The sequence below is a fragment of the Pipra filicauda genome, unplaced genomic scaffold, assembly GCF_003945595.2.
Source record: "Pipra filicauda isolate LSUMZ 115617 unplaced genomic scaffold, ASM394559v2 scaffold354_size748207_pilon, whole genome shotgun sequence".
Classification (NCBI taxonomy): Eukaryota; Metazoa; Chordata; class Aves; order Passeriformes; family Pipridae; genus Pipra; species Pipra filicauda.
Window position 1 is genome coordinate 288,898 of NW_024104481.1, and position 144,179 is coordinate 433,076.

Sequence of the window (144,179 nt, forward strand, 5' to 3'; positions counted from 1 at the left end):
AAAAAAAAAATAAATTGCAAGCTCTATCTTTTGGACACAAAAATAGCTGTAATCTTTCTTTAAGTCTTAAGAATATCTGCACTGTAAGAGGTATTTGAAGCCATCTAGTCATTGGCTTAGCTATTCACTAGTTTTTTTTTCTCTTTTTGACTCGGGCCATATGATGCTCTCAGTATTTTTTCTAACTTTTTCTCTGACAGATTCCAAATCTCTTAACACGAAATCACTTCTCTGATCTCTTCTTCTGATTGTTTCTTCTATTTCATGTAGCTGACATTTTTAACCACCATCAGGTTTTGTCTCTGAGAGCAGTGGTTTCTTTCAATTTCATAGATGTGTGCTAGTTTCTGTTGGATAGTTTTGGCTAGAATTTCTGGGGCTTGCTGAATTTTCCCATCAGTTATATTTAGCAAAATACTTATACATCTTCTTATCCTCATTCTCTTTTGCTCTAAGTTTGGCCATAAAATTTCATTTTTCTTCCTTTAGAGCTTTTTCTTTTGATTCCCTAATCCTTTCCTCCATTAACTGATTCAGGATGTCTTGAGATCTTTGAAGATTTTGTTCCACAGCAAGTCTTTTGCTAAAGCTCATTAGCTTTGGCCTGGTGATTAACTCACTTCAGGTGCCTGTGTCTTGTCTTTTTGTGCTGGATCAACTTGTGTCTCTTCTTCTTCCCTTCAGTTTCTTTCAAAGACCTTTTCTCAAAAACCTGTGAAATCTTGAGCAGCTTACGGTTCAAGTTTGTAGTATCCTTCTCCATGATCTGCCTTTCTCAGATGTTTTTCATGAAAACGTTTCCTGTACTCACCTTAGAGCTTTGATCTTTCAAGTTTTACCTTGTGCTTGGTTTCTTTCTCCTGTGCCAGTCTTTGCCAACTCATCTCTCGTAAGGCCATTTCTTTCAGCCTGGCCTACAGAAAGTCACTCCTTGTCCAAACTCCTTGTGCTCTTCCTTTTAGGCTACTAGTCTGGCCTGTCTGCCACCAGCTGCCACCTTTCTTCTCCACTCAGGATCTGAGTTTCTTATCCTGTCTTCTCCCTGTACCCCTAACCCTAGAGGCCTGCAGCTGCACCTGCATGGGAAGGACCACAAGAGCCTCACCCAGAACCAGGGGCATAGTCAGTCAAGTGGGAAGATCCCCATGGCGGAGGAGTGCTGCGGCCCTTGCAGTGATGGGCACAAGGGAACACTCCACTCTGCCCTCTGCCCCATCTTTTGAGGAGGCAGACACTGTCTGAGCTGGCCCCCAGCCCCATGGGATGCACCTCATGGTGGGAGGTGGGATGGCTGGATTGAGTCCCCTGAATGGCTTTTGCCACAGGTTGGCATTTCACTGTTGACATTTCACAGGACCGCTGCTGTAAGATCTACAGTGTTTTACTAGTGCTACAGCCCATCTCCTGCCTTCCGTTTTTAAAAAGGAAAGAGTGGGGTTGAAGAAAATAAGTTATTTAGGGTAGTAAGGGCCATCCTATACTAAGCATAGTTGGGACTAAGGACAACCTTAATACAGCACAAATGTTTCAGAAATGTCAGTTGAGGTGAGTTTTGTTTTACAGCAAACAATCCAAGGAGTCCATCTGTGCAAGTTTCGAGTGTTACATGAGAATGTTCTTTGGGCTTTTGTGGGCTCAGACCCAGTGGTAGCCAGAGCTGTGAATGCAAGTGATGCTTAAGACCAATAACTTAAAGACCTAAAGGGGAATTTCCAATCTGAAATCCCTTGTGAATATAGCCTGTAATTCTGCCAGTGTGGTGAACAATGCTTCCAACAAGGAGCTCTTGGATCATCTGCTAAGAAAGCTCACCACAGAAGGCTAATTGGCTTCTTTGTTTGCTTTGGAGTCATGCTATGGAGCAAAGTGCTAGTGGGTTGTGTTCTTCATGGCTAGTACCATTAAAAGAGATTGCTGGGATTTACATAATCTGAAGCTCTTTTTAATCTCAGCATGTGCATTAGCAGTACAATGAGGACTATTAATCCACCCTGGATATTATGAAGATTGCTGTGACTATGTCTTTAATCAAAAATCGAGAGGTATAGCCTTCTCAGAGACAGTTTTCCCTTAACCCGCCACTGAAATAAGATGTGTTCTTGTTAGTCCCATAGATGACTTTTAACTGATTTTAGCAACAGGAAACACTTTATTTTAAATATTGTTGTCATATAGGAGTTTTAGTCAGTTTTTAGTCCTCTGAAAATCAATGTATTGTATAAATTTTCCTCAATTTATTAACTTTATTTCCTTGCTTTCTCAACATAAGCTTTGTTTGGTGGTTGAGGAGTCTCCGTTGGACATGTTCTTAAACTTGTCTTCAACATTAAATAAATACTGTATACTTTCTTGGAAGCTTTGGTCGGAATTTTCTTAGGTAATACTCCATTCTTTAAAATTTGACTCAGAAATCTTGATTATTTCAGTACACTGATACAGTTCCTTTGCACATGCAGTTTCTTTAAATGTGAAAATAACTCCCTAAAACCATGAGTGAACAATAATGCGAGCTCATCTCCCAGTTTTGTGCATATCTGTCACTCTCCTGGGACAGATAGAATGTTTCATAATAGAAAGAGTTCTTGTCCTCCTTACAAGTAACAGAAATAATTCAGTCTTGGGACTGTAGTATTTAGGCAGCTGCTAAACTTAACCTTAGAACAGAGAGTACACAGAGAATAATGCAAATGAAAGCAGACAGCCTTCTCAAACTATTTATCTCTGAATTCATAAAATTATGTGTCGAAATGCTATGTATGGAGATGAATTACAGAGGGACCAGTTGTGTCTTATGTAAAACTCATGCTGATGGAAACAAGGGCAAGAAAATACAATGTTGCTAATCAAAATGTCAGCATGTTGAAAATCAGGGCATCTTTATCCTGAAACAACAGCATTGCTTGTGGAAAAACAATTTCAATTAAAATACCCCCAAAAATCAATCTATCAGAGATATTAATACCAATGCTATTAATATTGTTTCTAAGGACCTCACACACCTCTGTAATGTGTAAAAAAAATACAGTCAACACAGTTTTAGAGATGAGGAACAGAAGAGGACAAATGAAAACATGGCAAATCTCTGTTGAGCAAACAATTGAAGATGGCTTTTCTGACAGGTTACCACTGATGTGCTCTTCCTCTCTGATACACTGTCTAAATGTGTGTATTTGTAACATATTTTTTACATATATTGACATAACTGCACTTGGAGTTACTTACCATACAAAAGACTATTACATTATCAGTGATGGTGCTTATTCAGAATTCTACTCAGCCTCCGTTTCTTCATGTTGTGAATTGGGCTTAAGGATGACTTAAGATGTACATATTTTCTTTGCACAATATTTTTGTCTGAAATGTTGAAAGAACAGCATTTTGCTGAAGAAATACCTTTAACAAAATGGTGAGCATTAGCCTTTTGGCCCCTCACATCACTTAGAGGACATAGCTTCAGAAGGGACGCTGGACTGACACACAGTGGCTTTTGGCCATTTGTGAGAAAGCACAAAAGCTGCTCTGCCTCTCTTTCTTTAGCCATGACATATGCTTCACTTATGTTGCCAGATATTTTGGCCAGACTTTACGTGCTGTATCGTTTCAGTAAACTACATCTGTTAACTGCAACAGTACATAAAATAGGCATTTTATTTGAAGGTGATATTATTAGTAGGAATAATGGAATTTACATAATAGTAGCACTTATTAAAGTGCCACTGTATTCCCTACTTAGTCTCTTAGACTATAGCAGGGAAGTGGTCTTATGCTAATAATCAAAACGCACCCTTAAAAGTTCATCAAACCACTGTCTTTGTAGTCTTCTTTTCTGTGGGCATGGTGATAGATTTTTGAGATGCAGAATTGGTGTAGTCAGCCATAAAATCAATCTGTAGGTACTTGAATAGCAAAATAACTGTATGGATAAAGTAGCAGTGTATATCAGAGCCAAAGCCAAATATTTTGTGATATTTCATTCCTTGTACCTAGGTTGGCTATGTGACCAGGGAGATCAGGCTTTCTTCTCACCTGCCTGTGAGTTGCAGCCATTTTCAATACATTTATCACTAAACAGCATAATAATAAATATCTATGAGAGCTAAAGAGAAGTGATTTATTGTTTCCCACTGTCGTTGTTTGCTACTTCTGCAGTTTAGCTACAACCTTTGGCTGAAGATATGTTTGTTCTATAGGATCTGAAATAGAGATGTGGGGTTCATCATTTGGGTTAAATTTGGCTGGCTGTAAAGTTTCACTGCAAAACCAGGCCACAGTTAGAATACACTTTTCATGATGCAGTCAGATACAGACAGTGGGGCTAAAGGAGATTAACGAATTAAAGACATTAAAATAATTTTTTTCCTTCTTTTCCTGAGGAAACAATTTAAGTATATGAAACAACGGCTATCTGTTATGAGAAATGCTCGAGATGAAAAGTTTCCCACATTCCGACCCAGACAGAAGTTCAGGGTGGATTGCTTGTGTAACGTGTAGTAAACAGCAGATGGCTGCAAGCATAGCAGAAGAAAACATGTATTTTACAACTTTATATTAAAACTAAATAAACCAGTTCTTCAGCTGGTGTGGAAGGGTGTCTGTTTATTGATTCTGATAGAGATTTACTCTTTTACATGTGGCTTGTCCAGAATATACGTTTCTTTGATTATCACTGAGTGGTAGGAAATTTTACACACAGAGATGGAGCTGATCAATACAATAAATATTTAACCTTTCTCAGAATATTTGCAGCCTGCACATTGGTTCAACTTGTGCCAGAGAAGAAGCTAGCTTTAACATTCAGATCCTAGTGTCTGAGGGGTTTGAATATGCTATTATAAAGGCAGTAACTTGAAAGCTGTCCTATGTCAGCCCATCTGCTGAAAGAGAAGCTGCCTACCAGAGCAAAATGAAACTTTTTGCACCTTGATGGTAAACAGGTATGAACTGTGATAGCAAATGCTCTTATTGATGATGCTTATATTTGTTTTGATTATCTCAACGTTTCAAAAAAAGATCAAAATATTGCAAGACAAAGCTGAAGGGTTTATGGAACAAGAATTCTTGTTTCCTAGCTCAGCCCATGTGGGTTTTGCCACCATATTCACCTTTTTCCCTTAAAGCTGCCCGCGGAAGCAGGACGCATTCTGGAGGGACTCCAGTAGGGAGCACTAGGAGGCTATTGCACGTGCAGCTGCTGGGGAATTGCACTGAGATCAAACAGCCTGAGGATTAATTTGTTTCTGCTGTTTTTCCTTTTAAAGGTGACTATATTAATCTGGAAAACAACAGTACCTTTTATGAATGATCAAAGCTGCCATGTAAGAAATTGCAGGAAACTTAACATATTCAAGTTATCACTGTGCTGGGTCAGACTGCTTTCCTAAAAGAGACACTTTAAATACAATTTCATTTTGAGAGCACCCTACGATTGCAGTAGAATCATTCATAATGTGTTTGAGGTCAGAGATTTTACCTCAAAGTATGTCCCGCTGATGACTGGGTTTCATGTATTATTGGTTGTGAGGAAGACGCTAATTACATTTCTACCCTGTGAAGGGACTGGTTAACACAAAGAAATCTCATCTCCTTTTGTGATATGCTCAGCCCAGCAGTTACTTTTGTTCTAAATTGGGCCTGGCAGCCTCTAGGGTGAATGATTGACATGTCAGTGTGTAACAGAAGCCAGAACCAATTCTATTGTCTGACACCTCCTTTCCTCCTCCGAATATTAATGACGAGTGACCCAGCTGAATGAATGAAAAGTGCACACATCCCTTGTGGCTTTGTGCAGATGCTCAGAGATGACAGCAGGACTTGCCCAGGAGAGGACACAAGCCCGTAAAGCCATCTGGTATTATGCAGTGATCTTAATGTGTTCATCGACTTGACCAAATGTTTGGTAAATCAAAAGTTGACAAGAAAGGATTCATAATATTTATGCTTAAAACATAGTCAAAAAATATCATAGAGAAAAATAGGAATCCTAGATGAATTCCTAGAAAAACATAAAGAAGTACAGCTCAGATTTTGAGCTGGGAAAATGGACAAGAAAAATACAAAAATATTTTAGTTAACTAAGAGTCACAAAGCAGTGATTTGCTATAACAGTACCTTCAATTACCCTGTGATTGATTTCAGATAATACAAGTCTCACCAGGCTTTTATAGTACCTTAGCACAATTTCCAAAAACATCCAAACAAGACAGACTTGGAAGCCATTTTGCACTCATACTATATTTATCAGTTCATAATTCTGATTTATGGTTGAATCAAATATCTACTCTTTCTTAGTCTGGACTATGTAATATTTATTGTTATATTACAGACTGAGAATATTTAATGTATAATCAGACTGCTAAGACTAGGTGATATAATGCATAACCAGAAAGCAGATTTCTTTATTTAATAATGTAGATTTTATTTATTCTTTCAATAAAATAGATTCCCTTTGATAGTATACAAATAAAGATTTCCCATGTAAATGTTACAGTATATCTACTATCTCAATCAGCAATTCTGCCACAATAGGCAAACAGAAAAAAAATCTATACTAACACGCAATAAACTGTTTCTCATTGTGAAGTCTAGATCCGGTTCAAAGAAAAAAAATCTTTTCTCACTACATTTTGTATATCATACCTTTCATCTCCAGTACAGTAAAAATACAACCTGTTTTCACCTTCAATGCCATCCTTATCTTTTGAAGATACTGCAGACAAACTTTTCGCCTAGCCACTTTGTATATTTTCTTCTATACTGTACGACAACCCAGTCAGACTTACCTGGTTGCTGCAAAATCATTTTGTCCTGCTCCTCAAATCCTTTTGTGTGACCCCACTTGATTGCCTAATAATGTTATTTCCCATCTTCCATATTCTTTCCTGTTACCCCAAAAGCCCTTTTCAGTTTACTTTCCTTTTATTCCCCAGCTGTTGATGTTGCTCCAATTTTTACTTTAAAAGCCATACATCTCACCTAACTTTGCTGTCTAAGAGCTCTACATTTAGTTTGAACCAGATGTTTCAGTTACCCTATAGTTAATTGAGATGAATTACCCTCTGGTAATTCTTCCCATACACGGGGATTCTAGACAACCAGTTTGGTTAGTACCTTACAAGTAGGTAAAATGAATCCCACCTTTTATCAGTTTGACCAGAGTTTTCCCAAGTGTCTTATTCCCTTCTGCCTCAGTACCTTCTCCTCCTCCCTAGTATCCTTTGATACCATTTTCTCTACTTAAGTGCTATTAAAATTTAAGTCTTCAAGAAAATATGTAAACTGTTACTGTAAACATCCACTTTAAAATAATTAATTTTATAATAATTTTGCTGTTGACTTCACAATGCTTCATACTCAACTTTTGTTTCTAGGGTATTGGGGTATCGCCGTGTTTCTATGAGAGAGTGCATTTCTGCTCTTTTTATACGTAGGTGCTATTAAGGGAAGGGTGTTCAAGCTTACAAATTAAACCAGCAATTTACAACAGAAAACTGAATAACACCTGTTACAACAGTCCCACAGAGATGAGGTACACCTGATTACCATCTTGACTGATGATTCAGGCCTGAGGTGTCTATATTTAGATGCAGCATGGGAAATACATTTTTTTAATAAGTTATCTGTTTGAAAGAACCCTTTCACTACATTACAGTAGTAAAATCAATAATAAAAAAAACCTGTCTGTAACATTTGGTTTTATATTATTTTAGAAAGAAAAACTCTGACAAAATATTTTAAGTTAAAGAAATAGTAGCTTCTTTCTTTACTCTTCCATCTTAAAAATAGCTAAGTAGTTAATTTCTAAACATTTACAAGGAGAATCACTCTGGGATTAGACCTTTGAATGACAAAATTCAGCTGCAAGAAGTTTTATTACATTTTTTTTTATATGTAAATAAAAAGCTAAATAATAATTGTGCCACACGAAACAGTACGTCCAAGGTTCATAAAGAAAGTAGAGCTGAACTTCACAGATTTATGACAACTCAATAATCAATCTCACTCAAAAGCAAGAAAGAACTTTTCATCTGCTGTTTGCTGTCATATGGATTGTGCCCTTCCCACTTAAGCAAGACAAGATGATGATCTGTTTAAATGACAAAATAATCAATAAATTCTTTTGATCCTATTAGTATAGGATCTTTTACCAGAATTAAAAATATATCATAATTAACTTATTTCAATGGAAAAAGGCATTAACTTGCTTCAGTAAAAATATTTGCTCTCTCTTGTGCAGACCATTTTCAGCTTTGAAACTCACAGAAAAAGCTTAATTTCATAGAATCACAGAATGATTTGGCTTGGAAGGGACTTTAGAGATCATCTGATTCCAACTCCCCTGCCATGGTCAGGGACACCTTGTATTAGACCAGGTTGTTCAAAACCCTATACAACCTGGCCTCGAACACTTCCAGGGATGGGGCACCCACCACTTCTCTGGGCAACCTGTTCCAGTGCCTCACCACCCTCACAGTAAAGAATTTCTTCCTAATATCTAATCTAGACCCACCATCTTTCAAGGCCATTCCCCTTTGTCCTGTCACTACATGCCCTTGTAAAAAGTCTCTCTCCAGCTCTCTTGTAGACCCCTTAGGTACTGAAAGGCTGCACTAAGGTCTCCCTGGACAGTGAGAAAGTTCTCCTGTAGTCTCTTGGCTCAAAGTTCAGCCAAGATGTTGGAAACTGAATAGAGATCACTGAATATTCTCACACTCGTGGACAAATTCTGCCTGTGAAAGAGCAAAGTGGGTGTATGTACATATCAATTCTTCTGGGTAAGCAACTCTCAAAAATGAAATACAAACAAAAAACCTGGCAGGAGAACAAAGTTCAGTCTGGGAAAGCTTTTCTCACAACAGAAAGTCCAGGCCACTCCAACAAAGAGAGCTGGTATCAAATTAGTGCCAAATTACTGAAGACTCAGCAGCATTGTTCCCATATTGAATGCTAAGAGAATTTGTCTTGTTAGGATTAGATTTAGGGAGGTGGGAGCATGGACAGGCTAAGTTTCTGGCTGCCAGGGCCCAAGCAGAGAAACTGTGCAGGTGGGGAAGGTCTCAGCTGAGTGGTAGGGGACATATTGATTTGTGATGGATGCATTTACACCATGGGATGTAGTACACTTAACCTGTATCCCTGTTATGTTTAGGATAAGATGTTAGGTTATTTACTGTCCACTGCCAGGGAATAAAAAATACCTTTTTCAGTAGAGTGAGAGGGATGCCCCCCAGAATGGAATTAACACAGTTTTAAATGGTCTGAACCACCAGAGAATGGTTTCCTCTTCTACTATATGAGATCATAATTTTAACTACTAAGTTTAGTGTACTAAATGTACCCCCTAAGCATAAGACCATGGTATCAGGAGGAGCAGTACAGGGTTGTAGCTTGGGCCATGGCTCTACATGTCTGCTCACAATGAACTTTGAGACCTGTGGGAGGCTTTCCCATGCCACTAGTATACTCACTGCTCTCAGGAGAATGCCTACTCAGTGGCATCTGCAGGGGAATAGGGGTCTGTATGTGCCATGCCTAAAGGAAAGGGAGTTATGACAAATCCATTCAAATATGGGTAAAGGACAGAGAAACTGGAAAGGCAGAATGAACAAGTATAGATTATACAGGCTAGAGAGAAATGCTTCTTTCATACAATTTTCTGCTGCTTAGTAAATATTGCTTAGGTTTTGGTCTTGGGCCCTTTCAGGAGTCAAATGAATATATTAGTTACTGACAGCTATGAACAGACTATTTGGAGTTATAAATGATGAAAATAATTTATTTACTGACATGAGAAAGCCTGGAAACCTTCAATGAAAGACAACAATTAAAGGACACGGTACTAAAACCAGAAGAGGGAAGGAAAGAAGAAATATTAGTGAAAAGAAATGCTTTTTATCCTAGTTTTCCAAAGGAATAAACATGAATGATAAAAAATCCAGCATGGATTTAAGGTTAGGGATTGAAGGGAGATAAGGAGCTTATGCCTGTTGCATTGCACCAACTGGTGCTGCACATACGCTCCTGTGACATCTGATGTAGCTGAGCTTGTGTAACTGCGCAGTAGACACAGGCAATGGACAGGGAAAGGAAAGCAATCACTTTATCAGCTGGGTACACCACGGACTCTGGCTTTCCAGTTTCTCCTACAGGTTAAGCAAAAATAATGAGAGCTTACCAGTGCCTTGATTAGATACAAGGCCAAGCATCCTTTTCCTGGCAAAATTAACCTTTCTACTGAGGAAGTGGTCCTGTCTTAGCTTACCTAAGTGGGTTGCTTTTATTTACAACTAAACTAAAGTCAGTACAAGAACCACTGTGAACATTGTTAGTCAGATGGAAAGCAGATTATTTCAAATATTTAATTTATGTTTATTTCTAATTAAAGAAATCATACTTCAACCAAAAAACCCCTCAACTCCTACATAAGCACTGAACAAAAATTGCTTAAAAAAAGCACTTTTTTTTTTTTTTGTTAAACTGGTGTAATTTTGGGAACAGACAGGGTCTCACTCAAAGCAGCAATGTCTCAGTTTATAGTGTCCTCATGCTACCAAAATTCTTAACAATAAATTCCTCAGAACAGGAGTTCTGCTTGAATAACGTTTATAGGAGCAGGATCTGCATTTCTCTGCTGGCTGTGCTAACAAGAGTGTCAGCTGTGATTTTGCTTCTTGTGATATGGATTAGATCCAAGATGAATTTGACTTTTTTCCAAATCAATTATGAATTATCTGAGAACCAAAGCAGCCAAATGAAATTGCCCTAAACTTGAAAAAGAAATTAAAGTGCCTGTATGCTCAAGAAAGAAGAGAATCTTGCTATTTTTAAGAGGTAGGAAACAAATTTATTTTGTGGCTTGGGTTATTCATAAGAAGATGCTCAGATATCATGTTGAAGAACGGTCAGTTAAATAAAGAGAAATGGAAACAGAGAGGAAGAAAACATTTCAAGCCATGTACTACAAGCATGTTTCTTTATGCAAAAAAACACCCCAACCCAAAACAATGAACCAGCAGCACTCTGAAAATGGTATCTTGGGGCAGTGATGTTTGAAAGAATTGTGAAGTCTGGGTTTACCATAGAGGAGGAAACCAAATCCTGATTCCTTCCCAGCTCTGATTTGCTCTGTGGCACACCACTTTCCTTCCTCAGGTTTTACCCTAAGTACAACTGGAATAAATAAAGTGTAAGGCCTAATGTTAACAGATTTGAAACACATGCTTCTCTGACTAAAATATTTTTAATCTCATATAGCTATGTCAGCAGAATGAGATGAAACAACAGCAGATATGTCATCCTACCCATAGTGCAACTTTCATTGTCTGCAGCTATGCCACTGCAAAACAGGTGAAGTATGATACAGTACTTTCTATTCTGAACGTGGGCTAAATGACTGAAAACTGTTGAGAGATCTGTAGGTAAATTGTATTATGTCAACAATTTTTTTTGCACCCACAAAGATAAAGATCCAATTATAGCAAGAACTATGATGATGATCCATCCCAGCTGAAGGTAGTGATAAAACGTCCTTAGACTTTAGTGGAGTAAAATTTTTACTTTAGAATATTTTTAATTAATTTGGTTTGATTTTGTTCTTTCAATGGAAAAAAAAGTGAGGGAAACAAACAAATTATATTACATCTGCAGTTTCATCTATGAATCCATTGAATCTAGTTTACCATAATTTTATTTCCTTCACGCGATAACTATAAACAGTTTTATTGATCTTGTTTTTATCGTTCTCTCTGTATTTTCCAGGGAATAGATCTGCTTCCAAATCAGGCAGATATTGCAACTGTCATCAAATATTTAATGATTTTTCTAATCCATGTGTCTTGAAATAATTCCGAAAAAAAGATTTATGTCTCCATTAGTACATTATTGTTTGCTCAGTGGCAAATGAAAGTTCAAATAATGCAAGTGAGGTAGAATATTGAGAGATTTTAAAAACTGTAATTTGTCACAATTTGAATTACTAAACTTTTACTTTATAAAGTCATATTTATTAAAATTCCCTCCAACCTCCTGGTGTATCGTTCTATAAAACACATTTTCTCCTCCTTTGTTATGCACAAAATTTCATCAAAGTTTGTTACTATTTAAATTTTGTTTTTATCATCAAGAAATTACTGTTTTCTTTCCTTTCTGGCCTTCATATAATCAACTTTTCTTCTTATCAGACGTAGTCATTAATAATGGGGAAATTTCCTAATATTGAAATAAACAGATTTTCAGCTATTGAGCAGTTTATGTCACATGAAATGACCAGAAAACACATCTCAGGAATGCTGCAATAAACTAAATCACCCCAGTCCACAGTATGGTTCCTACTAATAGATACTAATTTTCAAATTCATTCTGTGCATTAGAGAAGAGCTAATTATGCCAGTAATATCCAGGTAAAATTGCCAAGATTATGGCAGTGATCATGCTGTTAAAAGAGAGGGAGGCAGTACAGACCGGTGGTGTAAGCCGCATTGATTTATGTGCAGATACCAGCTTTCTCTTCAGCACAGCATGTTGTGAAGAAAAGCTAGTTTTCACATCCCCAAACCCAGTCAATTCTATCACTGAAATGCTTTTTATATCTTGGTCATTCAAGACACCCTTTTGATTTCCTTGGAGAATAAAAGATTTAAGAATAAAATTTTCTTTCATTTCAGAATGCTAGAAATTTTGCTTATTCCAAAAGGATAAGAAATCTGTATGAGGTGGGATCAAATCTTATTTCTATTCTGAGGGAGGTGAGAGAGTCCATAATTAAGGATGTATTCCTATTGGGCCAAATTTTTTTATTTCATATATATATATTAAATGTCATCAGTTTCTCAGTGAGGGCATCTGAGAGACAGTAAAACACAGCATGTTTTTTACATTCCTGTTCCATTTGGGGGTAATGAACATAGCTTGATACCTTGTCAGTTGTTCTCTAGAGTCTCACAGTCCTAGTAATGTGATGATCAATTTATAGAAGCTGAGAAGACCCCACTCATAAAGTTTGTGCTCTTTAGTCCTCATTCTGACAAGATGTTTGTGTAACAATTTTCAGCTGAACTTGCTCAGTGAACAAGTTTTACGCTCAGGCTGTAAGTCACATTGCACATGCTTCCCTCTTCCAAACCAAAAGGCAGATGGTAGCCAAAGAGGTCCACAGAAGAAGCAACCAAAGGTAGTGCCTGGCAACCTTGTCTAAGATTTATGGAGAATAAGTAATGTGATGAAAGACCTCACAGGACACTGTGAGGACTCACAGTAGCTCTTGTTTCTTCCTCCCTGGTCTGCACACAAGAAATCCTGAACAGACAGCTTGGATACATGCCTCTTGCTTCTTGTGAGTGTTTCAGCTTGAGAAGATGAGCAAGTGCCATCTGTGACAGACTATCACTTCTCCTTTCATAAGGTCTAACCCTGAGTCTTCTTACATTAACTGTTGAGAGAACTATGAACATAACCTAGGCAAAGAGTCCATGGAAAAGCAAACGTGAGGAAGTCTTGCTTCAAACACAAGGAATTTCTTCTGAGCACTTTTATGCCATTTCCTTAACTCAGTTTGGAACTTAATAGGGTGAGGTTTTTTTGCTTAAGTTTTATAAAAGCAGCCCTCAAGCACAGAATTACTAAGAACAAGAATATTGAAGAGTAAAGCTTGGGAAAGTCAGAACCAACTGAGCTTCATTAATTCTTCAAAAATGACTAGTCACACTACTGGGCAGTGACAGATACTTGCTAGTTCATTTGCATGTCTTTGGCCACTCATTTTTGACAGTATAGTGATAAACAAGAGACTGTACGGGATAACCCTTATGACTGACTAGACTGTACATGTCCACTAAATGAACATTAAACTGAATATCCCAACTATACTTTTGGTTAGATCAAAGTTCAAATCAAAGTTGGTAACAGGATGCTAGGAACCAGAACAGAAAGATGGATGGATGGATAGATGGATGGATACTTTTTCATAGTCCACCATGAAAGAATAAAACGCATCATAATCCTGCCTTTTGCTCTTAGACTTTTCAATGGTCTTTCCTATCCAGTACCCAATTTTTTTTCAAACATGGTCAATCCTTTTTGCTTCATTGTTTCCCCCCGTAAGCATTCAAGTTTATCCAAACAAAAGTAGTACAAGGGATGTAGAGAATTTCTTCATCTCTTGTTGCAGGAGTTGCTGTCTGAAGCCCTATTTCTAAATCCAAGATTTACTTTCATTCTCTGTCAGACAGTGTTGATTACCGAGTTAGAGAAATTGATTCACGAGGAAAGGTTAAGGAGCTAAATACAAATAGCTTGGCTGCACGACGCCTAAGACAGATGGGAACATCATAATAGGCTGAAGAGTACTATTGCACTGAGAAGGAAGGGCCTCTGGGAAAGGCATAAAATATAATCTGGCTCATTTTGAGTCTTCCAATTGTCACCAGAACCATTATGGTGAAAAGGGAAGCAGGTGGCTGCTTTACATACTGTTTTGAATTTAAACAAGTCTCAGCAGAAGCACTTAGTCAGTTATGGGTTTTCACAAGAGTGCAATATTTGCCCTGCTCCTTTACATCAAAGCTCCATTCAGCTGCAAATCCTGCCTCCTGCAATTTCATGAAACAGATGCTCTGGAGCTGAGCAAATGTGCAGTGTTCCTTCCCTTCGTCTTTGCCTGGTTCCCAGCAGTTTGTGGCCTAGGGTTTTCTTGAGGTTTTATTAAGACTGTTACATTTAACAACTACGAGTTAATCCTCCCTCCGTTATTTATCTACTTTTAAGCCCATTATTAATTTTGACATCAGGATTGATTTTCTCAGTTTTGGCTTTATTTCACCTGCCTCTTTTCTAGGCTGTGTGATCATGGTCTATGTGGTCTCTTCTCTTAAATTCTTCCCCTAAATAGCTATTCCACATTTCCCATTACCTTTGCTACCTTTTTTTAGGACACCCCTTTTCAAATCAACTACGTATTTTCATGATATTATATAATAAATCTGGGGTGCACCCAGTACTGAAGATATGAGGCTGTCATAAATTGTGGTCCTTTTGTTTGTCAATTTTTTGACTGCTGCTGAGCAGGGATGACATCCACAGTGCTATACTGTGACCCAGCATCTCTTTCCTACATGGTGGTAATAAATCATATTGTATTTGTGTCAGCATGTTGTTTTGTCCCAGGTGTCTTACTTGGAAGCACTGGATGTTGAAAATGGTTATTTTCTCTCCCAGTCTAATATTTGTAGATGTGCAGCAGGGAGAGATAACTCTTTTACTTCTCTGTCACCAAATACAACAAAAAAGATTTTTTCTTTCCTCCTCCAAAGTTAAGCTTACATGGAGATGGTGGGTTTCAAAAGGGTAATTCTTGCATTGATCCAAGAGCCAGAGCCATGGGATTACTGGACAGGCAAGAATTCTTATTTTCAATGTTCCTTCTCTCAGTGCAACAGCTTGCTGGATTCAGGAGCAGTTGTAATGTGAGAAAGATGAAGAATGGAGGATTTGTATGGGTGGAAAAGAGGTAGAAAAGGAGTAAATTTACACAGAGGAAGATGACAACAGAGAAAAGGCAAGTCAGTTCACTGCAGCAATGCTTTTGGCAAAATACCCATGGGTTATTTTAGACTGTGTAGGATACACAGGGCATTGATAGGGTTAGAAGCTATTCAGCACAGATATAAAAGCAAAGTTCAATTACACCCATGTACAAGTTCCCTGAGTTTGAAAATAGCTTTGTCAATAAGTGCACAAACCTTTATTTTGTAATAAATATAACTTTAACCTAATAAGTATTATATGATTTCTAAAATCTCTCTGATAAAGCCTTTTTGAAGTTGAAAGGACTCCAAGTTCCATTTACATCAGTACCTTCTTAAACAAGTAGAACCTGTAAAAGAACATGTTCTTGCTAAAAATAGTTTCTGTTCAAAGATATTCACAAGATTAGAATACAGGAATCTAAGAAAAAGTGCATTAGTATACATACACAGTTTGTGCTATTCAGTAGCTGTCATACTATATGTAAAAACTGATGTTCAAGCAATTAACATATTAATGCTAACATCTCAAACTATAATTTAACTGAAGCTTGATGGCTGAGACACAATAAAGATAAGAAAATGTCAAGCACTCACTGTCCCTTAGGAAATGCAAAAAGAGAATGCAACTCGAATATGTCACAGTACTCATTTCACTTTATAATCTTCCAGAGGCTTTCCAGAAAAAAACCCCCAAATACCTGTATTTTGATACTTATGTATGTAAAATAATATCTCCCATTGTTATCATTGTGAGCTGAAAAGCCATATCTGGGTGAAAAACATTTCCCTAAGTGAAAACAAAACACTGCCTAGTGTAATAGTATGTAAAATTGTTCATGAAAAGCTCATTTCAAATGAAATCCTAATAATAAATTATGATTTTCAACAAAATCATGATGACTATAAACACTCACACAGTCAAAATAATGCACTTACATCGATAGTACTACGGTGGACATTTCATGTAACATTTTCAAAATGTTACTCCAGGTAATTTTTTGTAAAAATTAATAGAAGTGCACCTTGAAATATGTTATGAATATGGATTTTATTTAAACATTTTTGCATCTATTTTTAATGACACTCCCCCCCAGTGTAAAACAGACATTTATAACCTAAAACAAATCAACCTACCAAATGTTTAATTGCAGTGTATCACTGGCCACTTATAACAAACTGCTTTCTCTAAGTCTCTGTTTTCCTATAATCAAATTACAGATGGAAGCCAATTTTTTTTCATAATATGTCATTGGATTCAGAGAGACCCACTGTAATTTGATATGCTCTCAATTTCTGTGCTTTCTTCCACTAACTAGCCTGGCGAGGAAAAAGGGAAGGGTAACACCATTTCCAAATTTATTCTTTATTTTAGAAGGAAGTTTATCTCTACAGACCTGGATGTCTTTAGTATTATGATTTTGATTTGGAATGATGAATTAAGACACTGATGAACATGTAACCTTGTAACCTTTTTTAGATTAAAGAAAAGATGCATGAGCTATTTTTCTGTTTTGCTCTGTAGGAGCAATTCTGAGCTCTCCTGGTTCATACACAACATTGTGAAAAAAGTTCAAATACTGAATGCAAATGGTTTCCTTTTGCAGTATGTTGTTTGAGGCGTCTCTCATTTTTAGGATTCGTGGACTTCATGACCAAGAAAAAACCCCACCATAAATATTAATTTGTATCTTCTATTTTAAAATCACTTGTACTTGTATACAATGCTTCAGAAGGAAGAATAGTGAAGCTCCCTTCTACTTAACGTTTTTCATGTTACTGAAACTACAAGAAATGTTGAAATACAAGTGATATTGGGATAGATTTGTGTATGCCATATCCAAGAATTGCTTAACTTTTTAACTTTTCTGGGTTTGTTTAGTGTTCTTGCAAATTCTTTTCTGTGTGACAGAATATCAGCCAATAAATGAGGTCAAAGGAATCAATTCTCCACTGTATTATCACAGTATTTTATGTATTTAATTTTTGCTCTAAACAAAATCATGCAAGGTACTACTTTTCTTGTGCATCAACTTTACATTACTCATCTTTATAGCTGCTCATTTAAAAGTGCAACCTATTTGTCATCTCTCATTTGCACCGATCATATAAAAACCTACTTGTGCTAACCCCACAGTTATAGCCTCCATTAACCTGTATTTTAAATTTACTGATAAGTATCTTATGCTGCACTCTTCCTTGGAATAATACAGTTTTGGGGTATTTAAAATATATTAGAATTTTTAAAATTATTTTTTCCAGATCTGTGTGCAAAGCACCTTCATTGTTCTTTTTCAGTCTCTCTCGTCCAAAGCCTACAAAAATATTTAGGCCACTGCCAGTTTGAGGGTCCAGCTTTTTACATTGACCTTTGCATGGAAATGTTGAATACCTCTGTGGAGCTCAAAACCTCAACCTGACTGACGATTGCAAACAAAAATCAGAATCAGAGCAAAGTGACTCTCTTTCTTTATGAATGAAACACAAAATTGCAGTACAAACAAGTGCTGGTGAATGTATTGGATCAGACTGAAAGAGCCCAGGGGTAGCACCTCAGGCCGTTGCTTTTAAGGCCAAGTTGTTGGGTGTGTTAAGTTTTCAGTGAAATCTGGGGAATTCAAAGGAGAACATCCTGCTGGCATACTGACCTGCAGGCTGGCTGAGCCAAAACACCCTCGAGCTCTTAGGGTGTCATTTAATAACTTACAGGACTAACAAGCACTATCTGGGACAAAAAGCACACGTCTCTAATAAAAGGGGTTTGTTCTTTCCAGGACCTTCTTTCTCATGCTTAAAGACAAGCACTTAAAGACTGAGCACTGTTTTCAGTGTCAAGCTTTAGCCCAAGCAAGGTTGGACAGATTCACTTTGGCTCAGAGAACAATAATTAGTTTTTCTGCCATAAAAGCAGCTCATTCAGCTCCCTTTTTCCAAGACACAGAGATGCAGTTTTTCTCAAGTAAAGGGAACTTACTTGTCCATATATAAGTACACAACAATTTTTTATGAAACTTCTTTTCAAAGAAGCACTTGCTACAAACAAAAATCATTAGTGTTCACAATATCTAAAAGAATTAGTAAGGATTTGGATTTTGAATATTTTTGTACGACTGCTGTTGAAAAAGTGTGCAGTGTTCATAACTTGGAGTGAAAAGTTTTGGTAGTCATGGAAGACCAAGGACACAAAGTGAACTGGGATGGATACACAGTGGTGGGGTTCAGAATCTGAGGCTGCTGCTCTTAGGGCATCCGAGTAATGAATAGAACTACAATGAGTGTAGTTTCAGAGTCAGTGGCCTCTTTTCCACTGACTCTGATGGAAATCCCAGTCAATCTCTGGGAGGAATCCCATGTAAAAACCTGTTAACATTTGGCCTTCATATTGTATTTACATGCACAATGACTGTCACATGGAATAATGTGAAAACCCCAGGAAGGATCAGACTTTGTGTAGGAAAGATTAATTTCACCTAATGCTAGCTAATCTAAAAGATCAACATCTCGCCTAAGATCATTGTCTAGTCTCCTTCTTATCAGGAGGAAAGGCAGCGAGAGAGAACGTTCTCCAAATCTATCCTCCACACCTTAGCCACCTGTCTCAGGATGCAGTAGCTAAGTTGGCCGGAGCTGCCTCTCTTTTTTTCCCAGTGATTAGATTGCTATTCTAGCCAAGATGTTTAATTTCTGATTGGCTAAAATTAGGTAAATCAAACCCCATGCTATTCATCTAAACAGCAGTACATATTTTGCTGTTTTCTAGTTATGCATGCATAACAACTTCTTGTACCACGTACATATGCAACTTCTCGTATCATTCACTCTCTACAGCTACCTGAAAGGAGGTTGTAGCAAGGTGAGGGCCAGCCACAGAACTCCAGTAACAAACAATGGGATGAGAGGAAATAGCCTCAAGTTCTGCTAAGGAGGGTTTAGTTGGATATTAGGAAAAATTTCTTCACAGAAGGGGTTGTCAAGCATTGGAACAAGCTACCCAGGGAAGTGGTTGAGTCACCAGCCCTGGAGGTATTTAAAAGTTGCATAGATGTAATGCTTAGGGACATGGTTTAGTCCCTAAAGCCCTTGGCAGGGCTCCATTAATGGTTGGATTTGAATATCTTAGAGGTATTTTCCAACCTAAATGATTCTATGATTTTGGTTCTATTATTGCTTATACAATATTTAAAAACCACTCTTGCACTTTGTTCAATTAAAATGATAGGAAATAAAATAATAATATTGATAGTTAACTTTTTAAAAATCTTCTTAGCTGGATTATGTAGTGTGTTTTCATGCAGATAAAGGCTTAACAGGAAGGAAGAAATATTGTGATGTGTGGAACCAAGCAAATTATACTTGCAGGTGTCAAAAGATACAGAAGATTTATTTATAAAAGTAAAGAAAACATTGCTTTTTCTAAGCAACACATAAATATGTCCTGTCATCTACTCTAATAAGTGCAAGATCTCTGGAAGCCTTCAGGCATTTTGCAAGCAATACAAAGGATACAAAGCATTACAGCAATAGTGTTCCCATTTTTTTTTCCCTCAACAAAGCCCATCTGTTTCTTTTTTAAATAGGTGTGATCCTCCCTTAGGCTGACTGTGTTGTACTCAGAGTGGCTTTTGCCATTAACTACAATAAGACACAGTGTTTTGTTGCAGGCAGCCCAACGTGGGAGGCAACCTTGTGAAATCAAATTTACTTTCCACTCTGATGTGCTGGCAGACACAGTCAGGTAAAGAGGCAAGTGATGCATAGCTGGATTCGGAAGTGGGAGAGAAGAAAGTGTGCTATATAGCTGTTAGATGGATGGGGTCATGGTTGGGAATGATCACCAGCAACTGGTAAGGCAAATTAATAAATAAGCAATAAAAATTTAAGACTGAGGGAGGTTCTGCAAGGCCTGATTAAACTTTTGTGGGTTTTATGCCTTCTAAAGAGTCCAGGTGTAAGCAGGCAGTCTGCCACGGAGTGGATATTTGGGGAGTGAATAAGCTATGGCTGGACTCCAACAAGATGGTACGGGCATTTGACTGGGGTTCCCAGTTCTCAGAGGCCACAGGGGAAGTGTCTGTCCTGAGAGCCCACAGCCAGGCACTATGGTTGATCCACTAAGGAGTGGGGTCCCGGGCCACCTGTGTCTCTGGATGTCTTGACAGCAGTGTGGTAAAGGGTTTAGAGTTAATGCTCAACCCTATCATATCACATCATACAATTGATGAAATATTTTATAGATCCGTAGCTTAATCCAGTGATTGATACTTCCAAGAGCACCTCTGATGACTTCAGTGGTGCCATAGCCATGGTACAGATTTGTAAAGGGAAGTGGTGAGGTAGAAGCTACACCTGAACTGGAAGCATCTATGCTCCATAGAAATCTGTGTCGTCCTGGACTTCTGACAGTCCAGGCTGAGGGCCATAACCACTGCATGCTATTGCTCTCCAGTCTTGTGAGCTCTCTCAGATGTGACTTTTTATAAGCATCCAACTTATCCAAGAATCCATGTTCCACTAACTTTGAAGTGCCTCGAGTACCTGACTGTACCTTTTTCTTAATAGCAGGAAGACTGGGGAGAAAAGGGTCAGCAGCGGTGCTTCTGCAAATATTTTATTTCTCTTTGAAACAGTAGCTATGACTCTCAGAGGGCAAGAGTGATTACATTCTTGGAATATTTAAGTAATAAAAAACCTGTTGTGATCAGTTTAAAAATGTATAAAAACCCCACTTGCCTTCAGGAAAGTAATGTTCAAGTTTCATTTCCTCTAGAGACAAATATCAGTTCAGAGGAGCAGGACAAGATAGAATGGAATGAACTAGGTAACTGTAAGAGCGTGGAGTCATCAACATGTAATTCTAGACATTGTTGCAAAAGTTGGAATATTAAATCTCACTGTGTGGAGAGATGGATGCAGACCAAGGGCAACCTAGAGGGAAATAAGATTGAGTTAATGAAAGTTTGCTCTCTCAGTAGTATGTAAAGAATGTCTCCAATATTGTGCTCACTAAAATAGTGTCTCTGGGCAATGTGAGAATAATCATAGGTAGAAATTACACTTCCCTCCTAGAATCACATGAAGAAGAATAAAAATCGTGTCTGAGAGAACATGACCTGCAGATTTCAGCAAGCTGTGTCACTCTTAATAACATTTGATGATCTTCTGAGATTTCCTAACATAGTGAGATTTTTGACTGGCTTAGAGGATATCTTTATTTCCTTGAATTCTGTGGAACTGCTGATTATTGTTTGATTTTCTTCCCTGTTTATATTTGGTTTTGTGGAGGTTCTGTATTGAAGTTGTTAGGACAACATATTTATTTGACTATATCTCTTTTGACAGAGCTATGACATACACTTTCTTTGAAAAATTTAACTAAAGTTTACTCAGGTAAAATAACCCCTGAGGATTATCTCTTCAATTTTCAAGACAAGACTGGAACAGTAAATGTTATGATTCTCTTTAGGAAGGAGAATTCGTGGGAATTAATATTATCCTAGGGCAAAGATCACAGAATCACCGAATAACTGAGATTGGAAGGGACCTCTGGATATCATCTGCCCTAGCCTCTTGTCTCAGAACAGGGCCAGCCAGACCACATCGTTCAGGGTCCCTTCATAAATACATGCTGACTATGCCCAGTCACCTTCTTGTCCTCAATATACTTAAAAAAGGATTAGTTGCTCCAGCACCTTCCCAGGGGTTGAGGAGATGCTGAAAAGCCTTTAGTTCCCATAATCCTCCTTCTTGCTCTACTTGAAGACAGAAGTGACATTTGCTTTCTTCCAGTTCTCAGGAAGCCTCTCCCAGTTGCTATGAGTTTCAGAGTGGCTTCTTGGTGACAACTGCCAGCTCCCTCAGTGCTCATGGGAGCACCAGTCCCATGGATTTGTGCATGTTCAGTTTGTTTAAATGTTCCCTAACTCAATCCTCTTCCATCAAGTGCAATTCTGCCTTGCTCTAGACTTTCCCACTGCTCTCATGAACCTGGGATCCTGAAGGTCTTCCTTGTAAAGATAAAGGCAAAGAATGTCTTGGGAATCTCCATCTTTTTCATATCCTTTAACACCCTATTTCCTGCATCATTTAACAGTGGGCCCATATTTTCCCTACTCTTACTTTTGCTAATGATATACCTGTAGAAGCCCTTCTTTTTGCCCTTCACATCCTTCTGTTGGCTATACTACTGTACTATGCTGTTGACTGAAAAAACAAACCTCAACCCCTCTTGAAAAAACTTTCAATATTATCTTTGTCAGATATGTTTTATACACTTACTCATTGCACTTTAACTTTCCTGACTCTATTACCATTTATTTCCATAATGCATAGGTGAAATACAGTGCTCCATTTCTTTTTACAGATCATAAGGCACCTTGGTAGCTGCCCTCTTATGTCTGCCAGACCCCTGTTCTGGCAAATACAGTAAAACTCTCCCAAACAGAAGTTCTTGTTTCCTAGAAATGACAAGTGTTTTAATATAAAGTTAGCTGCATAATATGTGTAATCTTGTAATATGATGTAACATTTCCTACCCTTTCTGGAGGAAGAGACAGCTAATGGCCTGTGTACACCTCTTTTCCTACCAAGTCACAGGCATTTGAAATGGGAATGTAGACAGAGACATTGTTTACTAATTCATTTCTAGTAAAATGTCAATATATTTCCTTCTTCTTGCCCTACAGTGGTATTTCAGAGACACCTGTATCCTGATGTTGGCAAACTGACCCATATTGGCAAGAAGTAAGCAAGAGCAGACCTCAAGACTCTGCCACCAGAAGGTTTTGATTCCAGATGAAATGATAATGTGTCCTGATAAAAAACCCCACCTGTATGTCCTTGCATACAAGTTATTTTCTCAATGTTCTTGAACTGCATTGCAGTCTAGTGTGGTATCCTTGAGTCACTTTGAGCATATAAAATGTAAAATATCATGGTACAAACCCTCAGGTATTACAAGCACAAATGGATAAATACGTCCTAGATTGATCAAAATCATAGAATGTGTTCCAAATATAATCTGCAAAAGGTTGAAGTAAACCCAATTTAAAGCTTCATTGACTACTTTGAGGCAAAAACTCTGGAAGAACATGGGGAAGCATTGCTACAGTCACTTCTACACTCTGCATTCATCCTCCTCTGGTTACATGAGAGCTTATTGTCTCCCATTTACCTTAAGTATAGAGTTAAGAATCTTGATTATGGACTGTGTCAGCCCCTGGCCCTTGCAAGAGGTACTAACATAGTGCATGCTGAGAAAATCCCAAGAATCACATCAAATAAAGGATGTAACAGTTGCTTCCTGCCGAATGTTCTGGAGCTTGAGATAACCTACACAGTTTGCCTACTGGGACTTGTAAAGTAATTACCTGTACCAATTCTAAGAGAGAAAGATTTCAAGCATATTATGGAACGTGAGCCAGATAGATAATCTAGAAGTACAGAAGTACTAAACCCCCCCTCCTAACTAGCCTATATCCTTTTGGAGAGGATTTTCCAAGGAAAGTTAATTTTTCTGCACAGAGGAAGAGCTCAGCTCGTCATTGTGCCCACAAATTTCTCCTCCCTCAGTTTTCCATCTACTTCTGTAATCTAGCTGTGCTAAAGGACACCTACAAGAGTCAAGTGTCAGCTTAAGACCAGCTAGCAGAGAAAACATTGAAATGGAAAACTGCAGTTTCACAATTAAACGCAAGTCTCTCTTTTCATGTTGTCTCCTTCATTTCTCTTTCTATAATTCTGCTTGTATTATTCTGACAAGGACTTCTGTAAACTCCCAAGATGCCAACCTGAAGCTGACAAGAATGGTGGCAAAAATACCTAAAGCACAAATTCTTTTGACAGCCTAACAGGAGTCTGTTGTCTGCCGGAATCACCTTTCATTTTCCCTGTGTGCATTTCTTCTGCTTTGCCCTCTGCAGACACCTCAGCGGCAGCCTGAGGGTGTCAGGCATAATTCTGCAAAGACACGGAGAAGGAGAAGAAAGTCCCAAGTGTCAAGTCTATCCCATGACCTCCCACTACTACATAAAAACTGAAAACAGAAATCGCAGGAAAGTGGCCTGTTAGCTCCTTAAGCCTTGATAGGTTTAATTGTTTTCCAAGTGTTTTCATAGCTATGCTGGAGAGATATGTGTGTTTAGGATACAATGCAGTGTCCACTGAAATCAGACTCTTCAGTGGGCTGAAGGTTGACTGGTTTCCATCATGAGAGTTCTGTATAAAACAACCTCTGAGGCGTGTTTTTAAAGGATCGATATAAAAACCCTCATTCCACTAGCACATAAAAACAGAGGCAACAAGGGACATTCTGAAGTTTTGCATTAGAAACACAAGCTCAGTAGAAGAGCTCATATATATGCTCTTACAGAACAATAAAAGAAGCTTTTTTTGTAGTTACTGATGATGTAATTTCTATTGTTACTCATCCAAGGGCTTTATGTTATTCTTCTGAACAAAATGTTCACTATCATCACTAACCCTGATCATTAATTCCAATTAAGTCCAATTGTAATGCTTAAAGGAAATATAAATAAGCACACTGTGAAAAAGGGTAACTATGCAAAGATAAACCACTGTGATAAAACTAAATCAAATCCAGGTATTTAGTTAACATATCCCTTTGAATTTTTGTCATTCTGAATATTTTTTATTTTAAAACAGGAACTGTTCACTTCCGAACAGGAAAGCTGACATTCTGCATTTGTGTCCACTCCCTCTGATGTTCCTATCATGGCTACTTACCTTCACTGCCATTTATCACGAGCGTTGATGTGGATATGTCAGCTGCCTATGCAGATATGTCATAGAGAAAAAAACAACTGAAATAATGGTAGATGTCAATAAAGAAACTACGATGTTTCTGTGAGTGTTGTGTTAAATTAGTTGATGTTATCTCTGCTTACACATCATCAGTAGCTGAAGCTTACATGGCAAGGAGTTGTAGTATGAAGCAAGATGTTCCACAGGTTTGAAAGGTCAAGTTTAACTATCCATGCATCTGGAAATTTATTTTCAACACTTCAATGGCAAATCAAATTCACTTGAACAAACTTGTCATATAAATAACTCACAGTACTGAAGATATAAATTCAGAGTAAAATTGGGGAAATCATAGTCCTTACTGGTTAAAAAAGGCTAACATACCATGGAAGTCAGAAGCAGCTGGCTTGAGTGGCCACAGCATTCTTAAATGGGAGCTTTTCTAAGTACCCAAGAGCAGGCACATTTTTAGTGGGAATAATGCTATTTATTCAGCCTAATGTTATTCAGTAGTTTAATATTTAGTCCCTAATAACATTTGTGCAGGGAACTGCACAAGGGAGGAAAGAGTTCAGGGAATCAGATTCCATGCAAAAATTTTGGTATGGGATCTCACTAAGTAACTGATTATTTTAGAAAGAAGAGGTTTGGAGCACTAGGCTTTTGTGAAGTCTGAATGCAAATGGTGCAAACCACTCAGGATGATGATCAGGAACTCTGGGAGACTTCCTTGCGGCTGCTGATGTCAGTAGAGCCATCACAATCATGACAATTGTCATAAGCTGGCAGTCCTCTTACGTTGTGTAGTGGGTTCAGTGTGGGGTGTGCTGCCAAGAAGGGAATGGGGCCTGTAGCCTAGCCAGCAGCAGTGAATGACAGGTCTGCTCTGTTTTCCTAACTCAGCATTTACTGCCTTTTGGAGTTCACAGTTATGATACTTATTATAGTGATATACAGAGCAAAGAAACTGGAGTTAAGGGACTTTTGAAAATACAGCTGACTAATCTTTCCAGGAGAATAGGCATTCTTTTTAAGATATTTTTTCCCTAGCTTAACTTGCACTATAATATTGACTCATTGCATGCATGCATTATCTTTTGCTTTCTTTTCAATTTTCCTCTTCTCATTCTTTTCATTTTCTTTCACCTTCATTCCTTCTTTTCCAGTGCAAGCCACCAGTCTAAGGGGCACAATAGAAAAGGGATGAATGGGTGAGAGTTAGGGACACAGAAAAGAAAGAAGTATGGGATAAAATGATAGGAAAGAATAAGAGAAAATATGAAACAAGAAGGCAGCACATTTCAAAATCAACACTCTCCAATAAAAGGCACAAGAAAAACTATTACAAATAAATTTAAAATTTGCCTGATTTTAAATCAACAGAATGCAAATTAAAAGAATAAAAAAAAAATTCTTTTTGAAGTTCTTCATCTCCATCATTAGTACAAAGTTATTTGAGAATGCACTCTGCTTTTTATCAAGGGAATTTGCTTCAGTATCCAAATTTTAACAAAAGGATCTGTCTAAGAATGCTAGTGGATAGAACAAGATTTCTTACACTCGTGATTTGTCTCACTAACGAAGGAATAATTTTCAGCACTGTCCACCATTTATAACCTTAGACCTTCAGTTCATGCAGTTCATCTTCCCTTGTGCCAGTTTTCAACAAAAACGGGTGCTTGTTTGTCTTTAATCTGTATTTATATCCAAACAGAACATATCAGGTTTTCTTACATTCAGTTTGAAATAGCGCCATGATAGATGGGACAAATATCTAATTTAAAGAAGAAATCTTTGCCTTGATTCTTATCTCTTGCTACAATAAATCATGGATAATTCCTCTAAGGTTAGTGTTGTTACATGAATGTAAATCCAGATAACAGAAGGAAGTGTTTGCACCCCTTAAGCTTTCTAAGCAAGACTTTGGTACTATAATCAGGAATAGTGATAAATCCTTAACAAATACCTGTTGTTCACAGTCAAATGGCCTTTTAGGTCAGCTGTTGAATTACCATGACTTACTAAGCAGTGGTATCTCTTCCATTCAGTGCCTGATCTTGAGTGGTATGTTCCTGATAAGCAGAAGAAAATCCAATTATCTACTTTTCTTTCTTGCTTCTTCAGGAACTGTTACCATTTTAAAATAATACAGCATGTGGCCATGTAATACAGATGTTGGCAGGGTGCCTTTAAAAGAATTATATTTTTGTAACTCTTTTTCATAACAGTTGTGAAAGACAGAATCAATCCTTCAGCTGTCTGAAGAAAAAAACATTAAATCTGCCTGGACAGACTCTGTGAGATAATGTTGTGAGAAAGTCATAGAAAAGATCTATTGCATTTCTTGTACCAATCCTTTTGGACCAGACAACTCATCTTAGGAGGGTTGTTGTGAATTGATTGACATCAAATGAGAGCTGCCTGTCATAAAATAATTGTTTCTCTGAAGAGGAAACTTACATGCCTTTCACAACTCTTCTAAAGCCAATTGTCAAAAGTCCTTTAGAACCAGGTAGATGGTCATAGAGTTTCAAATTATTGGACACATTCAGCTCCTGAGAGCAGAGAGACTTGTGTGTCGCCCTTTTCTCTACAACAGTCTACCTCGCTGTTTTGGAGGATGAAACAGTCTTTTTCATAAAACTGCATCCAAAAATCTCAAACCCACTTGGTGCCCACATTAGCTTTATTATTTTGCTTATAGGTATGTAACACCATTAGAATGTGCATGAGGTTCTAGACTTTTTTTTGCTGTTTTTGCCATTGCTTCATGGTAGAAACAAACTTGGCAGGTAGAAACTTGTTCAAAACCACATTGAATCAACCAGGTTGGAAAAGACCTCCGAGATCATTAAGTCCAATCCTTGATCCAACACTGCTGTGGTTACTAGACCGTGCCACATCCAGTCTCATCTTAAAAACCTCCAGGGACAGTGAATCCACCACCTCCTTGGGCAGCCCATTCCAATGTCTGATTACTCTCTCCGTAAAAAATTTCTTTCTAATATCCAACCTAAACTTCCCCTGGCACAGTTTAAGACCATGCTCTCTTGTCCTACTGCTGGTTGCCTGGGGGAAGAGACCAATCCCCACCTGGCTACAACCTCCTTTCAGGGAACTGTAGAGAGTGATGAGGTCTCCCCTGAGCCTCCTCTTCTCCAGGCTGAACAACCACAGCTTCCTCAGCTGCTCCTCATAGGACTTGTGCTCGAGTCCCTTCACCAGCCTTGTTGCTCTTCTCTGGACCTGCTCCAGCACCTCCATAACCTTCCTGAACCGAGGGGCCCAGAACTGGACACAGCACTCCAGGTGTGGCCTCACCAGTGCTGAGTACAGGGGAAGAATTACTTCTCTGGTCCTGCTGGCCACACTGTTCCTGATACAGGCCAGGATGCCACTGGCCTTCTTGGCCACCTGGGCACACTGCTGGCTCATGTTCAGCTTCCCTTCAATCCAAATTCCCACATCCCTTTCTGCCTGATTGCTCTCCAGCCACTCTGTGCCCAGCCTGTAGCGCTGCAGGGGGTTGTTGTGGCCAAAGTGCAGGACCCGGAACTTGGCCTTGTTGAACCTCATCCCGTTGGAATCAGCCCAACTCTCCAGTCTGTACAGGTCCCTCTGCAGAGCCCTCCTACCTTCCAGCAGATCAACACTCCTCCCCAACTTGGTGTCATCATACCATTAGCACATTTGCTAATGGTATACTCAATCCCCGTATCTAGATCATCAATAAAGATATTAAACAGAACTGGGCCCAACACTGATCCCTGGGGGACACCACAAGTGACTGGTTGCCAACTGGATGCAGCCCCGTTCACCACCACTCTCTGGGCCCAGCCCTCCAGCCAGCTCCTAACCCAGCACAGAGTGCCCCTGTCCAAGCCGTGGGCTGCCAGCTTTTTCAGGAGTATGCTGTGGGAGACGGTGTCAAAGGTTTTGCTGAAGTCCAGATAGACCACGTCCACATCCTTCTCCTCGTCCACAAGGCGGGTCATCTGATCATAAAAGGAGATCAGGTTGGTCAGACAGGACCTGTCCTTCCTAAACCCGTGCTGACTGGGTCTGATCCCTTGTCCATTCTGTAGGTGCTGAGTGATTGCACTGAGGATGATCTGCTCCATAACCTTGCCAGGCACTGAGGTCAGGCTGATGGGGCTGTAGTTTCCCGGGTCCTCCTTGCAGCCCTTTTTGTGGATCGGTGTGACATTTGCCAACTTCCAATCATCTGGGACCTCCCCAGTGAGCCAGGACTGTTGGTAAATGATAGAGAGTGGCTTGGCGAGCTCTTCCACCAGCTCCCTTATCACCCTAGGATGGATCCCGTCTGGTCCCATAGACTTGTGAGGATCCAAGTGGCTCAGCAGGTCATTAACTGTTTCCTCCCGGATTACAGGGGGGCTATTCAGCTTCCTGTCTCTGTCTGCCAGTTCCAGAAGCCAGTTGCCCTGAGTACAACCTGTCTTACTGTTGAAAACTGAGGCAAAGAAGGTGTTAAATATCAGCCTTTTCCTCGTCTTTGGTGATTATGTTCCCCCCCATGTCCAACAAAGAATGGAGGTTTTCCTTGCCTCTCCTTTTGCTATTGATGTATTTGTAGAAGCACTTCTTGTTATCCCTAACAGAAGTGGCTAGATTGAGTTCAGAGTGTGCCTTTGTCTCTCTAATTTTCTTTCTACATGACATAACTATATTCCTAAACTCTTCATGAGTAGGCAGCTCTTTTTTCCATAGTCGGTAAGCTCTCCTTTTTCCCCTAATTTCCTTTAAAATCTCCCTGTTCAGTCAGGCTGGATGTCTTCCCTGCCAGCTCGCCTTTTGGTACTCTGGGACAGCCTGCTCCTATGCATTCAAGACTTGCTTCTTGAAGCATGTCCATCCACATGTGTACCTCACCCAAACTTGGAAGCTTAGAAATACTTCTGAATCACTCACTTTTTATACAGTGTCAGTTTGCTTTGTGGTTATTTCCAGAGTAGAGTGCAGGAGAATCTGGCTGGATTTTTGCTATTTTAACAGCCAGTGTAGTTTTCTGTTCTTTATAAATCATTATAATTGCAACTGGGAGGCCTTTTGAGTCTCAACAACTTGATTTTCTGTGGTAAAATAAATAGTGCCCTGGGAACAAATTTCATTGTCTTCAAATGCCACGGAAAGCCTCTGACCTTTAAATGTAAACTTTCCAATTTGCGGGAAGAGGTTTAGCCAAAAGATTCTCATTAACATTTGTGGCAGTTAAGAAGCTGATACCTTTTCTGCTAAACTGAAATTTACCTCTATGCCACAGACTATGAAACCGTATGATGGAAGTCAGAGGAGCTGCTAATGCCAAATGTCCTTTCAGAACTCACTTTGGAAAGTTTTTTTACAACAGGCATAGCGATATCCTGGATTTATTACATGTACTCCTGATAGTTTAAAACCTGATGGCATTTTGACTTGATATTTTCAAAGATTTACTTAACACTTCTATGGTGCTGGAATATCAAATGCCTTTTGTCCAATAAATAAAATGCCTTGAAAGGCAAAGAACCTGTGGACATACATACACTGCTTCATCAGTAGCATTTTCTGTTCATTCAGCTGCATTTTTGATAAACTTCTGACAATTTTTTCAGACTTTGGGAACACATTATATAATCTGATGATTCAGGTTCTGCCCTTCTCTGAATTTTACCAATTCCTTGGCAGTAGGTTTCTTAGTCAGCACTGTGGTATGCAATTGATTCTTTTTATTTCACTATTAACAGTAAGGTCATTAACTTTTTCATGAAAATTATGCTTTATCGAACTATATATTTTTAAGATTGGGAGGACTGCTGTGTTAGTCTTAGGTGACTACTTGTGTTGCAAGTATTCCTACACAAGTTTGAGAACTGAATGAATTCCCCAGCTTCTCAAGGGCAGTATGAAAAGTCCCTGTGACTTTGTGGATCAAAACTTCATGTCTGCATGACATTTTCCTTGCACTGATGTGTGAAAACAAGTACATAAATTCCAGGTTTGTTGCTATCACCTCACTAAGATAATTCACTAAAACAAGCTGAGAGCTAAAGGTAAGAAAAGAATTCCTGTGTTTAAAAGAACTTACAGAGGTGGAAAAGGGTTTGAGGTCAGTTTTTGGCTATACAAGAGACTGGTAAAATGCAGATCATATTTTATTTTTATTTACAGGACCTACTGGGTTAGGGTTCAGGTTCTTTCTAGGTTCTTAGGTACACTTGGTGAAAGTGAAAGAGAAGATAGCAAGGTACCTTGCCTCCACTATTGCTAGTGTAAAAAGGCTTGGTGAGAGCAAACTCTGCTGAGCCCTGGCCACAACATGGTGTTACCTTTTGATTCCATTTATCTTCCTACAATTCCAATCTGGTGACAGAGAAATGAGCTCACAATTTCTTCTCTTTAGTCCAGAACATGCTCAGGCCTCTGATAATCTCAGCTGTTTGAAGAACAGCTTTTTGCCCAGTGGGCTCTCAGTCATCAAGAACAACTGTAGAAGATGTTGGGGTTTCTCACTGAGTTGTCTAAGTTCAACAAAAAGGGTTCCCTTTGTTGCTGCACATATGGCTGTGTGCATCGGTGTGTGCCTCAGCTTCTGTCTTCTGTGCAGCTGAAGAGAAAAAAGGTTACCCGTGCAAACTGATTCTTCCATGGTTGTTCAGTCTCTTGTGTGAATCAAACAGTGCCTGGAAAGATCTTAGTAGTTTACGAAAAGTGTTCAACAGCCATCTTATTTTGCACTTTTCCTTCTTTGAGTTTCTCAGTGATAAAGGGACGTAAGACAGGCAAAATGAAAAGTAGTTGCTTGCCTCTCTAGTTAACAGATCAGGTGCAGGTGTCCTTTCCATCTCCCACCATTCCATGGTACCTCCACAAACTAAGAGCCAAAAGATAGCTAAATGTTCAAGCTGAACTGCAAGTAAATATGTCATCCTACACTGTTGTATTTAATAGGACTTTATTTGGTTTTCAAAAGGCAGGTGTCCAGAACCAAGTGAGATTCCCTGAGATACAGGTGATACCTGCATAGGGCTGGCAAGTGGAACATAAGAGCTACAGGTGACCCATGCCTTCCAGAGCAGCAGCTCTGGTGCCATTATGGAAGGCATCTCAAAAGACTTTAAATGCTTGTGGTTTTGCAACTGAATTGAATCCTAAGTGACATTTTTAAAGTACTGAAATCAAATCACCTGCAACAGTGGCAGAATGAACTTCATTTCCAAAACCAAATGTGTCTACATTTGTTAGCATTGAGCTGTTTCCATCACTGTTTTCAAAGAAAACTGAATTTCTGTTGCCTGATACCATTAGTGTCTGTAAAATACCATGACAACAAGCTCTCCATATGTGTAAGTTTAGAAAAATAAGGCCACCTTTCTGCCCATTCCGGTTTAATGACTTTCAATGGCTCCATTTATTTTGAAACAAGTTACAGCATAAGGCAATTTTGCTACTCAATAGCTTTTGGGTGCAATTTGTTTTTGACTTAGTAAATAGATGAAGCTCTCAGACAGCCTGATTTCTTTAACTAAAAAAAAAAAAAAAAAAAAAGGCAGAGACAAATTTAACAGGCAGCAAGCTTCTTCAGGCTTCATATTCTTTTCCAAAAAGAAAATCACAAAGTATATGGATGATGTGCCAAGTTTTCAAAGAAAGGAAAAAACTGAAAAATCCTAATGAAATTATAACACTAAACAGAGCCCATGGTAGTTACATTATCTTGCCACTGAAGTATTTGTGCTGTGATGGAGTGCAAGTACATTTTGCTGAACAAGCTGAAAATGCTGCCACAGGAGAACAGGCTGACTTCAGCTTTATTCAATTGCTTTGCTTTCAAGTGGTTTCTGATATTTCAAAGTAACTGACAGAATCAAGCCAAATTCACAAACTCAGTCATTCAAAAGGGTATAAATTATGACCTTCAAGATCAGAATGGATGTTTCTATCCATATTGTATAGTTATGGCAGATAAAAATGATCAATTTCTACAGAAAGCAGGTGGTTTAAGGCTGCTGTGTGTGAAAGGTGACATGAATGTTCCTAAGAGTTCACCTGCAGGTTGTATCAAGTAATATGATCAGTGGTGGTAACCAAGTCACCAATGACAGATTTGTTATTGCGTCTAGATGTGGGGATCAAACACTTCCAGAAATGGTGAGGTGATACTGTAGGATTAATATCAGACATTGCATCCAACTTGCAATGGGCAGAGTCATATTTATCATTATCATAGTGGGTATGACTTGAATGAAGCTTGCTCAGAGAACACTAAGAATAATACTGTACCAAAAATTACCTATGAAACTGTTTATGAAATCACGTATCATGGGAAAAGTATCCTTCAGGAGATGGTATGTTAAAGAGGAGAAAATTCCAGTACGTCTTATCAAGAAATATGATGTGGTACAAAGCACCACAAAATTGTGTGATGTGTGTGCCAGCAGGTATCCTTGTCACACAGCAAGTAAAACAGACTTCCAGTGAAGAAATATGGAGTTACCTGACCATGTGGACAAAGTATTAAAAAAAAATTACGAAGAAATATCAGGAAATGAGAGCTTGAAGACGGGATATATAGTTCAAAAAGGAAATGCTTACTTGCTTGGTACAAAATGAGCTCTGAACATGACAAATAGTTAGAAAGATACACAGACAAGTTAAGGAGAGTAATAAGTCACTGAAAACTTTTCAAAGGCTGCATTTTCAACAGAAGACTCTTCTTTATGAAAAAAAGCAATACAGTCTTTCCAGTCAGATGAAAGATGCAACTTATTTTTAAAGCAAATCCACCAAGAGACTGGTGATACTGGAAATACTGAGGTTTCCCATAACCACACTTAAAAAGATGAAAACACGTCCCCAGATTTGGTAAAGGAATTTTCTAATACCTTCACAGCACTGAGTCCATCCTACAGTATCTCTTCCATCAGGATCTGAAGGAAATAGCTGATACTAGCTTGGAAGGTACTCAGATTCCTGAGCTGTAAACTAAACAAGGCTTAGGGAAATCACAAGCACCCTTACTTTGTGCAGCCAAACCAAACGTTCCCTGGTTTCCAACGCCATTAAGTTTGCAGTTATTCTGGCATAGGTAATGCCAGTACCATGAAAGAGCTAAGATTTGTCATTCTACATTGCATCCAAATGGGGTTTTCATCCATCTGATGCATGTGCTTGTATGTGTTCAAGGACAAAACTGATCACCCTCTACTTTGGTATGCAAGTCTGGATATTCACTTAAAGGAATCCAAGGCACAGCTCATCACTGAGAGCTTTTCAGACTTATATGTCATTCTCACACCTGCATTAAAAAATGATTTAATGAATAATTTTGTTCCATGACTGCATTCATCCATTTTTAATAAAATGAACATTTAGTCCAAACTTAGTATTCTTCAGCATTCTGTATTAATTATGTACTGAAACTATGGAATGTTTAGTGTCCTAACTCATCATTTGACTAAGCTTACTGAGACTATTGGCTCAGTTATGAATTATCTTTTATTCTCTACATATCTCTGACATGCAAATTTCTATAGCAGTGAAACATCTGACTGCTTTGCTCTCAGTTAATGTTATATTAATATAACAATGAAGTTAATTACATTTCCAGATACCTTTTTTACCACATTAAATTAATGTTTGAACTTGCTTGATACGCAACCTGCAGTTACCGAAGTTTGGGTTTATTTTTTTTTCCAAATTGATACAGGTGTTAAGATATTTGTATTGGCAATAATGCCAGGTGAAACTTCTACTTTTATGTATCATCTGTTTGTGAGATGCTGGATTTTCTAAATCATAGATTAATTATTTCTAATTATAATTTCACCTCTGGAAGACTATCTGCTCCAACAGTAAGAATTGCATGTAAGGACCTCATATAAATAAGCCATCAAAATGCTGTTCCCATGATGTTAATGCTCTGCTGACACCCATCCCTTCACACTGTACATCTGAAGTGTTTTAAATGCCAGAACAGAAGCTGTGCAGCTAAAAAAAGGAGAACGGAGATTTTACCTTAGATTTTATACCATTCTCCAAATAAAGAAATAAATTATTCTGTCAGTCTACAGTAGATAAGATTAAAAAAAAAGGGGCTAAATTGCAGCAAGTGATAGATAGGCCCAACTTTGGGAAAAATGCACTCAATAGATAGTGAAGCTCTGGGACAGACTGTCTAGAGAAGCTGTAGAGTATCTGCTGCTGGAGGTTTTAAATACCATCCGGACAAACATCCATCAGGATGCGGGATAGATAAACTAGGCAATCTCTTAAAATACCTTCCAGTTTTATTTTTTTTTATGATTCTGTGAGTAGGCTTCTCATACTGAAATATTTCTCTGATTAGAGCAATGCTATGCCTTGTCTGCTGTAAAGGTATTTATCCTTATGTTGTTAGAGACCTCTGATGATGAATAAAAGACAGATGCCTGGTTTGCTATCAGACGCTGGTTTTTCAGCTAGTTGGCATCTGAAGTTGCAGACAGATTTCCAGCAGAGCTCAGTTCTAGAAGTTCCTTTGTTTCAGACATAATGGGACTTTCTAGGTCAAGCATCCTGACATTTTCTACAAATATGCTTAGGTAAAGATCCCCATCGTTCTCAGGCATAGGACTGCATTCTTGTAACTCACCTAGTTACAGAATGAGATCTGAGGCTAATCCTCAACCTCATGTGGCTTCCACCGAGATTTAAACCAAGAAGTTTTATTATTCGCCTTCAGTGAGACAAGATCATGCATGAGATCATTAAAGTTCTGCGGAGACCTTATAGCAGCTTTCCAGTACCTAAAGGGGGTCTACAAGAGAGCTGGAGAGGGACTTTATACAAGGATTAAGGATCACTTTTTACAAGTGATTGAACAATGGGTAATGGCTTTACACTGAAAAAGGGTAGGTTTAGATTAGATATTATGAAGAAATTCTCCCTTGTGAGGATGGTGAGACACTGGAACAGATTGACCAGAGAAGTTGTGGATACCCCATCCGTGGAAGTGTTCAAAAGCAATAGTAATGGGGCCCTGACCAACCTAATCTAGTGGGTGGCATTCCTGTCCATGGCAGGGAAGTTGGAACCAGATGATCTTTAAGATCTCTTCTGACTCAAGCCACTCTATGATTCTATGATCAGTTGCTAAGTTTCAATGATCATATGGGAACTTGTTAAGTCATGGCACTGTGGTTAATTAATTATTTGAAAGATTAACTTACATTGAAGAAAATATTTCAGGAGTCAAGGAGCCTAACACTAGCTGATACTGTTCCTTAGGCTTCCACGTTAAGCCACTCTAGAGGCATACTAAGAACCGACAAAGATGCTTGTTCTGACCACCTATAGTTGTGTTTATGCTTTTAAAATGTTTGAATGAAGTTTCTAAATTGATTCTGAAATTGGGACCTAGACTTTAAATTTAGCTGGTTCTGATTTAGTTGTTAAGGTGTTTTTGATGAAGGGGTATTTAGCACTTTTCAAAAGCTTCAAGGACACACTTAGCTATATGTACCAACAAAAACGCTGCTGAAGAGGAAAGGATACATGTTCCTAGTTACATGTACTTTCAAATCTATTTCTCAGCTCTTTAGCTATATCACAGCTACATAAGACAAACTGTCTTGGAAATTTGATCCTCTATGCACAACTGCCCTGAGGGAATAGCCAGAGCAGGATGCTGAGGACAGTGTAACTAAGTCAAAGACAATAGCAAGAGCTGTCTAGAGTCTTAAACCTCTTCAGAGAAAGTGAGGCACCAACACAGTTATTTTCTTATCCACCAACAGTATTTTTTAATTTTATTTTGTATTCTGTATTTCTATTATATTTCTGTATTCTATTTTTATTCCTGAATACACTGGTCTATTGCTGATTATAAACAATTTAATTTTGAATGTGAATTAAGATCTCTGATACCGAACACTTACAGAAACACCTTTGTGCCTTATTTGTGCTTTATTTTTATTTCAAATCAGCTGCCTAATTGTAGTGCTTACAGAATTGTAGGGCACTTGGATTTTAATTGTATCAAGTTCAGGCAAAAATGACTATAAAAGCATCAAAGAAAAATAATAGTTTCTAAGTGCAAGTGAAAAGATGCTGAGATTTACATAATGGATTTAGTCAGACACCCCTACTGTTTTATAGAGGGAAAAGTGCATGTGCACAATAAATAAATTACACTGTGCCATCAGTATGTTGCATCTAACTGCATTAGTGGCTCCATTTTTCCCCTCATGACTTAGGTGGGGTAACATATCGGAAAGCATATATTTCATCATTATACTATTTAAATGGCTTGATAAATCTGCTTATAGATGACAGAAAGAGTTTTTTATTGCTCCTACTAAGTTATTTATATTTAAACCAAATTCTTCATGTGTCTACATGCAAGATATAAAAATATTGAAAGAAATATTATTATTGTCATAATAAGACCTATCTGTGACTCAGGTAGAACAAGACCAATATCTTGTTTTTTCACCTACTCTGCCTTCAGGCTGCCTTGCCATGTGCACTTTTCATAGTGTCCACCTTCTAAATCTACTCAGTTCAGGAAAGAGCTGTGCAAACCATCTCCATCCACCTCCACACTGCCCCCCATGAGGGTGTTTTGATCTATCTTTCAAGAATTCATTGCTGAAATTATTTTCTTTAAATGCTGTTCACATTTGGTGAATCTCATTTTAATGTGTCAAAGTACTGGTCAGAAATAGTTCAATTATTAAATCCATTTTTATGGAGACTGAACCTTGTTTAAAATGGAAGTTTATAGAACTGGAATGTTTTCGATGAAGTTAATTAATATATTTAGCTTCCAGACTTTTTTATCTTCTTCCTTCATACTTTTCCCTGTGTTTTTTCTGTGCTTTTTTTTCATTTGAAAAAGGATAAGAAGAATGGCTTAAATATGGTCAAAAATGGGGAAAGCCAAAAAATGGAACAATAATGAAATTTTTCAGATATCTTCCATGTATTTTCTCAATTTTTTAAATACTAAGAATCTCTAGAAATAGCCTTTTCTGTCAAAATTGTTAATAATTTTTTTTGGCCAGCTTGCTTCTTTTCTCTGTTCAGTGCATCTACGTTGGAACAAATGAGAAAATCTAATATATGTGTTATGTTTCCATTTGCAAAAGAAAAATAAAGCAAATTAAGGCTTTTGTTACTAGAGGTCATAGACAGGATGTATTATGGACTTGATTTTGCAAGACACTGACTGCCTGCGGCTCACTTTGCACCGGGTGAATTTAAGGGAGTTGTCACATGACCTATTCTTTTATTAGCTTAGTTGCAATGGAAAAGGTAGAGCAGTTGCATCAGAAGTGGAAAACGATGGCAGGAAAAGTCTGGCAGTTTGTTCCATAGGGGTGATGGAAACAGCTATTCTCAAAGGATCTCTGCTGAGGAACATAGAAGTAATGTAGAGGAAGATAGTAAGAGCAAAAGAAAATGAAGATTTCAGAATAATAGAAAATAACAATAATAAAGCGCAAACTATTTCTAGAGCAATAACTGCTTAAAAAAAAGGTATCAAGCCAGATGAATCATATCTATATAAGGGCACTAATTTAAAGGCATTTTATCAGACAAAGAGAAATAAGCATTTCTAGAGAATGATTCAGTCTTTAGGTAGACAGCATATCTTTCTCTCTTGAGAGACATCTCAAACCACATTGTGAAATTCAGATGGAATAGAGCTGGGACATGATGACTGGGCACCATTAGACTGGTCTTTCCTACAGTTTCTGCCTTACGCTAGGCCACTGGAAGTCTGCTCCCAGCTCCAGAAGGGCTGGGGTTTCTCTTCGTCATTCCAGCCACCCACACGGCAGACATTTTGAGATCAGGCACCTATGGAGAAATACGTAAAACTTGACCCTTAACTGGCACTAAGACAGGATCCAATGAGGAGCTGCAAAACCCTATAAAACCCAGTAAAACCCCAAAAACTCTCTTTAGCCCTCAGAAAAAGGACGATTTTGCCACCTAAGTACTGCTCACCGCATAGACTTGCGCTCAGAAGTTGCTCATTGCAGAAGGCTGCCTCCTGCTGCCAAGGTCATCTGTTTCCTCTGGTGATGGCCTGCAGAAAATTGAGGGTATGGTTTAATTGTTTCTACAAGTACTGTTATTTGTCTGAGAACCCATACTATACTTCATGCTGGTGTATTCCCCATATATACTCCCTATATGGATCAGTTATCTCAGTGCCCTTTTCAATAATTCAGCCTGTGTGCTCTGGCTATGTCATCTTGGGAAAGGAGCAGTACCAAAGAGCTGTGCTTCTCGTAGGAAGGAGGAGGAGGTACATGTTACAGGCATTCCCATGTTTACCATATCTTTTGTGTAAGCTTGATTTTCACAGGTGTATTTGCATTGGGAAGGTCCAGTTCCACAAAGGTCAAATGCTCTTCAGCGGAAACTTTTCCTGAAAGCAGACTGCAGCATCAAACTTTCCTGCATGAAAAAAAGACATCTTTCCTCACTGGCATATTCAATACACAGAAGCAAAATATTTTTGCCTTTTGCAATATAATGCAACTTAAGACATGCTGCCTCCCACATAAGGCCACAAAAAAGGGCTTCTTTCTTTTATTCCCAGGTTTTTAAGCTCACAACGTTTCATGTTAGGAATTTCAGTCAAAAAAGGGGATTGCTCTGAAAGCCACCGCTTGACGAACACCACCTCGCTACTGTCACGACACCGAGATCTATACGGACGCCTGGTCTGACTCCCACGGGATGCTCTGGGGGGCTCACGCGTGGCCCCACTGACCCCACAGTCTCCCGGCCACCGCCCCGCGCCAGGCATCCACCATCTCCCTCCGCGCACCCTCGGCGCCAGCGGTGCAGGGACCCCTCCTCGGCCGCGGAGCCCCTCCACCCCTGGGGCGCTGCGCTGCGTTGCGCGGGGCCGAGCGAAGCGCAGCCGCCCCCTCCCTCTCCCTTCCCGGCTCCTCTGCGGCGCAGGGCCGGGGCGCGGCCGCGGGGCAGGTGCCCCTGCGCGCCGCGGCGGGTGCGCGCCTGTGCGTGAGCGGGTGCGCGCGCGTGTGTGCGCGCACAAGGCGGGGCCGCGCAGCAGGCAGCCCTGTGCCTGCTGGTGCCGTCTGGGAGCCGGGGCGTGGAGCGGAGGAGGGCGCGGAAGGGAGTGGGGGAGACGAGCATCCTCCAGGCCGAGGCTCTGTTTGTTTCTCCGGGCTCCGCGCCGGCGAGCGGGAGGCGCTTCGGCACCGGTACCGGCGAAGTACCTGCGGATCGGCTTTCCTCCTCCTCGCTGGCTTTTTCCAGTTTTGTGGTGGTGGTAGTTTTTTTTTTTTTTTTTTTTTTTTGTGTGTGTGTGTGTGTGTTTTTTTTTTCTTAGCCCTCCCTCAAATCCAGGGAGACGCTTCTGAAGCGGGGTGAGCGCCGACCTTACGTAAATGGTGCTGCTCCGGGGAGGGCATCCCCCCTGCGAGCCCCGGGCCAGGGGAGCGTCCCCGGGCGCCGCTCGCCCTGCCTAGCTGCCGGGCTCCTCGCCGCCGTCGCCGCAGCCCCGCCTGCGATCCGCACCGGCACCGGCGGGGGCGGGCGGTGAGCAGCAGCCGGCAGCCCGCAGCCCCGTCCTCGGCGGGTTTCGCCGCCTCCGCGGACCGGCTGCGGGGATGATGCGGCGCGTCGGACCCCGCGGCGGGGAGGGCGCTATGTCAGAGAGATAACGCGCCTCCGCCAGCAGCCCGGGGGCAGTGTCGGTGCCAGGTCCCCCCGGGACCCGGCTGCCTGGGAGCCGCTCGCAGCTCAGCGGCCGGACTGGCAGCGGCGGCGGGGCCGGGGAGAGACGGGGCGAGGCCCGGCGGGGCGGGCGAGCGGCGGCCGGCCGTGCCGGGGCACCCCGCCTCCGGGGGGCAAGCGCCCGGGAGGCTGAGGAGCGCAGGCAGCACAGCCAGGGAGGAGGAGGAGGGCAGCGCCATGACTCATTTGCAGGCAGGTCTCTCCCCGGAGACTCTGGAGAAAGCCCGGCTGGAGCTGAACGAGAACCCCGACACCCTGCACCAGGACATCCAGGAGGTGCGGGACATGGTCATCACCCGGCCGGACATCGGCTTTCTGCGCACCGACGATGCCTTCATCCTGCGGTTCCTGCGGGCCAGGAAGTTTCAGCACTTCGAGGCGTTTCGGCTCCTGGCCCAGTACTTTGAATATCGCCAGCAGAACCTGGACATGTTCAAGAGCTTCAAGGCCACAGACCCGGGCATCAAGCAGGCACTGAAGGATGGTTTCCCTGGTGGGCTGGCCAACCTGGACCACTACGGCAGGAAGATCCTCGTCCTTTTTGCAGCCAACTGGGACCAGAGCAGGTAAAAGCAGAACCACCTGCCTGCCTTAACCCCATCTTCCGCCGGGAAATGCATGGGAAAGCCGTGTCAGAGCAGAGGGAGAGAGAGTGGGCAGCAGGGATACACCCGGCGCTGCCCACATTGGGATGGGGAGCAGCCTGGAGGGCAGAGAGAGAGAAGAAAGGAGAAATGTGTTTTGTGGCTTAGGACCTTTTCATCCAGGTCATCCTTTGGGGTGTAAATTTTGGGAGGGAAGTAGAAACTGCTTGGATGCTCTTCTCAGCTGTCTGATAGGAGGTTTACATCCTTCTGCCTCCCCTTAGCTGAAGTGAGCTGGCATGGTAGACGATGTGCTTATCCTCCAGACAAAGGCTAGTTGCACTCTCTGGGTTGGTCTTTCTGTTTCATCACTCACATTGCTCAGGAGCCATAGGAGAAAGTGGGCGATGCTGGCTGTGTGTAAAACAGGAGTATCCATCATGAGCTGAAAAGTTTGCCTGTGCAGGAAGCTGAGGCTCCAAATCCTTACCCTCAGCTAAAGGAAGCTCTTCCTAAGCCTCCTGGAAATGCCAGGATGGAAGTTGCTGTAACTACTTCATTTCCCACTCATGCTGCTCCAAGTGTCAATTCCCTGCATAATAACATCCAAGCCCACAAAGCTTTGGTAGCAAATTCAAAGCGACTAGTGGAGTCCCTAGAACACTTTCTGATCCTTTTTGGGACCACTGTAGCCTGAAGATGACTTAGTAGGCTGACCCAAGAGCTGATTCCCATCAAGGCCCTTTTAAGCTGTCAGCTCGATACTGTGTGACACTATTTGTTTATTCTAAATACCAGTTGGGTATCATGCTCAGTTTCTTCTGCGGTCTAAAATTATATTCACAAAACCTGCTTGATTTTAGTACATGTAAATGAAGGAATCCATTAAGAGTGAGCTCTCTAAAACATGCTCCTATGAGCACTGCATTGTTTCCCTCAGCTCCCAACCGGAGGGCAACTTCAGAATCTGAAATGTTTCTTCATGAAAAAAATTAAAATCTTGCTAGTTACCATCTTTTGTATGGTCAACACAGTGATGGTATCCTAAGCTCAGCTACTTTGAAACGTGGGGAGGACACAAGCAGCTGGAAGAGTGGATAGAAAGAACAAAATTTGGGGGATAGGCATGCCTAAGCTTGCCCTTTAGGTGTTTCTTTAGCTGTCCTCTTGCAGGCTGCGTGGATAGCCATTGCAGGGAGCATTCCCACAGCTCCCTGCGCCAGTTGGTTTTACAGTTAGGGACGGGTCTCTACCCAGAGGGCTGCTGGCTCACCTTGACTTTCCTCCTCTCCAAATGTGGCAGTCACATCCACATTGCATATGGGGGAAGTTTCCTAGCCCTTGCTCATCCATGAATCAAGTCTAGGGACTAGGAGAAAGCTGTTTGGCACAAATCAAAACTACCCATAGCTAGGCTAACAACTAGAAAAGGTGGATGAACATATGCGGAGCTGAGGCCTGCGTTTTTTTTCTGCTTTGGTTTTCTAGCAGATGGAGCAAAAAAGCTGAGTGGTGATGAGGCTAAGGACTTGCTGAGCAGTCTTCGTTTCCCGCATAAGGATCAGGTCAACTCTTAATATTAAAAACAACTCCACAAACTCTTAAAAATCCTTGAAGGAAGAATTAGTAAAGAAACGGATGGTTAGGACTTTTATGAAGTTATATGTCTGTGATGAAGAAGTTCCCTTCTTAAAGGTAGTGTTGTTTCTTGTTAATGAAAAAAAATCCTAAAGCTTTATGTGGCACTTGTCATATCGTCACTTGACTTGATCCTAGTCAAAAGGGCACCAAGAATTCAAGTGCAGAGATTAAGTGGCATTTGAAATAATAATTGTCATTTGAAAAGAATGATGTTGAATGTGCTGATATTTAAGGTACATGAGATCAGCTGACAGAACAATACATTTATTGTGATTTTTTCATGAAGTCTTAGTGGTACAATTAATATTCTTTATGCTATGACACTGAAGTGGCTGGGGCACACCAGAGTATGTAATGGCCATGTTTGCAATTGGGTGCCTATTGCTTTTCAGCACTGCATGCCCATGGCACGCCTCTCCTCCAGAATAAGGGATTTGTTTTCAGATAGACCACTCAGACAAAGCAGGGAGAGCTGAAGGCCAGCTACAGGGAGTGGCTTGCTTCAAGGCACGTGACAAGTCAGTGACACATCTGGGAATGGAGCTAGGTCATTTTCTTTTCTAATTAATTTAGTGTCTTCCATTATGTGATGTTCAGTGGCTGAACTGGGGGAGCACTGTGTATGGAACTTATACTAGGGCTGATATGCAGTATGTCTCATGCTTATGCCTTAACTGACTTGAGATCTTGCAGTACATAACCCAGTGTTCTTCTTACAGGAACAATGGGAGGATTACTTATTGAAACCTGTCTTGTTAGGCCCGCTTTGTATGCTTCATAAACTAAGTTAATAGATCACAGCACATTTATCATGTGTGCAGCTTATTATGGTCAGGATGTGACAATTAGAAATAAAAAGTTCCAATTTGTTATTTAAATGAATAGCAGACGTACGATAGATGATTTATATAGCACCGGCAGCCTATGGTTTATATAGTTCCAATTAGAAAGAAAAGCGTGGGAGGCAAAAAATTCCTGTGGTAAAACAAGCCTGTGTACTAGATGTTAAATCATTAAAATAAAGCAGGGCCTGAAAACTGTACCAGATGTCCTACCATCTGAACAACCAAATCTGACATGTATTTAAAACAAAAAAAAACAAAAAAAGGAAGGTGAAAGATAATGAACTGAGTAGCCCAGCAGCTTTGCAGCAGGACCCAGCCTAACTCTCCACCCTGTCTCTGTACTATGGGGAAAATGAAGATGGGTGGCACTCTGGGAGGGATCAGCTTTCCCTATTAGCTTCCAGGTTGTTCATTCATAACTACATTTGGCTTGTAGGTGTCTACATGCATTTGAAGACTCCCCTTTTCTTAATGCGTCCAGCTGGTGAAGTTTTTTTGAGTTAATGGTTCAATTAACTTCAGCCTTCAGCTACAAGGGATCTGTTGTCATGCATGGTCTTCTGTATGTTTCATGGCACCTGTACACCCATTCCCCAGGAAAAGCAGTCTACTTCGATGCTATGTATTTGTAATCTTTCCGGCATGAATTATCTCAGTATTTTTCCTAGAAACTGCATTAGAAGAGTGCAATGATACATAGTTCCTGACAGTGTCACAGTGACCCAGTCAGCTCACACCATCCTCAGTGAATATGGAAATCCTCTGCACCCATTACCATGGGCTCTGCTCTTGCATCAGATGATTTACAGCAGGGCAAAGACGGAGTCCACTGGTTTGCTTTTAAAACTATGTTTTTATGTGCAGAAGTGCTAGAAACATTTCTTTTTCTCCCGTTAAATGAAAATTTAAGTTCTGTAGCTATTAGAAGGCCAGTCTGCTCCTCAGCTCACAATAAACCGGAGGTGAATTGGCAAGGTATTTTTCAAGCTCTGACAGAGGCAGTGTGACAAATAAATAGCAATGCTAACTATAGTAACATATTAACAGTAACATAATAGCTGTTTACCACAGTCAGTTTTTGTTTGGAACTTATATCTTTAAAATGATAATTACTAACTAGTGCAAGCACTGTCATTTTTTCTACAGTTGCTCCTGCTGACTGATGCTGTCTTATTGTTTCCTAGTTTTCCCTCAGGTATCTGTATCTGCCTATTATCACTTGTATTTAGGCTGTAGGTGTTTTGTCTGGGGATCTTTTTGATCAATGCTAATGTAAAATTTAGATCAGCTGAATCTTCATCTGTGGCTGTGACTCTTAGACACTTGGCTGACATAAGGCATAGTGAATGGTATTAAATCTGAATCTAAAAGCTAATTTAGTAAAATATTTGAAAAAAATTCTATTTCTCTATGCATTTTTGTAACACTGGTGATGCTTTTTGTTTTTAAAATAAGGGCTCCCAGGGCATGCTGCCCCTATTTAAGCAGAATAGCTGTAAGAGAACTTTCAATCCCCCATCTCTTTTCAGCATTCAGTGTGGATCCAGACTGACAAACCCAGGAGATGTGAGGCATCATTTTTAGATACTCCTTTGTGTATTTTGAGGGCTCTTGTTTTGATGAAATGCTAAAAATATTAAGCCAGAGCAGTAGGTTAGAAATGAGATGATGGCTCAGAGACTTGACCAGCTTTCTCTTTTAAATCACAGTGGCACAAGAGCTCATTTGACAGAAATTTCTTTTCCAAATGGTGATGAGCTTAAAATACAGATTGTGTATTCTTTATATGTTTGGGACCTTCAAGAGACACATGACTCAAATTTAACTGAAGAAGACTTACTATCTATCTCTACTAGTTAAGTTCGCATCCTGAGAAGCAGATTCATGTCATTCAGTTTTAATTCCCAAAATAACTTAAAAATTTCTTTCTATCATGGAGAAGATGACAAACAGCAAAAGAGACAGTAGGCATCTCTGCTAAATCAGATTATCTGTTATTCAGTGCAAAAGTGAACTGACTGGAACCAGAATCTGGTTAAACAGATGATATGGTTGATGCCACTCATCATCAAGAATGTAAAGTATTGAAAACAGCTGACACAGCTGAATTTGACATGAGACATCTGTACCCGCATTCTGCCTGTCTCTTCTCTTTATGTTGGCCTGGTGGAGACCACAGTGAATGCATGGAAGAGGATGCATAGATCACATAACTGAAAGGTAAAGGTGAAAGATCATAGTGAAGTACTACCAAGAGTTGATAGCAGCGTCTGCCAGACTGTTTCCCCCAGAAATCCTTGGAAGCACTTTGTTCATGTCCCACAAAAAATTCTCAAATAACTTTTCTTTTCTATAAAGGGTAAATTACCACCACTGGTAAATTATGAGAAAATGGGATGCTCAGTTAATTGTTTGAGCTCTTCTGTTCTTGACAAGTAAAGACCCCAGTGAGGCATTTCCTTAGGAAGCTCTGTCGCTGTTTTGGTAGAAATGGTAGCCATCCCAAAGCATTTGAAAGAATCATTGTCAGTATCGCTATTAACTTGTCAGCCTTCCCAGGTTCCATTGCTTTAAAGTCAACCTGAATGAGAAATTTCAAGTAGTAGCAGACTGTGTCTTGCACACTACTCCCTACTTCACTTGAACTCGAGCTGGGACTCACATAAAAAAGGAACGTTAAGAGTGCATTATATATGTGATAACGTATTTCCAGCATTTTTTATTCACATTAATAACCGGGCTAAAAAATATGTCTAAGTTCCCCATCAAATTAAGCATAGTTTTATAAATAGATGGAATGAAATATATTTAAATTAACTATGAGTTCCTGATTATCCTAGGAATTAGTAATACCTTGCTGACTACAATATGTCCCATAAAAGTCTGTTTAAACAAGTGAATGCAAATAGATTTAGCCATAAATAAATAAGGATTTATTTCTTCACTGTCTAACTTCAGGCTAGTACAGAGCATATACTGCAACCGATCAGGCCCAGCACGCCCTACATACCTGACAGCACTGGAGCAGTGGTTGTAAAACTGAGGCCAGCGTAAAATGAGTGGCTAACTGTTCCCTTGCTGTTATTTAACACGGATTGGTAAGAATAAAACAATACCATATTCCCCTCAGACTGTGCACTATAGTTTCTTCATATTTAAGGCTAATAGGTTGATTTTTTTTTTCTTTTTTTTTCTTCGAAGTAGAAAGGCAGTCAAAGCTGTCTTGGACCAAATTTATTTCACACTCACTAGCTTATCCTGTTTTCCTCACATTTCTATATCTGAAACTAATTTCAGTATGGAATAAAAGTTTCGGCAACACGATCCGAAGTAATTTTTCCCAATATCTCTTTATGTAGGATTTTAATTTCCCAAAAGTCCAGCCAAAGGTGGAGTGTATTTTAAGGCAGAGCCTATGCATTCTAGTGCTGACATGAACAGTAGTAGCAGTGAAGTGAAATGCTGGACGATGTGGGAATGGAGTGGATTAAAATGTGTCTGTATGCAGATAACTCTGTGCTGTGTGAAAGCTTCCATGCAGTTACTTCAATCATGTTTTGTTTGCTTGGGATGTTCAGCTGATATTTTCAATACTCTGCTTGCCATTTGCACCACCTAAGATTTCATCTATCGCACCAGGTTTACATTTCTGGCTTGTCTCAGCATGTGTCCACAGTAAAACCTGCTTTAAATACCCACTAATGGCTTTGTCTGTCTTTCTGGTGTTCTGTACTGTACTTATGTAAGGTATTGAAACCAGTACAAGATATCCATTATAGAATGAAGAATAGCTCCAATCTTCAACTACTTGCCCTGAAGGGTATTTAAGGTGGGAAGCTAGATTGTTAGTGACATGTCCCTGTATACTCCTGATGTGGCTTTTTAGACTTAAAGAGTACTTTAGATACCTCCCTCTGGCAGGAAGCGTTCTTACTTGCTTTTAGCTAGACCTGTTTTCTTCAGAACTAATGTCAGTTTTCAGTGAGTAAACACAAATATTGTTGTCGTTGTGAACTGTATTTTTTGCACTAAGCAAACCTGCAATAGGAGTTACAGTGATGGTGAATATGCCATAGATTTGTGGAGACCCAGCCCTGTGACTGTTATTTACTCTCTGTGGTGGCTGAAATCCTGGTCCCATTGATGCCTGACAGTTTTTCCACTGTCTTGAATTAATTCAAGACATAATTAGGTGTGTTTTGTTTACATGTATACATCTATGTATTTATTTATGTACACATAAGAAAAGCATTTTATGACCAGTCTTAGAGACCTGATTTGTTTCATAAACAAAGAATCATTATGTCTGATGCACCAGATTTCTAGCAGCCTTGTGCCACTAGGAAGCCATTAATCCAAGGTATGTGATGTCTTCTTGAACTCCTTAGGGAAAACATTAGAGACATACATCAGGACCTTGGGACCCTTCTTCCTGGACTGAATGTAGGGCTCTTGTAGCATCCTTCTGCTTTGCAGAGCTCTTCTCCTGGAGAACGAGGTCTTTTGGATGAGGCAACATAAATGTCAAGTAGGGTTGAGGCTAATTTTAGGATTTGAACATTTCTAATGTCTGTTTCTTGTATGAGTTCTCATTGGAGATCTTCCTTGGATTGAGGCATTAGCTGCTCTCTCGGTGTTTCACTCACTGTAATTTCCTTCTCAGTTCAGCATTTCCTCTAGGAAGGCCTCTTACATGATGTAAGTCTTTCTAATTTTGTGAAACATTAAAAAATATATATTTCTGAGACTTACACCACCTCGTGGAAGTAGCCAGGAGTTTAAAGGCAGTTTGCCACACAGAACCCAGCTCCAACCCCAAACATGACTCTGTAAACCTCCTTCCCTCGGGCTGTGTGTTTTAATCCTGATGCTGGCAGTTGTACAAAGTGCATGTCACAGAGGGAATTTTTAGTACCCACGTTGATTAGGTGCCCTCCACTGTCCGTTCACCAGTGTTGTACTGGATAGGTAGACTGGTCTGCAGATGCACTAGGCAAGCTAAGGGCTTTTAGTGCCACTACAACTATCTGTAGTTTTTCATGTTGCCGAACACTCCCTACATGTCCCGTTGTACATGTGCAAACTAGTTTGGGAAAGAGTCCATAAGAATTATTTCAGGTTGCTCTTTGCAGTGTATAACTGGGGGTGTTTGTTGGCTTATTCAGAGGCCTTTGCAGTGATGGTGGCATTTTCCCCAGCAGTTGGGCTTAGGGGGAGCTGCTCTGCCTGGGGAGAAGGGGAGCATCAGCAATGCCATGCCTGAATTGTTGGCCCTCCCACGCCAGCCCCTGTGCCCTCGTGCAGGTTTGCCCAGGGCAGGCAGAGCTCCCTAGGTGTGCGGCACTGTGCCTGCTGCAAAAACTGACCCAGCAGTTCCTTGATGATCAAATTGCACTAACAGTGTTGATTGAAAGATTGAAAGTTTTAAAGATTTCTTTGAAACTGGTTGTAAGGCATGTCCTTTTTTCTCCTTGGATAAAATTTCATTTGCAGAAATGGTCTTTATTTTTTTTCTTTTTTCCTTCTTTTTTTTCCCCCTGCCAAAAGGAAATAGAGAATTTTAACGTTTTGATGATTTCTATAGGGAAATTACAGATAATTTTTTTGTGCTGTTTCTTCTCTTAGTTGAGAAAAATCTGAACAAAAAAGAGGGAGAATACCAAACTTCCTCTAAACCTTAGATCTCAGAAAAGTAAAGCATTAGAAAAAAGTTAAATCTCAGAATTGTGTGAAGGAGAGGAGTGATTATGAAAAATTTTATCCCAGTTAATTAAACCAAATTCAAAACAAAATAAGGGTCTCCAAAATGAAGAGAAGAATTTTTTAAAACAGTGCTACCGCTAATGATTTCTGGGGAAAACACACTTTCTTGTGTTCTGACATTAGGAGAGTCCTTTTTTAGTTCCTTTCCTGTGAATGCATAGTTGGGAAGTTCACTGAGTTTTAGTTGGCTAAAAAAAACAAAGATGGAAAGATGTGAGGAGTCATCTACAACAAATTAATTTCATTTGTATTATTTCCTTTTTGCAGATACTTTCAAAATACAGCTATGCCCACAGCAGAACAGAGTACTAATTGTATTAAAGCAAGCAGAATTCAGTATAATTTAATGTAATTTCTAAGTAGGCACACATGCTCTTTGCTGCATATGCAGTATAATGAAGAATTCTCTGGGGACTCACAATTTTGAAAACTTTGTTTGATGCCATCATGAGAGACATTTAAAGAGCCTTGTTTAAAAATATCTTCACAAATGCTGAAGATTTCACTCTTTTGTTTTGGAATATTTGTTTATCTGATATTTTTCTGGTTTAAATTTCTTATGCCTCATTTCCTACTGTGTTGGGACCGGAAAATTTATGTCTGTTTCAGTAACTATTTATAAAATCTGAGAATTATAGAATGGTTTGGGTTGGAAGGACCTTAAAGATTATCAAGTTCCAGCCCCCATGCAATGGGCAGGGGCACCTTTCACTAGACCAGGTTGCTCAAAGCCCCATCCAACCTGGCCTCGAACACTGCCAGGAGTGGGGCATCCACAGCTTCTCTGGGCAACTGTTCCAGGGTCTCACCACTTTCACAGTAAAGAATTTCTTTCAAATATCTGGTCTAAACATACTTTTTTCCGCTTAAAGCCATTCTCCCTTGTTTTATTACTACATGCCCTTGTAAAAAAATGTTAATTAAAAAAATACTTACGTATAAAACATAGTTAGCCCAGGAAAAAAAATCAAAAGTTAAACTACAACTTTAATATATCTTTAAAAAGCCCAGATAATTCTGTTGTTTCGCCTTATTTTAAAAAAATCCAATAAGCTAAACTACCAGTTGATTAATAACTCTATTATATGGCAGTCAAAAGATGACATTACTTGCATATATTTAAGCTATTCAGCGACTCTGTTAGGTGGCTTAGCTTCCAAAAAGAAAGATTACACTCAGCAGGGCTTAGCAATATATAGTTATATCTTCTATTATAAAGTCATTGATCTAAAAAAAGTTTATGTATGTAGAAGTTTATATATGTAAAACATACTGTAGGGGGCATCTTTTAAACCCAAGTTTAATACAGACAATGCTGGAACTGACGAATACCATGTTCCAAACTTTCTTCTGTAACCACAAAATTTGGGTATACGAAGTACTTAGTACTCTGGAAGCAGTTAAGTGACTCTTAAAAGGTTGCTGTTGCCCTTACCCAGAAAGACCTCAAAGCCCTTCTGCTTTCAAGATCCTTGAAAAATTAGCCTTCTGTAGTTGTGGATTTAAGATAAAACATTACACAGAGAGAGGGATAAGGGGAACATGTGGAAATCCCTTTTTTAGCTGATAATTTTGTAGGAGCTGTTATTCACTTGGAAAAATATAGGAGGAATCTTTGGGTCTAGGCTTCTGGTATTAGAATCAGGTTTTGGTATCATTATGATTTTACAAAAATACAATTTGCATAGAAATGCTTGTACAGGTGTAATAAAATGTAAATATACTAAAGCAGCTTAGGAAACTACAGAAAAGTTCAAATTTGCTTTTGATGTGTTATATTCTTGTAGTTTGTTCTGGCTGGCTGATGGTCTAGATGTACATAATCCTGCTCCAGAAGATGAGCTCAACTAATTAAGCTTTTGAGGCTTTCTGAGCTTTATGTACCAATGACTTCTGAGGATACATTTGCTCTCCTTTGATTTAAACTTTTGACAAGGGGAGAATGCTCAGAACTTCTCCACCTCTGTGGTTGTTGCTCCTTTCCTAACAGAATCTCCCCTTCACATTCTCAGGTACACGCTGGTGGATATTTTGCGCGCCATACTTCTTTCTTTAGAAGCCATGATAGAAGACCCCGAGCTTCAAGTGAATGGATTTGTTTTGATTATAGACTGGAGCAACTTCACCTTCAAGCAGGCCTCCAAACTCACACCAAGCATGCTTAGATTAGCCATAGAGGGCCTTCAGGTAACATTATTCTTTTCTTTTCATAATTGTCCTTCATTTTGCAGTTCATTACAAATCTAGGTGGCTAAAAAACCCAAAAATCCAAGAACTGAATAGCAAGGCTATTAACACCTTAAGGTATGGGTGAACAGGCAAGCTACTGTGGCACAAGGTAAAGAATGAACTCAGTCAGCTAACTGCAGTAACTCCTGATGTGTAGGCTCCCTCTTTCCTATAAATAAGAGGAAACTTTTTGGTCTTTATTCCGAAGTGACTGGCTTCCCATAAATTCAGACAGTACCTTCTGCAGCAGCAAGTTAGAAGTAATCAGTTATTCATTAGCACAGCGCTAATGAAATATGGGTTGCTGCTGCCACGCCAGGTTGTTTTTATTTCATTGATTCCTTTGGAGACAGGTGCTACATAATTTGTCAAGAAAAGTGTGGGGCCCTGTGATCAGACAGTTAGCTGGGGCTATTTATTTACTCAAAGTTCAGCATGTGCTTGACTCTTTTTCTGGGTCAAAATTAATCTGAGAAGCAGCTTCTGGGACTGAGTATACAGTGATTTAAATTTCTTTCAGCTCTTTGCAAATGCACTTTATATAGCGCAGGCACATTGGTGGAAAGGATACTACATAACTCTTGTCTGTCTCCTAAGATATTTTATGCTTATTAAAATGAAAAACTAACATTGTCAAGGTGGTAGTTTTCTGCACAAGCTTGAGTTGCTGTGTTAAAAATACCTGTAATTCACTCCCGTGGCAGTGTGCCTCACTTCTACAAGGACAAATATTCCTTTTCTATGATTTTTCTATCATTTATACATTTTTATTACTCACAAAGCAAAATAACAGCCTTATTTTTGAACTTTTCTTTTTGAAGAAACTTGCATAGCAGTAGTGTGGAGTTTTGATCTAACTGATGAAATGGCTTAACCAGTATTCAGCCTGCTGTTGCACCAGAAGGGTAGTGGCAGTCATGAGACAAAGATGTCAATTTTCATTTTGTTGTGTTTTCTTATGCAAGAGTATGATTCTAATGTCTAACTACATTAGAAGGCAGCAGTGAGATCTGTGTTCTAGTACTGCTGAATTTCCTTTTATTGCTTTCAAAGTTGTTTTCTTTTTTGTGCCTTTTTTTCAAAGTTAGTCATTGTTTTCTGGTTTAGAACATGAATAAATGCTTTAGGAGTCTTTGTTTTCAAATGGTGGTGTTTCTTCTTGGGCATTACTCGGAGATGGTTATTTTGTAGAGAGTTGCAGTGGATAACTGCATGTGAAAATATGACGGATGACCTACCAAACTTCAGGTGGGCTCTGCATTCTCTTACTGTTGATTGGTTCATGACTGAACTGGGGAGGAGTCCATTGGCTTACTCAGTTTACCCATGCCCCCAGCTCTGTATGTTCAAGTATCCCAAGTCTGATGGTGGCCAGCACCCACAGCAACAGTTTGTGCCCACTGTCTTCAGTTCTGTTGACTCCAGAGATGTAAAAGTGGGCATGAAATACTCCAGAAGAGAGAAAGAAAAGGCATTGAAATGGCAAATGAGAATTAAACTGTTCTAATGCTCGAGGAATCTATCCTAATCTATGACAAGTATTGTTACCTGTCATAGATTAGGACACGTACTTTTACAAAGTGAAAGTACTTTTACAGGGCCTTTTGCAACAAGTATTTTGAAGAAATCGATTAGTTGGGCTCTCATAATGCAGTGATCAATTTTCTGAAGAGAACCACTGGAGGAATGAGGGCTACCGTTCTTAGGGTATCAAAATTGATTGACTCTCTAGTGATCCCTTCCCAGTAGTTATACTACTTGAGGAGTTGTTTATATTTAGGTTCCTCTCCTCTCCGATCCTCCCCTTGCCCCTCCCCTTCCCCTTTCTTTCCTTTCCCTTTCCTTTTTCTTTTCTTTTCTCTTACACATTTTTCTGTGTAAAGATATATTAGAATCAATGGGAAAGCCTAAAGACAATTGTACTGAGCATCTTGGAGGGAGAACCACACTTCAAAAAAACCTGCGATCAGGAAGAAATTAAGAGGAAGGCATGGTGGAAAGGTGGTACAGAGAGACCCTGGGCGAGGTATGGGTCTGTTTGCACATTCTTGCAAGTTTCCTTGCCTCAAATGTTATATTCCTTTACCTTCAACAGGGACTGCCTTTTCTTTTATTTTGGAGAAAAATGTGTAGCAGAAAACATCATTCTGAATGATGTCAAAGTAAAAAGTGCTAAATCAGGCAGTATGAAAAAGTATAAGAACAACTCACACACACTATTTATTTATGACCTTCATAAATACTCTCTGTTTAATCAGAGAAATAAAATTTACTTTGGCTTATAAGATTTAACAGGGCTCAAGATGCTGAACTTTACCATTTGGAGAATTTAAATATTTGTGTTGCTTGGGTGAAAAGGGACAGTGAAAGTGGGATTAGTGACGGCTGAATTTGATGTTAATCAAATCCGTTTGCCTCCTGAATGAAATCTACTAAATTTGCATTATATTTGTTTAGCTTCCATGGTGAGGAGAATACTCAATATATTATGTACCAAAGATATTACAAGCTATGGCATTTTTGGGCTTTTCACTACAGCGTATTGTTTAGGAAATTGCTTTTGAAATTAAGATAAGTAAATATATAAAGTTTTCTATTGAAGATGAGTTTTGCTATATGCTTTATCTGCATATGTGTGTTAAATGGGAATATGAGAAGAATCATACCCAAAACTTATTCATAAATTAGAAAAACTCTTCTTACATAGTTGTCTTCAGGAAAAAGAGACGTTTGGCCATGGAATTTTTTATGTTAAGGGACAATGGTTATCTGTAATCTGATGTGAATTTACAGCATATCCATCACAACAGTGTTGTACCAAATAATTGGTTCAGTGTAGGTCAGTGCTGATTTTTAGATGAAATGGTTTTGCTAGCCAAGGAGAAAAAACTTGATGTGGAGGTTGAGGCACTTGGCTGGGACTCTTGATGCTCCAATCCTAGCTCATACACTGGCTGTGTGCTTTGGGAAAAAAAGGAACAATACTCTTCCCTGCAGACGCTTGTGGCTACAGCATTTATGTTGCTTCTCATCAGCGAGAAGGAGGATTTGTACTTAGAGCTCCTACACCTTCCCTAGTGAAGAATAAGAAACAAGTGCAATGTGTAATACTCTCTATATTCTGAGAAGGATCTGTCTACATTAGGTGCCTAGGAGTATCTAATTGCTTAGAGCTGTGAACCCTGAGCAGAAGGAAAAGTTTTTGAAAGCTGAGACTGAAATCCAGGCCTTGACTTTAGCACTTTGTGTTGGCTCTCCCCAGCATGCTCAGTGTGTGGATGTTTGTGAATTCCAGTCTTTAGGTGCCCACTTCTCCCCATTCATTGGTTTCTGTAGCCAAGCGCTAATGTTGGGCTCGTGAAGAAGCTCATGTTGTTCAGTAAATGGGTTCTGAAAGCAGCGACTGTTACAGCACTGTGTGTTTCAATACCCAAGTGCCCTGAATATGTGCCTTTCAAAAACTTAACAAAATTTTGCCTCTTTAACCAGCAAGAGGTTGCAATCTCTGTGCTTCAGCTACATTTCCCACAGAAAGTGAACTCTTGAGAGCTCAGAAGAAAACCAGTCCTAACTTTCCATAGACGGTGATGAACTCTGAGCTCCTACCACACAAAATTGACAACTTGATGTTATGGTCTGATAAATAGCTGTATAAAAATATCATCTCAATACAGGATGTTGTTCAAAAAAGCAGATCAAATGCAAAGAATTGTAAGGAATTGAATAGAGAGCAGGGAACACAGTGAAGTCACTACAAAAATCTGTGCCATCGCTTCCATCTTGAATGTTGGGGTGGCTTCTATTTTTATGTCTCAGAAAGACTATTGTAGAAATGAAGAAGGACAAAAACCCCCCAAAAAGTGTGGGCTGGTTTCTGTATGAGGAACAAATAAGTTGGCTGGGATTCATCTAGGTGGAAGAAGAAAAACTGTAGAGGGAAAGTACAGGAATCTATAAAGCAAACCATAGAGTCACAGGATAATTCGGGTTGGAGAAGACCTCAGGAGATCAGCAAATCCTACTTCCTGCTTAAAGCAGGGTCCCTAATGAGGTGAGATCAGGACACAAACAAGATCATGGGTGGACTGTAGATGTTATTTGTTATCTCCATTTTAAGAAATTGGCATCATCAGGACATACTAGGAAGAGGACTGTCTCTTTCTAAAACATGGTAATTCTTTATACAATATTTGGGTAATTTGTGGTACTCTATGCATTGGGTGCTTAAGGTTTAGTCGTGTTTAGAGAAAAGCTTAAGTTTGTGAAAGAGAAATGAACTGAGGATTACTAAATATGTAAAAACAGCATCAAAGTTCAGAATTCCTTGGGCTGTACATAGCTGGAAATGAGGTGAATGCTGAGTGGAAATAATCACGTATGCTATCCAAGTTGTAGCTACTCTAGGCTCTTATTTTTGGCCTCTGTTAAGGGCTAGGAGGACTTTTAGCGTGACATAATTAAATCAAGAGTATATTTCACCCCTTCTCCCTTTTTAAAACCTTCATTTTACTGCTCCTGGCACTCCCATGGCCCCTTCTGCGAAATCACCAAGCTGAGAACACATGGGCAGAAGGAGGGAGGAGGTTGTGGCTATGATTATTTTCTTTCTGATAATGTTTTTTTTTATATAAGCCTTATCTGGGCTTCTCCCTGCCACCCCCACCCACCCAAGTATCAGGACAAGTGTTGTTTTTGGAAAGCAGGTAAAAACAGTTTCAAAGACAGAAAATTCAATTTGAAATGATATTGAAAGTTGGGGCTATTATTAACTCTGACAGACAGCTTTGGGGTAATTGTAAGTGAGTTTTGCAAAATGGGACATTGTGAGTATTCATGAGGCACTTCAACTGATTCGCTAATATTTAGTATTTTAAAACCTAGACCACTAACTGCTTCTTAAAGACTTGATTTCTATTAGTGCATAATAGTAGTTGCAGGCATGACAGATTTTTTTTTTTTTCAGGTTGTCACTCGGGCAGGCTGTACCTCAAAATGCTTTTCAAAAGTGCGTAGCTGTTGGTAGCTGAATGTGAATGCTTTTCCTCTACTTAAAAAGCTGGTGAAAAAGAGATGATACACATTTAAACTGGCAGCTGAACATATGTGGATAGTCAGCATTGTTGCAGAAGACAGAAGACTTTTTCTTCTGGGGTGAGGGTGTTTACAGGAAGAAACAGCGATAGTATTGTGGGGGACAAGGCAGGTCTTTGACTGTGTCTTTTTGTTTTGTAACAGAGGAAGGCTTCATAGGCTAAAACAAACTCACTACTGCAAACATGAGAGGAAACCAGAAAGTAAACGAAGACAGCATGCTTGCAGCTACTATTACTGTCGAAAACATCTTTTACACAGCTGTTAGTATGAGTATCCCCAACCAGATTTGCTGCAGCAGTGTAAGGTGGAAGTACCAAACACCAGACCATGCGCAGTCTGGTGATGAAAGTGACAGGACGTCCTTCTCCCTTTTTCTCTAAGCATGAACACCATCAGTATCTTACTGGGAATCTTGCCTGAACATCAGGGTTAGTTAAACAAGTTCAGAGAGTGCTTAAATTTCGCCTCTTAGTTCTGGACTACATCTATGCAACCATCAGGTTGCAGTGTCAAGATCCTAAGACAGGAATGTCTAAAACTAAGGATACTTCTGAAAATGGTATTTTGACTTCATATAATTTCATGTTCACATGCTCTGTGCTGTGCATGATTGTTAATAATGAGCTTAAGGAACAGTTAGTACTAGCAATGAGCGTCAGTGAGCAGCAAGTCACAAAATAGAACTTTGGATGTTTTTGCATCCAAACTTTAAACCATAAAGCCCACTCATTCAGAGCTTGAGTTTTCCACCAGTTTTTGAGAACAGAATCCTGACATTTCACACAGTGCTTGGGAGAATATTAAAAAGTAGCAGACTCGAGCCTTTGATGGGAGTATCTTCTGCTTTCAGGAGGTCTAGTAAATCATGTAGCTGCTTTCATTCATTTTTTTTCATTAAAGAATTAAGTTGTTTGTAAATGCTAGAGTCCGCTGAGCCCAGGACCTCCCAGAGAACCGAAGGATGTGTAAACAGCGCAATTTCATACCAATGCAACTCGTGTTCTGTAGCAACAGCAGCAGAATGGGATATTTTTTCCTAGGAAGTTGTTAGTTTGCAAGAGTTTGCTTACATTTGGTCTTCTCTACTTGTAAAATGGCAATCAAAAAGGTTTACCATCAATTTACTGTAGAAACTGGGTGAACTGGAGGTGATATTTCTAACTTCTCACCTGCTGTCTGGATTGGCTTAACCTGCTGGGTAAGAAAGAACTTGATGACCATAGCTCAAATTCAGCTACAAACAGGCATGTTTGTATAGACATAACCATTAGTCACTGTGGTCCCAGCTATTAACCTGTTACCTGAAGACAGAAGAATCAGTTTCCTTGCTAGATTCTTTTATGATGCTCATAAAAAAAAAATGTTGAATGCCTTTGTAATGTTAATATATTTATTCTCACAAACACATTTTTAAGATGAGAGGATATCATCCTTTTTTTTTTTTTCTTTTTTTTTCCCCCTCAGCTGAGAGCTATTCCACTAAAAGATTACTATTAAAAATGTCTTCTAACTTGGGGTGCCCACTGTGACAGGTCATGGTCTGATTTTCAGTCACTTTTTATACATTTAGAGTCCGACTGCCATTAATTTTTGATCAGGAGGATTCAAGACTTTAGAAGTCTTCATCCTGAGCCCCCAAGCCAGGAGTCTGAATTCTAGCATGGCTAAATTAGGAGCTTCTCATTACATGCTCTTTGAATGTAGATAATGCCGTGTAGGCTGCTGCCTCTCAAACAAATGATAAAAAGCAGTAAACCGAACTCTTCTTTTATCCTCAGAAATTCTGCTTAGTGCAAACTGCAAGGAAGCTTAATGGAGTTAAATATCCAGCCTCCGAACACTGCCACTGGAGCTAGCGGAGTATCTGCCTGCAGTAGGTTGTCATCCTCTGTGTGAACCCACACAAGAAAGACAGAGGGCACTTTGCCAGTGTTTTGCAGATATTTGCTGTAAGCAAGGCGTGATTAGTTCTGGGGAGCTTGGCTTTTGATCAGGCACTTTGATCTAACTGGCATAGGCTCTTCTGCTGGTTCCTCCTCCCATTTTTGCTCTGAGCAGCCTTTGCCACTGTCCTACTGCTTCCCCGGTTCCTCATTCCACTCCTACTAACGTTGCCTTACTTTGTACTAGTCTTCACTGATGTGGGTTTTTTTTGTCTCACTGTTCTGATGGCATCCTCCGAAACCTCAATCACCGTAGATGACTGCATGGCATGTTAAGTTCATCTTAGGCTCCTTAGGAGATCTTAGCCGTTTGTGGTCTCACTGGCCAAGTGCTCTCCACATCTGGTGTCTAATCAGCTTCAAATCTCTTTTTAACCAGTGGTCCCATTACTCTTTGTATCATTCAGGAAAGCAGCATTGGAGAGTGCAACCTGATCTATTCACATACTGAGTAAGTCTTATAGCCACGAGACTGTTAAGGAAACTGTCCTTTTAGTTCCTCGGACTGGAGCTGGTCTAGTTGCCATACATAACTCGGTGCTCATGGGGCCAGGTAGGAGAAATTGGGGGCTTCCAAGGATGTAGTGGAATTACATGGCATGATCTGGAAAAATAAGAATTTTTTTTGTATCTGAAGTTTTTCTTCTACTCAACAAAGTAGGCATGCTTAGTGTAGGAAACAATGAAAATGCTCATAGTTGACATTTTCCATCGGTTCTGTCAACAGTAAAAAACATCCAAATGAAATTATTGCATCTTAAGAGAAAGAAGACAGAGAAGATTCTTTTTGTGTGTGCAGACTGCTTCTTTCTTGAGCTTTTACCAAATGCTAACCACTTTTCTGTTTTATTTCTTTATTTCAGGAATAAAAATTTCTTTATTTCAGGAAACTGAATCTGTCTGTATTAAATAAAGATAGTGACTAAATTGCTCTGATTAAGCTGAAGAACTAAAATGATACTAAGGTGGCACCAACATGAGAAAAGACAGACTTGTAGCACAAACTCAATTAACTCACTGTGATTGACTTCCTGTTGTCTCTGGTAGGCCGCAGTTCAACAATTATAAGGTTATGACCATTCCTCAGCTTCAAAATATCTATTTATTTTTGGAAGTGATTTTTCTCAGCCAAGATCTAAATACTCCTTCAGTATTTTAAGGTCGTGAAGGGAATAAATACTAGTCTTCCTTGTAAGGTCACTCAGAAATAAAGCTAATTTGTTGTAAATTGTAATGCTTGAGACAGAAGACATGTTTTAAGATCGTAGTTCACCTTCCTGCTAATGCAAGATTATCCTGTGCATTATATTTACTAGAGCTTCGCACAGTTTAATTTAAAAGCTTGAAAGCAGGCCTGGCACATTTTTTGGAAACCTTTCTACAACTTTTTGCTCTTCAGATTTCTTGACATTAATCCTAATTTTTCTATTTCAAAATGTCAACTCCTATAAAACCGTTTGCTGTTTCACTGTGTGCTGTTGGGTCCAAAGCAGGAATTGGTGTGTGACTCTCAGTAACCCATAGAAAGGAATTGTTTGATGGAGTACTTTCTGCAAAAGCAGTGATTTGGAATCAGGACCTAGAGATGTTGTTCTTCTTGTGTTTGGCACTGGCAATGGTGAGATGTGAAAATCGGTGGGATCCTCTTTATTTGGAGAGCCTAAATTTAGGGTTTTTTAATAGTGTCCAAATTACCTATGTTGTCAATCCATTTTGTATATACATCTTTCAGGTTTCCCTTATAAGGATACGCTGGATCATTTTTCAAATGATTTTCTGAAACCAGTCTAACCTTTGTTTTCCATGATGCTATTAAATCCTCCGTGATCTTATTAGGCTGTGCACAGTTGGCTTTATATTGGTGTCTTCAGCACATACTGCCCATGCACATAGTGCCTGTGATACCAGCTAAGCCTTCTGTGCTCATTTCCCAAAACAATACAGTGTCATCTTTTTTTTTCTTATGTGTTTTAGTAGGCATAACTGTTTAAATAAGTACTGCATGGCTGGTGATTTAAAGTAGTTCAGGAACTGGAAGTTAAGATTTATAACAAATAAAGAAAATTATATTTCTTAAGAAAAAATTAATTATGAACTCTTTCTAAAACATCATAATTCAGTGTGGATAACATTAAAAAAAAACCACAGCACCTCTCAGAAAGCATTTCTGCAGTCATTACCTTCCTATTTTGCAAAGATCAGAATGAGTTCTTAAAAAACATCTCTTTTTATTATGTGGAATATGAAAATAGTGCTTGTAATCTTTTCCAATGTCTTCTGTAATAAAAAGGATTGAGCACTAATGTTTTGTTTACACATAATGAATATCCAAACATGAATATGGACTGAAATCCGAGGTGGCTAAACATATTGTCCTATTTTTGAAAAATTGGGTTTGCATTCAATCAAAAGAAATTAATATCACTCCAGCACCTGACACTGAGTAAGTCTCATGTTAGCATCTCCCCCAGAACAGTTCTGGCTATGCTGAGGTGCTTACTTGTTTTTGTGGGTTACCTTTTATGTTGTCCCTCACAGATTAGGCTTCAGCTATAAAATATGTATTCAGCTCCCTTATTTTATAGGACTAACTCCAATAACACACAGTGCCATTGGAAAATGCAATCCTTAACCAGTGATTAAAGATTGTGTTTTCAAATGTGTTTGTTATTTTCTCGCTCTTTTTAGTTGGTTCTTAACGATCTGGTATAGCTATAAGAATCTTTTGGGGTAGGGCTTTCTTTCTGAGAAGAACTGTTTTTCAACCCTTTGCCACTTCCACTATTGTAAACATTTTCTGGAAGGAGAAAGTGGTTCTGCTGTGATTCAGGAGAGGGCATCCATAAAGATATATTTAAACTGCAGTTTTCATTAATTCTTACCTGATATTGCACTGAACGTACCTTATTACCTGTAAAAGCTTCTGAGTTTGTTGGGACATACCCACATCTCAAGCTAACCCACATCTCAAGCTAATCTATTTGACTGAAAGTATAATTTAGAGCACTGCATCTTCTGGCTGAAAACCACCATACAAAGTAAAGAATACAGGGCAAATCATCAAGTACTGGTAGTCCTCCAGCAGTCTTTTCAGAAGGTCTTTGCAAGGTACAGCCAGTCCTATGAAGTCTGCAATGAATCTTTCAGATCTTCACACAAAACCCACATAGCTTATTCTCCAGACGCCAGTGAGTCCATGTAGTAACACTGGATATGTTCAGTAATTCAAGTGCAGTAGTTATAAACTCAGCTTTTGCAGCAGGGATTTTCAACCTGCAGAAGAACCTATGGTGAAAATGTAGCTTGGGAGGAAGACAGAAAAGATTTTGAAGGATACTGCTTAACAGAGGAGAAAAGAGGACACAAAGCATGTTAAAAGAAGACAACATAGTTATGAAAAGGCAGAAGAAGGACCTAAAAGTTGCCCTTTGCATTAGATTTTGAAACGTTTCAAAGTAGATAATTCCATTTCCTGTTTTATGGCTCTTATCAATGTAATTGAGTAAAATATCATCTCTAAAACAAATTTTTTAAAAGCTATACTGGCATACCATTAGAAAATAAAGATTAACATTTTTAATATCATAGCTGTCACATGTCTGCAATAATTAACCTATATGATAGCACCAGATTTTATCATTACCCTCTAGTTTTAGTCAGTGAGCACACTACCATTACATGGTGTCTTTGACAGGCACCAGGTATGCCTTGGGACTGTGTTCTTGAATCCTTACTTCGCTTTCCAGAAGAACTGTGTGGGTTAGCTGCATACCTCCTGCAACGATTCCTTTTCAGGGGATGCAGTAGAATAGTTATGATTGATGAGGGCTTATGTATTAGTGAGGAGCTGGCTGAACCTCTTAACCACATATTTTCTCACCCTTTCTCTTTTGGGGTTTTAGAGATGCAGAATTGCAAGCAAGGTTTTACATATGTTTTGGGCATTAGTTGAGATCCATTGAGTCATGCTTTTCAAAGCATTTTGTTAGGAATATTGAGCAATTGATTTTCCCTGGAAAACCTGAGGACATCTTCATACTATTTCTATCAGTATGATCCAGTTCTGTTCTCCACAGAAATTCAGCAGGAGTGCAATTTAATGAGACCAGTGAAAGGAATCTGACTGCTCTATTTATAGCACACTAATTGATGAGGGTAGCCACAATAGGAGGAAACCAGAGAAAATCAATGCAGTATCAAATGAAAGAAGCCCATAAGCCTTTAAAGAGAGCTGCATGAAAGCCAGTTACGAATGAAGCCATTTGAAGATCCATGGTTACATCTTGGACCATGTGTGTTTTTACTTTAAGTTGTAGGAATGAAATCAAACTAAGCAGCATTCCAAAATGCAAGGAAAGCCTTACTATATTTTTTCTTCTTCATCCTGTTGTTATTCTGTCCCATTAGATCTTCTTGATGAATTGTTTTCCTTTCATATGGTGACTGTAAACATCTTCTTTTAGGAGCTTCCCTTTGACGACCTTACCCTTTTTCTGTAATGATCTCTGATGCCCCTCCCTGAGGATGGCAGCCACACTCTGTACCAGAACTGCAGAGCCCCTTGGCTGTGTGTCCAGGACTCAGGCACAGTTCCAGGTCTCACGGCTTTCACTTAAATACAGGGAGAAGATGGTCTGTCTACCTCCATTCTCATTCCTGTCATCCAAATACTTCTAATCTTAGTAGGTACATAAAGCATAACTATGCGTACTCATTGCAAGTGTTTCTTAAAGCTGTGTAATGGACCTTTGCTTCTTCCTCTAATTGCATTTTTTCCTCATGAAATCTGCTAAAGTCCTGAACAACCCCCCATTTTCTATCCCTGAGTGTTAAGGTTTTGTGGCAGATATTCTCTTTAATGGAGGTATCTCCGTGCTATGGGTCGACTACCCACCAGTACACTACTTTTGGGTTGCAACAAACTACCATAAAGGCATTTTAGCAGTAATTTGCCTCAGAAAAAGCTGAAAGGAGAACAGACGTACATGAAGTGTACACTTTGGTGATTTTGAATATGCTTTTTGTTCTTGTGTTTGTACATACACAAAAGTTTTACTTACCTCTTCTCAAAAGGATGGCAAACGCCAAGGGTTACAGGCAAAGCTGTCCAAGGTGGAAATGTGTGTGTCCTTTCCTTCAGTGCTTAAATGTGCTTGCAGTTGAATAAAAATCTTGCTTTATTTTACAGCATGTGAAATGCAGCACTTAGGTTCACTTTCTGGGGAAGAATGTATGTACTTTTTTTTCAGTAGGATAATTAAAGGCATGGCATCATGAAGTAGATGCTGCTGAATGGAAAACTGTTAGTTTCTGTGGGCTAAATTTATGTAACACCAATAGCTAAGCATATTAATGGTGCTACATTTTTTGTTCATTCAGTTTTGAGCATATGTAGTGGCATGGAGTTGTGGCTTAATTAGCTAGATGAATAATGTCAGAAATATTGTCAATTATCGATATGGTCTTCATCTTTCTTTAAGCCCCAACTGGGAATCCAGTTCCCAGTGACATCAGCAGTTGCCGTGGTGAACTTTCATAAGCTAGTCTTTAATCTTTCATTAAATCACAGGCTAGGAAAGCAGACATGAGGACTTAGATGGAAAAACGTGCATCTGCCGCACTGATGTCTTCCCTGAAAAATAGAAAAGGCATGCATCTGTGTTTTTGGAAAGAAAAAAAGATAATTTGCTGCATTGGTGAGCACATTCTCAGCGACTTGTATTGTCTAAGCAACACCATGAAAAAAGAATTTGCAGAATGTAAACAGAGATGAGATGTGTAGGGCTTGAGAGCAGCTGAAATCAAATATGACACTAGGGCCTGAATATGATGGATGACTCAGCTCTGTTATCCATGGGGTTTGAGGATGGAGGTAAGGGTAGCAAGTTTAGCATCTCTTCTTCTAGCTACACTGGGCTTTAGCTGGACATTTTTCAGAGCAACAGGCTGCAATTTTAAGTTGTTGTATGGGAGGGCACTGGAGAAAACTCCATGTGAGCTACCAGCACAGAGTTGATGTTTAAACTCACAGTCAGGCTGACACATGGGGACAAAAAGAATGGGACAGAGGGTAGAGTACTTTGGGGCCCATGTGAAGCAGGGTGGGTCTTCTGAGAAACAACTCGGGGTTGGGAGGGCAAATAGAAACTGACTGACAAGCTCCCAAGTGTTTGGTGTACTGAGCTGAGATTGGAGAAGTAGAAGTGTCTGTGTCACTATTAAGGGACATACAGGTAGAATATAAAACTTTCATTGTTGAACAACTCCTCAAAATAGCAGTTTGGGTCAATATGTAACTGTCTCATTCTGTGCTATTTTGTCTAATAAGAGAAAATGCTTCTTCCCCAAGAAGCTTAACGTGCTTACGTCATGACATCACTGTATGTCTAAGAATCATCATAGTAGCTGTTGTTGGCACACACCTTCTCCGCAGTTTGTTTCTGCCCGGGTCTTGGTCTACCAATGCAAAGCTCTTTCCCCTCTTTCTTTGTCCTAAATCAGTCCTGGCTGCTATATGGGGAGCCAGTGCTTCTCTGTGTTTGTTCACTCAATGACTGTTTTGGGGAAAAGAAGTACAATTGCAATTTAATATTTTTTTTCCCTAGAGTAGAAATGGGAAATCAGAATTTTACACTTCGGAAATGGAAAAAAAATTAAACAGGCAGTAGAGAACAGAATTACAACTGCTTTGTTCTGTTTGGCATTAATTGAAAAAACGGAAAAGCAGAATCTGGGGGATCTGATTTGTTGGGGTTTTTTTTACAGATTTTAAGGTTGGGATTGATTTCCTTTAAAGTTATGAAGTCTTGCTCACAAATCTTTTATGCTTTCCCTGAGGCTTTTTATTCCTGGAAAGGTTTTTGACAATTTTAAGTTAGCCAGAAGAAGTACACTAAGCTGTAATTTATGTTGCCAAGCATTATTTCCCAAGGCCCTGCCTTCTCACACAGAGGAGCACACTGGTGAAACTGCAGAATAGAATTATCTTTGCTCAGGTCGCAAAAAGAGAAGGTGTCTGTGAAAGCACCCTGTCATGGTTTCCTACTAGCACCAAGTTCACACTTATGCCCTTGAAAAATACCATTTGTGTGGATGACAGACTGTCACAAGGCTGGGACATAGGTTATTGCTGTGAGATTAAAGCCTTTTGGCGTTCTTCTGAGTCACTGGCACCATCTGTCCCTCTTCCTGAGGTAAGGCCGGATGGAGTGAGTGGAGCCCTGGCATGCTGTTCAGCACTTTTATTTGGCATTCCTGAACTTGCATCAGTCGTGGTCTGATGGGAAGGTTGGTGTAGGATAACTTGTTTTGTTCCATGTTCTGCAGTGAACCCCAGGCATAATCTGCTTTGATTCACATATTGTATTGCAGGAGACACGTTTTGCTGCAAAGCAGATGGTTTCAAAATGAATGGTTTTGCTATTAGTGCACTGTTTTGGGCCAGGTGCTGCTTGCTTCTCACCCCTCCTTGTTCAGAACTTTGATTTTCTTTTCAACACACAATAAAAACTTAGAAGGAATTCAGTCAGGATTCACATAGAGCACAATTCTGGTCACCCAAATAGTATCAGCCTGGTTTCCTTCTCTCTGCTTTTATTTGGTGGACAACATGCTCCTGTCCTTTCTCTCTTGGGTTTCATCCTTTCCATATGGACTGAAATTCACAGCCCTGGGCTCATCAAACCCATATTGATTAAAAAACCCCAAACCCTTAGATAAAATAACTTTTAGGCAACACAAAGCATGGCAGTAGGCTATTAAAAATAAAGGGGTCGGGTTCCCCATAACATTGTATGTGGAAAGACATGGTAAGTGTTGATCTTGCAGTGGAAGCCATGGCGTTAGAGGAGAACAGGACTTTACAGATAAACCCAAGGCTGTGAGTTTATTAGCTGAGTGCTTTGTGAGGATCACTGCAACACTCGAGAAAATAAAAACTGAGTATATTTTTTAGTGCTGTTAGTGAGCTTTCAGACAAGTAGTAATGTCGGATGAAGCTCGGCAGTGGATGACACAAGTTGAAGTTATGTGCATTTCGCCTCAGGAATGACACTGAAATGCACATATGAAAAGGGAATTCTTGAGGGTTGATGTTCAGTGTGAAGTGAGCAAGGAGTAAGAGCTGAAGTCTGTGGGATGGTGAAAGGTGACCCATAGCATTGGAACCTGGAGAGGACAGTTTGCATGGAACAGCGAGACTAGAGAAGGCAGAGAATTAATGCAGCAACTGAGGGCATTCTGTTTCTTCAGTATTAACTGTAAAAGAGAGGTGGGATGAACAGCAAGTTATTTTAGAGTGAAATGTACTGTAATGCATTTATATGCTAAAGAAAAGGAGCAGGAAGGGTGAAAATAGGATCTGTCACTGCAAGAAAATGTCATCAGGAATAGAATTAGAGGAGTTTGTGCTGGAAGTCAAATTTCCATGTTGTTTCCCAGGTAACAAGTGAATGTGTTGATGGTGGGAGAGGTCCAGGCTGTGGAGTTGGACTTGGCAGTAGTGGTTCATGTTTGTGTGTACCATTTGTTTTGCCCTCATTTTCAGAGTCCTAAAATAGATCTAATTTCCCTTAATGTTACATAACAGTGAGTCAAACCCAGCTTTTAAACATCTTTAATTAGGTTTAACAATCAGATTTCTAGTTAAGACATTTAAGGTGATGAACACCGCCCTCTATCCTTGCAGAAAATGTTCAGAGGTTGCCTGCAGTGAGTGTGCAGGTGACTTTCATCAAAACTGATCCAAACCACATTTCCTCTTGAGCTACACAGGGTGCTCCAGTGCAGGAGGTCCAAACTTTCCCATCCATGAGGCTGGTGTCTTTCTGTGTCTTTATATTTTCTCTTCCCTTATGCCCATCTGCAGGCTCTTGCAAGCTCTAGTGCAGCCTCCTGCGCTTCCAGAGCCCTGCAGCTTTGGAGAGCTGGCAGCAGTCGACTGCCCATGGAGATCATCAGAGTTGGTGTCAATTTGATGTGGATTTAAACAAAGCTAGCCTGCCAGGTTGGACAGAGAGTTACTTGCTTGAATTTCAAAATTTTGACTTCTGGTTTGATTCTTGCTTCAGGCATTATTTCAGATCTCTCATTTGAAGAGAAAATATCATCTCTACCTGGCTGGGAGCCATGTCCAGGGCAATGCAGTATAGTCCTCGCTGGGAATACTTTTCATCTGCAGCAGTGGTAGATAATGCACATAGTTGTGCACATGCTCTGATACTAAATAGTATCTGTACTTGTTATTGCTTTGTGCATGTGCTGAAAAACACATGGCAGTAATATGATAGATATGGATCAGGGAAGAACCATGTCTTGTGTGGACTGTATAAAACTATATACAACCTGCTAATCATGTAACAGTGCTTCTATTTTATAAACTTCATGCTCTGATGGAATGCACATTGCAAGGTTTTTGCACTGATACTGGGTTATATTAATCTTTGAACTTGTTTAACAATAGTGTTGTAGAAAAGATAATTTATTTTTGTGTGAACTGATCTACATCTGTATTTACTTTATTGTCAAAAAACCCAACACAATGAGGAAGAGCTTTATTCCAAAGGTATAAAATACTTGCAAATTGATTTTTTTTTCTGTGAAATGCAAAACCATGCAAAGGTCTTGATCACATTATTTATTTACTATGAATTCAGCTTCTCTGTTAGCCTAGCTCCTATTCCCATTGAGGCTGTGCTGTTTACGCTGCTGATGATAGGGAATAAGTTATTTTTATTATATTCTTATGAAGCCTCTTTTACAGAAAAGCATTCAGTAGACAGTAGTAGAGAACTGTTTCCAGACAGGTACATTGTTTGAAAATGGAATATCTCATAGCCCAGATGCGTTACTCTGTAAAACCATCAGAAATAGCTATTATCATCAACATTTACAACCCCGTATGTGGATTATTATTTACTTTGGACTTATTAGTTGTGTACTCAGAGTGGGCTTGATTCTCATCTGATGCAGAGACCAATTCCTCAGAGGCAGTGTGTTAAGTTACTGTAGCTGAGGTTCTCCAAAACCCCTGCTCTCACCCAGTCTGCTGGCCAGTGAGCACTGGTGTCCGTCACTTGTGAGTGATATTCAGATCTGGGCCCTTCTCCCTCACTTTTCCCATGTACCAAGGTTGTTATTGATCCCAGTCTTTTAAGGTTTAAACCCTTGAGTTACCTGCTGAGTAATGGGTATGGGAATATGGCAGAACTTACTCAATTACATAACAGTTACCTTAAAAACAAATGATGGTACATTGCTCAGTGCCATTGAAAAGGAACTGCGATGCTGAAGACCTGATGGCTAAGAAAGTAATAATTACACATATTTTACTTGGAGAATTATTTATATCTTGCAACCATTTCTAGTCACCATTTCAAACTGTACGGAATACGGACAACAGAAGTTTCAACAGATAGGATATGAACAGAAGCATTTGCGTGACACTAATTTTTGTAAAAAAGGCTACTCTGTAGAAGACACTGCAGTGGATGAAAACAGCTCTCAGGACTCCTTAATATGTATTTACGCAACAGACCTCATAGTGCTTGAGTAGCCACTCTGTTTAATTAATGGTATTTAAAAGATTTATTCTGTGTAAAGCCTACCTTTGAAAGTGAATATATTTCTTTTGTATGAGGCATAATAATTTAAAATTACTTCATGTTTTCCTGAGTTTCTTGCTGTTTTATAATGGGAAACTGCCAGTGGAGAACTCTCTAAGAGAGTGTAACTACTTACAAAAAAAATAGACATGCCTAGGGCTGCTCCCTCCTGCTGTAGTGGCTATGTCCTGACTATTAATATTTTTGTTAACCTAAACAGATTGCTACGTCCAAAGAGCATCTTGGAAACAATGCTTGATTTGTGTTTGCCTTCCTAATGGTTTGGGAGAGGGATAGGTGACTATGACTTACTCTGACAGTTTCACGGTATAGATAATTGAGTTTCTCCTCCATAGATGTTTCTGGGTGCTGATTTCTGGGTTTCTAATTGTGCAGTATAGATGCTTCTTGGGATTTTGTAGAATATTATTTTGTGTATCTTGGTGTTTTTAATGGTATGTTTTACTAGGGAAAGGCCTGTCTCTGTAGTCAGAGATGATGGAGTATAACTGATATGATAACGTAGTACAAGTCCACAGTGAGTCCCAATGAGTGAGCTGTATGTGAAGAACATTGCTTTGGAGATCTTTGCACTCACCCTTGCAGGCTGGTGTTGCAGGACTGGAATGTCACGGAGTTAGTTGAGCTCATCAGACCTACTTGCTATTAACTCTTACTTATCTTCTCAGTGTTAAACATTCGTAGTATTGACACAATCACATCTTGCAGCAGATAAGTGGTTGTGTTTTTCAGTTCTTGGTGACGCTTTGAGGCAGTTGAATGCTGCTGTAAAAATGCTTATGTCAGCTGAAAGTATATACAGAATTTAGATAGGCAGAATGAGATTCTTCAAGTTGTTGTTTGACTAAGACATTGAGGTTAATGCATCTACTTCTACAAGGGCACCATGGGACTTTATACAACAGAAGTGGTCAGGACTCTTAGTTGATTTTTTCTGCTGAAAGCTGGCAGCTTCAGTGAGCACACCAACTGTTCAGTTATGCTGGAACTGAGGGGCAGAGTTGAGCCAGAGGAGGGGAACCAGTTACTGAAGTGCCAACAACCACTGGACAGCTCTGTTGTGTCCACCAGAAGGTTAAACCTGCATGGCCTCATTTTGCGGGTGAGGTCTGTCACAGTCACAGGATTGGGCGATGAAGTATGCAGCACTGTGGCAGCTCAAAATAACAAAGCAATCTGTTTGAATGCTGAGGGTGTCTTTGGACACACAAGATAGTGCTTGTCTGATATTTATTTCATTACATAACTCTTCATATCAGATCTGCATGAAATTCAATTTCTGATCCTGGTGTAAGCTTGCATTTTGTGTGATCACAGCAAATAACAGAATGGAATCCGTTAGTATAGGTTCAAGATGCTGCATTCCTATGCGCAAAAACAAGGCCACTGTAGTTGTTTTAAAAATTTAAACAGAAACATTATAACCTTTTGACCCTACAGCCTTTCTAGGAAGAATCACAGATTTTCCATAAAGACTAAATTAAAATATTTATGTAAAATGTCTACTCTTTAGATTTTTTTTTTTATTTCCATAGAAAAGTATCAAATGAGTCAAAACTGAAATGTTTCATTTTGGCAGAGCTGCCAGTATTGAGTGGAGCATTCAGACACTTTACGTCCCCATTTACCTCTAGGCTGTATCTGTTCCTATCTCCAGGAAAGACTAGGGTGCACTGTAGGAAAAAATATTTCAGCCAAATAACATTGTCTTTGTAAGGAAATGAAACCTTAGAGCACTCAAACTACAGCTTCTAGGTCAGCAGCAATAGCTAGCAAGCATTTTGAGATAATTTCCCCCCTCCTCCCCCAGAAGGTAGATACCTTCTTCCCCTCCATCCAGTGAACTTAAATTCTAAGGTGTAGCCTTTGCATTTTGTATACTGGCAGATTTAGCTGTTGCATTCTTGTCACAGAACACTTAAATATTCATGCTGCTTTTAATTTTAGTGCTGAAAGACTGTAGTGGATATGATGATGCAGGAATTTGGGTTCAGAAAATGGAAGACTTTTTAATGTTTCGGCTATGTGTCAAGATTTATCAGCCGGACTCCAAAATGAGCAAAGCTGACTGGAGTACTGCTTTAAATGATTTATTTCAGTAATAATTTATTTCAGCCAGGATCTTTGAATGGCTAAGCATACAGCTGGTTTCTGATATCTAGAATGGGGCTTGAAGTGTTGTTTATTCAGAATGAGAACAGGTATTCTAGATATAGAGTACTGCATTTGACACATATATACACATCAGCAGATTTCTTTGCCTGATTTGCCAAAAATTTGGGTAACAAAGAAACATGTTAAAAATGATATCATGGTTATTCCAGGTGTGATTTATTACATTTAAGGGAATTTAAATGAATTATCTGTGTATTTCTTATTTCTCTGTGTGCTGGCAGTAGGCAGCCCCTCTCTCCATTGCCAGCATCTGACACACTAATTGGTCCCTTGCTTGATCTGTTTTCCTTTTTGTTTATGTATAGCTAATTCTAGTGCTTTCCCTTTTTATTATGGTAATGTCAAATTTGCTCAAGGTCTGTGAACTAATGTGGATTAAAAGTCAAGCAGCAGCAGCTCTAATACATAATTGATCTACCAGTAGGGCACAAAGAACTGATTCTGGTTCCTAGATAGAAAATACCTTCCTTTTTTATTTTTCCTATGCTGATAGTCTGAGCTTTTAAATCTGTTTTAATTTAAAGTAAATAGGCTACTGGAAACTAACAAATTATCCATGTTAATAAATTATTTAAGAGATGAATTTGATGTTAGAGGCATAATGATTTTTAGACACAGACACACATACACTCTATTTGACATATTCCTTTTAGATTTCAATGCAATTCTGTTCGTGGGCAATTGAAAATATCCTATGTCTAGCAAATGTATATTTTGGGTCTGTATTTGTCTCTTTCTGTGACCCAGCATCTGTTAGTACTTAACAGAAGATTTTGGTTGCTTAAACTATTTCTACAGGTGCAAGAGCTTTGAGACATTGCCTCCAGATACCCTCAACAACAGCATCCCTTTGTGAATGGACAGGCTGTAAAAAGCCATGTCTGCTTACATTAACATTGGCACTGATTTTGCTTCAGCTTGTCATATGTCGCTTTTCTTAGTTACTGAGGAATGACTCTTGACTGTTCAGTTAAGCAGAAGTAGAAGGGTTTAAGGTTTAATGTTAATGTTTAATGTTAATAATGTGTAATATTCTCATTGAAGTGAGGAGTTTCGTATTTTCAGGCTCCTTTTGAGGTACACATGGTGGTCAGAGCAGAGGTGTTTACAGCTGTAGCATGAATGACAGGTGGATGATGGTTTCACAGTTGTGAGACTAATAGCATGTATGTGCCGGACGGCATGGCACAATGCATTGTATGGTGCTAATGGATGGGAAGTAAGAGGCTGCCAACAGGGTGTCTCTGCCTTCCATTAAGTCCATTCACGCATACCATATGTCATCATTCCTCCACTGGAGATTTGATTCTCTGGTTAGTGCCAACTACTAGCACTGCAGTGACAATAATATAGGAAAGCAGAAAATTTAACCCATGCTGTAGAAGAGGGCTGCAAATCAGAATGTGGCCAAATCAGCAAAGTAGAATGGAAGGAGAGGGAAGAAGGATCTTTTTGAGCACATACTTATGCTGTCTGTAAAAAGCAGGTTACATTGTTTCAGTATATTGCATTGGACTTAAGATGCTACAATTTGAATAATGTTTTAAGAGTAGAGCAATAAACATTTTACAAACTCTAGTTACAAACATCTGAAGATGGTACATATGCAAAAGCAGTATCTTTTGTTAATAATATTCTATTTGGAAAAAGACGTACTTTCAGATGCAACTGCCCTTTATAAGATTGGTAGGGATAAGAGCATAGCAGTAAATTGTCAGTTTGAAAATGGAAATTGAACTTCGTTCTTCTTTCCTAGAGGTTTCGTTAATGAGTGAAGTTAATATGAGTGTTGCTGAGTTTTCCTGATCTGTGAGATGCCTGTATTGTCCTCTGATATCACTGGAAATCTGGGCTCACGGGTGTGTGTTGAGCCAGAAATGGGGGAGCAGCTCATTCTCAGCCTTTGTAAACTGGGCCTGTTCATTGCTGTGCAGACAACTTGGCAATGGCTAAGTTTTGTAAATCTTGGTTCAGAGAGTGTGATGCATGAAGTGTCAGGGTTTTCAGGAAAGGCAAACCTTTGTTTAGGTGGAGTAAGCCATGCACATTTTTGTAAGCCACTTGTGATGAGAAGATGAGTGACCTCAGGCAAGCCAAGAAGCTTGAGTACATTACATAGGGTAAATATTAACATCTGTCTCTAAATCAGTTTTTTATTTACCTAGAGAAGTCTGTCATCACCCTGGTTACTTTGGCTGGTGATAAGCTTCAAAAATAGCACAACTTTGGGAAGTGATTTGGAAAATACCAGCTAAAAAGACCCCATTTAACCTCAGTGATTTTATATTTTTCATCGGTGTCTGACTTTTTCAGAACTATGTGGCCTTACGTGGTTTCCTTATGTCGAGAAGGACCTTCTGTGTTTGAGTTTGTTCCCCTGGCCTTTGGTCCTATCACTGAGCACCACTGAAAAGAGCCTGGCTCCGGCTTCTTACACCTGCCCTTCAGGTGTTTATATACATTGCTGAGATTCCCCTGAGTTTTCTCTCCTCCATGCTGGACATTCCCAGCTCTCAGTCTCTGCCCATATGAGAGATGCTCCAGTTCCTTAGTCATCTTTGTGGCCTTTTGCTGGACTCTCTCCAGTATGTTGCTGTCTGTTTTGTCCTGGGGAGCCCAGTACTGGACACAGCATTCTGGACAGTTTCAGAGTTCAGTTTTTTCCTCTGTGGGTATGCATGTAATGTGAACTGAGGCTACTATTAATTTGTCTTACTGAGAAGAGATTCACTTGGGTTTTCCACTTTTATCTTAGCAAGAAGAGATCTGCATTTCTGATTTTGAGCTTCCAACTCCTTGGATATGAATTTTCAGGAGTTTCAAAAGTGTGATTTTAGGAGAGAGCCTGCCATCACATTTCTTTGTTACTGGCGTATCCTGATAGCACAGTAATCATATTAGCCTTGTCCTAGATATTCATGATAAACCATGTAACTATTTATTTGTCCAGTTGTTATGAATGTCTGCTTTTACTAACAGAATTTCCTCCATAGCAGCTAACACAGAGACAGCCATGTTTGTATGGCTTTACAAAGACAAGGGGTTGATGTCTGAAGTTAGACTTGAACAACAGTGATTTATGGTCCTCTAGAGTACTAACTTGAATGACAGTTCTCCCTCAAATGATATTGAAATTCCCCAGACTCCCAGGTGCATTTTACGTCTGTGTACCACTAACAGTGGTTCAGGAGTGCAGAAGAGGGAAGCTGAAGTGGAGTTAGCATGTAGGAAACCATATCTTTTCAAGCACCTTTGTAAAGATAAAGTGTAGCTGAGCAGTTCAGACTGAGGCTTTCTTGAAGCTGAAAGGCTGAAATAAATCTTCATTCTGTACTATGATAAAGACGTTTGAACACTTTTTGGAACTGGAAATAGTTTTGTACTGTGGGGAACTGACCTCTTGAAACTATGTATGCTGCATAGTTCATGATACCTCTGCTTTTAATAAAATATAATACTTATTAATGGATCTCAAGTCAGTTATTCAATTTTCCCAGTAATTTAAAGCTTAATTATGCTGCATTCTGGATCTCAGTGGCTATCCTCAGCTGATTTTTCTTAAATCACTATCCTCCAATTTTACGGTTCAGTTCAATTCTCAGGACTCTCATTTGCATGGAGTGACAGATTAAAATTGGATGGCTAAAATGATTACTGCTCTTAGTGCCTACTGCAGTGATGGAGATTGATTCCTCCTAGAATGAGGAAACATATGGCTCATGAAATAACTCTTGAAACACTAGTTTTCAGTTTATTGTGTTATTGTAAATTGAAATTTATAAAAGGGTAGTCCAATTTTGATGCATCCTGTCTGCATTTTTGGAGGAGCCTTTTCTTCCTTCTGCTATGGAGAAAAATGTGAGGTAACACAAGAGATCACATTTAGGTTGAATAAAACAGAACAAATAACTGTAGCTCCCCTAAGGCAATTCTAGATAAGATGCTGTTTAGCCTACTCACATTTGCAAGTGGTCAGGCACAAGGAGGAGGGGTGGTATCTGATAACTACTGATGTTCCTCTTTGAAACGACCTCAGGCCCATGGGGGGCTTTCTGTGTGATGAAAAGCATTATGACAGTAATCCTGTGGTCAGCAGTTGCGACTGAGACCAAGGGCTGTTTGGGCATCAGGACAGTCTCACTGACTAAAAGACGGTGATTTCAGGATGAGGGTGGTATAAGCTGAGATGCTAGTGTGGCATTTCAGCTCCTGCTATACAGTCCCTGGCCAAAGACTTCTGCCTTGAGGAATTTGAGTATGTAATCCTTTATGAACAGTATTTTTCCACATTATTTTTATCCCACCAGTTTATGAAAGCATTTATGCACAGCAGTTAGCAGTATGGTGTTTTTTTCAATTTGTCTGTAATCTTAATCTAATAAAACATTCACAAACTGCCTGGAAAACAGGCTCCTTTTTTTTTTTTTCCCTATGGGCATTTCTGTAGAAGAAATCACCTTCTGATAATTGCCTATTGTAAAGAATGATTTTCATCACAGGATAGAAAACAGTATAGACAATCTACTTCTGCCATCTTTCTTACTGTTTTTATGGCTTTGCTGATTTGGAAAATAGCATCAAGCTGTGCAAAGTTTTGGGGGTTTTCCCCTTTTTTAATACTTCACATTCCAAGTGAAGTGTTACTTAGAATTAGAAAGAGACAGTGTTGATAGTTGAAAACAGAATTGTCCTTGGAAAACAGCATTTTTCGTTTCCTCTTCAAAATTAAAGCCTTCATTTTTCAATGTTCAGACTAAACAAATGAACCAAGGACCAATGCCCAAAACTCCAAGTCCCTTTCAAAATGAGCAAAAATTGCTAAAATAATTTCACAATTTCTGATTAAACCTTTAAAAAAAATCAGATCAAAACCTATTGAAGTTAATTTGCAAAGTGATAAAATAATTTCAAATTAAAATGAGAGGTTTTATGCAAAATATTTTCTTTATCAAGCCCATCTAATTAAAAAATTGAGAGAGATATCAGCCCTTTAATCAAATAGTGGAAGCACAAAATCTCCATAGATTTTAAATTTTATTATATTTATATATAAATATGCAGACACATACGGTCAGATGGCTTTTAAATCCCACCTAATTAATTTAAACAATATATGATTTTTATGGGTAGTGTATTGAAATGAAAGATGGAAGATTGTTTGAAATTAAAACAGATACTTTAGTAAAAAGAGCAATATCATCACTGGATGGATATCATCCTTCTTCTCATCCCATTTAATTTAACATTTCTATATGAGCTGTAAGAGAAAATGACTAACAGAAATGAAGAGGACTGCCAAAAGTCAAATTGCTTCACTGAAAGCTTCTTAGTAAAATGACAACATCCAGTTCTAGATAATTACATCTTATTTTGTAGGAATGTCAGTGAATGATGTTAATTTGCCTTTAGGTAGTGCACTTTTGGTTGAACACAGTAACAAAAATTTACTTGGGCACTTTTTGTTTGTCTTAGAAATGGTTCAACATTGTCTAATAAAAATGAAAAGCTCAGACTAGGAGAGAACAACATCATAGTCTTATAGATGGAAATCACTAGTGCAGCTGTTCCAGGGATCAAGCAGATTTTCACCACCATCGAAACCTTAGATTTCTCTTTGGATCTGAACCTTAAAGAGCCTTAGCAGAGACGGACAGAGGAAAAGTTTTCTGTTGTTAGACAACCTGAAGCTTCGATACCTCATAATTTACTAATTGGCTCAAAATGAGTTAAGGTTACTTATTGATCCCCAGCCAGGCTTGTTGAATGTTTGATGATTCAAAGCTGTCTACCACTTTCCAGTCTAGCTGTGTTCATGGTGAGCTTTCTGTCAGTTGTGTGGGTGTCAACATTGTCCTTTATTGTGAAAGGGTCTTTCCTCACCTGTTGTTTATTCTCCCTAGTGTGTTTATAGATAGCATCTGTCTTCCAGAGTTTGTTTTCATAAACAAAACAATCCAAATTCTTTTAAACTCCACAGATTCACTTTCCAGTCTCTTAATAATCTTATCCTCACCACTGGATAGGGTCCCAGTGATGTCTTGGGCACAGGTGATCAGTCTTGACACACAAGTTATTTTGTTTTAAGACATTGCAATTACCCATGTCGTGGACGGATGCTGACAGGAAGTTTAGTATTAGGAATGACTTGTTCTTTCATATGGTCAGTGAAAGTTACAGCTTGGGAGCAAGACAGGTGTCCTTTCCTGATGTGGACAGCAGTGACTCTTGATTCCTCTTAGTACTCTTGGAATACTAAGGAAGTGAAATACTCCTTCTAATCAGTGCCTTTTCTTTCCGTGCTTTTCCGTGTTAACGTGCTAAAAACTAAGTTTAGTCATGCTACATTTTGCAGCAGACATAATGCTTCTTTCTAATGGATCTTTCTATTATAAAGATACTATTTTATTTCATCATAATGACTTTTTTTCTCCATGAAGTGCTTGACTTTTTGGAATAGATGAAGGAGAAGTAATGTAGTATCTTAAGGAATAATTCTTAAGTCACATTTAAGATATTTGTACTTGTATTTTTTGTTACGAGGATACAGTTTCTGCAGTTTTGACTTTGTAACCCCTTCTCATCTACAGGTGCTGGGGCCTGAATTTGTCACAGCACTCAAGTGTAGCCTTAAGTAAAGCGTGTGTGTTCATTATATTTGTTTAGACTGTCCTTTGAAAGATGTCTCTAGGCTGTCAACCAACCTCAAAAATAACCCCAGAGCATATATGCCCAGGCACTCTTGTGGTGTTAGTAAGTGGCAAGGTTGTTCCAGATGGTCTGTTTGGAGGAGATATGCAGCATTCTTTTAAGGCTCTGATGTGGATGGGCTCCCTGGGCACCTTTGAGCACACAGTGGTCCCAGCAGTTTCTGAGACTACACTTCTAAGAGCTGTGCAAACAAATTTGACTACAATACTGACTTCAGCTAGGAGGGCTACTTCATTAAAAGTAGACTTCAGAAATTTAAATGTAGACATGATACCCAAGGAGTAGAGAATGCTGTGGGCTTTAAGAAGTAATTTAAATTTTTTGTGATACCCCTTTGTTTTTACCTGCATGTATACATACAGAAATTCCTACCTGCTGTTGGTGTAGGATGGCCATCTGTCTGGCAAATCCCCATGTGGAAGTCAGATGCATCTGAGAAGGAACAGAAAACCTGCTGACACCTGTTTCTCCAGCAGATGTAGTTGCCTACTCTGCTTTTTTATTTTCTCACCAGGTGCTTTTGAGATTGACCTTTAGATCTACTTTCAGCAGCTTTTGCATTCTAGTCCCGGCACAGTGTACAATGGAGGATCATTCTGACGAAATCACCCTTTCTTTTTTTTTGGCACAAATTTTGGGGGTTCCTAATTACACCTTAGGAAGTACTCCTGAATCTGGGCACCTCAGTTCAGTCACGGGAGCTGATAAATACCCAACTTCTTTAGTTCCAGAAAATGCCTTAAGAATTTCTGAAAAACACTCAAACTGGCTTTTAAAATCAAGTGACATCTTCTATTTGAGAATCATTCCACATATATTCATGATCCCCCATGTAAATGGTTTCCAAGATGCAGGAAAAAAAAAGTAGAAGTGTCTAAGTGGTCCTTTCTAAAGATAGTCCTTTTGTCTGCTGGAAATTTTATTTCTTTATAAAGATGCAGAGCATTCTGAGCCCACATTACAATACAAATACCTTTGGCATTCTGCTCTGAATCTGTGTATGTACATGTCTGCCTACTGAGATCTTCTTATTCACAAATTATCCTCAGTTTCTTTGTGACTCTCAGCTCTGCTGAGACTTTTGTACCTCTAGTATGTGCTCTTTTGTGCATGGTACACAGCACGGAGCAACAGACTTCCTTGCTGGAGCAGCAGCCATGATAATCCAAATAAACACAACCTTCTGTAGGTGAATTGTATCTCCTGTAACTAAAGGTTAAGGTGTCATCTAGTGATTTATCCTTCTTAATGGATTTGTTGGATCACTGTGATAGGGACATAATTTACTACCTTTTGTACATCATAGGTTGTGTTCTCAAAATGGTATTTGGGGATTTACAATACTGAACAGGATGAATTACGTGTCCAATTATCAACCATCCTGTTTGACATTTAGTCAGTGCTGACAGGAATTGGGCATTTAGCAAAATGAGGCTTCTACAGCAGTCTTTCAATAAGATTGTTTTATTTCAAGGCTGTTGTTAATCAAACATTTCTGGAGAAAAACCACAACATAGACTGTTGATTGCATTGACTGTTGTGCTATGGCCAGCCAGATGTGAGTGGTGTGTGTTATAGTTGTTATCCTCCCTGTAAATTATTGTCAAGACATTACCTCCTTGATGGAAAATCCAGCAAGTTATTGCAATTTGAAGGCAAGTGGCATCCTGATGTAAAGAGCCTCTGGGTTAGGTGTCCCTGACAGTATGTGAAAGGAACCTTTGAGAGCAGTAAGTGACCTCTTCAGACTTCATTATTACCTCAGGTCTGAACACATTCGCAGAACTAAACAGGTTCTGCAAGTGTGCAGACATGTGTACTTTTTCAAAGTATATTCATGAAAGATTTCCTGTTGGAATCTGAAACTCGGATATCTGCAGAAAATGATTATGTAGCAGGCTGTGGACAGCAGGAGCTGGGAGAAACTCCTTACTCTGAGGAGCCTCATTACAAGACTCATTAATATTTAGCTATGTTTGATTGTCCTGTCTCTTCAGCAAGATATGGAAAGACTTTGGGATGGTGTTGTCAGACCATGTAGAAACCCCTTTGTTCTCTTCCCCCCATGTGGTCCTAGCTAAGGGAAAATGTTAACCACTTGTGTAACTGTAGCAGAAAATTGTGTAATCCTCTTGTCAGCATAATCCATCCCCTAGTAAGCATAACCCATCCTCCTCATTAACATGTCCTGCCCCCAAGACCCTTAAATTGTGAGACGCATGTTCAATAAATATTCCAGTTTCTACCTCTAAATTGGGATCGATTAGTTATTGACCCCTACGATTTCCTTTCTGCAGGTTCTGCCTTCTTTATCTGACAGTTCTTGATTGGCTCTTTAGCCGGTAATATTTTTCTTGGCCATATTGTTGGTGTGTACTGTTATGATCCTAAAACGGTATGCTTCAAATGGTGTTTTGTGGTTTGTATCTTGGCTGCTGGAGGCTTCTGTATGGCCTACTGTCTTGTCTCCAGAGAAGGCAAAATAGGTCTATTGGCACAAAGGGCCTTGTCTGACCATTTGATTGCCTCCTTTTGAGCCTCTGATCCCACTGACCTGAAGCTGCCCTTACTGCATCCACACAAGAGGAGGAGCAGGAAGAGGTGTGGCTGGGAAGCATGTCCTTTTTTTGTACCTGTATTGTCAAATGGGAGTTGCTGCTGCTGTGAGGAACCTGTTTTTGATCTAAGTGACTACCATGGCTGCCTATAGTGGGCCACCTGTTGAATTTGGGTTCAAATGAAAGCCATTAATTTAGTAAGTCAGTATACCTAAGAGAAGGTTCCTCACTGAGAAGGTTCTGACATAGCCCATGAAAAGGAGACATGCATCAGCTTCTCCTGTTTACACTTCTTTTCTCCTTCTTCAGTGGTGTAGCTCCAGGCAACATAGGAGACGGCAGCAGTTTAATGCATTGTTTGTGCATATGATCAAGCAGGCAAAGACAAAATGAGGACACGCGATGAATTTGGCAATAGTATTCCAGGACAGAGTGGCTGCCCTCCTTAAACTGCCTAACCTTCTCTGGCATATTCTCTTGACTTAGAAATTGAAAATGCATATCAGGGAGTTATCTGCTACTTGTGATTTTCTGCAAGAAAAAAGAAAAATCATTGCTTCAATACAGATATGCTATCCTTACATTTAAGTTCCCAGAAGGCCCCTGACTATGTGACAAGAATTACTGTCATGGATATTGCATAACGGTTTATTCATAATGTTTAATGCAGTCTCAGTTTTATGAAATATGGATAATATTGGAGACATTTTGGACAGTAGCTTAGATTTACACTTTCTTTTAAGGTGGAAACAAGGGACATTTTTAGTGCTTTTCAATGACATAGAAGAGTTGAGATTGTTACTATTAAAAATGAATAAAACCCATAGAAGTGAAAAAGAGAAAAATATATTGCATAGATGGATTTTGGGCAAATCATAAATGTTTAAAGCATTTCTGGAGGTTAGAAATGCTATGCCTTTATTTGAATACCATAACTACCTCAGCACACTTCCTCACTACTCTGTCCAGGGTGTTTTGCTTCTTGGCTGGAAGGCTGGAGCTCAGTTTAGAGGATACAATTTTGAATAATCCTTCTTCTTGTTAAAGTTTTATTATTAAAATGAAAGCATTTGGAAAAAACCAAAAATATACTTGACATCGATGCATGTGCAACATATGTTAAGAGTCAGCTGACTTGTATGTATTTGTTTTGTGATTTACAGGACAGCTTTCCAGCTCGATTTGGAGGAATACATTTCGTCAATCAGCCGTGGTATATCCATGCCCTCTACACAGTTATACGACCTTTTCTAAAGGAGAAGACACGAAAAAGGGTATTTCTCTGTTTAATTGTCCATTTCCTGGCAGTTGTCATCAGCAGACACATCATACTCTAACAATGTAGATATACAGGAGATATCAGCTTGCTGTTCTGTGTTGTAAAGAGTACCTTCAGCTGTTTTAGAAACTTATACAGCATTATCCTTTAAGGACACAGTCACACAGTGCACTTAAACGCATTTTAAAATGCAAGCACATGCTTTCTCCTGGGTGTTATATAAAATTATTGCCAACATTAGAGATTCTATTAAGATTGTATTCAATTCCATTATATTTAATTTCTGTTAAAATTATTTGTGTCTTTCTTTTAAAAACAGAGATAGTGGCTAGAGAATCCTTTCCTTGTGTGATTTCCTTGACATTCGCATGAGCTAAAATACCCAGCTGGTATATAGTAGCTTGCAAATACTAATTTGGATGAAAGCAATAAAAGGAAATTTGTGTGCATGCGTCTGTGCATAAGCATGAGCAGTCTCTGAGACGTTGCTGAATTTGCAGCATTTGCATCAGTGCAATTAAATTAGAGTTGGTGGTGATAGCATATGATATTATTTCTGTAACAGGAAATTTGTCATTCAGAAAAACACAATCAACATCATGTACAAAGCCACTACAAAGAATATGATGGTTTTGGTTTTTTTTTATGTAATCAGCTCTCTAAGCAGCTCTGTATTTTCTGTCCTCAAACACAATCTACAAGGCCACAATCATCCTTAGTGTTTAGCTGTTTCTTGTTAACAGATTATGCTTGAGAGGCCTCTGGTATTCACAGGTTTTGAACTATAGATCACAAAGCCTTTTATGTAATATCTGTTATAAATATGCAAATGAAACCCCATTTTGAAGGATTCAGTTGCACTCTGTTGACTACAGCTTCAGCAAAGAACATTGTAGTGCCAGATATGTTTGAGGCCTTTTTAACTCAAGTGCTATGTATGCATAACTAGGGAGTAAAGTGCAGCTTTTTGGGTGTGTTACAACATTAATATTAAGTGACAAGGCAGTTGCACATGGGTGTTTATCAGTTAGCATCTATATTTTTATTTAGACACCTGAATCAATGGCATATATTTTCGGAAACACTGATTTTTTACAACTGTTTTTTGTCAATACTGAATGCCTATAAAAAGTAGTCAGATGATTAGATATTGATTTACAGTTCAAAATTTAGTGTCAAAATGTGAAAGTTATGACCAACACATAAAATTTAAAATCAGCTTTAAAAAAAGATATTATTAGATCCAGAACAAATGATTGTGAAAAAAACCCAAACCCAAGAGAATTGTCTTTAGATTTTTTAAATCAGGCTCATTATTTATCTGTAGTCTTTATCTTGAATTATTTTGTATTTTCTTAACATCTGGTAGATTTTCAACTGATAGCTATATTCAGATAAATGCTGTACTAGGCATGTATAAAAACAATTGCTAAGAGATGAAGCATTCAGCTGAAAAGACACCATAAAATAAATTACTTTCACCATTCATATATGTTCTTTCACAGAAAGATTAAATTTCTTTCTGAGATGGGAGAAAATTACTCGGTTTGCGTGGTCATATTAATTTTCCTGTGTCCACAGCTGACTGGAAGATGGGCTGCACTAAGCAATACAAGAAAAACATATATTTGGTCTTTGACTTTCTGCCTTTTGAATTTAACTCTTGATAAATTGTGCTAAGGATATAGCTGTCCAGAGAAGTCCTTGCAAGGTGAAGTGAAATGTGAATTGGTAGCAGTTGATGTCTTGTGTGCACATCCCTGCCTGCCCAGTGGGGACCAAGAGGCAGGGGACAGCTGTTAGGAAGCAACATCCTACTTTCCCTTCTTGGCTGCTTCTGTTAGTCGTTTAAAAAGGGTCCAGCACTGCCTTTCCTGCTGTTCAGTTGTATGATCACTTTTTGGCAGGGCACTGATGAGTGCCAGCTGGGACTTTCTTAGGCATTGTCCAGGAAAAATTTGGGGATGGCATGGACCAGTGAGCAGAACAAATGAGGTGAGCTTATTCTGGACATGAAAGGAATTCAGCCATATGGATGTGAACTGTGCCATGGCACTTGCTCTTAGTCCCAGAGGGTGAATCTTGGTCTGACTTATGCATAGTCCAGAAATAGTTGCTGTGAGCTGTCTGTGTAGCCATACCCAAAAGCAGGCATTTCTTCCCAGTGGAAAGTCTGCAGGTTTCTAGTGTCTGTGGCAGAAGGCTGCTCAAATCCAGAAATACTCTGTTGCTAGTGCTCGTAGGTCACACATTCCAGGTCTCTGAGGAGAAACAATAAACATAAACATAAGTATTCATATACATATATTTCATATTGATATGCAGATATATAAATGTAAAGTACATATGAATATCAGTCTACCAAAACATTGAGGGAAAATATCAAATAGTCCATCAACTGTTCCCTCATTGTTGTCACAGGAATTATTTTACTGTTATTATTTCATGTATTGTCAAGTATAAATGACAGTTACTAGTATGACTAGATTATGGAAGAAAATCTTTCCAGTAATGTTATCATTACACTGCATGCTTTATCATATTTATAGAACTCATGGCTGGATGGTGAAAGTCAATATATATTCCTTGATGTATATGGTGAATATTGTTTTTATTAATTATTTATGTTCTTAATTATTCACTTGAATTAATTCACAGAATTAGGGAGAGCAAATTACAAGAGATAGGCAGTCTGTCTATCTAATCTGCCCACCTAGCTACCAGACATCAGTTCTTACCCTCCTTAAGTCCCTTGCCCTGCAAACGTTTTAAGTCATTTATGCTTTAATCACTTTGAAGATTTATGAACATAGTATGGCCATGCTTAAGGCAGAGATGATATGTGCCTTCCTCCCCCACCTCTGTTGACCCAACACAACCAGCATATTGAAACCGTACAGTATCCTCTAATAATGATGATGTCATTTGGGCTTGGTTGATTTTTTGTGATACCCCTTTGTTTTTACCTGCATGTATACATACAGATATTCCTACATGGTAATAACCTCAACAGCCTGCATCAGCTAATACACCCTGAGATCCTGCCTTCAGAGTTTGGAGGAATGTTGCCCCCCTATGACATGGGGACATGGGCAAGAACACTGCTTGACCACGAATACGATGATGACAGTGAATGCAATGCAGACTCCTACAACACTCCTGCAAAGGATGCAGAAAAGGACCTCTCTCCTAAATCCATGAAAAGGTGAGTTAAAGGTACTGTGGTCTTCTAGTTTTGCTATAAGGTTAACATTTGCCTTCCTCTTTTATGAAGCTGCATGTTGTTCCCTCAGGCTATTATATACAAGGTCTGTTCTTTTTTTTCCCTTTTTTAAGAAGATCAGTGTTGATTAGAGACCATGGCCTTGATTATTACCCATGTGAGTTGTGAACTCAGTGCAGCTGATTATTTTGTGGTGCCATATAGGTCGTATATGCAGTACTGAGTTTAGAATAAGCTCAACCCCCTGTCCCAGCCTACAGTACTTATTAGAGAAACAGTGCTAGCTGGAGTGAGCCTTGGTGCAGAGGGTAAATTGGGGCCAATTATCCATCTGGGCAGTGAAAATAGCTCTTATCTTCCTCCATCTCATAGCCCAGTGCCTTGTATCCACCAACCTGTAGGTGCCAGGACATTTACAGCATCTTAACTGTCAGTCACAGTGACTGCACACAACATGAGAAAATGTACTAAGGAGAACTAGGACAAAAACCAGTGCCAATTGTTATACTCAAGTCTGGTAAACATTCTGGCGTTCTGGTATTCTTCTCTTTGAGAAGGTACAGTATAATTGTTTGCTGCGTTTTACCATTCAAGATAAAGTACAGGAAGTCTCCAGTAACTATGGAAGCAGTGAGGTTATTCACTTTAGAGGGGTGAATCTGATCCAACCTTACCAGAGAAAAGGTGATATTACAATTGTGATAGAAAAGGTTGAGCAGGGAAGCAAAAGTCAGAGTGCAACTCATAAGGAGTAGGCCTAGCAATGGATCAGAAGAGAGCAAACAGGGCAGAAAACAATATAGAAAGTCATTAAAATTAAGTCAGAATATGCTACGCTGGGAACCCAGTTTTGGGAGATGGCATGTGATGCAAAAGGGAAAGAAATTCTGGAAGCAGATCAAACAGGATAAAACACTTTGAAATTCCTCAGTCAGGAAGATGATTTTGGATGGAAAATGTTGCATAGACTGGAAAGAACAGTATGGTTTTAAAGGGGGATATTTTTGTGGAAACAGAAAGAAGATAACATGAGATTGCCATGGGAATAAAAAAAAAGAAAAAAAACAGTGAAGTTTAAGGATTTTGTGTGGAAAAAACCCACGGTGCATTGAAAGTGGGAGGTGGGAATGAGCTAGGATAAGGAGAAGTTAAGAAAGGTTCTGAAGCTGTATGACAAAGATGTAATTAACATAATTAATGGAGAAAATGGGACAGAGGAAAAGAGCCAGGGGAAGGGGAAAGGTGAGCAATACACTTAAATATGATTTGCTTGTAATACAAGAATTATGAGACAATAGAGAAGCTGTCTTTGACAGAAGGGTGGAATTAAAGAACTGAAATGCAGAAGTTTTACTGTTTTAAAATGAAGTCACAAGAGTAAATAACTTCATCCAAGGGTGCAACAAAAAAAAAAATATGAGAAGGCCTGTCACAAGTTCCTTTGGAGAAGACCCTTTGGAGCAGAGTTTTTCAGATTATTCTAGGCAAGCACATTACTAAACAGAAAATCAGTGAGTTGACCAGATTCTTCATTCTTTCTGAAATAATTTTTATTCTCATTTAACTTGTGCTTGAAAAACCTTTCATACAGAATTACACTTCAGTGTAAACTTCAAACTGACATTCTTTCAGTCTGGATGAGCTGACACAGTAGGTTACCTACTGCAGAAAAATAAGAATGTTGAAATCTGTATCTACATAATATTAAGCTGAAATTTCTTCACCTTCTTTGCATTCTTTCTCAGTTAGCATGCCTCCAGCACCTGCTGGAATCCTCATTCCCTGGCGCTAGTGCCAAGTAGTAAGATGGACAGAAAGTCCCAGAACTTTGGTGTATTAAATGCACAGATTGTGTAAAATACTAATAGAAAAATTAAGATAAAATAGATAAACTATTTCATTAACAATTAAATTTAACTTGAGTATAGCACCTGATGTGTTGTCTCTCTCAGTTTGAAACCACAGTCACTATGGTATGTTAGTGCAGAATAAGATTTTTAACATATAAAACCCATGACAGTAAGTCAGTGAAAAGTGCTGAACTTAGAGCAAATTTCATAAGTGTCTGGCAGATCTCCAACAATCACCTTGTTTAATTTGGCTTGCCATTTTAAAATTAGTTTACTGCTCTGAAACAATGTTCTTCTTAAACCAAAATCCTACTGAGAATTCATTTCTTTCTTACTCATTTTTACCCCATAATATATTTTTTACCCCACTAACATTACTCCAGATCTGCTTGAAGTTTTGGTGAATTGGATGACCTCACCTTGAAAGGAAAGTTGATTGTGTGGAGTGTCACTGAAAAACAGGAAAAAAGCTCTCCAACCAATTTTCTAGATTAGAAAGCTGATATTACTTTATAAACAGTGCTGGGTGCACGGAGATCGCTCCTCAAAGCATGCATCTGCAGCAACCTAACAGACATGGGTATATTCATGCAACTAATATATATTAGTCACATTTTTATTGCATATTCATTAAATTTCCTGAATAAATGCATATATACTAATTATTCCTGTGGACTTACTTGGCTATAGTTTCAGATCTTTTGGTGAATCTTTTCTCCTTGAGAGTATCTCAAATATGTGGCCAGGTCATAACGTACTTCTCTTATCATTTCTTTGCTCTAACACACAATCCTTGTTCTCAAAACTAAGACATCTGCTAGTATATATTAATCAATGATGTGGGTAAATAAGGAAGCAGTAGCTGGCATAAGACTATTAGTCACAGATGTAGAGATCAAACATTGTTTACTAAAGTTAAAAGGATTTTCCAACATCTTCCCCCACTGCTGCATAGACTCCTTTCTTAAAAAATATAACTTGTTTGGTAACAGGAGGGTGGTGGAGATAAGGAGGAATGAATCCCATCTGTAGCACAGACCTCTGGGGAGAACATGTTGATATCAAGTGGCACTATTACAGCTGTTTCAGCAGTCAGGTTTAGCATGTGGCTGTGCTCACCTGTAGCTGTCAGGGCTGATGCACCCAGCTGGAAACTGCATCCTCTTCTCACCTAACCCTACAAGGAAAATGTCTCTGTTGATAAACTTTGCAGAGTAACTGTGGTTTGGTTCCTCACCTCTGCAATGGGACTTTGTAGTATAACTCTGCCCTGCTGTGTTTTCCTAGAATTTATTCAGTAATGTTTTTAAACATTAAAACATTAAAGTTATTTGGGAGCTATAGATAGAATAGGGGTACTATAGACTTACACAAATGTTTTTTCCTTTTACATACATTCATTTGTGAATTGCTGCTGAATGGAATGAAACTTCAGTAAGTTTCTATTTAAAACCGAATGAAAACTATTTCTCCTTCAAGGCATTTAGGCACCTGAGCTTACAAACCATAGATCAGGATTTGTGTAGTTCAATTTTCACACCTGCCTTGGCATTGGGGATTTTGGAGTCCCTGAAAATTTATGGCCAAAGCTCCCTTACTGGGAATTTGAGACCAGGTTTGCAGCCATTCCAGTTCCTCTTCAGTTCCCCGGATGAGAAGTGGAAACCCTGGCTGCTCAGTCATTGGCAGTTGAGGAAAAGGCTCAGTTTTATTACTTATATTCAGTTGGCAATCCTTTGAAATTAATATGCTTCCACAGCAATTTTTATCATGATGAACTGGATTTTCCATGAGTGCAGCTTCCCACCAGCAAATTTTCAATCAGCTTTGCATTGGCACGGTACATTGTGAAGATTTTAAAAAAGCATTTTAAATTCAGTGGTTTTGTTTTCTGCCTGAGGAAGTGACTAGCGTTCAGGATGAGTGTTACTGTACAGTTTTAATTAAAATTTTTTAAAGTATGCTTATCACAAGAGAGACTGTCATATTTTAAAACTAATTTTCTTGATTTTAGCATTAGTAGGAGAATGTGATAAATATTATTAGAAAATATCCTTGTTTTTACACTTTTCACCTAGGCTTTAGATGTTTTTTCTTGTGTTTTTGTAAGCTTTCTTCAGGTTTTTTGAGAAAGTCAGATTGTCTCCTGCTATCAGCCTCATTCATTGGTTTCATTGATGATGCCAGTTCATAAGAGTGGAGGATTGACTTCGTATGTTTATCTTAGGAGAGTTTAGAATTTATAAAGGTTTTTCTCTGCACTGTAGCTCTCCAAATGGGCGTATTTGTAGCAATGCTGCAGGCACAGTGTGCTTCCACTGATCAAAAATAGATGCCTGCATTGTAGAGATGTATACACCCTCTTTAGCCATCTCAAATCTTCTTTAGAGAAAGGAAGAGAAATGGGCATTTCCTGCATGAGATTCATCTCACTGAAGGAAACATTTGACAAGAGTTGCTTTTACTGTACCCCAGAAGTGATTCTGATTTTTGACAAACTGAGACATAGCTGATGTGAGACCCCCATCTTAACACTTCAGACTTTGTTTTTAATGGAGCATTTTGACTTTGCTGGAGGCTGGGTTTTCCTCTTTGTCTGCACATATGACTGTTGCAGGGTACCAGTTATGCTTCTATGCTGGATCAGAGAACCTGGAGAAATTTTACAATCATCACTGAATTTGCCCTTATCATCCTTCCCTGCCCTGTTTAGTTGAGTGGGTGATTTTGACAAATTTGTCCACTGCTCCAGAAATACTGCTAGCCATGGCAGTATTCCCTAGAGTTGACTTAGTATCTTGTACTGTTGAATTTAAATGCTATTCAGAAAAGGAGCAACTTATGCTTCCAGCTAACACATCCCACTAGCTGCAGTGTGCCATTACCCAGCTGGGTGGCTTCTTTACCAGTCCGGTGCCATATAACCTTCTGGAAAGAGGGTCAGTACTTAAGTCAGTACAAAGAATAGCTTAGTTTGCTCTTCTGTGCTGAGGATGCACCCTGCTTCACAATTTCACTGAAGAAGACAAGATCCACTTTATTCCACCTTTTACTCCTATATTCACAAATCAGCACAGAGCCCTTTAAGGCCATGTTATCCCTCCATGAGCGTATTTCCTGACCATTTGCAGTGATTAGGTGCTTGGGTAATGCTATACCATTATTTTTAAGCCCTGACAGACATTAAAATAAACAAAAGAAAGCTGAGGTTTACCCTCATTTGTCGTGATCTAGAAATGTCAAATAAACATGTTGTCCCTCTGCAGGTCTCAGTCAGTTGTGGATCCTGGGGTGCTGAAACGCATGGATAAGAATGAGGAAGAAAACATGCAGCCTTTGCTTTCACTTGACTAACAGTTTTTGAGCATCGGACGGACGTGAACTGAGGTGGAAGGCACTGCCTCTCAGCAACAAGCAAACCATTGGGAGTGTAACAGCTGGAATCCTATTTACTTATGTTAATGTAGCATAATGGCAGCAGGTTTTACTATTCTGCCTGAATTCTGGATGCCCTTGGGTGAAACAGAAGAGGAGAAAAAAAGAAAATAAAATGAAAGGAAAAAAAAAGAGGAAACAATAATTTATTCTGTAAGTGCCAACTTGTTTGTAAATACAATATAATCCTCAAATTTGACTTTGTAAGTTATGGCAAACAAGTGCTATGGAAATGAGTGACTATTAAATATGTCAGTGAAGTGCACCATAAAAAAAGAGAAGAAAACATGTGTTCTCTCTTACATACACACACACACACACACACACACACACACACAGAGAAATACATACTGGACAAAGAAAAATATCAAAGCCAATTAAATGTTGTCCTTCTAATAGGAAGCCAATGAGCACATTGACTACTGTTTTCTTTTTCTGCCATGCTTGTGTAACTGTGCAAAGATAAAGAGGGAATATAAGAACTTGGGAGATTCTGTTGAATGTTTCCTAACTCTAGGAATTGGTTTCCCAAATAATGTTGTGATTTAGGATTGTGATACAGCAAAAACCGTGTAACATTGTGAAAAAGATAACAGATGAACTGGAACCAACGCTTTGACAGCTTTGTTGTTTAGCTGTATGGATCTCTGAGGTTTCTTCCTTAACTTTTCATTTACGCAAGTAACCTGGTTTGTTGCCGTAATCTGGGTGTTGTAATATGGGACACATTGGAGTTACTTCTCTTGCATTTTGGGTGCATGTCAACAATTTTTCCAGAACTCTGTTCTGCCTTGGAATGAGACATTAGTCCTCTAAATACAGTGTGATAACCAATATCTGAAAGTAAAGCCTGGCAGCAGAGGTTAAAAGGTAATCACTGAATCCTGTGTACTGGGAGACTGGATACATATATATATTTTTACCAATCTCTGACAAGCATACAAGGTGACATTGTTAGATAAGTATATTTCATTGAAGGTTTATACAAGAAATACCTATTCAATGTACTTAGATATATTATAGATTGTATATTGAGACAATGTCATTATTAATATAGTAAAACTTACCATAGAACAACAGCATCCCACTCCAAGCAAGGATTAATATGAATAAGTTGTAGTCAAACATCTCAGCCTATGTGTTTAGGACACCTTTGTTTTTGTTGTAGTGTAACTGTATATATTGAACATGTGCCATAATAGAGAAGTACATTTTACCTCAAAAGGGCAACAGGTTTCACTAGGGATTGGGTAAATCAGCTGAAATGCATGGACTGTGTCATCTTTGTGTGCTGGTTAATGTGTATGTAGCCCATGGTAAGCTGAGGCAAGAATGTAGTTTCTTATTACGACTTTACAGTCAGAGTGGGAAGACACACAGGGTGCCCAGCAAGACATCTGAATAGTTAGAGGTATTATAAGAGAATGTTCAGGCAGTGCAAGGATTAGTTAAGGAAACAGTGACAGTGGAGGTGGTAGCTCACAGCAACCCTGCCTCCCAAGCACCGGAGTTTAAAGAATTTCTTCCATTACTTCAGTGATCACTGAAGTTTCAAAGTCACTGGTTGTAGGTCACCTCTCCTTGCCCAGGATGATTAAAACTGTAAGATTTAGTAGGCTGAGATGAGTTAAGAACAGAGTGAAATCTTGACAGGGTGTCATCTAGAGTTTGGCTGTAACTCCTGTGGTGGCAGCTTTGCATTTCTCAGGGCTGAGATAGCCCTGATTCTTCCAGCATCACCCTTGATTAGCCCAGACAACACACAGATAAAGCTTTCCTACTTTGCAGTTCGTTAGCAACGCTGATAAATATTGTATGCCCTAACATGCCATCACATTGCAGGAACTTGTCTGAACAAGTTATTGCCTTTCTGCTTTCTGCTCTCCTAATTCTATTTTCATGATACGTGTTATGAAATGCAAAGAGAAAAGATATGAAGCCTGAACGTCTTATCAGTCTGTCCTACAAGTTGTCAGTAGTAGAAAGTGTTGTAATACTACTTCTATGGTTTGAGAGACTTGAAAAAATGATCAATCCTTATATACTATTTTGTTCAGTCCTGTTTTTCTCATTCCTTGTAACATCATGCTGGATAAGTGAGATGTGTATCCAGGATTTGCAAAAGTGCCATATTTGAATGTATGTTGTATATGCCCACACTTCTGGTTAGTAGAATAGCATATTGTCATTGATCTGATTTTTAAATCCTTATCAGATAAAACTATAACAGCAGTAGAAGTTTTATCCTTTTAAGGGCTTCAGGATTTAGTCAGTATTCCACATGTATGCAAACTGTGACTCAGTGGTGATCAGTATCTTCATGAATCCTTTTAGAAACATGGGCTAGACTTTGGTGTGAGACAGCAGAGTGCTGGTTTCAGAGGACAGCAGCTGTTTGGTCAGAAATTGCAAATCTTCTCCACTGTATGGAGCTTAAAATTTGTTTTGAAGCTTATACATTTGTTTTCTTTGTGAATCCTTTATTTATGCACTTAAATGTAATTTATGTAATATTTTCTCATGCCTGATTTCAACTTCAAGTTAATGAGTATTATTACATTCTTTCCAGAAAATACAAGTAGGATATATTATAATTTTGTGTAACTGGGACCTCATCTTTCACCATGAACAAAATTCCTTTTTCAGTGAGGTTCTCTCTGTTAAAGAGTTGGGCTACAGGTCTTCTTGGCCGCAGCTGTTATTTCACTGAAGCAGATTCTGACAGTGGTAATTGCAGTTGTGACTTTGGATAAAAATATGAAAATGGGTAAGAAAAATAAATATGCTTTACCCATTGTCAGTATTCTTTGAAGGCATTTCTCTTTTACACATCAGGGTACATAAAGGGTAGATTTTCTTGTAGAAAATCTTTATAGGTAGGTCAGTTTTTATTAGATTAAATTTGGACTGAAAACTTTTTCCAATCTTTGTTATCATAGAAATTGCTGTCTAATTTTTATAGCAGAATTGAAGTGCTAAAAATAGAATTCAAATGCTTGGGAGTATTCCTCTTAATTTCTTACCTTTGTTGTGTATTGGGTAGAATAAAACCTTTTTGTAATTATGCATGCTGATATGCATATAAAAAAATATCCTGCAATATGAGGAACTTAGTGGAAAAAGTGGGTACACTTGTCCAAGTAACTATGCCCAAAGAAAAAAAAAAAAAAAAAAGGAAGGGAGAAAAAAAAGTGTAAAAATTGATAGTTTTGGGCCTTTGATAAGATCTAAAAGTATCGCCTTACATGATGTCTTTTCCAAGAAAAAAATGTTAAAAAATATATGGAAAAGTTATGGAAACTTCCATGCCCAAAGCTTTCCTCTTGTAAAGAGATGTCAATAGTCTCTTGGCTTTATAGAGACAGGTAATCAGACCCACTAAGCTCCAACAACTACACAGAGTCCCAATAGCTATTCATTGTAAAATAGTTTGAGATGTCTTTACAGAAATGTAAATTTACTGTATAGCGTATTTAAAAAGATGTTTTGCACTCTACAAACATGCTATGCCTAGTCACAAAAGATATTTGTGGAGACATATGTAAATTGAACACAGAATTAAAGAAAATAGGCATAAAAGGGACCTCAAGAGGTCATTGATCTGTGGAGGAGTAGATTCACTTTAATGTCACTCTCAGAGAATTGTTTTAGCTCAGTACCTTTCATGGAATGCTCTTTGTATTATTTAATCACAGTCACAGCAAAGCCTAAGCACATCACCTGACAAAATTGTAACCTGACAGTATTCATACCTTTTATTATTTTCCTGTTCTGTTTTGGAAATTAAAGTTTGTCAAACATCGTAAGAACTACCATTTAGAATTACTTGGAAAACACTTTGCAATAAGCTTTGATCATATCCCTGTTATTATATTGTTTCTGTTATTAGTGATGTATGTATTTGTCAAGTTTTTTGATAAAGTTATGTTTGAAAGAGGATACAAGAGAGGAAAAAAATCAATCAGTCTTCAGAATTTTGTTTAGAATATTAAAATGTGATTTTGGGGGGATGTTGATATTGGTTTTGATAATTTTTAATTGCCTATGGAGAAAGTTCTGCTGAGCTATCAACAGCATTGGGTACCCGGACAAATTTGGAAGATAAATATCATTGTGAAAGACAAGAGCAAAGGACTCAAAGGAACTGTACTGTAAGAACAATCAAATGACTGACTGTATCAGGTCATTCTAAAGGAAGGTATTTTGCAAGTAGCTTACAAGCATGGTGCTGAGAATAGTACTTTTGTCCACAAACTTCAAAGCACACTAAGAAATTGAGAAAATAATAGTAATCACACTTTCTCAGGTAGCAAAACAGAAACACAGCAAGTTAGAAACATTTCTCAATGGAAGACGTTCCCATTGTTTTTCTATATGGCAAAGATGACACTTCAATGACACTTCAAACTCTGTCTGGTTTTAACTGCAGGAGAGAAAATAATGTGTCCCTATTTTGTGTAAGAATGTCTGGTTGTTGATTCATTCATACCTAGATCCTTTAGAACGCTTTACCATGAGACCTTTGCAAACTGGCGATGATTTTCTTTCCTGTGGAGTTAAATCTGAATTAACATTTTGCTGAGGAAATGGCAAAAAGGGAGCATGTCCCCCACATTAAATGCCTTTCTTCTCTTTTTAATTGTTGGGGGGGAAAGTAATTTTGTCTGAAGACTACCCAAAGGAAATCGTGGCTCCTCGGTAAAGAATTCTGAACTTGGCCAGGGATGAAACAGGATACTTGTTTCTAATTAACTATACAGGGAACATCAGCATTTTATTTAGAAGCATGCTCAAGTGACCACAAATGAAAGTACAAGCCAGGTAGATAGGATCCCACATCCTCTATTGCCTCGTAACTTTGAATGATCCTGTGTCAAGGGTCTGTATTTAGTAGATTGACTTGGACATTCCTTTCAGTCTGCATTTCAGCTTTCAGTTGTGTGGGAATTTTTTTCCTATCAGCTTCCGGGATCTTAATTTGTTTCCTTCATGTGGGTCTGTTGGCACAAAATGGCATTGACCCCTGTTGGATTGCACAATTTGCAAAGTGATTTTGCTGTTAAGAAATAACAACTTGTGCAATGCTGGGCAGTGGTGAAGTTCAAACGTGGGTCACAAGCTCCCAGTAATTTGTCACTCCTTCTCCAGTGTTTTGTGCATGTGTAAGCTGCTCTGATTGATGTGTGTTAGCTCTTGCATTATGTAAATTTAAAAAGAGAGAAAACAGAGAAGTTTCTGCAGTGAGTTCAAAATCTGAATTGGTGGTATCACTGTGGAATCCAAAAGGAGGGGGAGCATTGTACACAGGCAAAATGAAGAGCTCTCCAAGGAAAGATGCTGATAATTCCTTATGGTACACATGTTTTGTTAAAACATGGCCAAAGTATTTTGTCTACAAGGGTCGGTGGTCAACCAGAACTGTTCTTTCTGCATCAGTTACCATCAGTCATTTACAGCGAATCTTCTCTATTGTAGGTGTGACAAAGCTTCCTTTTGGTGTTAGCAGAGAATTCACTTCCAGAGAATTGACATATCTGACAATTTGAAGCAGACAAATGGCAGGGGCTAATTAGGATTTGTATTTGATATGGAAATGCTGCTGTGATTCCTTAAAGAGTCTGTCACATCATCAACACACAGCAGTGCCTAAAGGCAGGCATCTCAAATCAGATCCCTTGGTTAATAAAGATTTAAGGGGAGAAAAAAGCAAAGGAAGAGACAATAGAGGATGATAAAACACAATAATTAAAATAAAAAACCAGAAGCAAGCCAGTAGTGAAAAGGTGTATGAATGGGAAAGATAGTGTGATAGAACTTGTATTAACACTTCCAAGAAATGAATCAGTAGCCTATTGTGTGTCCAGCCTCTGCATTATGAGCAGACTTTCAGTTTCTCACATAGACCACCATGTGTGGCCATGATGGAGTTCCTTGAATCTTTAAAAAATGTTTGAGTTACTGTGTGAAATGGCGGGTGCTATAGCTGAGCTTATGAACATGGTTTAATGAATCAGTGCACACCACCAGAGCCTCACTTGGAGATGGGCCCCAGGAATATATGAAATGCTGTATCCTGCTTGGCTGAAGAAATCGTGGAGGGAGAGAAGGAAAGGAACCCTGTGGCTGTAAGGAAAGGTGGCAGGCCTATGGAGAAAATAAGATTGTGGAATTGGGAGTGAACTGATTGACCATTTAAATGGTAAGGGAGGCTTTCACCTGCTCAGTAATATGACAGGACTTAGAAACCCCATGACACATCTGTCAGCAGAAGGGAGAGAAAACATATTTCTCTCCCACACAGCCCAGTTTCGATATTTTTAAACCTGATGCATATGGTAGACCTGAACTGCCTCTGCTGCTGCCGATTCCACAGTGACTGCCAGGATATGGGTATCATGTAGCATGCAGGAGCTGGAAAGCTAGCGTTCACCAACCTGTCCATAGGAACAGAAGGGAGGGATATATTCTGCGAGTCCCTGCTGCAGAGAAAATTTTGTGGGAGAATTCGGCACTTGCTTGAATTAAAGCCTGTCTTGCCTTGACATCAGTATCAGCGCCTACTCTTGTGTGGAAAGCTGTAAGTGGTGTGGGAATCTCCCCCACAAACCTCGGTGTCTCGTGCTAATTATGCAGCCTTCAAGCTATAGCTGGTGATCTGTGTCCTGTGTCTTTAAACAGTGCTGCTGGTGATGTTAATTGTAGCCATTAGTCACTCAGAGTGGAGATGATTTAAAGGAAACTGACAACTTTAAGCTTTACACTTAATGCCTAAGAATATTAAATTGGTGATTGTTACAAATAATGCCCAAGATTATGATAACTTAAAGGGTTTTGGGGTTTGGTTCGGATTTAGCGTATAATCACTCTTCCTTAAATATGATTTTCCCTGATGTTTATGTGCATCTTTGATGCATCAATAGCAGAAGGAATTAAATAGTAGAAAATGTGATTCTAAAACTACAAATATATTCAGAGGGGCACATATAGAATACCTGACATTATTTAAAAAATTGTTTGCAGTTAACTAGTGTTCAACTTGAGAATAATGGCTCTTCTAAATCATTTGATTCTCTAGCTCTTTCACCCTGTGGACTGTCGTGTGAAATGTGTTCTACAAAACATTTCCAGCTCTTCATCCCTTCTCCTACCCTCAACAACATGCTGTCTGCTGTATGTACTTTATTCTATGAATAACTGAAGAAAACTATAAAAAAAAAAAACCCAACACATTTATAATCTGCAGACTAGATAATGAGGACCAGTATTTTAAATATTTCCCTTGTACAAATCTCTGGTAACAGCATGAAATGGAAAATGAGAGCAAAGGCTGATTTCATCATAGAGGAATATAAAGAGTCTGGCTAGGGATCTGCACAGGTGTAGATAGACAGTCCTCTGAGATAGCTCTTGTGATGTAAGATGTTACCTTCCCCGGACTGTTAGTTGTCACTCTTCAGGTAGATCCTACTGCCCCAAAATTAAAGCAATAGCAGATTATAGAAGTATGCCTGTCCCAATGAAGGCTGTGCACAAATCATGCTAACTGTTGATTCTACACTCATGCAAGTGCAAAAGCACTCACATAATCTATTAATACAACTCTGTTATGAGAATAATGATTAATAGATAGTCATGGCGACATTTAAAATTGCTAAATTGGCAATCTGTGCCTTAAGGCTCTTGTGATCTGTAGTACTTGCATAAAAGTAATGATTGAATAATTTTTTGGGTTTGTTTGTTTGTTTTGCATGCAACAATCTGCTCTGGAGCCTTATGGAAAATACTATAGCACCAAATCAAAATTCAAAACTAAATAACAGGAGTAGTTTGCAAACAGTGCTTGTATCCTCAGGATAAAATTCGTTTGTTTGTTTCTCAGTTTAGTACTGTTAGGACTCAGGGGGTCTGAGATTTGTAAAGCCAGGACAAGTTTATTAATCATGTTCTTTCTCTGTAAAGTTTCAATAACTACTCTCTTTTCACAAATTGTTGTCAGTTTGAATTTTATTCTTGGACCTAGTGAAATGGTTACTTTTGGTCTGTTGTGTTCCAACCTAAAATCTGAAGATAAAGCAACTTTGTGAAACATGTCACTCTTTATATTGTGTATTTAAATATCATCAGTTCTCTGTGATCAATAGGCTGCTTTGGAGAGTACTACTACTTTAAATCATCATTGGTTATTGAGGAAGAATGACATCCTGTTGAATAAAATATGACCAAATGAAAATTAAAGTACATATATATTTTTGTGTTTGTACATGAGAGTGTTTGTGTGGCTTCCTTGTGCTCATATATATATGGAAGACATTTTACTTCGATGAACTGCACTTGATTTTTATCAAGGCATTGAAAGAAAAATAACTGAGTGGTATGTCAGCATGTAAGTCTAGTAACCCTGAATAATGTCTCTTTTCACCCAGCAGTAAGTTTTAGAGAGCTAACATATTTCACATTTACAGTACTGTTGTGAACTTTCACTTCTTGGAAGTGATCTCTCAGATGAAGATCACGCAGATATGCAACACAAGAAAGGCTCATTTCCCCCTCAAAGATATTTCCTAATCTCCTACCTCTTAACTTCTTCTTTACTGTGTTCCTTAGCATCATCTCATGTTTATTGACTTTTCTTTTGATGCCACATAAGGGAGAAGTGATATTAGCTCTGCACAGAAATGTCCCTTTCTTCAGGAAGACATTTCTGTTCTCAGGAGAGAATAACCAGAGTAGGACAGAACAGACTATGTGACATTGAAGGGGTATCTGCAGAATAACCATATTTCGTTCTAGATTTTGTTTTTTTTTCATGGGAGGGAGAGACCCAGTAAATGATAGTCGTGTTAATGTGCTTCTTTAATGTCCTTTTTGTAGTATGCCTTACTTTAGACACAAGGACACTTATTTACATCTTCTGTACATTTTACATAACTTTAGTTTACACAGATTAAGCTGCAGTAGCTTCCTGTTTCACACATAATCTCAGTGGTATATGCAGATGCATTTCTGAGGCCAACACTGCAAGGTATAGTTTCCAAAGAAGTACAAATTTTCCAATCGACATGTTGAAAAAATATCAATGGTATCTTATCTAGTCCTTCATCTCCCAGGCGCTGTGTTGTTGTACACAGTATATAAGCCATTGCTGCACAAGGGTACATTTCATCATTACAGCTATAAAAAGATAGATGTCAATACAGCTCTCTGCTCCCTTTGAGATCCCTACAATATCTGAGTTATAACCACTATCCACTTGTATGTTGCCAGGCTGCTTTTCCCTGAAAACAGTGTGATCCCAGTATGTACATGTGTGCGTGCCTGTGTATGTGTGTATGACTGCTTGTCTCACCCCACTTCCCATCTTCGACCCCTTTCACTAATGTCAGCTTTCTTCATGGAAAAGACAGAGGCCTCAAAGCTTGCGTCTGTGTTGGCATGTGCCAGCACCTTGTGACGTGCTCAGCTTGCCTGGCCCTGATATGGAGCTGGCTGGAGCATCCTGCAGTTCATGCGTGACTCCTGCACCTTCAGTTCCTACCAGATGAGACTAGGCTTTGGGCTGGAGGATGGGGGAAAGAGTACCAGACCTGCCTTTGTCCTGAGGGAACTGGGAAGCAATAGGGACCTACACAAGGGCTATACAGACAGTTTATACATTTAGTACCATAAAAGTAGGTGGGCAGAGGAATGCTTTTTGCTCCCTGATGGTGAACAGAGCGAGCCCTTGCTGCCAGGCACCAGTGTTTCTGTACAGGCAGGAGTTCATACATGATTTCCAGCCAAAAGAATAATGTCAATGTAACTGCCATTGTTGTAGTGGCATGGTCAGGAGGACGTGCAGGAGTGTGGGAGGCTCGTCTTTGGAATTAACTACCTATCATGCTACCACAGCTTTGGTGCAGCCTACAATAGCACTGTAATGGTGAAGGATACAGGAATGAATAGTGAAACTGGGAGCTGTGCTAATAATTTCAATAGTACCAACAGTGTTTACATAAATCTCTTAAGTGTCTATGGAGCACAATATAAACATAATAAGTTTTCACAAAGCTGAAAGCTCTGGGCCAGTAGCAAAAAAGTATTTTTTCTCATTGCTTTCCTGCATCTTGGCAGTGCTGGTTTCATTCTCATGAGTAGTGGGGGGAAATAGCCCTTGGCCTTCTAGACGTACAAATGGTTGGCTAGTCAAAAGCCCTTGCAGTACCTGAACCGTGACCAACAGCATCTGTTCCCCTCTGGATAGATTACCAGACTGTCAAGAAATCTTCCCATCATCCATCAGTTAACTGTTGAAAACCGTGGAGATTAGCAATTAGGAAAGTGCCTATGTAGAAAAAATATGTCACGGTGGTCAAAACGGAGATTTTTTTTGTTACACAATCATTCAATTCTATTCAGATATATAACTTTCCAACTTTTGTCTTTTGTGAAAAATTTAACAGAATCACAGAACCATAGAATATGCTAAGTTGGAAGGGACCCACAAGGATTATCAAGTCCAACTCTTAGCCCTGCACAGGACCATGCCCAAGAGTCACATCATGTGCCTGAGAGTATCATCCAAATGCTTCTTGAACTCTGTCAGGCTTGGTGCTGCTCCCTGGGGAGCCTGTTCCAGTGCCCAACCACCCTCTGGGCGAAGAACCTTTTTCTAATATCCAACCTAAACCTCCCCTGACACCTTACCTCTTATCAAATTCACAGAAAGAAATATTAATGAAAAAATAGTAATGAAATATCATTGTTTAAATTTTATTTCCAGTAATGGTAATGCTAAAGAAAACAATCATATTATTTGATAGCATTATTTTTCATTTCAATCTCTGGAAATACATACTTTTTTTTAACAGACATGTAATTTCTTCCTCATGAGCAATGAATAGAGAATCAGACTGATCTTAACCGTATCCTATTCTTGGAACCACCAAATAAAGGTTAGCATCGATGAAGCAGCAGTTGGAATGCTGATCTTAATGGTACTATTTTTTTAGGTTTTGATGTATAAACCAAAAATTCGTAAAATTTGAATATGAAATATGAAGCTTTTAATTAGTTTCTAAATAACCACAATAGAGGAAAATGACAACATATTCAAGACCTTTACAATTATTTCTTTTTCTTTAATACATATACGCTTCATATACCTGCATATATACTTCATATACACACATATACAGTTCAGATCAACCTACTACAAACAAAATACCCTGAAATCTGAAAGTGCTCAGAAAAAAGTATGAGATACAACTCTGCATTATACTATCAACTGGATTTTTGTTTTTCTATTAAGGCTTTACATTATTATTATTAGATCATTTTAGTGCTCATATAACAAAGACAAAGCATCTTGTTTGCAGAGATAAAAAAGAAAAGAAACATGGAACTGGCACACCACAACTTATCTTTCTTAATTTAATTTCTCATTCACGTGACTTTCTTTTCCTCTTTGAAAAGTATGTAGCCATGGATCTTAGCCGATGTGGTGCATCAAGTTGATGCACCCCTGCAGAAACAGGCTAAACCATAACAGCTTCTTACGTTATTATAGAGTCATTAAAACCATTTGACCTTGAGTGTATTTTGAAAAAAAATTATAGATGAAATTGATCATGGCACAGAGATGCAGCACCAAAGAGAGTGTTTGCAAAAATACTTGCAAAGATATCTGTCAGGTACACAGTCTCTTCAAGAGGTATGGTTTGCAGTCACTTTAGTTTGTGATGGTGTTCAAGCTCCAGAATTAAAGATGGGAAAAGGAATATATCTGCTAGGAGTACAAGTTTTTACAAAGGCAGATAGGGATAGGACAAGGGGGAACAGTTTTAAACTAAAAGAGGAGAGATTTAGGTTAGATGTAAGGAAGAAATCCTTTACTGTGAGGGTGGTGAGGCACTTGTAACAGATATGGATGCCTCATCCCTGGAAGTGTTCAAGGCCAGGTTGGATGGGGCTCTGGGCAACCTGGTCTAGTGGAAGGTGGGCTTGGAACTAATGATCTTTAAGGTCCATTCCAACCCAGGCCATTCTATCATTCTAAGATTTATCCTACTCATATCTCACTATGATAAAACTGCCTAATTATAAGGCTTTAATAAAATACAGAGGCAACTGCAGTGTAGTGTGGATAAATTAAAATTCAGTCATTAACTGAGATTGACTTTAAGACATAGTTCCTATGAGTAACATCCTCTGCCACTTGACGTTTTTGTGGAGGATCTTGCAGAGGTTTTCAGGAAAGATGGGAATGTGACCTACTACTATTCCTTCTTCCCTCTTTAAGGTGTCCCAAGTTCATTGCCTTTAAATTTCTCTGCTAATGTCCTTGCATTATGAAAGGAAACAGGGGGATCTACTACAGAAGAATTTCTTTAGTCTTCATTTATTTCCAGTTTCCTGTCTTCTTAATTTCATTGATGCTGAGGTGGTTTTTGTGGGAGGTTTTGGGGGTTTTTTGGGGATGGTGAGGAGATGAGTCCTTTTTTCTGTTTCAAGGTAATTAATCAAAAGATAACCCTTTAGCTGCAGACATTTATTTTTGACTGTCTATTCCCCCTCAGTTTATTATTTAAAGATTGGTTGTTTGTAATGATTAAATATAAACATTTCAGAAATGCATAATGATTCCAATTTTCTGCCCAGTTTCCCTTCTCTAGAAACACCTTATCAGTGCAACATAAAACCCAAGATGACAGCAATTTACATCTCTGCAGAGACAATAAAATGAAAATAATGTGGTTTATCTTGAGTATATTCCCCTGCAAATAGTTTTACCCTGTCTTTATTTTCACACATGCAAAAATAAAAAAGCACTAATAAGATGACTGCTGCTTATTTACTTATTAACTTATTTATTTTATTTTTAAAGCTCAGATAAGAATCTATCTATTACAAAAGCTATCAGGGAAAGTTGTGTGTTGATTGGGTGCCACATAACAAAGAGTCACCTGCCTGTTGCCTTTCACCACTGCTTGTTCACAGAGAGACATTGATGGGTTTTAGATCCCAGTAGTAAGTTTGTGTTTGGCTGAAGTCACTAAATAATGAGGGGCCATAGAGGCCAGTTATGACACAACTCCTTGGTTTGTATTTCAGATATGGAACTTCTTTATAAATGGTACTTTATATGGGTTTTAGTTTCCATGGGATTTTTGTCACATAGCCTCACTGAACAAAACTGCTGTACCCTAGGGAGAAAAGTATCAGCGCTGTCAGAGAACTAATTTTGGGAAGGCAGAGAATAAAACTGTCAGCTTTTCTAAGCTGAATTTCCCAAAGGGACTTTTTATTTTGTGAGGAAAACTACCAGACGCTTGTAGTATTACTGGTATTGATTTTAATGTTCAAGTTTGCAGTCATTATTTGCAAGAGCATTTTGATTAAAATAACTTGTCTTTGATTTTCCTCCTTGAAGTGGCTTTGATTTTAAAATTGATTTTCTGACTGTTGATAACATATAACTAAAATGGTTAATTTCTTTTTTTTCAATCACGTCCACTATTCTGATTATTAATGTTAAAGTGATATCATAAGGCTGAACGATTAACAGTGCATTTTTTAAAGGGAATTTTTTTCTCGGGTCCTGTTTGGTTCTGTGTCAGAGTAAACCAATTTGCCAAACTACCACAATTTCTCATGGAAGAGAAGCTCTTAAATCGAAGGTGCTCTGTTGCTTGACTTCTGTCAAAATAAGTCATAGGTAGCAAATATGTATTGGTTCCTTTCACAAGTTCACTCAAATAAGATGAAAGACCCTAAGATGACACAATAAGTCACTTACTTCCTGATTTACTGAACTAGAAAAATAATCACATCATTGAGTCCCATCTTACGATGCAAGACTAGCCTTCTGAAAAGTTTAGTCAGTGCTTTCACCTGCTCCACAAATTTATGCAAACACATTCCTCAGCTTTATTGCTTCTATGACATCCACAGCTACTGAGGTCCGCAGTTCCAGGGCACAGATGATTGACATCACCCTATTTGGATTCCTGCACCTGCATGATGAGTCAGGCTGTGTGGGAGGGGACAGTTTTCAGCCTTTGAATTTTTCCCGTCTTTCCGTATTCTCCTGAGTTAGACTGGTCGGAATTTGTCCAAGAAGCTCTTTCCTACTGAAGATTTTGCTTATAGCAAAGTTGAAACTTTTCAGCCTCTACATTTCCCAAGTAAATTTTTAAAACAGTTTAAAGATGTTTATCTTGATAAAATTTTTCCTTTGATGATATGTTAGTTAAAACAATGACATAAAATACTTGTGCTTCAATTTGGATGTTTTATTTTGTTAAAATCTTTGGGATTTTTACACTTTATTATAATATGAGGTAAGTGTAATTTCAAAATCTATAAATTGTTCTTATGAACTAAATTTCCTTTTTTATGTTTTGTTTGGATCATCTTCTCTAGTTTGCTGTAAGTACCTTTCAGAAAGGTCGCGATTCGATTAGTATGTGCCTCCAGCCCTTCAGAATAACATTCATCCATTCAAAGGTTTATTCTTTTTTTCCCCTTCCTCTTCATCCATCCCAAAGCTTCTGCCTTATCCTGTGTCACCTGAGGACAGAAGAGATCTTGTTTTGAGGCGTATATTAAATAAACAAGTTGGTGGCTTTTCATCTTTCCTTTAAAAATCTTACAATTCTGACATGGATGTTAGAAGCACTTTTGATTTTCACGTGTGAAAATCAAGCCATTTCTAAATACCATGATATGTATCACTGAAGCAAAAATAACCACACCATGGACAGGGGGAGGGGGTAGATAGAGGGAGGGAAAAATGAAGATCCAGAGCTGACACTGATAGCAAGGAACTAAAGCATTAGGATAAATAATGCCATTCTCAAAGTGTTATTCCAGCATGTAATGGTTCCCTTTTCTTTCTGATCAGCTCTCAACTGAAAATCAATTTACTTTAACAGAGACCACACCCCATGTTGTGTTATTTATAAAAACAATTGTGTTCTTTTCACAGCGTTGTTGACTGCCATCAGCAGTCAATCTAAAAAGTAGAGTTCTGAGCTAGCTTGCACAGAGAGGATATAATAAAACTAAAAATTAATAGAGAGTGATAACAAAGATGATGTAACAATATCTGCACATGGAGAGTAAATGTGCTAGGACAGTTCAGCCCTGAAAATAGCCAGTGGGGTTTGAGGTATGATGAAAGCCTACAAACTCATGAGTGGCTTGGAGAAACTGAATAACCTTTTTTTTTTTCATGCAAGAGCAAAGAGTCACCACACAAAATTATCAGGCTCTACATTCAGGATGCATAAGAGAAGATAATTCTTCATTCAACCTCTAATTAAAATATTTTCATCATTACCACGGGGCACTGTAGATGCTGAAAATATATATGACTCCCCAAGCCATATTCATAAAAGATTGTTTATTTAGGGTCATTAAACACAAAAAGAAACATGTCCACTTTCTCAAGGAGATCTTGAGACACAGGGCTCGCTCCATGTATTCTGGCAGTTCACCGGGGGAATATCAGTTCCTGCTTGCAGCATTCTCATATCCTTCCTGGGCATCGGCTGCTGCCCACTGTAAGGGCTAGGCAGACCTTTAGTTTTCCTCAGTATGACTTTTCATACTTTCACTAAAAATTGCTTGCATGCTAGAGATTTATATAGTGTCCAATGCTGTGATGGATTTGAGATTTGCTTGTTATAAGAGCTATGCTCTTTTGGGATTCTTCAAAGACTGTTATGCTATAGGGACTTGCTGTCATTAAGATAAATGTGGGAAATTCATCCCACCCGACTTTAGACATCTATATGTGAGGTAGTCGCCTGGATCCCTGCTCTGATCAGTGGAGAAGAAAATTCCTGGTTATTGTCATCTCACCTAGGAGAAGAGCTGTGCACCGGGGAACATACTTATTAACTCTCATTTAGGCACCTACATCATGGTCCTCAAAATTTGGGTATGTGAATCCCACTATGTTTGGAACTAGGTTATGGTCTAAGTGGGAAAACTGAACGTTTTTTCTCTGTTTCTAAAATCAGGAGATTTCTATTAGCAGGGTCATTGCCTTTGACTGCTGTCCACATTAGAAATAATGTGAGGGGAGAATTGGTAAGGAAGGGAAGTAAGCAGAGAGCTGTATTCTGATTCTGCTTCCTCCTTCATGGAAAGCATTGAAAAAAATGCAGGAAATATTGCTTTTAAATTTTTTTTTTTCAAGCAGAGATTGAAAAAAAGCAGAGATTGTATTTTCTAAAACAATAATGCAAGGGCAAGTCAGCTGGAAAAGTGGGTTGGCATACAGACTTCAATGAAGTCTGGGGTCCACAAAGGTGTTAAATGCAGGTTTTGTTATCCAGAAAGATCCTTTTCTTCCTTCGGGAGTGTAACATGTATGCAGAAAACAAATATCTCTAGAAAAAAATGCATTAATTGCCTTATTATCATATCCAAAATCCCAGTTCTACAATTCAGAGGGCTAGCTAGGACTGAGAAATATGCATTTAAATCACTCCTGGCTCTTAAAAGCTGTATTATGGAAATGAGAGATGAAATGCCTAAAAATGATGTCAGACAGGAGATGTACACATAGCAGGGCATCTGAAGGGTAGTACTAGGAACAGTGAGCAGCTATTGCTTAGGTTCAGAGGAACTGGACTGTATATCTCCTCATGGTTAAATTCATCCACAACAGAATTGCACTAGGTGTATGACATGTTATTTTCAATATTGTTTCTGTTTTCAAGATAAAATCATCTGACCTTCTGCCATATGGAAACATATTTTTACATAAATGTAAAAATATCACTGTTGAGGAACAATTTCCCAAATCCTGTCTGTGTCTATATATACAATTATACCTATACCTTCTTTTCAAAGCTAAATTCATTCTCTCCACTTCCTCTTGATCTGCATCTATAATAGGTCATTGTTTCTTCATGACGACACTTAAATTGCTCACCTCTCCTTCTTCAGGCAAATTAAACGTACCGCAGTGCTTTGAAGATATTCCATCTGCCTTGAGACAGGGTTCTTCACATAACCTATGCTCCAAATGCCATGTTTTGCGTTGTTAATCTAAAGGCAATGACTTGCTGTTATGGTGTTTTAATGCAAAGGTACAACTACTGGATACTTACATGAAGGAGAATGTACATTATAAAAACAGCTGACAAATACCACTTGAGTCAAAATGGGTGGGATTCATTTGACCAACCCTCAGCTACTTGTAACTTAGCTCTATACACCCTCATCAATAAAGAGGAGGAGTCACTTCCAAGGCACTGCTTGTCATATCCTAAAGCAGAAATCTTAGCTAGGGGAAACTGTATGACTGGCAAGGGAAGTACACTGGGAACCTGAAACAGCACATGTGCTGTATGGGGGCAGTACAGGGGAGGAGTGAATTTTTCCTTTACAAATTATTAAACAAGAGGAAGACCTTTTTACACCTTTTATTTGTAATGAAAAGGTAGGTCTCTAAAGGACAATACTTGCTTAATAAAACGTATTTAATCAGGGCCTGCGTTATCAAAGACGCACTTTTGCACACACATCTGCACCTCTCCTTCACAGAAGGTGTGTCAACTCATACTAGAAGTACTGAAATGTGCTCTAGCTATTCTTTCCAGAGATGAGACAAAAGGAATGTACTGTGATATGGCATGAAACCTTTCCAAGTTGTTCTTTATTATGGTGAATATTCAAGTCCTCAGAAGTGTGAGTAATGGAAGTTCAGGCTTCCAGAACAACTGATCAGCATGTTGATGGATCAATAAAAGACACTGCCGTGGATCTTAGCAAAATGTGCCTTGTTACATTCAGTGCACACTGAGCATTAAACTAGCTTATGAGATGGGTGCATACCATAGTTTGATGTTTTTCTTCTTTCCTTAAAAAATAAAAAAATCCAAAAATCAATCCTCTGTTGGATCTAAGAATTCCTTGCCTATGAATCTGGAGAATAGTTCTTGTGTGGTCAACTGAATCTCTTCCTTGAAACACCCAGCCTCTATTCAAAGATCAATGGAGACTCAAAGACTTCCCTCAGAGGCTTCACTCTAAGGTCTCACCATCTTTTTGCTAAAGGATATCACAGCCCAGAGATCCACAGCCATTTTGAGTGGTGCAGTTGGAACTTGTTTAAATTCCAAATTATTCTTTATTTTTCATAGAGTGCAGAAAATCTTCAGAATGAGCAGTGCTTACTCATTTGGGATTGCGGCTACTGTAATTTGGTTGGAGGTGTCAATAATAGACTTCTGCTGTGAGCAATGAGTTTCTGAGTTTGACTGTCTGAACATTGACTCATGTGCAAACAGGGAGTGGAGACACAGCTCTGGTTCTCTTGGCCTACCAGTCTGCACAGGAAAGATTGCTATTCAGTGCTTGCACTGCTCAGGAGAAAATTATTTTGGTACTCACTTGTTCTTCAATTTTAAAAGACAACTAACCTTGTATGTGCAGGATTTAAAGGCAGCACAAGAGCAAAAGGAAAGTGAGAGAAAGGATGACAGCAAGGCATTTAATGTATTAGAATATCTCTCTCGATGTGTGTGTCGGAGCTTTATGCTATCCAATGTTGAAAGCTGCTCTCAAATTTACAATGTCTGTAAGCAGCCACCCACCTTTTGTCATGAAAGCAACCAGAGGCACTGCTAGATGTGCAGACACACAGAGAGCTGAACATGATCCAAGCTGTGTATGGCTTGGATCATCTCCAGCTGCATATCCAGAGCCAAAGCCTGTGTATTGCTGGTGTATCTGAATTCGGCTATTTTTCTGACTGACTGAGGGTAGCATCAGAAGATTTGGACGGACACTATCCATTTATTTAGGAATCGGAACTCTGTTGTCTGAGTTGAAGCTCACTTCCCATAGCAATTTAAAAAACCCTCCTCTCTGTCTTTCCATGAACTACCTGAGCTTGTAACACATGAAATAGCTGTTACCATCTCGTACATCATTATACTACCTTCTTCTGGCTCCAACCATGAAATTGTCTGTACATCTGCATACATATTGTACTGTTATCCAATCACATTTCTATGAAGTAGTGGGTGGTAACAATGTTTGCCATACAGGTTTGAAGGATATTTTCTTGGTTTTTTAGGATAATTCTGTGATAGGGCCACCTAAGGCTAACGAACAAAAAATAAATTGTATCACTAGCAGTTAAAGGGTAATTTAAAGAATTAACAGTGGGAAAAGAGAATGCTGTACACAAACTAGTTTATAAATTTCAGACCTTCTTCTTAAACAGAAGCAGTTAGTAACTTTCCTATTGTGAATCAAAGGCTTTTTTTATTGGAAATCAATCATTCCTTCTATCGAATCCATTAGAAATTGTTAATCATAGCAATCTATTGCACCTCACTGATAGGTTTTGCAGCAGTCTAGTCTTCTGGACTTGTATTTACCAATGATTTAGGATTACATTAATTAGCTATAGTCCTACCGTGTTTAAATTCTTGCCTAAAGACACTGTATATTGATCATAGTTTTCCCCTGGGATCCCAGGGAATCAACTTGGTATGTTTCAGAGATGCCTTGGTTTCATGCTAGAGGACTGGTGCATTATTCACAAAAAGAAAGGCAACAGTAAATATAAGGGGAGGAAGAATTTATAAGACAGCGCAGATTCAGGTGATTTTGTTGCTTCAAACTGCAGCTTCAGGCCCTCCTTTGAGAAGCTCTGCATTATGTTCCCCATCCTCCATGACATTACAATCATTCATTTCAGTCTCTTGTATTGTGTCTCCAAAAAGGATTAGTGAGAAGAACAGGCTAGAGCTTGAGTCTCCAGCTTGGAGCTCCTTGAAGAACTGGAAGGCAATGAAGTTCAACTCAAAACATTTGTTTGAAAGAATAATAGACATTTTATTTCCTGACATATCCTTAGTTTTTACTGTTATCATAACTTGCATGCACTCCTCTCTCTCTTTGGATGTGAAGGCAAGGCTCCCTTCCAGATGGGCAGAGAAGGTCCTTTTCTTCTTTTGTCTGCTTTAGGAAGAGATCAAGAGTGTGTGCTTAACTCAAAGGCAAAGGTCTGCCTGCTCTCACATATGGGCTGGTCAGGGGTCAGAATTTTTTTCTGATACAGAGATGACCTAAAGAAACCTTCCTGTCTGATTCCCATGTGTAAGAGAGGGTATTAGTCATCATGTCATGGCTAGGCTTTGTGAACGAAGATTTGGGAAGGGCTCTACCCACATTTGTTACAAGTGTGCTGGTGGCTAAAAAGGCCAATATGAGATAGACACGTCCGATTGCAAAAGACACAGCAGAAAGACTCCTTAGGTGGTATATTCTTCAAGACACGATTCTTTCTGTGTTGTCTTTTCTCCTCAAGAGCGATCCTGCGTGTGTTCTCAAAGGAAGCAGCAACGTTATAGAAGGTGTGTCTCCAGACCTCCCGACTGGAGGCCAGAGTAGACCTGTGATGTTGATCAACATGGCCAAGGCTGAGGTGTTGTTTCAGGGAGTCCTTGTATCTTCTCTTTGGGGCTCCTCTCTTGCGGCAGCCAGTGGTAAGTTCACCATAAAGCAAGATCTTAGGGAGACAGTGGTCCTTCATCCTGGAGATGTGTCCTGCCCAATGCAGCTGTGTTCTCAGCAACATGGCCTCAATACTTGTGACTGCTGCTTGTTCTAGAACAGATGTATTGGTCACATAATCTGACCAGTGCGTGTTTAGGATTGTACAGAGATAGCGTTGATGGAAGTGTTCTAGGAGATGCAGGTGGTGGCGGTAGATGACCCATGATTCAGATCCATATAAGAGAGTAGACAGCACAATGGCTCTGTAAACACTGATCTTGGTACTTTTCTTCAAGTGTTTATTTCACCAAACTCTTTTATAGAATTTTCCAAAAGCACTATATGCCTTTGCTAACCTGTTGTCTATCTCCCCATCAATCTTACCATCCGAGGAGATGAGGCTACCTAGGTAATTAAACTGCTGGACTGATTTGAGCTCTGAATCACCAATGGTGATATGGGGATGACGGAAGGCTTCCTGAGGTGCAGGTTGATAGAGAACTTCTGTCTTCTTTAAGCTGACTTCCAGCCCAAAGAGCTCAGCAGTGTCTGCAAAGCAGGATGTTAAACGCTGCAGAGCTGCTTCTGTGTGGGTGACAAGGGCGGCGTCATCAGCATAAAGCAGCTCCCGGACAAGATGGTTTAAGGTCTTGGTGTGGGCCTTCAGTCGCCTCAGGTTGAAAAGGCTTCCATCAGTACGATATTGAATGTAGATACCATCCTGATCCTCGAGGTCTACCGTGGCCCTTTGGAGCATCATACTGAAAAAGACTGTGAATAGGGTTGGTGCAAGAACGCACCCTTGTTTCACACCATTCATTATTAGAAAGGGCTCAGAAAGTGCATTGCCATATCTGACTTGGCCGTGTTGATCCTCATGGAGTGAGATGATCATTTTAAGGAACTTGGGGAGACATCCTAAACATTCCAAAATCTGCCTTTTCTGTGACCTTTTCTGCTCACAGTATCGAAAGCCTTGGTGAGGTCAACAAAGGTTACATAGAGACCTTTATTCTGTTCCCTACACTTCTCTTGCAGTTGTCTGAGAATAAATACCATGTCTGTGCTACTCCTGTTGGCTCTGAAACCACATTGGCTTTCAGGTAGAATTCCTTCTGCTGTAGCGGGTATTAGTCTGTTCAAAAGTATTCTTGCCAGGACTTTGCCAGCAATGGAGAGCAGTAATTAGTACTGACCATGTTATTATATTTGTCAAAATTGGACATTTCAATAGTTAAGAAAATATTTACTAAGACTCTTTTAAACATCATGTGTTCAAGCGGGAGGTGGGTATAGTTTTGGATGGGTACCTATAAGTTTTCAAAAAAATATTTGGACATCAAGCGTAAGTATATATTTTCATTTAGTGGGAAAAAAGGTTCCTGCTAGTAGAGTAACAAGATTAATTTATTTTGTGATGTATTTATGCATGAGTCTGAAATATTAGTGTGAGCAGTCTTAACTAGTTAATTGGGAAGTGTTAACAGCAAAAACCTTATTAGACATTTCCCTGTTTTCTAAGAAGCTTGAAAGGTTAATCTGCAGTAGTGTTGTGACTCCAAGGACATTAAACTGTAGATGTATTTTTAATAACTTGTTATATTCTTAATCAGCAACAAAAGTTTATGTATGCTTATTCAGCTATGTCTGATGAAAAGAACATGTTGAGGAAGGGGAAGTTGTCTTTATAGCATAAATCTGTAATGTGTTCTTTATCTTGTTTATAGTAAGCAGAGAAACCATGTTGATCTAACTTCCTCATTAGAAAGCTTATTTGAAGATTTATAAAACTTTTACCTTATTGTTTTACCATTAACATAAATATTTCTTTAAAAATATCAATAATTTGATGTGTGTGAAAAGACTTATCTGACTGAAAAAAAATGTATTTCTAACTGAATTATGTCTTTCCAAATATCCAAAAATATGCAGCCATATATCAGGTCTCATTGGTGAGGTAAATACTGGCATGTTTTTTGATAAGAATAAAGAAAGTTATCAGTCTGTGAGGTAGAATGGATATTGGAGGTGAGTCAGAGGGACACTGTCTACTGCTGTGACTGGGGAATGGGACGCTAAGTGAGGGAGCAGGGGCAGAGGGAAAGGGGCTACAAGCGTGGCAGTGCTTTGCTGCCCAGCGGACACAGCACTCTCCTGCTCCTTGAAAAACTCATATGCTTTATCCAATGGATGTTACACAGGCAAAATAATGAGCAACATGCAGTGAACAAGGAGTCTGCTTGTGTGTGAAGACAGTGGCAATTCTCAGAAATTTCTCCACTAGTATTTGTACTGTGTCACATACTGAAGTATGCTTTTGTCCCCCACCTCTGTTCCACTATGTATGTACTTACAGTGACTTCATTAGTACCGTTTCACCTCATCATCACTCTGGAAGCTCATGCTTCATTGCTAATTCTGTGTGGTTCTCACCGAGTCCCTATTCCATATGCAGTATTTCATTTCACAGGCATGATCTAGAGGCTTTTGTCTAGAGATACGTGGCATTTAAAAAGATCATTTGTTTGAGTGGGCCCAGACTGACAAGTTGAATGTCTTCATCATTATTATCTGCTATTCTGGCAATCTATGTGTCATCCACACATTTTACCAACAGTGATATTTTGTATTATTAGAGAGCATTAATAAAACATTATTGAATTAATCCCTGCAAAAGGATCATCCTTTTAGAATATTCCTCATTCCAATATAACTCTCCATTGACAGCTGCTTTTGGGCATCTGCCAATTAGTACATTCTTAATCCATTTAATGTATTCTCTACTGGTTTATAAGAGACTAATTTTATAATAAAACTCACATGTGGTACTAAATCAAACACCTCATGAAAGGCAGAATTTACCAATTACTTTTGTCAAACAAGTTAGAAATTTCAGAAAAAAATCCCATAGATACAGTTGTCTGGGGGACTGAGTTACAGAATCTCAATCAAAACATTTTTGAAAGCGAAAAGTACTTAAATATTTCTTTAGGGCTAATTTCACTGAGGTAATTTAGAACTGTGAGCCTGACCTATAACACAGGTGCAGTCTACTTTCAGGTAAGTTCATGAAAAGTGAATTGACTCCTCTCTTCTTGGCAGTTTCCTCTCTGAATGCCTTACTCATTAAATGGTTTGTCATAGGTTGTGAGAAGTACATTGTGCTATTGAAAAAAAGGAGTGGGGGAGTTTGGGTGGCAGTGCAAGCCCTCTGTTCCAGACATACTTTTTAAAAAAGCACTGGATCTCCCTTATCTTCAGAAAGAAAAGTGGTAGATTAGGACAAGACAATTAACTTTCCTAATGGAAAGAGGTGCAATACAGGATAAAGTACATAAATTCTTCCCTCCTCTCCTTCCTCCTAACTCTGTTTCTGATTGATTAGTTTAGGTGTCTCCCAACTCAGCCTTTGTGCAATCCATTTTTAGATACTTGAAAGGATATCTGCACAGACTGTTGTCTATTGCTATGCATGTGCTCTGTGCCAATCTAAGCCTGCTAAATGTAGGTTTCCACTGGTAAAGCTGTCATTTAGTGTGGGACTTTGCTAGAGTCAATACACTTTTCCTCTTTAGAGGGAACAACATTATAATGCACTTAGCAGATCTTTCCCCTCCCAGCCTGACTGCCAGAAGTGAAAATAATGAACTCGAGAGTCTTCAGCCAAAGGACAGGCTTTCGGTGAACTCATGCTTTTGTGCCTCTAAGCATTAGCATTTGGTAATACAAGGAAAATCTGCCTTGAAAGTTTAATATGAAATAATTCAACCTAATATCACATTAAACACGGTTTTTATTTAGCTTGTCTTGCTTCAACTTGTGCCTACAAACCGAGAACAGTAGCTACATCAATCTCATAAATATTAATAAGCCAGAAACAACTTTTAGGATATCCCACACTGTTAGTGATATTATGCAAAATAACTGCATACATGGAAAATCATGTAGAGTTTTGGGAACTATAACATAATGTCTTTCCAGATCTATTCAGACATCTATATCACAATTTTAAAATGCCATAATTCCCCTGTATATGGCATCAGTCAGTTTTATGATCTTTAGGGTAATTTACTTGTGCAGGTGTTCAAAGATTTAGTGTTACTGTCATCAGCCATTCCTTCAGGCAATCATTGTTACTAGAGAAGATGAGAGGAAATGGGTTTAAATATCATGATCTTGACAAATTGGAGAAATGGTCAGAAAAAACTAGGTTGCAGTTCAATAAGAATGAGAACAAGCACTGTACTTAGATGAAAATGAGAACAGCACACAAGACAGGAAAAAGGCAACTAGGTAGAAGTTCCCAAGGAAAGGATCAAAAGTTGTATTATAAATATAACCATATGGGGTAAAGTCAAGGGTCCACCTAGACAAATGTCTTTTTCTGTCAGTGAACAACATTTCATGCTTAGGAAAAGACTACAAGAAACAGGAAGGATGGAGTGGCACCTCTCCTGATGGACTCAGTTCTTCTGGTGCTCTAAATTATAAGTTTACTGAAGCAGTCACATCTTCAACATCATATTTTAGAATACCTTAGTGCATCTTCCATGTTTTATTAAAAAATCTCTGAACCTATTATTATTTGTGCTATCCAAATCATCCTGTGACAATTTGTGTACCTCATAAAACTTTGCTTCCTTTTGTTAGTGTTAAGTCTGCTGCCTATAATTTCATTTAATGCCTCTTATCTTATATTTTATGACAAATAAGGTATCATTGTTCTCTCTTTATGTTTTTAATTACATGTTAATCTTTAATTTAAAAATAATTTTATAAATGTTGATTATGTCTTTCTAAATTTTAAGAAGGGTCCTATTCTATGCAATTTGTCCTCATAGGCAATCATGTGCTTCTAATAATCCTTGAAAATTCTTGTCGCGTTTATGAATGCCTCTTCTAATTCTACTTTACCATTTTATGATATCTGCTATGTGATTTCTGATATGTGGTGTCCAGAACTGCACACAGCATTTGAAACATAAACATGCAAGTATTTTATTCAATGACTTTATGTAGCTTTCTTCCCTTTCCCTTTCTTAATAGTTCTAAATATTCTAATTGTTTTTGTAACTGTTATTGAGTAGTGGGCTAACATTTTCAAAGAATTGTTCACACTTTCTCATTTCTGAGTCAGAAAATCTTACTGAAAGCCTACTGCTCTACATATAGAATTACAATTACTTATCTGCATTTATTGACTGATTTCGCCTGAAGTCTTTTCATGCTTTATCATGAGACCCTGCTTCAGCTATTTTCAGCCAGTTTAGCTATGACTAACCTGAATGTGAATGCTAGTACTGCACCCCATCTCTGATTTAGAAGTGTGTCTGTATACCTATATCAGTTGTTTGCCTTTGTGCACAGTGACTCAGAATGTATGTATGTGTCAGATACGTGATTTGTGATTACCCAGCTGACATTTATGCACATAAATTGGGCATCGACAAATAACTACGTTTGCCCATCACCGAAATTCTGGTCCCCAATGAATTAAATCCTAGTTAAAAACATAATTTCATGCTGAACAATCACTATGTGCAGTCTATAAGTCTCAAAATTGAGACTTAATCTCAATTTTAGAGATTAAGATAGAGATTAGAGACAGAGATTTATAGATTGCACATAGTCATAATCTCTCATGTTGGTGCTGTTGATGTTGAATTCTCTTCAAAAATTTAGTAGATTGTTGTGGAATTGAGTCTGTAAACTGATTAATGGCGACACCAACATTATGGCCTGGTGGGACCTTGTATGGTTTTCAGACAAGGCTGAACTGGAAAAAAAAAATAGAAAAAAGCTTACAGGCGGTGCTGCTGCATGTTCTTTGTGGACAGCTGTGATTTCTCTTTGTTCAATTTCATAATTATGAAGAATTATTATAGAACCTTCATCCAAAATTTTAAAGGTAAACAGAAAACTGGGAAAATAATTTTTAAAATGAAGTGTGCCCAATTAGGCGTGAGTTAGCTGAATGCCTGATTGTGCACCCGATTGGCACATTAAATTTGTCATGTTTCTTATTCAGTTAGGGTAATCGTGCATGCAAATGAACAGGTAGTCATATAACCTGTAATTTCCATAAGTAATTGACATATTTGCATGTGTAATTATTTTCTTTGTAACTGAAACTCAAATTTTAACTATATTAGGGTTCATCAGGAACATGAGATTAGGTCCTTTCAACAGGAAATGAACTTCAATGATTCACTGACAAACTGAGTTAACTTCACAAAAGTGGGGAATTATCTCACCACTCTAGATTATCCTGAATTGTTCTCTTGGTGACTTAGGAAAGAGGGTTATCAAACTGGATCAGCAGCGATAGGTGACAACTTCCTAGCTATATATAAACAACAAGGTTCTAGATACAGAAAGATTATTCTGAGTAGCCACTACGTCACTAAAGGGTTTTTTAGAAGGAATAAAAATGGGAATAGTTGATCAGCCCATCAAAGCTTTCTATACTATATGCCATAGATACTGTATAGGTATCTTTATATTAACACAAGAAACTTAATCTCATTGTGAAGTAACTGAAATAATAGAGATGGGATAACTCATGACTAAAAGATGAATATAAATAATATACTTAGGAAGGACAAATAAGGGAGAAGGGAGAAAGTGTTATCTTGCATATACAAGATAACACACTTTGTGATTGAAAGTATAAAGTGTATGCCAAAAGTCTCTGGTTAATAGCTAAAGAGAATAGGGAAGAAAGATTGCAAGTATACAGGCAGATTTTCAGAATTTGGTCTGAAAAACAAAGATGAAGGTATATACGGGTATGAAAAGTCATCAAAACAGAAATAGGATGAAATACCAGATTTTTGAGACAGAACATGGGATTTATGGTGGACCATAAGACCATAAGCTGAATGTAAGTTAGTAGGGCTGTGCAGCTGTGAACGTCATGTCTGGGATGTATTTTCAGAAATGCAGACCACAGGATTTCTGTTTTTCTCAGACCTATCTTGCCAAGCTGAATGGCTCTGGTCATTACACTTCGAGAAAGACATGAAGTGACCAGAGAATCTGGTCCAGGAACCAAGACCAGGAGAATTTCTAGAAAAGGTGGCCTTTGGTAAACATTGAAAAAACTGGACCTGGATAAGACACAGAATAGAAAATAGTTGGGACAATGCAATAGAATTTAGGTGTAGAAAGGAGAAGATAAACTGTTTTCCAAGCTTTTAGTAGATAAAGAAACAGTGATAGGCTTTTTTTTCAGCAAGAAACGATTGAGTTAAATATTGGGGAATTTCCTACTTGTAAGAGAAAGTGACAGTGGTAGTCATGTATATAGCTTTGCACTGTATGAGCAGACATCTGCAGAGCTTGTAAAATCTTAATTGCTGGAGATATTAAAAACAGTTTAGCCATATGTCTTTCAGGAATGACATAGGGATAATTGATCCTGCCAGAGCAGGACTAACTAATATTCCCAGGGTTACTCCCAACAGTTCTTTATATAACTCTCTTATTTTATGGTTGTATTTAAAATTATATATTCTTGTAATTGCTTAGTCTTTTTTAAAAAATAGAATTGAAAAATTTTAATAACCCAGCAGTGTACAGTTTCACAGATATTTACAGTTCCTGTTTTTCCTCTGGCCTCTTTATTTAATGTCTGTTTCCAGAAAAACAGTGACTTAGTGGCTTAATGTGTTTGACCCTTTGGAGGGTCCCTGAAGAGGGGCTGGAGGCAATTTCAGTGTCCAAGAGATAAACAATCATGAAGGCTTTATTCTTCTGAAAGGTGGCTAATCCAAGCAGTCAGGGCTATCAGGGTTGGGTGATTTGTAAGATCTCTCAAGAACAAAATGACTCTGACTTTTGGTCTGTTTTTCATCATTTCTTATCCTGACTTCATCCTCTGAATATTTCTGGGAGGTAACTGTGGAAATGGTGCTAAACGCCCAGACTCATATGCTACACTTCTAATGGGCGCTCCTTCTGACTCTTTGATGCAGACACCTGAAAGCTGAGAACAGGTACTGAGGAGGGAACACAAGTCAACACAAGTCAAGTCAGGAGGGAACACGACTCATGCAGAGTCTTCCTTTTTTTCTGAAATTTATATTCATAAAAGCCATGTGCAGTCTCAAGCAAAAAGCTGGAAGAACATCAAAAGCCACAATTTTAATAAAATACGTATGAGTTGTATTTTAATGATTAATTGGTTTAATTATTTTTAATAGGTTTGATTGTTTTAATGAAGATTTAATAAAGACAGTAATGAAGATTCAGGCTCAAATTTTATCAACCTGAAAACATGTAGAAATGCACTCTAGCTGTCATAACTTTACAGTGACAATCCATGGGAAGTCCACCTTAATCTTTCCCTAACTTTCCCACACCAGAAAGCTGGGCAAGGTGGGATTTGCTCTCACGCTGCTTTTGCAACTGGCTAGTGTAGATGGGGATGGCACAGTAGGGAAAATCTAAACCACAATTATAGTACAAAAAGCAAGCCACTGGAAAGACCTTGAATTGAAGCTAGAAGCCAAGCTTGATGTATGTGAAGAAAAGAGACAAATCCTCCAGAACCTGTAGGTTTACTTGACTATGCCACTATTTCAGGAAAGAGGAACATCTCAGATCAACATACGCTACAAGGGCCTTGCATGAAACACCCAAGAAAAGTCGGGAAGCCAATGTTATTGTTAAGAGTAACAGTTTATATCTCCTGTGCTTGCAGTCTTGTAGGTATAATTCTGAATTCACTACCTTCAACTCTGATAAATAAGCCTCTGCTTATAGCAAAGCTTGGCTGGGATTGGGGAGTGCAAAGAATCTGGGGGAAAGCAGCAGAGGGGACTGCCTCCGACAGAGGCAGACTGTGAGCATGGGTTAAGGTGTAATGGTAGCTCGCAGGCATCCATCTCCATCTACCTGCTGGCGACTTGCTCATGGGGCTGGCATCCCTGAAGCAGGCTGTCAGACATAGCAGGGAGTGGTGATGAGGCTTATGTTAGCAGCCTCCGAGTCTGCAGGAGGAAGTTTCTCTAGAAGTGATGAAGAGGAGCTCTGTCTGCAAGAGTTAGACAACAGTAAATATGTGTCAGCCTGGTATCTCAGCTGGGCTCCCAGAGCCACAGTCTGCTGACCACCATGCTGCATGGTCCATACTGTGAGGAGCAACCTTTGAGAAGGAAATGAGTCAGTGGCAATTAGTGGTGCTCTGCAGAGGTTTGCCTTACTGAACGCTGTTGTACAGTCAGATCAAATAGGTGTTAGCGTGAGTCCTGATATTCCAGTGATGGCTTGTGCAGCAAAACCTGGCATAAGCCAGGTTCCTCCTGTACTGGAAACTCAACTGCAACCACAGCTTCCTTTGTGAGAGGGGAAGGGAGGATGACACATTTGCCAGTTATATTGATAATGAAAAAATCATTGATCTTTGCAGATTCAAAGTCATAGCTATATTATTCTACCTGGTTTTTAAAACTCTGAGGATCTCTGCATTATTAAATAATCAGGCATATATTCACACAAACCCCCTCCTCAAAATATGAAACAAAACATACTGATGTTGAAAACTCAGTTGGATAATTTCCATGAGAGAGCGATGGTTTGATTTGGTATGTGAATACTGCTGTAAGACCTGTTTATAATTATCAGGATTTTTCCTTCTAAGTGCCCCTCTTCCCAGGGCTAAAGTAATGACATTTAAATGATGGTGCAGAAGGATGAATATTCACAATGCAATGGTTTCATAGTAGTTACACCTCAGTTCTACTTGCAGCAATCCTGTTTGTTTAAGGAAAATCTACGGAAAAAAATTGTTCTATGTCTTTAGAAATCACATGCAGATGCTGCTTTCTTTCTAATATTTTAATGAGGAATTATTACTATTAACTAAATTTTTGCTCTTGTGTCAATTTCTCATATGGCCAAATCCTGGGTCATATTTCTTGTCATTCAAAGTACAAGTGGCATAGCATGAGACCCCTAAAATTTCTTAATAGTAGGTAGCAAAAAGAAGAAGGCTGGGAAGCTGTGGGAAAGTGGCATCTTGAAGTTGTCTCTGAATGAGCCTTTACATTGTTTTCTACAGAAAGGGTGTCAACTAACATCTGTCCAGAATACATAGAAAATAATATAATGGACTTAAAATTTAAAGCTTTTTTAAAGAGGATTCTTCCAAGATTAAAGTGAAGCAAAGCAGAACTCCTACTTATGGAAGTATTACACTTAGGGGTAGCTGATAAGCATTTTTTTACACTACATTTGTATTACTTGTGTAGATGTAGATGTTATGGTAAGATCTTGAAGCAAGACTGTTTCTCTTCTTCATTAATTTTGCTGAAGTCATGTTTCTATAAAAATGTTTTATTGATAGGATGGTTTTCTAAGATCCTTTTTTCCCAGTGTAATCAAAAGTTACTGTACATGGAAAAAACCATTATCCTTTGTATTATGGCTAAGGAACATAGGTCCTCTCTCTAAATTGTAAGAATATTTCGATAGGGACATACAATGATCATCAAGTTCTTTTTGGTAAGAATTTCCCTGCTATTCTGCAGTAGTGCATTAGCAATGACAGTGTCAGGTAATGCTGCAGGAGGTGTCAATAAGGTTTATATAAAGATAGCGAAGCCCTGGTACAGGGCATCCAGGAAAATTTTTGCATCTCCATTATTGGAGGGATTTAAAAAACAACAGGTAAAAATCCGTTGGCAATTTAGGCACAGTTTATCTTACCTAGTCATGATTCATTCCAGTTTAATTTTCTGTTATTTATTGAATTTTACCACATATCTCAAGCTGTACTGTATTTTCTTTTTGTTTGGTTGGTTTGTTCATTCTTTCTTTTGGTTTGGGAGGGCTTTTTTTTAAGCTCCATCCCTCACTGCTGTTAGAACATAAGCTGTTAATGAAAAATGTTAAAGTAAGTTCCTACTTTCAGAGAAAGGTTGGAATACTTGGTGCTAAGATGACCTGAGGACACAACACAAGAAGGGTTTAATGGTAAAACTCCATTCTCATTGTATAGTGGAACTGAGAAGCCTACTTTCCTGTGGACTGTTGTACAGCATTTCTTGCTTTTCCATCATCACAATTCCAACTCTCTGCAACTGCTCTGTGTTCCCTACGAGGATGCCTTCCATTTTCCTACAAACCCCTTTCAGTTGGTCAGAATAGGAACTTCTTTTTTTCCCACAGCAAAAGATACCGATCTTCCCCCATTTGCTAAACCTGTTTCTTTACAGTGGTGTTTGGGCAAGCGCCAGTTGATCCAAAGCTGTGGAGATGGTGACTGCTGGCTGCTGCTGCTGCGGGGCAAGAAAGTGAAGTGCTGACCTGCTCCTACCTTTCCACCACCGTGCGCAGCACTGGCACTCCATCTGACTGGTGGTTTTCAATGCACTTGCAGGAACTTTGTGAGACCTCAGTAGCTCTGTAAACATTTGATTAATATTAGTTAGTGCCCAATAGTAAATCTTGGAAACTGATGGACAGATAGTGTGATCACTGAAGTCTCAATTAAAGTAGATAAAATGAATCTTACAATTTTGAAGTTATTAAGGATTTGGAAACATGACTCATGGAATTGTCAGGTCTGAACAAAATGCACCTTGTAATAAATGACTCTACAATCTAGTATCTTGCAAGCACTGTCACTGGCAGCTTTAAATAAGTGTCCTTCTTTGCCAGGAATGTAATTCCACTCTTTCATTTTAACCTCAATGGTGTGGAATTGTTCCGGTAAACTAATATATCTTTCTCTGGAATCAAGAAAACTACAACTGGTTCCAAGTCACACAAAATAAGTTATTTTAGAGCTGATAAAAGATGTCCTGAAGGTCTGATTCAGAATTTAATCACCACAGAGCTGGATGTACTCATATCAGAAGGTGTTTTGAAAATATGCTTGTGTTTACAGCACCTGCTCACAGGAAAGGACAAAAGAAACTGATACTGGTTCTTGAGATTCATTTGTTTTGTCAGTGGATATGGATTTTCTTAAAAAATAATTTAGGTTATTTTCCTTTTGGACATAGTGATTATAAACTTAAATATCATATTTGGAATCTAATAACCTGACTGTAGTTTAATAAGTGTAGAAACTTTTGAAATATTTAGGGCATATAATATTGGTTTTGATAAATAAACAGACAAAATATTGTATTATTCCAAAGCACGTACGTGAAATATTCATTTCCAACATGATCTTAATGAAATATTATGAAATGATTATTTAAAGACTCAGAAATAATACTCAGAAAATTACTCTAAGATAATATTGCTGAAGGACACATATTCAGATATCTTTTATATTTCCTTGACATGATTTAATATGACAGGGGAGAAACTCCAAAGACTCTACAGCAGCACAAGTTTGTGACTTTGCTGTGTTCATCTAACCTAATCCAGTTAGAAAGACAGGTCTGAAAATCATAGTTCTAAGACTTAAAATTAGAGGATTTTTATACATTTGCTGGTGATCTGATGTCCTTTTCTGGGCATGAACAGACCTGTCATCAAAGGCCAACCTGCAAATCATATTTGAAGACCGAGTGCAGTGAAAATAGCATTTCTTCAATGCTATGCTTTTTCTGTAGTTAAACCAGCAGTAAGTGATAGTGGCTCTGACTTCTGTACACTTATCCCTAATCTTATGTTGACTTTATATTCTCAGTAGTACTTGGAAAAAAGGTTGCATTCTTATTCACAGTGAAGTTGGGACTTACTGTCACCACATTCTCTGTCATCTCGTTTGGAGTGGAGAAATAGAGTGAGTCCTGATGTAGACCACATGTTGTGGTGGAATAGTACTGTTGTACAGGTACCTCAGCAGGTCTTCTAGGAAGTTTGGTAATGTGGAAAGACAGGGTCAGTTGGGTTTTTTTGCATTGTTTCCTTTCGGTTCTACAGCAGCTGAAAATGTATTTCTCCCCTGGAGCCAGGAGGGCAGAGGCACGGGCTACCCAGGGACACTGTGCTGGCTCTGGTCTGGGGCATTTCCAGCCCAGAGGGGACACAGCCCTCAGCAGCCCCATCTGACTTCAGTGCTGAGTACACTCTAGCAGAGCCAGACCAGAGACATCCCAAGCTCCCATCCAGACCAACCTGGCATCACTTTCCTAAGCCATTGAATGGCAGTGTAAGGATATAGGATACTAAGAAAAAAACCCCAAACCAACAACACATTTTTACAGAAAAACTTCAATTACTGTATTTACCAGAATCACTTTTGTACCAGCACTATCAATAGTGGAAAATGTGTCCTGGGCAGAGATAGAGCAAGGGGTGTGCCTGGTCTAGGCAGTATAGACTTGTTCAGCAGACAGTGGAGAAAACTACAATTCATCTCTTTCAGATGTTTACTTTATAAATTATACCTGTTCTCTTTGACAATGCAGACAAGTTTTCCGTTCATGGAAAAGGTATTCTGTGATGACTTGCAGCAAAGATAGCCATTTGGTCAGGTGAATCTCATCTTTCAGCCTCCTACTCTGGGAGGCTTGTGGGTGGCTTTGCAAATTCAAATTCACCTGCACAGATCACAAGTTGTCTTTAAAGCCTAAACGTTTTTGCAAGTCATGGAGGTGTTCTTTGAAATACGTTTGCATGCCCTGCCAGCAATGATTTTCTCCACTGCAGGAAAAGTCTGAGCAGATTAAGGAATTTTCTCTCACAAAGGGCTTGCAATAAAATTTCTGGCATTTCATCTATCCCTTTTGTAAGGAAATGGGTCAAATAAAACTCATATATTTGAAAGAGAATAAGGTTTTTAGGGCCAGCTTGCACATATTGATATTTGTGTGTTCATTACTTCACATTTGAACTGACACAGGGAGAAGAGAAATGACAGGCAGGGCTAACCTGATCTCAATGCAGAATTTTTAAAGGCAAGACTGCTCTCTTCTCCTATCTTATTTTCCTCTGCAGCTATAAAATTACGAACACTTTCTAATAACTTTTGATGTGGGCCTTCTGATTTTTCTTCACCGCATGAAAATACTGTGTAGGAACAAATGTATGAATGTTTTGAGGAACTGGGTTTATTATGGAAGAGGATTCTTGCATCCACATGTTTATTTTTTTTCATCACAATAGCATAAGTTTGTTTCATCAGGTCAAAACACTGGCTTTTATATCCTATAGCCTATCTCTTGTCCCAGCTAATATCTGTTTAAAAAACAAGGAAAAAATCCTTTAATGCACCTGAGCTATTGGGCAACTCCAGATCCGAGTTGGATTTAGACGAGATTTCTGACTGACCTCTTTACAAGATATGATTCTACATCTATGATTTTATCTGTTAATTCAGATGCATCATTGTAATACAATTCACCCTTTCCTTAAAATTAGTGCATAATATTTGATGCAATGTAAGGTGCTTAAAAAGTAATCTACAAATTAATGTGAATCTGTGAGAGTTTCAATTAAGCACTAATAAGCAGAAATCATTATGTTTTTGCATACAGAGAAAGACAGAAATAGAAAATAATTTAACTAGTATTTTCTTTCAAAAACATCCCATCATTTTTATCTGGTTCTCAGTTACTTGGTCAGGGTCTTTTGTTTACAGCTAAGATCATAGCAGTTTGCTGAATAAAAATAACATCTCTGCTGAAGGGGATATGAATGCATTATTTTTATGCTGCTGACCTTTTGCCAAGAACATACATACTTACTCAAAGGCAAAGAAGAACTGGGTGTAGCATCGGGGGTTCTTTTGTAAAGTTTCCAATTCGCTGATGATTTACATTTTTATTTAATATTGGTTGATGTAAAAAAATTTGTTGTGCAGATGGAAGGCATCACTTCAATGGTCTTGTTTCTATAGAACCTGTAGCTACTATACTGCATATGAATAGCTGATTAATCAGTAGAGCTGGATGGAAAGCTGTGTTTAGTTCTGTTTCCAGATTTCCTGTAGACGTGCATGACCTTGGGTAAATCACCCATGCTAAATCCTTGAACAAACATCTGTCATTTTATGTGTTTCACAACTCCTGTGCAATGAGTAGGAAGCCACATAGACCAGCTTTGTATGACCTTGTTTCTGATTTACTATAGTAGGAACTTAATGCAACACAGAGGAGGACCAGAGCTGGAATTTAGACTGGGGGACTCACAGGAAGTTCTGGGTAGCAGGAAGCTCTGCAGCTAGTCTGGTCCTGCCTCCTGCACAGAGCTGAACTATTGTCGAAGTTATGCTTGGGAATTTTACTTGGGAACTACCTGAGTCATTGAACTGAGGATGGAGCTGCCACAGTATCTCTGGGTAACTGTTCTGATGTTTACCACTCTGATGGTGTTTTTTTTCCTTGCTGGAAATTGTGATGATTGCATCTCTGAGAAGGCCCTGGTTTTCCCTTTTCTATAACTACACTTTAGGTTGTGGAAGATTGCAGTTCACCTTTACTCTTAACCTTCTCTTCTCCGGGCTGAAAAGAACATGTTCCCTCAGCCTTTCCCCATGCAAGCCCCTAACTATGCAACTGACCCTCCTCTGGCCTGCCTGCAGGTCACACCTCTTGCACTGGGCTGGCCAATCGGGAGACAGGGCAGCACATACGTCCACAAAAGTGCCAAGAAGGGTGGAATGACCATCTTCCTCAACCTCCTTACTGTACTCCTTTTAATGCAGCACAGCACGCTCTTAGCCTACTTCATTGCAAGAATGCATTGCTGGCTCATATTTAACTCATTTCCTGCTAAAATACCCATGGTTTTTCTGTGGAAGCATTACCCAGCCAGCCAGTTGCTAGCCTGTACCCTTGCAGGTTCTCTTCTGCCCTGAGGCACTAAAATGTAGGTTTGTTGAAGTTTGAATCTTTGATCACAATTTTGAGATAGTTTTTGGTCCAGCAAGTGAGTCACCCACCTTGTAGTCTAGTCATCCAGTCCATCTCCCCAAATTTTAGGGAGATTATTTTTAATTAGTTTTTTGTATTCCTAGTTACATTGCTATAACTTAAGATTTTGCTCACTGAATGAATGACAGCAAAAACACAGAGGGGAAGCAAATTTTCCCTTTTCATTTAGCAATAAAAGGGATTGATTTTAATGTTTGAATATGCTATCAAGCAGAAGCTGTTCTGGAGAATGTCTGTAGCACAAATATTGCCATTTTATTACAGAGGGAGAATGAGGAATACAGAGGGAGAATGAGGAATAAATAGTGCCCACCTCAGTTGGTACCAGAAATCACTGCTAAGGATACTTGAGAATGTAACAGAGGAGTGCTCTGCATCTGCACAGAAGGTCTTGTTCTGGGTACTCTAGCTGTGAATATTCTGGCATGTCCTAAAGGCAATAGAATACTTATTCTGCAAGTTACAAGTGGATGCCAAAGATTAATTGGCCCAGTTATCTGATTCGCTATACACTTGCTGCCCTTCCTCCCTGTAGGTCACTTATCATTTTTTTGCAGCTTACTGCTTAGGCATTAAACTTCCAGAGGGATGATGCTAACAGTAGTCAGCACATTCAATTTCCCTGAAGCAGGAGTGTTGAAAACATACACATGCAATTCATTAGATTTTGTTCTCATTAAAACTGTATTAAGCATATTTATTTGACTTCTACTGCTATTTATCCTGTTTTCTCTGAAGTAATGTATTTACCTGAGTCAAACATTAATGTTATCAATCAAATCAATTAATGTTATTGATCAAATTTTCAGTGATATTTCTACTATATATTTAATTCAGTGAGAGTTCTGACTTCAAGAATAAGTCAAAACAATTTAAGAGCAATGACCTGTACACCCTAAATGAAAATCAAATATTTGATTTAAATGAGAAGTTTCAACACTACATGTACAATTTTTTGACCATATTTATATTCCTCTGTAATGGAGAAAGATTTTGTTTAGAGAGCACAATGAAGTACTTTTTCCTTTATGAAGGTAAGAACTTTAAAGAATCATGTTACCAGAGGGAAGCAAAACATGTAAAAGCACAGCTGCCTGAAGGAAGAGGCAAAAGGAGACAACCATTAAGTAATTGGATTAACCTCTATTTGGCCTTTTTCATCTGAGTGAGATTTATTTTGATAACATACTGTTTGTTTTCTTCCTGGTTTGCACACAATGTAAAAACCACTCTCAAAGACAGAAAAAGAAATTGAAGCATAGAATTTCAGTAAAAGTCCCTATCTGGGTAATAAAATAATACATCTTTCAGTAACTTGAATTCTGGAACAAGATTGTCCCAGTAACCATAACCTGAATAATACATGAACAGAGATATTGTTTTATACGCAACTTCTAAAATTGCAGCTGCAAGGACAACCTGGGGATGAAATGAGAAAGAAAAGCTTCTCTCATTTTACTTGAAAATGGATTTGCTGAAAAAAAGAATCTATTTTAAATTAGAATAAAGTATAAAAATCTAAGACTTTGCAAATTGGAAGTCCAAAGTGTCTTTGATTCAAATAAAATATATTTTACATTAATTTATAAACAAAAATTTCTCTGAGATCTAAAAATATTGATTGTGCTTAAATAAACTTTATTTAGCCTATTTTAAAACAAAGTTATTTCAAGGCAGAAAAATATAAGAGTTTTGTTAGAAAATATCAAACCAGTTTATTTAGACAATTTTCAAAGTTAAAAACCAGATTTTTTTTCTAATATCTTAGCCTACTCTACAGATATGTAATTGAAAAATTCTCTAATAAGTATATACATTTTGTAGCAGCTGTAGGAAGTGCTTACTTTTCTTAGAGCCTCCATCTTAATTTATCTCACTTCTGTAATTTTTTGCTTGAGAAATTCAGCAGGGAAACAGTGTATTTTTCATTTCTGTTGATGAGGTGTTATTGGTGTTTCCTTTGTCTGCTATGAACATAGATCTGGCATGAAAGTGCTCCAGCCTGTGACTTTCAGCTGTATCCATGCAACACACCCAACCCAGCCATAGCAACTGCATCTATTATTGAGATGAGGATGGATCTGGGGCCAAGAGGTGACTGGCTAATTGTGGTGGGGAAAAAAAAGTGGTTTTTTTTCTCCTGGAGTTAAAAAAAAAAATGGTAACCCCCGAGGGGGTGGTGTCTCTCTTGGTGTTGACCCAATCAGCGCTCCTGCGAAATTTAAACATATCACACTAGACCGGAAAAGAAGGAGGATGAGGTTGTGGAAGAGGAAGTGGCCATGTTCTGAAGCCACAAGGAGAAGGGGCAGGAGCCCCACTGGGGGGCCATGGCCCCCAACCCCGGCTGGCGGTTGCAGAAACTTGGAAACAGTGTTAAACTGGACCAAGGTCTGTAACTGAGAAACTGGAAGTCTTTCTCCACTGTGAGTGGGCAGCAGGAGCAGCGGCGGAGCAGCAGTGAATGAAGAATTGTGGCAGAAAACCAAGAGACAAGAGGGAAGCAGCAAAGATGGCATGCAGCAACACAGAAAGATATCCTGCAAAGAGAGAGAGAGAGAGCCGGCAATAGAGCAGAGAAACCTCAACAAAGACAGTTTTGGGGGTAAGAACTGAACCAAAAACCCCCAAAACTGCTAGAGAGGAGGGGTGATGGACTCCCACTTGAGGGGAGTCTTGGAATGCAGCAGTACCGGAGAGAGGAGCTGAGAAGCTCAAGATGTCCTGGAAGCTGGACCGGGATGGCCAGACAGAATGCGGGGGAAGTGGCCTGACTCCCTGCTGCTGCTGCCAGGCTGGTGGCCTGAGACAGAGCACAGGAGCTCTGGTAGAACTCTTGAGGCAAAGGCCTTCAACTGAAAGCTGCCCGGGACGTTCTGACTGAGAGGTAAACCCCCTGAGGAAAGGGACCATCACGAAGACCCCTGCACTTTGTGATATGACGTGGTGAAGCGAGCCTGTCCCTGCAACTGCAGTCCACAGAAGAGAAACCTTTGCTTGGAGTCAAAGGGCTGAGAGGGGCGAGAGGAGACCCCCTTGTGTGTACTGGAAAGAGATCCAACTACAACCACTGCATTGAGGAGGAGAGACTGCTGCCCTGAAGGTAGAAAGGATCTTTCCTTCTTCCCTCCTGGACATTTATTGGAGGGAGAAGAGATTTGATCCAATGTAAATGCTGATTTATCATAGAATAGATAGTTAAGATTATGTATATGATGTATTATAATATTTATTTGTGTAGTGATTTTAATATAACTCCCTTCCCCCTATATTGAGTCTTGTGTTGTGTCTGGAAAACCCATCTCACACGGGTGAGATGTGGGAGGGGGACTTGGACTTGGGAATTGGATTTTGGGGGTCTCGAACCACCACACTGGTGTTTGATTTGAAAGGGATCAAAGTCCTGGCTATGGGAAATGGCAGGAACAGATGGCAAAGAGAATATTGGCACTTTTGAGTCAAAAGAGGCAAGTAGGAATGAAGTGAGTTCACTGCTGATATTAGAAAATTAGAGAGCTACTACAGAGGATGTGATCTAGTTTCTCTCCTTGTCCTTCACACTCATTTTGTTAAGTCATGCATTTAGTAGCTATTGCTTTCAGCTCAGGATTTACAATGATTGCTACTAAGGGCTATACTTTGCAACCATCTGGAGGTTGAAAATATACCAGAATTCAAGTCTGTGATCGTTAAGGACATATCTTTCTGGAGTGCAGACACTGATATTTCTGTATTTGTACTGTCTACACAGTGGGAACTAAACAGGATTTTGTTTAATTTGTTGGCCTGGGACCAGCTTTGCTAAAGCATCTTCTCTTTCCATTGGGCTGATCTGTTACTGGTGTGGTCAGAAGGAGACGTGTTCCACTCCTTGTCTCTGAACCAGTTTCCCACAGAGAGCACTGCAGTCAGCAGCCTGCCTGGCAGGCTCCTGATTTCCAGATATGAGTGGGGTGATGGACAGGTTAAATGGAGCACAACCTCTGTTTCTGATGCACTATCACATGGTTCTCCAAACTCTTGGAAGATAGTTACAGTCTCAGAAGCTTTGAAATAGTATCAAGACAAAGAGTTTGCCCAAATACTTTGTCCAAGCATTGAGAATGTCAGAATTTATATGAAACAGAAAGTATCATGGGAATTACTGTCCCAATATCATGATCATGACTCCAACATAAAATCCTTTCCATAAACATATCAAACTCCATCTTACAACTAACTAGGTTCCCTCCCCTCCCCCCTCATATAATGTCTGGAAGAACTGGCTCAGAATCCTTATTGTAATGTTTAAGGCAGTGCCTTCTTTCGATTTCGGTTATGTATTGACAGTTTGCTAAGCAGTTGTCCTCAAGATTTCTTGAAGATTTTCTTCAGAAATTTGTGTTTAACACTGTAAAAAAATTTGTACATGACCACTTCTTTATATCTTTTACTGTCCCATTCTCTTCATTGAGAAAACACTAATTTCATCACATAAAATGCTTTGAACCAAACTGGTGTACTTTGCTTAGCTTACTCCTTGGAGGAAGGATAGGATTTCCATGAGAAGTTGTATTTTTAGATCAAAAAGATTATAAAATATATAGAAGTTCATGCCTCCTTTGTGCTCTCACAGGTTTAGGTATAATGCTGAGCAAAGTCACTGAAATCTGATAACATTTTTCCACTCTGAAGCTTTTTTGGTGATTTATCCCCAGAAAATCTCACACGCCCTGATTTGACACTGAAGATCCAGTGCTGGACTAACTGCAGAGTCTTCAAAGAACACAGAATGCAAACAACTCCTAGAGAAAAACCACTGCTACAAACCAAGTTTAAGATTTATAACTCCTTTCTCTCAATTTTAGGGTAGAAGTTCAGCTCGGAAGAAACAAGAGAGTAACAATGTAATTAAGATGCCAGAAATGTTACAAATAGCTCCATTCCAGATAATACGATTTCCCATTGCCAAATCACTGATAAACCTGAAAGAAATTGTATGAATTTGTGTGAGCTCTTCCTTTTGTTAAAAAGGTAGAGCAAGACCTGAGCTTAAATTGTAAAAGGCATTTCTTTATCCTTGTGATTAGTTAAGAAGCAAAATCAGATGTAACTCCAAATGTAAGAGACATATAGGCCTCTATTAAACAACCTTTCCTCTACTGTCCTTATGCTCTGCACAGAAATGCTTTGATGTAGGGCCAGCAGTAGAAAGTTCTGTCTCTCCAGTGGTTTCTTACCCTTGACCTGATACATCAGACTGTGAAAACATGGATTTTTAGATAAATACGAGCAAACAGGATTTTCTCAAATTTTGGGATTTTACCAGACCCTTTGCCCCAAAGGATATTAGTAATATGCTCTCCATACAATTTTCACCCAACAGAACCAAGAACTGGAGGTTCTTATTTAGAGCATTGTGCAACACCTGTTGCACAAATGCCAATTCTGTCATTTCACTCTCCATCCTCTTTCATGTTTAAATCTGGAATAGGAATCATTGATGCACCAAGAGAGTGAACTGGTCACTTTGCAGGAATGAAACATTCTCTTTTTCACTCTTGCCTATCCTGTATCTTCATTTTTCTTCTGGAATACTGCTACTGACATATACATATGCTTCTCTCAAGCAAAGGATTACACCATGCCTACCTAAATACTAAGTAGCTAGAAGATATGGAGTTATCTGTTATCCTGAACCTTGACACTAGAAGCAGTGGGTCGTTTCACCTGTTTCTGCCATGGTTGTGAATAATGTTGCAAGAACTGGGGGTTAAAAGTTGATAGTTTGATGCCAGGAACAGCACTGAATTGTTTGCTGAATGATTTATAGGGAATGTATGAGTTTTCATGAGGCAAGTGGAAAGAGTATTTTTTCTGGTAATGTCATAGGTATAACACATTTTGGGAGAGAATAAAACAGAGCAAGATCCTTACTGAAACCCTGAGAGGGTCTCACTGGACTAAATTTGCCTGGCTTTTTCCCCTTCCCTCATCAGAAAAGCAAAAAGACTGTTCACCCATTTCTCCACTGTTTGAATGGATGTTTTTGCAATGTTTTAGACAGGACACTATTTGTTGAATTATTTATTTTTCGACAGAGGACATAAAGACACAGTGACCTCAGTTTTCTCCCGTGAAAGACTCTTCACAAATAACTACTTTCAAAGTCAGTACAGTACATAGGTGGGATGCCATAGATATGTTTAATTATTTAAGTTAACTTTCATCCTCTTTTCTCATCAAGCTTAGCAATTTTAATGTGCATTTTTATGGGACACTGTGACAAACGTAGTGTCTCATTTTGCTCTGAATAAGGTGCTGTTTTCCCTCATTTTGAAAGTATTTTCTCTAGTTTCAGGAAGTGGAAAAAGATAGGTTCATATATTGGAGAACTCCCATTGGGCTTAGATTTCATTATAGCTAATAACTGAATAATAGATGTTAGGAAATATGTGAAAATCCACTAAGGGAAAATTGACATGAAAAATGTGACCAGGGTGAAAAAACCTGCTTCTGTAGCAATCTCTTTCAATGATCAAATTGTTCTGCTCCCAGGACCTGAAATGTAAATCACATAAACAAATTTGGGTGACTTTTCATTAAACAATAGATAGGTTTAAATACAGCAGGCAATGGATTCTGGGACAAGTGTTATTTACTGTCATAATTTTAAATCTGAAGCAAAGATATACTTCAATTAGGTCAGTTAATATTTCAGATAAACAGCAGATGTTGATGTTAGGAGAAACAATGCTGTCAAAATAAGAAGTTAGAAGTGTAATATTTGCTTAATAACTTGCTTCTTCATCTATGCTGCATCAGTATTTTTGTTTTGATACATTTTATGTTTGCATAGATACATCATATGAATAACCAGTCCCTCAAACATCAATCCTCATTCTCATGTTTTTTAATTTCTGAATTATTAGCTGTCGTGTCATCATCCGTGAACAACCTTCTACTCTGTAGTCCTCAGTTTCATCCCTTCCTGTTATTCCAGTCTCAAAGACCATTTAGTTCTTTTCTATTATCCCTGAGTTGATAATCTTATTCTTTATTAGGTCTCATAAAAGTTTCACTGTTACAGTCCTACTTATTTTGTCCTCAACAATGTTCTTTGGCAATTAAATTAATTTTGCTGAAGAACTTCCTTCTGAAACATCATTTCTTTAAACGTACACCCCAGCCTGGCACACTGATTTCCAGTGGGTTACAAAAGGGATCCTTTTCACACATGAAAAGCAATTATAGTTTCATTTTATGTTCCATCAAAGTACTTTGTACTAGAGCAGGAAAATTTGTAGGAAAAAAATTCAAGCCCCCTTAACACTGAAGAGATCAGATATAAAATCAAGTTAGTCTCTTTCCTGTTTGAATAAATTTTCTACTGATTTTAATACACCACATGGTGAAACAATTGCATGATCCTAAGAAGAACATTAGCATTCAGTCACTCATAATTAGGACTTAAAATTGAAATTCACAGAGTGATTTATTCTACCGTTTAACAAGCAGAAATATCAGTTAATAAACCAGTCTGGTACAGTTGCAAGCAGCATAATATTTGAGAAATTTTAGAAGGCATGATGCTGCACAAACATTTCTTTATTATATATAAAATATTATATATTATACAGGACCTTTCTAAAAAGCAGCCATTATATGGCACAGCTGGGAGGAATTTCACTACATGAAACTTTAAGCAAAGTATCCTTTTGAGTGCACAGATTTTGTCCTTTAGCTCTGCATTTTGAGATTTATCAAAATGAGTTTGGTGGTTGCAGATAACTTCATAATGCAATTGGATTTCTTCTGGCTTGCAAAAAAAAATTCTTTGGTTCCAGAAATTATGGTTAGAGGGGACTTATTTCCCTTCCAAGTGAAACAACTGGAAAATTAATGAAAGAAGAAATTGTCAATATTTACCTGAATTTGACTGGTAAGGACAAACCCGTCAAGATACGAAAAAGGAGAATGATTCTCTTCTAATATGTTAGAAGATTCTATCTAGAGAAATTATTTGTTATTTTAATGTTAGTTACAATAATTGTCCTTCAAATGAGCTATTTTGTTCCTATATTTCATGGCAGGTATTGAATTTGAGGTTTGTTTTTTTTTTTTAATCCAGGGAGGCTATCTTGCTATTTCCAGAGGATGTAAAAAAAGGGAAAGGAGAAAGAGGGAGAGGAAAAATCTAGAAATAGGAGGAATCAAAGAGAACTATTACTGTCCCACATGCTGGTATTTTCAAGCTGAGAAAAATCATTGGGGATAAATCTGTTTCGTGAACATGTTCAAATATTTTCATTGCAAATGGAAAAAAAATAATAATTTAAACACCAAATGTCTGATTTTCACCAACTACCTACCACAAAGCAAATCATCAAATTAATTCTTCTGATTCCATTTTTTTCATACATTAGAAGACAACAAGCTTCTGTTCTAGTGATAGAAAATTGTACCTTGATAGACAATAATACCACTTCTGTTAGCATTGATATTTCACAGATAGAAAAGAAATACTTGTTCAGGCAAATACCATGCCTCTGAAACTGATTACACAGTGCCAGAAGATTTCAGCATCTATAGATGTTGGCCCTGATTTCAACTTTATATGGGGTTGTAAAAGTAATTAGTAATTGTAATTGGTAAAGTCAGTGGAGTCTTTCTAAAATGACTAAAAATGCTAATAGTTGGAAAACATTCATCCTTAAATTATGAGATATAGAAACCTTGTTTCTCCAGTTATTTCAGTGAGGCTATGCCATTTCAATGCTTGAAAAACTCCATTGGACAAGCCTGCAGGAGTCACATCTAAAATTTTTCTTTATCAGAATAAGTACTTTTTTGTTATTTCAGAATAATTGTCTTAAATTTAACTTGAAAGTTCATTGTGTGTTTTCAGTTTAACCATTTTGTTGCAGACTCTATGAACATTCTTCTTGAACTGGACTTGAATTCAACCTTGGAGTATTTTCAAATCAAATTTTTTTGAAGAAAAAGTGAAATAAATAGTCTTCTCCAAAGAAGCAGCTCTTGCAAGAACTCATTATTACAGTAAATTAGGAAAGACCATCACAGTTGTTGCTTAGTAAGCCCAGAACAAGTCAGCCATTAGTGTTCTAACCAAGAAAGAACTGCTGTTTGTCAGTGAAGCACATATAACAGATTTTGTACCATCAGTATCTGTCTCTACAGATACATTATGCCTTTCTCCATCACTGGCTTAGACTGGCAGACTTTTCAAAATCTAATAGTTCATTAAAGAAAAGTCTCTATAAGGTTGCATGCTCTATTCAAGAGGACATACTATATGAGGCATAAAGACTGTCACGTGTCCAAACAAGATGAGAGTTTGATATTCAGCTCTTTCAGCATGATTCATAAAGTTTCTGAAAATTAAGATGACTTCAACTAAGATTGTTTTGGTCTGCTTTTTCAAGACAGAACAGCAGCTATAGCAATACAGTTAATGGCTACGTGTCTCTACAAACTGCCAGTTTGCCACTCTTTGTTAAATAAGGTGTAGGAGAATTATGAGAGGAAAGAAGGGAAATCAAATATTGTCAAAAAGCACCCATCAACAGGAATTGTCTCAAGAAAATACCCAAGGCAAAAGGCCTCTTTGGCAAATAGCAGCGTTGGCTTTGTTGTCATAAATTAGAGAGTTGTAATTTATTTGTCATTAATTTACTAAATAAAAAGAAAGTGAAGGTGATATGAATTAATGCAATTGGAAAGTGGGATTACCAAATGACTAAAATAAATGGAAACATCTCACAGAATAAGACATTTCCACTTCAATAATGTACAGAAAAGTAGAGGTCACCTTCCTCAAAGAATTAAAAATTTAAACTCTTCTGATGAGAAACTTGCTATGTCATAGCTCAAGCCAAGTTGTATCTGAGCTATACAAAGAAGATAGGCAATGTGAAAGTAATGAAGTAATAGAAATATATTATGTCAGCAAAACTTTCCAGTTTGGTACAGCATCATTACTGAACCCCAAGGCAGCAATTTTTATAGATAGAGCTTAGCTACTAGGAAGCCTTACATGAAACAGCTGTGTGAGCACTTTTTTGAGACCAGTTGCTTAAGGAAATGAGCTGATCAGACCTTGTGTCTGTTCATGTCTGTTTTCTTTATGCAGTTGTGAATGGTTAGGCAAATTTCAGCTGAGTTTGTTAAGAGGAGTTTGTTCTTAAATTGACTTTTTTGCCAGAAAATGTCACATAAAGTGATGCCTAAGTAGAGGAGAGGTGGCCTCATTGGTGATTCTCTTGGTGGAAAAGCACGTGGAAATTGTAACAGCAGTAAGCCATCCAAGTGGCGGTGCACATCAGAACGTCTTCAACAGGCAATGTCTTGACCTCTTCTTACCTCGCTGAAAAAATGAAGAGTGTGCCATGCAGTTAGGTGAAAGGGGGGAGCTCATGGCATTGCGGGAGGAGACCATAGGGGTTTGGAAGACATCTGAGATAGGGGAAGTTACAAGAGTGTGGAAAGGAACTACTACCATGGAGGGAAACGAGGGATTCATTAGTTCAGCTGCTGCAGAACAACACTAATTTTTGTCTCCTTTATTTATTTGTTCATTCTGACATTAATAATGCTGCTCTGTTATGAACTCAAATATCTTAAGCTTCCGATTCCTTAGTTTCTCTTATGTGCAATGCTCCTAACATTCTTTCCATGTCTTGTAAGTGTGCTCACAGTTTTTATAAAACTAATTTTGTTGTTAATCTTCTGATAAACATGAGTCTAGGTGAGTCTAATTAAAATAATAAGATAGTGTGCAAGGTCAATTTGGCAAGGATGTACCATGAAAATTTTATATAGAGAGAACTAATTCAGCTAATGTGTTGCTGGACTAGTGAAAAAGAAAGTCTGGTAACAAAACCATTATGGAAAGAATCTTGGCAATGATGGAAAATGGTAAGCTTTTCATGCTTGGAACTAAAAATGTGCAGTCTGATAGGTTTAAGAATGAAGGAGAGTGTGATCAATACTAGAATGAGTGAATAAATTGCATGGGGTATATCAGATATCAAATGTTAATTGAAACTTAGAAAGTTCCAAAAAGCATGCAAATAATCATACTGATGAATAATCAGTATTATTTTTTGAAATTACTGGCTTAGGTTTTCCTTGGATTTTTTTACTGTGATTCTTCATTCATCCACTTGTGTCTTGTAAATCAAAACAAGTTATACAGGAATCATGTTTCAGCCAGTTGTTTGCAGAGTTTGTGTTGATTATTCTTTCGGGACAAGACAGAAACCTAATATAGGTAGCTAAGTTAGTTGAGTAGTCTGCCTAGACTACCTCTCTAGTCCATGGGGAGTGATAAACACTTTCAGAAGTTGCTTCAGAGCAATCAGAATAATCTTCTATCTTCACTGGCTGCATAATATGTTTATGCATGAATGGAACAGATATACTTCAGTCAGGATATATTTGATGGGAGGCAATCGCTGCAGTGTGATAACTTCCTTGCCAGTGCACTAGAACATATTAAGAGGAAAAGTGATACAGCTGTCATACCGCTTCTTAATATATGTGATTCCTCATCAAGAGAAGGTGAACCTGTTGTATTCTCTTTAAAAAGGAACCAAAATGTTCCTGTGCCAGAGCCATATCAGGAGAAATGATCACTCACGATCCAATTTCTTCATCAGATTCTGTCAGGGAGACTAACATTATTTTTGTACCACATTCTATGGGAGAGTCAACAAACCACTTGATATGAATAAGCACAGCTGAGCATTGACAGACTGTTAAACATTTGGGTTCTTTGTACTAGGATTTCCCAAAAGAAGGGTCAAATGCAGACAGACTTAGCACTGCTCCACAGCACTAAATCTGAAGACACATCCCTCTCTCTGGGAACATCAAGATGAATCAGAAGCCAAAGTCATTTTACCTTGGAGTCCACTAAAGAGGTGCTTTACCCATAAAAATGAACATCTTTTTCCTGGTAGCATGGCAATGTTATCTGTCTTACAGAGGATACTGGATATTGGTTTTAGTTTCTTTCTGACATGTTTTAGTACCAGGAAGAATGTTAGCATTGCGTTGGTATTTGTGTAGTCATTGGATGTGCCACTTTTGTTGCAAGAACCTAATGAAGACAAATGAACTGTGCCAAAGATGTCCACATTTGTTCTATTTCATGATTGCTTCTGATATAATGGAGGACAGACAACAAAAGTTCAGCAAAGGTCAGCACACAGAATGGGCAATAGGGAACACATCTATAGTTGTCCAGATGTCCCCTCTAGCTGGAAATATTTTGCAGATAAATAACCCCAGGAGAAATGAAGATACACAATGATGACTCAGAAATTGCCCTGGCCAAGCTCAAAGATGCAATCAACTTTAAAGTTAGGGAAGGGAGAACCTGCCTGCAAAGCCAGCAGGCACAGAAGAACCTTTTCTTAATCATATACACTCTCTTAGTAGCATAAATTAATCACCTAATATTAACAGATCACTCCCAGTCCAGATATGTGGCTTTTGATTTAAATCAGCCTCTAATCTGACGGTACGCTTTCCAGTGCCAAATAGAGGGGTCTGACATAGTGCCTGCCCCATAAACCATGGGAGATATTGAACTGTAAAACCCAAGTGTTCAACAGTGGAGCAGGTATAATTACTTGTAGGTTTCCTTCTAGAAGCTGGGAAATTTGCTATGCCTAAAAGATTTGTTAATGATAGCAGTAAATGTGAAAGTCTTTTATAACTTTTTTCCCCTGGTTTGAGTAGAGAGGAAGACAAAAATGTGATGAATCCTATCCACCTCTTTAAAAGAAAAATGCTTCCCCTCAATAGAAAGAAACAGAATGGGGGAAAAAAAGACATAAGAGAAAGTAAAGCATTTCCTGTACCTTTAAAAACACCAAAGGATTGAGGTACTGTAGTGCTGAGCACCAGAATCATACCATGCACTAAAGCACAGGTGAAAAGCGGAATTCCCCCCCCTTCCATTTGAGATATCATATTCATCACCAAAAGATAAAAAATGAAGCCATGGAATGAAAGAATATTTCCACTGTTACTGGAAAAATGATGGGACAGGATATATATTTGTGAGGGTGATGAAGAGAAAAGTCTCTCTGAGTTTTCATTTCATTTAGACTTTGTCTCAAAAATAGTATTATTCCTATTTTCATAGAGGAAAATAAAGAATATGCTGATTCATTTCCCCCAGTTGGAGAACATGGCGACCTCTGAATTCTCTTGATGTATTAATTGGAAGCCATTACTATTGCTATTCTGTTTACACAACTTTTCCAATCAGCAGCATCTCCATGTATGGTATAGCTGTATTCTTGGAGGCACATTTCATAGTTTTGTTATGATCAATATGTTTTTTTGCAAACTATGTTAGTAACTCAATAATATTTATCAATTTATTGTTATTTCTTCTAGGAAATTAAATCTTACGTGTACATTCAGGTTATGAAGGAGCTGCTGGTGGTGGTGGGTGGAAGACAGGTATCCCTGCATATACCACTGAAGTAGTGCAGAACAGGCATTGGTTGATGTGGCAAAGTTCTCCCATTGACTCACTGTAGCAGAGTAGTTGAGGGAAGGTTGTCATCCAGATGTGGGAAGCAGGACACAGTGATGTGTGGATGATTATCATTAGATTTATTGCTAATACATATCTAAATATTGCCAATGCAGTATCTAAATAACAACTTTATCATTGATTACAATGGATTACAGTATCTAAAGGATTATAATATAAGCAGATTTGGCTAGAAACACACAGGTTTACAATCTTTGGCCTTGCAGAATCCACAATTAAAAAGCTGTAGTGCTTTTTGCTTACCTGTCCAAAAGGTGAGTGTTCCCTCTCTTTGGACTGGACGTACTTTGCAGGCATACCTGCCAGGGCAGGAATCCACTCAGAAGCTGCCTGCAACCTCAGTAGCCCAGTTTTCCCCTTTGCCTCAGTCTCCAGCAGCATTTTATACCCTTTTGGAGGCTGAGGTGCACCAAAGCCAATCACAAACATCTCAGTTACCCCATCTCTGGAACGCATTAATTATGTGAGCATTCAGACAGTTCCTCTTGCAAACCCTACCTGGTGTTCTTATCTTAGAACAGACCACGCTCTCTCTAAGAGATGATGCAAAGGGAGAGGGTTTGTATATGTGTGTGTGTGTGTGTGTAGGACACATGTGGAGACCTGAATATCTGTCATTGTTACATTCTGCAGGGCAAGGCATTTCTTATTTCATTAACTGAAAGAATAGAGATGGACGAAAAGCACAAGGAGGTTGAAACTGTAAAAAGTGCTGATGAACGAACCAAGAATGGCCAGCAGTGTTACTGGCTCATGTAATGTGGGCTTCTTTTCTTCAAGAAGTGAACTGAGAAAATAATTGCTTTCAGAGCTGGCTGCACTGTCATCTGGAAATAATTCTGATGCAGTAGCAGCTGGGTCTGGGTTGAAATCAGCTTTTAGTGCTGTGGCTTGGTATCCCGTTGCTATTCCCATAACCTCTACAGCTGTTTTACTATAAACCTTAGTCAGGTAACATGTTCTCTGAGCACCACGATGTGGAAAATGAATAGTTAAGTTTTCAACAGATGTCTGATGATGGGTTATTTTTGTCAGGAGATGAATTGTTTTTATTGGGTTCTGCTGTTCTGCCGTGCTCTTAGGCCTCATATCTCATCAATTCATCCTATACTGTTTATTTTCACAGTCATAAATTTGGTAAATTGAAATACTGGTGTCAGCTGTAATCTGTCATTTCACACGTGACTACTTTTTGTGACTGATTTTACCTAATCTGCTAGATAGATACAAGTATCTATTTAGAGCTCCTGGGGTTCTCCATTTTGGTAGAGGGTTGTTCCTCTCCACTGTAGTATAATTGGGTGTTGGCAATGTGCATGTTGGCAGTATTCAGGAACTCCTTCAGGTTTCCAGGCCTGACATATGCAACAAGGCTGCTGCATTTCATCTTAATGGCCATATTAAAATTAACCCGCTTGGCCACAGCCAAATTTTTGCAAAGAAGAAGCTGTATCTATGGCAAGAACTCCCATAAGGGAACTAGATGTTTAATTCTGAATTCTTTCAGCACACAGCCTATTCTTAGTGTTTATTGATAAACAATGGTTACAAAGTAGGTGCTTTTTAAGAAGCATTGTACATGTTCATTATACTGGAGTTAACAGTCTGCAGTACATTATCCATGCATGCTAAAACCCTAATGTATAGTGCCCCAGAGGTTTACTGAAAAGCCACTACCAAAGAGAATTTCTTTTTTTTTCCAGAACTGCAGATCTTCAGAAGTCAGACACCTGTTCTCAAACAAACACCTAAACAAGGGCACCCTCACAGGAAATCTGTTTTAGACAGTTTGTGTAAGTACTAGTGGAAAGTAACGCATGGATTCCTTGACAAATTTTGGTAGATAAAAAACAATGTATCAGCAAAAGATGTACGTGTTTAGTAGCACTTCCTCTATAAAGCAGTACAAATTAACATATCACCTTTTCAACATTACTTCACTGACGAGTGACAATGTAGAATTGGGGCTCTTCAGGTTGAAAAAACCCGAAATGACTTGGGATACAAAAGAATACCACGAAATCAGGAGTATCATAAAGGGCAAAAATAGGAAATTATTATACACTCCCTTCTAGTACACAAATGGAAGTCAAGCAAATGAACCTAGCAAGTGGCAGGTGAAAACAAACTAAAGGCTATGGTTCCTCACACAGCATGCTATTAAGTAGTGGAGCCCATTCACGCAAAAATATTTTGGATACTAGTATTTTACAGAATTTAAAAACTGGTTAAACTCATGAAAGAAGAATTTGTTTAAGGTTACTAATTAGAAAGACAACCTTATTTCAGGAAACTTATTTCTGCATATTTTTGAATTTCCAAGGAGAATATCTTTATACATTTGCCCTATTCGTACTATTTACTAGACATTTTCTGCCAGTGACAAACATTGATGTAAACAGAGCAAAAATATGTCTACTTTTCCGTTCAAGTGTAAAAATTGTCTGTACTGGTTCAGTGGTGTGCTGTTTTATTGCCCGAGAGGAAACTGTGCTTGCTTTACCATATCTTTAATGTATACTGAGTTATTAGTTTTATTTAGGTTGTTAGGTGGTCACGGAGTAGACAGAAGAATTGAAATCCTTCTGACTTCTCATTCCAGATTGTTCCTCACAATCCAGGTAAGTAGGACCCTTCAGGTTACCTAATGCAATGCAGTGCACTGCAGACTTGCCCAAGCAACTTCTAAATATAGTTCCAGGATCCTAATTAACTCACCTAGCTTTGTCATATACTTCAATATAGTTATAACCTAACAACTATGCAAAATGAACTCTGTCAAACACCTCCTTTGCTTTCAGTAATTTCATGACATTAGGTCTTTCCCCTTTTTCATGCTTCATCTTTCCTGTAGGTTGGTCCTAGTTTCATGTCTTGAGAACACTTCAATTGCCAGAGAAACTAGCAGGTTTCACCTTTTACCTCTCTTACTGGGCCATTCTTACAGCAATTGCAATATTTGATTCTAATAATATGCAAATATTGATAATTGTAACACATAAATGCTCTAATCTGGGAGTAATTTACTGTTTATATTTTTTGCATGTATGTAGCTTTCAGTATTATCACAAAGCTGAACAGAAATTCCACAATAGATTTTAATTAACTCCTGAGAACAACTTCTGTAAAATAATACTCCTTATTCACATATTAGTACAAAAAAAGGCATAAGAGGATTATGGATGGGAAATAAATTATTCAGAGTTTGAAAAAAGAGATGGTACCAAAATATGATGTATTTCGTGCAGAGAATTCACTAGAGACATGAAAAGAG

The 144,179-nt window shown here is 38.7% G+C and overlaps 1 protein-coding gene and 1 long non-coding RNA gene across 2 annotated transcripts; one reads left to right on the forward strand and one right to left on the reverse strand.

Moving 5' to 3' along the window:
- Window positions 1-38,765: 38,765 nt before the first annotated feature.
- Window positions 38,766-39,708, reverse strand: LOC120323841. Its single transcript, XR_005564724.1, has 3 exons — window positions 39,603-39,708; window positions 39,270-39,351; window positions 38,766-39,119 (listed from the first exon to the last, which is right to left on the reverse strand). It is a non-coding gene; the product is annotated as an uncharacterized LOC120323841 (long non-coding RNA).
- Window positions 39,709-40,375: 667 nt separating this feature from the next.
- CLVS2 (clavesin 2) lies at window positions 40,376-99,245 on the forward strand. The gene is made up of 5 exons (XM_027751784.2): window positions 40,376-41,602; window positions 51,882-52,056; window positions 82,362-82,472; window positions 85,462-85,682; window positions 90,817-99,245. The coding sequence occupies exons 1-5, from the start codon at window positions 41,214-41,216 to the stop codon at window positions 90,902-90,904; spliced, it is 984 nt and encodes a 327-aa protein (XP_027607585.1). The 5' UTR covers window positions 40,376-41,213; the 3' UTR covers window positions 90,905-99,245.
- The last annotated feature ends 44,934 nt before the right edge of the window (window positions 99,246-144,179 follow it).

Coding starts and splice junctions, on each gene's coding strand:
- CLVS2 (XM_027751784.2), top strand. CDS start 41,214: ATGACTCATTTGCAGGCAGGTCTCTCCCCGGAGACTCTGGAGAAAGCC. Junction 41,603..51,881: donor GCCAACTGGGACCAGAGCAG/GTAAAAGCAGAA, acceptor TCACATTCTCAG/GTACACGCTGGTGGATATTT. Junction 85,683..90,816: donor TCTCCTAAATCCATGAAAAG/GTGAGTTAAAGG, acceptor GTCCCTCTGCAG/GTCTCAGTCAGTTGTGGATC.